We start from the raw sequence: 121,896 nt of genomic DNA on the forward strand, positions 1-121,896 counted from the left end.
CCCCTCGCCGGCGTCATTCTCTATTCTCCCCCATCCCCCCACCCCCTCTTCAACCCAGAAAACAGAAGAAGAGAAGGAAAAAAAAAAAAAACCTTTGTCCCTTCCCCCCCCCCCCCCCCCCCCGCGCCCAGATCCGGTCACATCCCTCACCGCACCAACCCCACCCCCCAAGATCCCAAGATCCCCACACCTGCAACCCAAAATCCACCAGCCCCCAACCTGAAGAAGAAGAAGAAGAAGAAGAAGAAGAAAGAAGAGAGAAGGAAAGGAAAAAACAAAAAAAATAGGAGGAGCAGTTCGTCCGTCCCCTACTCCGCCCAACCCAACCTCCAGAAGAAGAAGAAGAGGAAGGAGAGAGAGAGGGAGAAGAAGAAAAAAAAAAGGAAACCAGTTCGTTCGTCCCCCCCCCCACCAACCCAACCTCCTAAAGAAAAAGAAGATAGAGAGAGAGAGAAAAAAAAAAAAAAACCCAGTTCGTCCCTCCCCCCTAAAGCCAACCTGCAACCCAGAAAGAAGAAGAAGAAGAAGAAAGGAAGAAGAAGAAGAAGAAGGGAAAAAAAAAAAAATGAGAAACCCAGCTCGTCCGTGCAGAAGAAGAAGAACAATAGAGAGAGAAAAGAAAAAGAAAAAAAAAGGATGCAGAAGAAGAGGAGATGAGAGAGAGAAAAGAAAAAGAAAAAAAAAGATATATATATATATATATAAAACTTTTCTTCATTATTTTAATATTTAAAAAATATTAAATGATTTTTTTTTAGTTTTTAATAATTTTTTAATAGAAAGTATGGTCTGAATCAAGTCACGTAAGTATTTAACTAATAATTTAACGGCGAGGCTAACGGAATGTATGACATTGGCACAAATTCGTAAAATGAGGTATGACATTGTCAATTTTCAGAGATGAGATATGAAAATGTCGTGACCCCAATAATTGAGGTAGTTTTTGTACTTTACCCTACAATTAATATATTTATATTTATGACTAAATTTTTTTATTTTTAGTTTGTACCCATTTTTAATTTGCGAACATTTTTTAATTTTTACCAATTTTATTTTCAGTTTTAATTTGTACCCATGTATTAATTTCTTTTTGTGCCCATATTTTTTAAAGTTTTATTTGTATTTGTACTCATGTGTTTAACGTCACGTGATATTGTATAATTAATCAATAATAGATAAATTACATAAGGTATATTTATGTTTTATGGCTAAACTTTGTATCATATATTTATATTTTTAGTTTGTACCCACTTTTAATTTGCAACCTTTTTTTTTTAATTTGTAGTATTTTCTTTTTAGTTTTAATTTGTACCCATGTATTAATTTCTTTTTGCACCCATATTTTTTAAAATTTCAGTTGTACTCATAATTTTTTAATCTTTTATTTGTACCCTAATTTATTTATAATGTACCCATTCTCTTCTTTATTAATGTACCACTTTGTTATATGTGAAATGTACCAATTTTTTTTTGTAAAATGTACCAATTCTTTTAACACTATGGATACATTCTTTTGCCATTTATTATTTCTTATTGTTACATAGTTTTTATCCATTTATTGAATCAAAATGTTTGAAATTTTTTTATTGTAACCATTTCTAATAGTATTATAATGAGAGATTTTAAATTTATAGGATTATAAATCTCATAAAATATCAAACAATTAATATCAAAACTATAAAAATAAAAATATTAATAGTAATATAATGAGGTGTCCAACGTCAAAGGACTTTGATAAAACTTTGAATACCATTAAAGTTTTAGTCAAAGAATGTTAGGGACTAGGGACTGCATCCAAAGTATCCCTAATATTTTTCTCTACTTTTATTAGAAAGTCTCAAGTTTAATGTTTTTCTTGGCCTCCTGCATGGTTCTTGATTCTCCTCTGCCCTTGACAAAGGTGCGGTGCGCTGATTCACGGTGTTGCAAGATCGTTGTTTTGATCCTACTAGACGTGCATGACATGGATCTGGTTAATCATAGTTTGTATGACCTCTTCTTATCTCTACATGCGAGAGTTAACGTTAAGAAGTTCTCTTTCTAAATCATTCTTTCTGAGGCACATTAAGTTCCTGAATAACTCGATCGAGGAACTTTAATTTCCTTAAGATCCATCCAATCCTCCACAGTATGAGCCTAGGAGGTAGATCCTGATTGACAGCCTACTCTTCCACAATAGGATTTGAGCTTGGAAGAGGGGCTCCGTTTTCTTCCTACTGCTGAGCAAGAGGTTGGAGCTTTGCCCTAGGTTGTTATTGCGGCAAGTGCATTCCATATATAACCATGTTTCTAAGAGTTAGAAATAAATGGTTCTTCCAAAAAGTTCCAAGACTCAGAATTGAGAGACTGCTATGAATATGAACAGCTTCTCAATAAAAACACTAATTTGAGTGGAACAAATTTTACACAAGTGTAGAAATACTTTTGTGTACCCCTACAACCAAGATAGTAAGACAAGTGAGACCTTGTCACATTGATGTGGTGTAAGCCAAAGACCCTTTAATGCCTAAGTTAAATTTAAGGGAACTTTAACGAAAAGCACCTGGTACTGTTCACTTTAACGAAAAACCACATTTTTACACTAAAAAGTCAATCCTGGTACTATTCACGTTACCCTTTATTTTGTCCTTATCATTAAAACTCAAAGTTTTCAAGCCCTTTTCATTAGTTTTCCTTAAATTATTTAATTGTAGGAAAATGAACCACAAGCTATGAGTTTCTGCCTAAAGAAACAATTACCAGTTGAATATCAGAGTGCGCAACGAACAAGACTAACAAAATAAGAATATTATTAAACAAACGAGAATGCCGAAACGGCTACAAAACCCTAAAGGCTACATTGTGACTGATTTATTATTCTACGAGCTACAAAGCATCATATATATAGAGAACTAACCTAACCCTAATAAGCAAGAAAACGAAACCCTAATACTAATGGGCTAAGCCCAAATTCAAACAATAAAATAATCCTAAATTCCAACACCCCTCATCAAATTCATGGCGGTACACGTCATGAGTTTGCCAACAAGCAGATGTGGATGTAAGCTCCGTTAGGCGGACAAGATAAGACAAGCTCCGTTAGGTGGACACAACAAGGCAAGCTCCACTTTTTTTCTTTCTCATTTTTTCTTTTTTTCTTTTTTCCTCCTTTTCTTTTCTTCGGATTTCTTTTCTCCTTCCCTTCAACCTTTCTTTCTGGGCAGACAATGTAAAATCAAACTAGAGGTCTGTGGCGCATTGGTGTCGCAACTGTGCGAACAAACAGCAACAATAGAGTGGTTCTAAGGCAACGGGTACAGCAGCGGTGCAAGACAGTGGTGTAGTAGTGGTGTGGTGGATCGGTCGGATCGGTGGGTCGGATTGGGGTTGCAGGCAGCAGTAGCACGAGCTGGGATCTGGGTTGCAAGTTCCTTCGTGCTGGTGGGGGTCAAGTGCGGGTTGATTACGCGGCATGGTGTGATGCGGAGATCAATAGCAGAGCCAGGAATTATTTGGTGGGTGGGCTAAACTAAAATTATTACTAGGAGATCAAATGGTTAAATTTTTTTGTTACTTACATAAAGTTACACAATGACAAACTTGAAAGCAATAATTTAAAGTAAGAAATTTAGAATAAAGCAAGTTTCAACTAGATTTAACAAAGAAAACATTTGAAGTTGCAACTTATAGTAGAAAGAAACATACATCATCAATCTTGTCATAACAACTTAACAAATAATAAAAGAAAAAGTACCTATTCAAGTTGTGCCCTTCGATCCTTAATGGAATTGAAATCCTTGGTTATTTCTTCTGAATTAATCTTTTCGGCAAGCTCTTTTTCAATGTACACAACCATTGAATCTGCTAGAAATTCACTTTCCATCTTGTTGCGACGTCTTGTTTTAATAAGATTCATTGCTGAAAAAGCTCGTTCAGTAGTTGCTGTAGAAATGGGAAGAGTTAATACAAGTCGAATTAACCTATCAATCAAATAGTACCTTTCGGACCTCTTTGTTTCAACAAATCCCCAACATAATTCCGAAGTAGTAGACATTTTTTGAAAGACAGGATGATGCGGTACGTCTGATTCATAGATTTTCAACTCACATCTCAACGTATGTAGCTCTTTTTCTGTGAAATCCATAGAATAAAATTTCTCTGCAAGCTTGCAAATGTGATCAATGTTGAACGCCTTAAAAGCTTCTCTTGGTTCTAAAGCTGAACTAAGAATAAGAAGTTCCATTGCCTCCTCACTAAACCTGCTATTTAGCTCTGCCAACTGAAAATCTATTGCATTATTGAAGATATCAATGTGATAATGATGCTCAAATATAATATGATCTGTTTGCTGACAAGAACGGCCAGTTCCTACTTTGTATTGAGCATTCATATCGAGCATATCAACGTCATGTTTTTTTGCAGAATAAACTCACTTTATCAATAAAGGTAGCCCAACCATCCAATCGCAACTTCTGGAGGACATCTTTTGTAGTAGTGACTAGATTCATAGCATTCAGAATGTCTTGTGACTTATTTTGCAGTTCACGACAAAGGATATCAATGATTCCCATGATCTCCTGCAATAGATGCAAGATGAAAGTAAATTCAAAAGATCTGATTGCATTATAAGCACCAATAGCTTCCCCACACAAAGAGTTTGTAGCAGATCTATCATTCTTTATGTTCTCAAGTATTGTACAAGACGCATCGTACATATGTATCAAGTCACACACTGAATCATAATGAGAACCCCAACGAGTAGCTCCAGGTCGATGTATAGTACCGATTTGATTAGCTCCTCTTCCCGTCTCAAGTTCACCAGCACCCACCAACTCTTCAATGTTCACTGTGCGTGCAACCTGCAGCTGAGTATGACGCTTTGGAGAAGTAGTAATAACATTTACAATTGAACCTAATGTTGAAAAGAATAACCAAATAACAGCTACTTCTTTTGATGCTGCAACTAATGCCAATTGCAGTTGATGAGCAAAACAATGCACGTAATAAGCAGATGAACACTCTTTAATACATAAAGATTGTAGCCCATTCCACTGACCTCGCATAATACTCGCACCATCGTAGCGTTGACCTCGTAACTTGTTTATAGGCAACTCATGGAAAGCAAAGACTTTTTTTATCTCCCTGTGAAGTGTTGTTGCAGTAGTGTCTTCAACCCACACAATATCTAAAAACCATTCTTGTAGAAAACCATCATTATCAACAAATCTTAAAATAATGGCCATTTGCTCTCTATGAGCAATATCATGTGCTTCATCAACAAGAATACAAAAAACACCATCCCCGACTTCTTCACGAATTTTTCTTCGTACTATGTTGGCGAAAATGTTCAAAACCTCCTTTTGGATCATGGGTGAGGAATATTTGGCATTTTTTGGTGCATTTTCTAAAACAACTGCAACCACCTTATCATTAAACTTGGCTGTATGCTTTACCAATTCAATAAAATTCCCACGATTTTTCGAACCCATTGATTCATCATGTCCTCTAAAAGGACATGCTTGAAATGTAAGCCATCAAACACACTCAATTGTAACCTTGAGTCGCAACCGATTCTTCAAAATTTCTTCTTTTGATTGTCGATTAATAACCTTGTCAACATGCTGAGATGGATTCATCAATTCCTCCACACCTGAAACACAAGTATTATGTAATGAAGATGGACCTCCAATATGAGAAAGAAATATACAATTCTTTCCGTTGTTAACTCTTTCTAATTGTTAAACCCATCAATAGTCAGTGTCGGACGACTTGCTAGACCAGTCCCAAAAAGAAAGCATGGGAAATAATATACTCTATCTGATGTCGGAGAATATTCTAACCATGGAAATTGTGAAAACCAAGAATACTGAAATCGACGATATTGTGATCCAAACCGAGACCTAGGATACTCAAGAAATTTCGGTTGGTAAGGCCCAACTTTGATATAAGCACGTCGAACTTCATCTTGTTGATTAATAGGATGCTCATGTATTTGAATCCGTTTCCCCGGGTCTCGTTCCAATTCCAAAGAAGCATCATCAAAAACTTTTTCTTGAGGTTCAATTATATTAGATGTCTGGTGAGAATCATGAGGCTCCTCAGTTGATATTGGTGCGTTATCATTAGATGCAGAAGGTATATCACTCTCTAATTTATCACCATCATCTCTTATTTTGAAAAATGAATCAATAGTTCTTAATCTCTTCATTGAAGGTTAACCTAACAAATTGAACAACAATAATGCAAGTTTATATAATAAATTATATTTCTAAGAAATCTATTAGACTATCAGAAAAAAAAAAATTAAACTTGAAATTGAAATTTTAAAGTACGAATTCTTAAAATTAAAGCAATAAACAAATAAAATCATCAAGACATAAGAATAAAGTGGTTAAAAACTTACCTGATAAGAAAAATCAATTAGTTTTCTCACTTGTAATGTATGCTTGGTTTCTATGATTCTGTTTCTGTGAATTGCAGTGTAGAGACGACACAGATGGGACGAAAGCTTTTCTGAAAGTGACAGAAACCCTAAAAGTCGAAATATAATAATAAATTAGTACAACTCCTAGGAAACCTAAAATAATAAAATAATAAATGTACTTTTTAAAACCGGATGGCTATCCTAGAAAACCTAATCTAATCACTATACTACTCCCTAGGACCCTAGAAACTAATCAAATAAAATGACTTAATGGGACGTGTGTGTCAGTGTGCGTGTACAATTTGAAATTTAATAATAATAAATTTTGATATTGATTAAAGTAAATAATTTATTTAATATTTATTAACTCTTACTTTTTTTTAAAAGTAGTCATTTTGTTCAGAACTTTTACTTATTGGGTGGGCTTTAACAATTAAAAATAATAAAATAATCTAAATTATCAGTATTTTTAACTTTAAACAACTAAAACTCTCCCTATGCTAGAGCCCACCCTAGCCTTGTTAGTGGCTCCGCCGTTGGCGGAGATGCGAGTTATTGCAGCAGCAGTGAATCATGCAGGTGATGGTGGGTTTGAGTCGCAGGATGCAGCACAACAGATGCAGGTTTGGCGGCGGATTCAGATGGGGTAGGTGCAGCGGAGATTAACTCGATCCAAGTTGTGGTTCTCGGATCAGGGCCTCGTCAGCATACAGGCAGCAGATTGAAGGCAGGTTTGACCAAGGTTCTTGATTCAGTGCACTGCAGTATACGAACTTCAGGCTTTCCTCACGATCATCTAATTCAATTTTTTTTCATCTTTTTTTTCTTTGCAAACAATCAATACCAACTAACAAATCTAAAACGAACGACGACAAAGGCAAACAAAATGATACCAACGAGAACAGATTGAACCCTAAGGATCGAACCCGCTCTGATACCAAGTTGAATATCAGAGTGCGCAACGAACAAGACTAACAAAATAAGAATATTATTAAACAAACTAGAATGCCGAAACAACTACAAAACCCCAAAGGCTACATTGTGACTGACTTATTATTCTACGAGCTACAAAGCATCATATATATAGACCTAACCTAACCCTAATAAGCAAGAAAACGAAACCCTAATACTAATGGGCTAAGCCCAAATTCAAACAATAAAATAATCCTAAATTCCAACATTACCTTCACAGGAAAGCGGACATGTCTTGATGTAGAGTTTGGCTTGAGCTTAGGGTGATTCATTAGGGCACGTGTGCACTACCTAAGTGGTTCGTTTGAACCCCAGGTTATCTCGCCCTTTTAGCCAACAACGGTTGACTATGAGAGGCGTGATGAGGGCACTAATCAAGAGTCATGTTTAAACATCACTGTTAACATACATGATCATGGACTATGGCCATGATTATATGAGGTCATTATCCCTTGAAGATCCATCTAGATCTTGCCTTGGGAGACCCTTTTGGGCTGATCTCATCTGCGGTCACTTCTTGGCTTGTCGAATCTTCGTTGGCCCTCACTTGGAATGTTGATCCCACTAACTCTGTTAACAGAGGTGGTGCCTTAGTTTACATGAATCCATCACATGATGTATGGAGAGCAAGCTGGCCTGAGAGAGGTATCTCCTCTGTTTGGTGTGATTTATGTGGAGATATTCCCTCTTGCATTTGATGTTGAACCCACGCGAAGATTAAGTGTTGGTAAAACTCGACAATTCTATTAACTAAAAGTATGCTTTAATACATATAGCGTCCCCTCTAGAGTTGATAAAATTTGATTACCACATTGATATAGCCAAAATAAAACATATATCTAGATCTGTCTCAAACAAAAAAATATGTAGTCCAAAGTTATATTTCCCATACACATTTCAAAAAGAAAAACAATGAAACGTCGCTTTTCATAGTGCCCCTTAGAAGGATATCAACCCTATGACCCTATCTATTCACTTTGGAGAGAGAGAGAGAGAGAGAGAGAGAGAAGAGAGAGAGGAATGGTGACCGTCGACCAAGGCTTGGATAGGTAGCCATGCAAGTGGCAAAAGCACTAGTGTCCCACCTTCGGTGGATATTTTACGTATGAGCTTGTGATGGAGAAGAGCCAAAGCCTCCTCCAGAGAGTTATTTTTAGGACGCCCAACACTTATATAAGAACCATCCACAGCACCATGCACTCAGACAACATCACAAAACTCAGTCGCCACCTTTCCTCCTCATAACGTTCCTTCATTCTCGCATTTTCCTACAATTCCCAAAATACCCCTAAGCCACTATGGTTGATCAGGAGCAGCACAGCCTTGGCCTCTTGTCCAGCCAAAGGGACGAAGAAGAAGACGAAAAAACCTCATCCTACTCTCAGTCTCAGTCTGGTTACGGAGCCCGGTCTGGTGGTGGCTACGGCGACTCCACTACCGGTTACTCTTCCCAAGGACGTACCGGGGCCCACAGCAGCAGCTGCTACCGCGACATCACTGATTACTCTGGTGAAGAACGCCTTACTGGCGGAGGCAGCTATGGAGAAGGCAAAACTGATGATTACTCTGGTGAAGAACGCCTGACTGGCGGAGGCAGCTATGGAGAAGGCAAAACTGATGATTACTCGGAAGAAGGACATGGAGGCCGTGCCGTGTACAGCGAGACCACTGCTTACTCTAGCGAAGGACGTCTTACTGGTGGAGGTGGCTACGGCGGGGCCAGCAACACTGATAGTTACTCGGAAGAAGGACACGGAGGCCGTGCTACCGAGACCACTGCTTTATCTGGTGAAGGACGTCGTACTGGTGACGGTGGCTACAGCGATAACACTGATTACTCTGGTGAAAGACGTCGTACTAGCGGCGGAGGTGGCTATGGTGTGGTAAGCACTGATGATTACTCGGAGGAAGGACACAGAGGGCGTCGCGGGTACAAAAAATCTGATGATGATGACTCGGAAGAAGGACACGGAGGGCGTGGCAGAGGAGGGTACAGCAAGAGGAGTGAAACCAATGAATCGAGTGACTATTGAGGAACTTAATTGGTTTGCTGCTGCTACGTACTGGTGCTTATGCCTTAGCCCTTGGTACGTAACAATATCAATATGTCAACCCCTAATTATTTTCATAACTTTAATTAATTAGTACGTGCTTTTAAAATTGTATGAGTTGGATATATTTTTACAATTAGTACGCACGCTAAAGAGAAACGGATTAAGAATTACCCTTATATTAATTAATTATTCTGGTGGTTAAGACTCTTCAACCCACTGCATTCAAGTTCAAACATTTCTCTCCCCTTAAATAATTAATTATGGAAATGTTACGATTTGACTTTTGAGCATCACCATATTTGTTATAAAAAAAATTAAAAAATTGGAGAGATTAAATTTTCTATAGCTAACAAATTATTTTAATAGATCAATAATCTGAGTGACTACATTATATACTTGAGGTCGTGAGGCCAATCTCACCAAAATGTCTTATTGAATTAATCCATAGTTTTCTGCTGTCTGAAATTCATCAGGAGAATATAAAATATCTTATTTGATAATTTTTCATCTATTAGTTACTTAAAAGTAAAAAGTTTGACCTTTATTTATGCTCTCCTTTCTGGCCGCGGGTTTGATGTCCCAAAAATGGTGTCTCATTGTTTATTTTCTTGACACATGTCATGTCACAAACTCTTAACTTTAACTCTATTAACTTTTAATAAATTAAAAAATATATATAATAAAAGTAAAATTAGTTGACAGTTCGTCTTCTACATCTGTTCGTCTTCTCTCCTAATATGTATTTGAAAACAAAAATTTATTCCATTAAAGAAATACAAAACAATAAACACAATGGAAGTTTGGAACTTCCTCCAATCTTTTCTCAGCAAACAAACATGAAACACTCATCTTCATCCCCGGCAAAACCACTTTTTTTCTCTCCTCCGCCATTAAAGAAAACCAAAACAATCCAAAACCAAACACAGGAAGTCTGGAGCTCCTTCCAATCTTTTTTCCACCAAAAACAATAACCCTAACAACCCAACCAATTGTTGCTGTCCACGACAATTCTCACCACCATTCAAGCTTCATTTCCACTATCTCTTTCTGTCTCTAACCAGCGAAACCGCATAGGATGAATGAATTGAACCCTGCGATCGGTTCGGCTCTCTTTGTTTATTGTTTTCGAGTCAATTCAAATCGGGTTTATATCGATCGACCAGATTTCTTCCTTCTTCAAACCAAAATTTACATAAAATTTGTTGTTTGTCGGGCTGGGTCGATCACAATTGGGTATTTGAACAGATAAGAAAATGGCGGAAGAGAGAAGACGAACAGATGTAGAAGCCGAACTGTCAACTGATTTTACTTTTATTATATATATTTTTTAATTTATTAAAAGTTAACAAAGTTAAAGCTAGAGTTAGTGGAATGACACGTGTAAAAAAAATAAACAAGGAGACATAGAGGAGACACCATTTTCGAGACAGCAGACCTGCGACCCTCGTTTCTTGTTTCTTGTTTTTGCTGAAGCATGAGAAGCATGAGAAATTTTTAATTGTGACGGGAATATAAGTGATACACCACGTGTTTTAATAAAAGTTGTGGGAAATTTTATTTTTTAAGTTATTAACTTTTTAGCACACATATCCCACCATTTGTATAATGACACGTGATATACCATCATGTGTACCGGTTACACTGAAAAACCTCTCAAGAAGCACGAGGCAAAGAAGAACAAAATTAAGTCGAAAGAGAAAAGAAAAAGAGACTAGAAAAGAAACATTTCTTCAAAATTTAAACCAAAATAATGATCAATTAACAACTTCTTAATTCTGCATCATGTTTAATTCAGCTATTTTGTATGGTTACGATCCAAAAAATGTTCATCTCTCAGATTGAATTAATGCATGTTAAGCATTTAATTATTAATCATGTTGATGTTATTTGGTTTTGTTTAGCACGCCATGTATTTCATTGTTAATAAAAATATAGAATAGTTTACTTGGAACTAATTTGAACAAAATTTCTTTCGAGTATTTTTTTTCTTTATCGTATTGATAGAGGGGATGATAAATTCTAGAGAAATGCTAAGGAGACTCCTTCGAAAATGAGACATTTTTATGGACTCTTTGTCATCTCATGTTCTTCGCACAATTCTCGTACCAGTATTATAAAACATTGTGCTAAAAGGATGAGGTGAGGGAGAATCTATAGAGAATCTGACTTTGAGACAGTCTCCTTAGCATTTCTCTAAATTCCACTAACCACACCAGTTACACTGAAGATGTGGAGCCAAAAAATAATCAAGAGGCGACACGTGAATTTTTAGGTGAAGAGGACAAAATTACCCTCGAGACACACCATGTTTCCTACACGCGAGCAGCGGAGAATCATCCATCAACCGAGTCAAGAGTGCCCAAAATAGGTAACAATTTCAAATTTATCTCATCCATCTTTACTCCATATCCTCTACAAGGAAATCATTCCATAACCTTCAAAACCTTCCATATAAATTCAATTAATTAGGCTAATTAATGGATTAATCCATTAATCACCAAATTAATCACCATTACACCTCAATGCTCTATAAATAGGACTCAATTTTCTTTGAAAGACTAAGTCCACACTCTTGCAAAACTCCAAAAACTCTCTAAACATTTTTCTCTCTAAATTCTAACTTTGGCATCGGAGGTTCTTCGGCCAAAGCCCCCCCATTCATCGTGGGCGCGTGAGGCTCTTGGCCTTGACCCGAAGGTGTTAATTGTTTTGTAGGTGCAATATTGTCCAAGATCAAGGAGGAAGAAATTTGCATCCACAAATTGGTGCTTTCATTGAGAGTTGAAATTCACACTCGTAGAAGACTCTCGCCTAAAAAGGTTTTTCTCTATTTTCTAGTCCACTTGTATTTTTCGTACGTTCTTATTATTAGAATTTTTTTTATTTGCAAATATTCTTTGATAAACGAAAAAGAGAAATACAATGGCTAGAAATTTAGAAAACTCCATGAGTGAAAATTCCAATATTCAAGAAATGGGATCACGACGATCCACGAGACTAAATGTGATCCTAAGGGGAGCGGCACCACCATCATGAGGTTCCACCACGGGAACCACCGCGATGGCCACTATGGTGGTCACTCACGGCGAGGTCCATGGCACCACTACCACGACCTAAGATGTGCCACCAAAGCAAGCCCAAGCCATGTCATCTAAGGCCCACGGCACTAAGGCCATGACCCAAGTCATGTCACTCCACGCCCAACGTGTTGTCAAGTAGAGCTCAAGTCTCGCACCCGCGTGCATCACACGCCGAGCAGCCCACTCCCGTTGCCCAGCCTACTCCTGCCTAGCAGCCCACTCTCGTGGCCCAGCCTGTTCCCACTAAGCAGTCTGCTCTTGTGGCCCAGCCTGCTTCCATAGAGCAGCCCACTCTTATGACACAGCTTGCTCTCGTGGCCCAACTTGCTCCTGCGCCCCAGCCTGCTCCCGTGGCCTTCTAAGCAGCCTAAGTCGGCCCAAAACTATCTCAACCATCCGGACCTACCATTGAGCCGGGGGCATTTTCACCACATTTCTTCGCGGATTTGACATATCCCAACTCAAATCTTGCGCCCGAAGTCTACCACTCTTCCACTGCTTAATGAGGCACATTCCTTCCAAGCTCTTCCAATCCAAATGGCGAACAACACTTGTCTCGACAAGTCATAGAGTTGACAAGTGCCCTAGCACAGTAGACGACCTTGGTGAACCAGCTCTTGCAGCACACCAAGATGCAACGTGCCCCAAACAAGGTGTCCCAAAGTAAGACAAGGGCAGATGAAAAACCTCTCTAGCAGCATCTAGGCAAGCAACCACTCGACCATCCACGAACATAGCGTTTGGGCAGAGTACACTCCCAATTGGGCATCTGAGATAACATTTACTCTCGTCTTAGCGCGCGGAAGAGCGTGCACTATCAATTAAGCCCACAGATGAGCATACACTCATGGTTGAGGACGTTTTCCGATAATTAACATGAGCAGCCTTCTAAGCTAAGTATTCATTCACGGCTAGGCCTACAAAAAATATCTTCCACATCACATCGGAGCAAGCAGGACAGCATAAGGAAAGAAGCAGTCACTCAATCCGACTCAAGTTCAACCAGCAGTTTGTGAGTTACACGTTCACCTGCTAGGAACATACCACACCCACTGCAGCCGCGGCATAGACGAGCCAAACATATGGAATAACAGCTTAGACCAATACATCACGATCGGGGGCAGTCGAGAGCTCTACCACCCCAATAAAGGAAAATTTAGGAAGAAGTATAAAGACTTATAACCAAGCGATTGCGCAATTTCTCGTGCCAACCAAACCTCAAAATGGCACAAGATGAATCACCTAATGATGGCACAATATTTCAGGAAGCAGCTCACTACGCTTACACCCTTACATGGGTTCCACAAGCAGTTCGAAGTCTCAAGCAGTTTGCCAAACAAGACCTCGCAGTATGAGGATTATTTCAGTTGTCCAGCAGTCTATATTTCCTCAGCTGCACTCACGACAACGACTTCCATGCTCTCCAGTGCAAGAGGGTAAACCGATTCCCCAACACCCATATAGGTCTGCTCTCCAGTGCGAGAGGATAAACTAATTGCTCTCTAGTGCGAGAGGGTAAACCAATTCCCCGACACCCAAAAGGGTCTTCTCTCCAGTGCGAAAGGATAAACTAATTGCTCTCCAGTGCGAAAGGGTAAACTAATTGCTCTTCAGTGTGAGAGGGTAAACTAATTACTCTTTAGCGCGAGAGGGTAAACTAATTGCTTTCCAGTGCGAGAGGGTAAACTAATTGCTCTCCAGTGTGAGAAGGTAAACTAATTCCTCGTCACTCATCTGGGTAAGCTCTACAGTGTGAGAAGGCTACATAACTTAAAAGATCGAATGCTTGAAGATTAACTAGGCAATAAATAGTCAAGGGCAGCAACCACTTTTGCACTTAACAGTTCACTCATCTGACACTTCATCTTCAGCAGCTCCGATCTTGGCAGCTTTATCATTGACTGCTCCATCTATGGCAGTTGAGAAATCAAACTCAAGCAATTTCCTCATTTTTGGCAAGCAGCCCAAACATGGTAGCCTAAACCATTGCCCATGCCACGCCACTTCCTCGGCCCATGCCGAGCTAATCCTTGGTTTCAATCAAGCCGAGCAGCACAAGCAATGGCCCCTGCCACACCACCTTCTTGGCCCATGACAAGTCGACTCCTGGCATCTGCCAGCCGACGTGCCTCACCACCCCTACGGCTGCCCCTTGGCAGCACCTCCCAAGAATAAGATAAGGAGAATTAAGCTTTCCTTACATCGATGCGGCACGGAAAAGACGAAGAAAGCAACGAATGACGGTCCTTTGCATGAGCAAGTGTAGAAGATTGCTAGGGGAAGGGGAACAAATATCCTCTAAGCTTTCTCTCTCTTGTAGGGTAGAATAAATCGCTCTCCAAAGTTGATTTAACAACCCAATTAAGGTGGGCTTAAATAGGTTTTGAGAGAAATTTATTTCCCTTTCCTAGAATGATCTAATTTCTTATTAAAGAGGGAATCTACATCAAAATAGGAAGCAATCCTAAGTTTCCTAGAGCAAGAAGATCTCTACACCTGTTGCCCTTTCCTACGAGCAGCCAGCAGGTGTGGGGGCATTTGTGGAGACAAAAAATAACCATGAGGCGACATGTGGATTTTTAGGTGAAGAGGACAAAATTACCCTCGAGACACACCGGGTTTCCTACATGCGAGCAGAGGAGAATCATCCATCAACCGAGTCAAGAGTGCCCAAAATAGGTAACAATTTCAAATTTATCTCATCCATCTTTACTCCATATCCTCTACAAGGAAATCATTCCATAACCTTCAAAACCTTCCATATAAATTCAATTAATTAGGCTAATTAATGGATTAATTCTTAATTAATCCATTAATCACCAAATTAATCACCATTACACCTCAATGCTCTATAAATAGGACTCAATTTTCTTTGAAAGACTAAGTCCACACTCTTGCAAAACTCCAAAAACTCTCTAAACAATTTTCTCTCTAAATTCTAACTTTGGCATCGGAGGTTCTTCGGCCAAAGCCCATCCATTCATCGTGGGCGCGTGAGGCTCTTGGCCTTGACCCGAAGGTGTTAATTGTTTTGTAGGTGCAATATTGTCCAAGATCAAGGAGGAAGAAATTTGCATCCACAGAAGACTTTTCTTTTTACTAGTTGTTTAGTCATGTGACCAACATGACTAAGGTATTTCTTCTCGTACACCACTAGAGAATAAGAAAACATGTGAAATCTTTTTCTCAGATTTACAGTTCATTTATCGCATTTTGGATTTCAAAATTTATTTGTAATTTATTGAGTTATAATTTTATGGCATTGAGAAAACGAAGTTGAGGGGTGATTTCGTTATTTTAAATATCACTTTCGGTTTTCAATTGAGTTTTTACTAAATAGATAGAGCTCGAGTCCATGAACGCATAAACTCAAACGATGCCTAAATTGGAGTTGGAATGAACAAGTTATTAACATTTTACAGTATTCCAATCATTTCGACCTAAGTCTAGTCATGTGAGCCTAGTCCAGCTCTACCTACGCACTTTGGGCATTCCAATCGTTTCGACCACTAAGTGCCACGTGTATAAGGGCACAAAAAGGACATGTTTGGATCACTGACGATTGCGAGGTATTTTATATTATGTTGAAGGTTTGTGAGGTATTTTATAGAAAACTTGGGCGATAAAATTGATGGTCGTAGTAAAGTTGGTTTAGCCACATACAACATGTCCATAAGGTTCACATGAAATAACACAGGAAGTTACACATACATATATTAGTTGCAGAAGTTTCACGTGAAATGAGAGGAACTGTTTGTCAGTTTCAAGTGAAATGAGAGTGGAAATTACATATGCATATATCAATTACAGAAATTTCAGCATGAAATGAGAGAAGATTTTCATCAGTTTCACGTGAAATGAGAGAGGAATTTAGACAACCATATATCAATTAAAGAAGTTTCACATGAAAGTTACACATGCATATATCAGTTACAAATTTCAAATATGGTAATTAATCCAAACAGATGATACGACAACATATTCCATTTTATGTCATTTATAAGCCTGTCAATTTCTTGTACGACCTGCTAACCCAACACAAACAACACGAAAATAACAGGTTTCAGGTCAACCTATTAACGAGTTAGGTCGTTATTGAGTCACCCGTTAATAACCCGATAAGATATCATTTTTCATATCTATACATTACATATGACAATTTCTTATGTCATTTGTTAACCCGACACGAAACAACACGATCCATTAACGAATCAAGTTCTAATTGGGTCCTAACATTATGAATAACAAGACTTTCTGGTTGATAGGAGCATATTTATGCGACTGAGTTAGCTTATTCTCATGCATTTATGTTGTTATTTCTTAGTTGATTTAGTATTTCAAGCCATTTTCGTGTGGTTGTAGGTACAAAGGGTTAAAGAGGCAAAAAGTGCATTTTGGTGCCTTTTGGAGCAGTTTTGGGCATGGAATGGATATCACATGCATGGAGCAAAGTGGTTGGACGAAATTAAAGATCTAAAGAGGCTAGGAATGTGCCAAGGAGAGGAAGAAAATAAATTGAGGACCAAGGAAGACAAGGAAACCATTAAGAATGAGGAAAGACTAGTCAAACTTGCCTTATCTTGTCGTTACCTTTCCTAATCCTAAATTACCAAAGATTCAGTCACACGAAGGGTTCCTAAATACTTTGGGACATTTCATTACATGTTCTACAAGTCCTAAACCTGCCCTAAAAGTCCAAGCCATACCATCATTCACAATTTCTCTTCCTTGCCGTGCAAGGGAGCCATCCCTTTCCTATTTTCTACCATAAATCACTCCAATTTCCACCCATGCCGTGCACATTTATCCATGTTCCCTCCTTGCACTCATTTGCTACACATTCCTTGTCCCCTTCACCCATCAGATTTCATGCACTTTTACCTCCACTACATGCACTCATTGATGCACCATCCACCACCTTTGGAATCCCATGCCATGCATCATGACTCTTGCTGCACCTTTGACTCATTTCTGCACCATTCCACCTCCATTTCCTTTTTCTACCATGTGCACAATTATTCATGTTCCCTACGTGCATTCATAGTTGCAACACCACTTCATTTTACCCCCCATGCTTTGCATCATTACTTCACTTTCACCCTTGAATCATTGCATACACCACCATTTTCCCCTCCATTGTCGTGCACTTCCTCTATAAAAGGAAGTGTGTGTGGCAGCCATAGAGTTCAGATTTTGGTTGGAGCATTCACCACAATTTCAACACAACCTTCTTCCAAACACATCCATTCATCTTCACATCCATTCCTCCATACAAACAAGCCTTCAAACACTCACCAACACCTTGTGCCGTAGCAAAGGAAGGGAAGGAAAATGCTTGGACGTGCTTGCTGTTCAACTTGGATCGTTGGAGCGTTTAAGTGTTTTCTTTCTTTTGTTTCCAATGTTTAAATTCATTTTCTTTCGTTTTGTTGTGAATATGAGTGGCTAAACCCCTCTTGGCTAGGGGTGATTTCAAAGCCATGATTATGTGTGCAATTTGAGTTGATAAATTCCAGTTATGAGTTCTTGAATCGTGAATGCAATTGGCTTAACTATTTGATTGATAACTTATTTGTATTTGTTGATTAAGGGTCGACACTTAATTGGCATGCATAAATCCGTTGCTAGAATATAAGAAAGTTTCACATAATCGTTACAAACTTATATTTACAAGTAGTGGAGGTCGCTTATAAACGATCGCGTTAAGTTTAATTCCTAGCATGTGTGACATGATGTCATAGTTGCAAGTGCTTTGTCAATGCTTATGATTTTCATTAAACCTAATGATCTTTGATTGTATCTCTATTATGATGTCATGTAGAGAACTTTTGAAGAATGTTTTGGGTTGTCGAATGATGTCATCCAATCCAATAATACAAGGAAAATCTGAGGGTTAACTAGTGATGTCACGGTTAATTTGGGGCATTGTCGTTTATAATTCAATGAACCAGTAACTGGAAATTGATTCGTTTGCATACATGTCATGTGTGGAGAAAGAGCCTCTAGCTAGCTTATCATCCATCTAATTCAACCAAATTCGTCCAAAATCTGTTTTAAGTTTTAGTTACTTGTTTTTATTTTAAATTCGTCCAAAACTCAATCCCCCTTTATTTTAGTGTGTCTAATTAGTTAGAATCTGTTTTAGTTTGTGTTTTTAAGTGTTTTGATTCAAGTAAAAGTAAATTTTCATCCAAAGTCATTCCTAGTGTCTAGTTTAAGTTTATTTGGTTATTTTAAGCTGTTTTGAGTATTTTAAGTTTGCTTTGAGTCTTGTGAGTCTTGTTAAGTGTTTTTAAGTTTAGTTTTATGTTTTTGAGTCAGTTTAGAGGTTATTAGCAAACCCTCCTAATCCCCGGTCCAGAACGATCCCTACTTATACATATACTACAATTGTCAAAAGAGGGTTTAATTTGTGTATTAAGTTAATTTTCGCATCATTGGTTCATTTAAATGAATCAAGGAACTCAGTTTAGATAATATCTTTAAACCGATAATTAAATTAAACCAAAATAATGAGATTTTTTTTATAAATAAACGATATTCTCTACACTAACCAACTCCAACCCTTGGAGTAAAACCCAAATTTTAGGGGGGGTGTATTCAATTGAGAAATTGAGAAATTTTAATGGATTTATAAATCCATGGAGTTTAAGGAAGTTTAATTGATTTGTAGAGATTCCATGAAAAAATTTGATTCAATTCCCTTGAAATCTCAGGGGGAGATGAGAAATTTTTGAATCCTTAAATTGCACTACGAAATCTCTCAAATTCCCTCAAAATCCTTAACTTTTTAACATCCTTTAAAATAAATTCCTAATTGAACACACCTGGATTTCTAAGGATTTAATAAACTCTCTTAAAATTCTAATTAAATGAACGTTGAATTTCAGATAATCCCTTAAAATCCTAATTGAATACCCTTAAAAGAATTAAAATCCCTCAAATTCTCAATTGAATACACCTTAGATTCTAAACCTACCCCAACTTGCTTCAACCCTTCGGTCAAATATGAGTTTTAACCGAAAACTCATTTTTGGGGCAAATTTAGCCCAGACTAAGATCTAATATGATCAAATATACTAGTAAAAAAAAAATCTAATTGTCCAAATTTAACTTCATCGGCTAAAATAATAAAAAAAATTCTTTCATGTGTTTCATATTCTTTCATAGTGTTTCATGAGTTTCACAATGTCGGTTTAGTGATTTTTCAATATTAATCGGAATCTAAATATTTTTGGGTTTAAATGTTCATAAAATTAAATTATGATAGTCTACATAATTTTTATTTTTTTTAAATTAGTTACTTTAAGAATCCTAAATTCATTTTTTAATAATTTCCAACTAAGAATTTAACCTAGAAGGGTTGGAGCGGAAAACATGTTTCTAGGTTAAAACCTAAATTTTCTGGGTTAAAAATTAGAGTAAATTGTAACAATTGTCCCTTAACTTTAACCCAATTGGAGCAATGGTCCCTCAACTAAAAATTCATTAATATTGGTCATTCAACTCATCAAAACGTGCAATACCATTAGTCTCTCAACTCTAATCTAACTGGAGAAATGGTCCCTCAACTTTAACAATTGGAGAAATAGTCTCTCAACTTTAACCCAATTGCAGCAATGGTCCTTCCAACATAACTCATTTTGACAAAATTCTGACAAAGTTGACGAAAAGAACTATAGCTACACGTTTTGATGAGTTGAGGGACCCCAATTGCAGTAAGGGTCCTTCCAGCATAACGCATTTTGACAAAATTCTGACGAAGTTGACGAAAAGGACCATAGCTATACATTTTGATGAGTTGACAGACCAATGGTAATGTATTTTTAGTTGAGGGACCATTGCTCCAATTTGATTAAAGTTGAGGGACCATTACTACAATTTACTCTAAAAACTATAGGTTTTAACCCAAGGATTGGAGATGGTCTAAGGGGGTAAGGGAGTCGGCTAAACCAATGGGTTAGCAATAATGTGCTTCAAATTTGCATTTGACGAGAATCGAACCTAAGACCTCTCACTTATCAATGAGAAGGAACACCACTAGTAGTACTAAGTGGCAAATAATGCGATATTAACCACGTTAAATGTTTCAATCTCCTGTGCAAAGCTTTCACTACAAAAAAGCCATTTTCATACGAAATTTATTCGTCGAACAAAATAAGGTTTAATAGTCTACTTTTCTGGCCGACGGAAATTCGTCGGACAAATTTTGTTTCTTAGCCGAAAAATGAAAATAAAAATACAATGACAAGGCTTCACAAAACGCATGTGTGATAGTCCCTACTCCAAGGCACCCTAGAAATTTTGAGTGTGTTACTATTTACCATTTACATTGTTGTAATCTATCTATGTTCTTAATGTAAGCAGATAATTTGCATTTGGGTACTACAAACTTTATAGCTTCTTGCAGTAAAGGAATCATTCCTGCTTGCAGCTAACAAATCAATCATCCTTAACTGTAAATCACAAACTACCACGGACCATTGGAATCTACAAAACATTGTCCGTCTAATGTAGCACAAAATCAACATTGTGAACATAACCTTTCTCTCTCATTTTCGACTCTAATTTTCCCAGCAATCCATAAATCTGATCAGAATCATCTATCTCCGGCAACAAAACCACGGATATCACTCCTCGCCTCAATCACGCTCTGCGGGCATCATTTTTAACCCCTTCTCCTTTATCAAAGTTCTAAGATTTGTCATATTTTCCCATTTATTGTTCATGGCGTATATATTTGAGAGCAAAATGTAACACCCTGCATGAAATGAAAGTTTTAGGAGCTTAAAACTAAATTGGAGTTCGAAGGGTAAAGTCATACATGATCCAAGTTTGAGTAAGAACTAGGCTGTTAGAACTGAAGATAGCATGAGGTTGTAGATTTCAGGGGAAACTAGACTGGACAATAAGCACGCCACTCCTTTTAATCAGCAGTACGAGTTGCACATCAGTAGTATTCCCAATATAGGTCACGGCATCAGTCATTAGGTCATCAAAGTTGAGTTGAAAACGGAACAGAATTGGCTGGATTCAAGCAGGCTTCGTCTTTTTTTCTTCACTCGTCTTCTCCAACGCAGCAGAAGAGTGAGGCACTCCCACGGCTCCATCTTTCTGCTGCAGACTGAGTGCCGAGACGAGTGCATGCATTTCTTTCCGCCTTTAAGGATAGTTTATTTATTTACTTTCTAACCAACATATTTTTCTTATTTACTGTTCGACCCCAAAACTTCAAAAGAATGTTTTACTACTCAAAGATTTGTAGGAGTTCTTACTCATAACTCTTCGTGTTCGAATCACAGAGATTTTTACTTATTAGAACCTTTCATGTTATGAATCACTTAAGTAAACTCTTTCAAAATCATATATTCATAATAATATAAAAAAACATCAAACTCTATATAGAAGCAAACTGTTCATACTGTGATACATTTTTAGAATCTCATTAACTAGTTGAACCATGCAAGCATGGTGTGCCCCTCAAAATGTCTGCCAAAACGCAGGCCAACTTATATCCGGTCCACCCTTGCACATATCACACATCAATGTGGACACAGAAAAAACTTCTGGATCGGTGAGGCTTGTGCAATGATTGACTCGCCAAGTTGTTCGCATATATAAGAGTAGCCGGATACTTAGAGTCCTCTATAAAGGTGCAGTGAGAGACATTCAGCACTTCCAAATCCTCAATTCCACTCAATATACAATCAAAGTTTTCAAAAAGCTTGTTCACGAGAAAACTTTGATTTATATATTGCATGGAATTGAGGATTTGGAAGCGCTAAATGTCTCTCAATGCCGAAAGAACAAGCTTTTTGAGGCCGAGAGTTCTTTCGGCAGCATCATGGCTCTCTTGTGCGTCGTTTCTCCCATGACACCCATTTCTACAATATAAAGTGTTTGTGAGTTTCACGTGAATGAGAATGGAAATTACATATGCATATATTAGTTACAGAAGTTTCAACGTTATTATGGCTGATCCATTGTGAGGCTTAGCACCGACCCCCTTAGTATAAATAATATCGTTTTGTTAAAAAAAAAAGTAACTTAATCAAAACAAACTTTAGGACTCATTGATTGTAAATGTACAAATGTCATTAAAACAATAAGTAAAAAGAGCTACAAACATAACATCCACTAATTAATCAAAAGCACTTCAATTTTAAACAACCAAAATTGAAAAAAAAAACATTTTTAGAGTGTTGTGTTATAGGCACTTCTTTCTAAGAAGTGCACAATGTGATTTTAAAGTGCTAATAAAAGTTTTTTTTTTAATATATAACATTACTACATAGAAATTTTAAATGACAATTTTTTTTAGAAATCCGCTCCCTTTCCTTACAACGAACCCTAAAGTAGACATGGTATTCGTATCGTGTTTCTCGTATTCGTGTCGTTTTCGTGTCATACCCGATAGCTTAACAAGTCATGTCATGTAATACCCGTTAAAGTAAACGGGTAATATGACCCGACCCAAAATTAACCCGTTAATATTATTGGGTAATATGACTCGACCCGTTACCCGTTAAGAAAAATATATTTTAAATAAAAAAATGAAAATGAAAAACATAATTTGACCAAAAAAATGTAAAACATAATACTAAATTAATATATACATACTAAATTTCGGAGTTGACCCCTTCGTGAAAGTTATAAAGATTTTCATTACGAGTGATTACATTTTTCACACTTCTACAATAATTATTATTAATTTTATTAATTTTGCACTCAAATAAAAAACATTGTTCATGAGATTTGGAGGGTTTTAAAAATCTAAATGACCATGTAACCATCATCTAAGCGTTGAGGATTCAATTATGAACGTTTATTATGCTTTCACATCTTTCAAACTTATACATTAATGATTATGAATTTTGTTTATTTTGAACCCCCTTAAAAATACTATTCATGAGAGTTTGTATGGTTTTAAAAATTCACACGATCATATACCCATCCTCAAAGCGTAGAGGATGCGACCACGAGCGTTTGCATATTTTTTGAACATGTAAATTAATTATTATAATTTTTTTAATGTGTTTGGTATTTTTAAATTATTTGATATTTTTATTTTTAATGTGTTTTATGATTTTTAATCTCAATCTTTGCCTATAATATACTATAAAAATAAATAAATAAATAAAACTTCAATTTTAAAATTTATATAGAATATTAATTAATAAACAATATATACATATTCATTATATCTATTGTATTTTATAGTAAGTTTTTTTAGTAGTTTAAAAAATTAATATCATCAGAATAACTTTTTTTCTTATCGTGTTGATCCGAAATCCGTTATTCTCGTGTCGTGTTAATGGATCGTGTAAGAAATTACTAGGTCTACCCTAAAGTGGATGCCAGATCATTCAATGAAAGTCTAAAACAAATAGCAAGAGACCATAGGTTCAACGAAAACGTTGTACTGGTGAATAAATAAAAGAATGGTAGAATAGGAAGAGCCGATTTGTTTATAGAGGAGGTGAATTATAATTATACATTTGAAATGATATATTATTTTCAAAGACAGATCGATCATACGTCCCAATATTCTAGGTTTGGGCTTTTACCCAGGCGTCGTGGGTTCGAAATTCCCATTCATTTAAATTATTATAATAGTTTCGAATCATTCTCCTTCTCTTTAATAATAATAATAAATTTAAAAAATAGACAAATCAATCGTACAAGAGAAAGAAGCGTAGTATATATTGTTAGACAAATCAATCGTACTAGAGAAAGAAGCGTAGTATGTATTATTATGTATAATACCCAGGTTCAACTTAGTAAGGGCTAGTTTGTCATTGCTGATTTTTTTTTTTTTTAAGTAGCTTTTTAAAAAAGTTAGGATTAAAATTGTATTTAGTAAATAAAAAAATATTTTTTATCAAAATTATGAGTCCAAAATAGCAGAAGCACCTCTATCCTTATTTAAAAAAGCATCGCTTTTCTCATAGCACAACAATCTCAAATTAGCTATAAGAATAGATAAACCTAGCCAAGAAGAGAAAAAAGATAATGGGCAAATAAGAGAGAAGCAACATGATACGACACAAAGACAACAATAGCAATAAAGTATGTGTCCTCTAAAAGGAGGATTTGAATATTGCATTAACTATTTGAGGTTACAAACTTACAACATCGTGTTTCACATGCATGTGTACTATACATGAAAGCATGGTGTTAGTTCTTATTAGTCATGTGCTCCTAAGGTCCTCAAAATGAGGTAATGAGATGAACAAATGCATATTAGTTATAAGATTGTATTAGTTTAGATTTAAAGACTTAGAATATTTGAGAACTTAATAAAACAAAATCAACTTAAAATTCATGAACTATTAGAAAACTCATTTTTTTGCTTTCACTTTATTTTATTTTTTCTTTAGAAAGATGACCAATTGGTGGCTTTGCCACTGCAGTCCACCCTTCCAGATGCCTGGAAGACTCATAGATGTATTTGAACCATAGAAGAACATGACTCTTCCTAATATATAGGGAATTAGAAATATCATACGACGGTTTTGACAAAAAAAATAAAAATATCATATGACGGTGTTGCGATTACAATGAAAATTTCAAAAAGAGACTTCTTTGATTGTTCTTTTATGTAAGCGCAAAGTCATGACTCCTTGAGCTTTGTTAACTTCAGGAGATTGCATAGCTTTGACCTATGAGGGAGTGACTATCTGGGGCGGGGGTGAATAAACTCTTGCCGACAGATGCCCAGACTGCAACTGCCATTCAAATGAAATGAAACCGCCGCTACAACTACCACTACCGGCCATAATAAATTATCATTCTGGCCGGAAGTCTTGGATAAGTTGTCTGCCGGAACTCTAGGAGGGAGTGAGTATCTGGCGGTGAATAAACTCTTAACTACAGATGCCCAAACTCCAACTGCCATTCAAATGAAATGAAACCCGCACTAGTCACTACCACCACCACCACAGGCCATAATAAATTATAGGGTAAATTACACAAAACTACCTCAACTATTGGTCTCACGACAACCAATTTGTCTTCCCCCCTCCCCACCCCCTCTTCTCCCCCACCTGAGCCCAACCTACAACCCAGAAAAAAGAAAAGAAAAAAAAAACTATCTTCATCTTCCCCGACCCTCCATTCCCTGCAACCCACCCCTTTCTTCCCCCTCCCGTCTTCCCTAAACCCATCGCACCCACCCTCGCACCCACTACCTGCAACCCAGAAGAAAAAAAACCCAGATCCCGTCTACCCCGACGAAGGCCGATTCCGTGGGGTGTGTAGAGGAGGGAAGAGGGTGGGTGCGGGGAGAAGACGAACTGGGAAGAAGATGAAGATGAGGGAGAAGAGAGGAGAGGATAAGGGGAAGGGGAAGGGGAAGGGGTCGGGGAAGTTTTTTTTTTTTTTTTTTTTTTTCTTGGGTTGCAGGTAGGGGGAAGAAGATGAAGATGGGAGAGAAGAGAGAGAGACGGGGAGCGTGGAAGGGACGAATTGAGGTTTTGGCATTTTTTTTATTGACTTTTTTTTATTATTTTAATATTTAAAAAATATTAAATGATTTTTTTTAATTAATTTTTTAATAGAAAGTGGGCTCTGGATCAAGCCACGTCAGCATTTTAACTGATAAATTCATGGCCAAGTTAACGGAATGTATAATATTGAACCAAATTCGTAAGATAAGGTATGACATTATCATTTTAAAAAGATGAGGTATAAAAGTGTCCTAAAACCAATAGTTAGATAGTTTTATGTAATTTATTCTAAATTATACATCTTTCTTTAGTCAAGAAGGAAATGATGGATTTGGCCCCCACCCGACCTCAACTTTTTTAGAAGGAGCTCAAATGGAAAAGGTTTACCGTTATTATAGCGTGTCGGTCTAAATATCAATCTATATTTGGATAGGAATGTCGGACTAAATATCAATCTATATTTGGATAGGAAACGTACAGCTACAATTTAAAATTACATTTCGTGCCATAATTAGTGTTCAACCTGTTTCAATATAATTTGATAACGTGTCACATTTTATGCAAGGTGGACCCATTTATCCATTATTAGTTAATTAGGTCACTTCACTCACCCACTAACTAGCCAATTCAATCCAGAAAAAGAAAACCATATGCTTGCAAATTAGAATAAATTGTAGCTATGGTCCCTTAATCTCAACTTAATTGGAGCAATAATCATTCAACTAAAAATTCATTACTATTGGTCATTCAACTCATCAAAACGTGCAACTATGGTCCTTCAACTAAAAATCCATTATCTTTGGTCTCTCAACTTTAATTCAACTGGAGAAATGGTCTTTTAACTTTAACCCAATTGTAGCAATGGCCTTTCTAACATAACTCGTTTTGACAAAATTTTTGACGTAGTTGACGAAAATGACCATAATTACACACTTTGATGAGTTGAGGGATCCTAATTATATAAATGGTTATTCCAATATAACTTATTTTGACAAAATTTTGAAGAAATTGATGACTATAACTACACATTTTGATAAGTTGAGGGACCAATGGTAATAGATTTTTAATTGAGGGATCATTGCTCCAATTTGATTAAAGTTCAGGGACCATTATTACAATTTACTCTGCAAATTAATTTGTGTAACATGAATAATTTTTTATCCATTAATATTTATTTTATTTTGGAAAATTTTCCAAATTTAATCTCGGTAAAGTGGGATATGAAAATTACTCTGTAAGTCTATCACCAAAATTTTCGAATGTTTGATTGAGAGGGATTTTCAAGTCTCATAGTAAGTTAAAAGTAAATTACAAACTATTAGATAAGAGAAATTAGAAATACACCATACATAAAGTGATAGCATTTCTAATCTCTTCTACCTCCAGTATGTGATCCAAGTTTTTATTTGTTGTCTATATGTGAAATTTGACATCAGTTTAATTAATATTAAATTTGTCAATCCATGTTGGAAATTTGATATTAGTTTAATATTGAATGGAAATTAGTTAATAATAGTCCATAACTTCATTGGGTAATAATATGGCCCCATTTGGTCTTCTATGGAGTTGATCTATAAGGATATTGGAAGGGATTCTCATTATAAAAAAATAATAATAATAGTTGTGAGGCTCACATCATATTAAATTTAACGATTTGCACCATTTATTTTTCAAATTGCACCTTATAGATCATTCTTGCAAAATATTAGCCAAATCAGAAATATTTGAGGCATCTAATTGAGTTCAAATAAATTGACAAACATTATGTTCTAAGAAACTAGTGAAATACAATTAAATAGGTAAATGATTTCGGATTGATTGAATTTCTGCAAGGATGTTATATGAATCGAAACTTACAAAACAGATGGTTCGGATCATTAGAATTCGATGCGGAGTGAGTCTCACAACTAATTCCAATTTTTTTTCAAATATATGAGGGATCCCTTCACTTTGAAGACCTGTAAGGTTATTATAGTACAAAACAGATGGTTCGGATCGTTAGAATTCGATGCGGAGTGAGTCTCACAACTAATTCCATTTTTTTTTCAAATATATGAGGGATCCCTTCACTTTGAAGACCTGTAAGGTTATTATAGTAGAAAGTGTATATAGATGTGGTCCCAACCTGGATTACAAAGGAATCATACGGATTGCTTTCTAGGGTTCTAAGTACTATATCAATTGCCATATGAGAGAGGCTATAACCTTTCTAATTGCAACACACGGTTTCAATTGTTATAGATAATTATGCAAAGGAAAATCCAGAACCAGTGCAAATTCACAACCCCAAAACTATGAACCCGTGGATAACCATTCTAATTGCAGAAGTGCTTCCTTCATAAGTACCAGTGGGGCAGAATTCGTTTTAAGGTCAAAAGGTCGAATGCTTGACTCGATTCAATTTGAGATTTTTCCAATTCTGTTCAATTTTGTCATATAATCATATATTTAACTTTTGGTCATTATACATAGCAATTTAACACTTCTATTCCAACAATCCGTGTCATGAAACTAGCAGTCTTATAAGTAAAACATTGATCAACTAAGTACTAAATATGTAAAAAGAAAAACAAGATTAATACTTGCGCACCTCCACACTGGAGCCATGCACATATTCTATTCTTTGAGAATAATGTATCTTCACTGTATAACTTTTATAATTGTAACCGTTCAGTTTTTTAATCTTTATTAACAGATTATCCCTACAAAACATACGTTATTCGCAAAAAGTGAACTTTGTGCGTTCTCTCAATAAAAAGAATGGAAGTTTTATCCAAACGGACGAAAGATAACATAACTCTTTGACGTTATTACTTGGTTGGGTAGATGAAGAAGTTCTTTCCATCTCAACCAAAACCCTCACCCACCTCAATTTTCAATGAACACGAACAATGATTTTGTCGAACATTTCCATGTTATCGTAATACAATGTTGGGTTTTACTCATGAGTTCCGATTTCGAAACTTTCTCATTTTTTAAATTAATATAATAATTTTGAAATCTCTCTCTTAATACTTTAATAGTATTAACTTAAAAAAAATAAAAATAAAAGTTAACAAGATGCTTGTGAATATACCTTTTTCACAATAATTAAAACTTTTAACATCTTTTTGACTTAGATCGATGATACATTTCTTCACAACATGGATCTTGACCTCGTTATCAGCCAAGTGTACACGTTGTCTGTGTATGTCAATTTTGTGCTTAATCTTAACAATAAACTAGCATTATGACATTCAATCAAATTGATTTTTGTTTAGATTAAAACATATATAATACAAGGTATAACAACAAAAGTAACCATGATATAAACAAATTTATGACACGGTCAATTCTTCTTTTAGGGTTTTACTACAATGGTACGTACTACTCAATGATATGAATTTTATGTAGATCTAATCATTTATTTTTCAGATCATTTAGTGGTATGTACCGTGAAAGAAAAAACTTATTTTTTCTAATGATTTTTCCTCTTTTATGGATCAATCCACAGTATCACGAATGTACACCACCATACATGTGAAAAGTTGAACTTCTGCGTTCTGTCCAAAGGCCTATTAAAAAAATTGTGAAGTTTGAATGAACCACACTCTTTTGAGTATTTCCTTGAATAGCACCTATATATGAGTGAGTCTCAGTTGAGAATTTCCTCAAATAACACCATACTACTTGATCTAATTTCTCATATCTATTACTTTATTATGAGAGAGCAACCTAAGCCGTCCACCAAAGCAACCATGGCTAGCGATGCATGTGGCGGCAAGAGCATGAGTGTCCAACTTTGAGTAAATAGGAAGAATACATTTTTATCATGTCAATTAATAAGTTTATCTCACTAAGTATTGAACCCCATTAATTTTGCCCTACTTAGTACTTTACATTTGAGCCCGTAAATATTGAGCATCACATTTATAAATACCCTCCACCATGCGACCAATTCCCTCACACCATCACAACCCACATTACAACTTCTCCTCTTCATAACCATTCTGTTTTCCGTATAATTCCCAAAAACCTATTATGTCTGAAGAGAAGCACCACCACGGTCTCTTCAACCACCACAAGGATGAAGACAAACCCTCAGACTACCCTCAGTCTGGCTATAGCGATACCCCTGTGGCATATGGCGCCACCACCACTCTTGAACCTGAAATTGATTACAAGAAGAGGAGAAGCACCACAGGCATCTCGAGCACTACGACGAGGCCGGTGTTGTTGCTGCCGGCGCTTATGCCTTGGTATGTATTGAGTTTTAATAGTGTAGTGCTATCTACACACTCATTTATACTTCTCACACACCCTTCAATTTCCAGCGGTCAAATTGAATAAACTAAGAAGATTTGGACAATAATTAGAGGTGTATGAATAACACTGCCCTTTTAACCACCCACCTATATATATTTCTTAAAATTATTCATGATTTGATTATTTGATATATACTTCATTCATTATCACTTTACCATATGTTTGCAACTGAATGATCGCCGTCCTCCTCCCGAACCTTCATTTTCTGTCAACTCTGTCCATTGCGAGACGTTAGCTAATGATAGCGAAATGCTAGATATATTCACTAGTAGAAAAACATGTTTGCGCGACGGAATCTTGCGCGACCAACAAATTTTGTTGCGCAAAGTATGTTTGCGCGACCCTAAACACCAAACGTCGCGCAAAGGACGTTTGCGCGACGGTACTTTGCGCGACGAACGATAACGTTGCGTAAAGATGTTTTGCGCGACGCATAACTTTGTCTGTCGCGCAAACTACCTTTGCGCGACGTTTGGTGCGTCGCGCAAGATCTTGGCGCCAAATAAAGAAAGTTTCCCCCTTTTTTACAACTTTGTGCGACGCACGTGCATGTACGTCGCGCAAAGACGTTTTACGCGACGCAAGTGAAACATCTTTGCGCGACGTACGTTCACTTGCGTCGCGTAAAACATCTTTGCGCGACGTACATGCACGTGCGTCGCGCAAAGTCAACGACTTTTTGTACTTCACTTATTCAGTTTGGGAGGCAGAAACTGCAAACTCAGTTGCAGCAGCTACCTCCATCCCCCATTTCTCTTCAAAACCTTCTCCAATCTGTCCCTTGCTCATAAATTCAACATATAAATATTTCATCTCTTTTCATCATGCAATCTATCCTTTGCTATTTGATGGTCTTTGATTTGGAGTAAGCAAATCTAATTTAGCTGTTGAGAATTGAAGTTTTGTTTTTTTTTCATAAACTTGAATTGAATACTTTTGATGGCTTATATATATGAAGGTTTCAATCATTTGTTTTGAATGTTTATTGTATAACGGTATAGAATCAGTTGAATTTTAATGAGAGAATGCTTGTTATTTGGATTGTGTTTAGTGGTTTATTGAACAATTTATTAGGATATGCATCTATATGCAATCTGCTTCAAAGTTGTTGACTTGCCTTCAGTCACTAGGAAATTTGTAAGTCTTGGGGTCGTCGTAGTTACAACAGAGACAAGATGTCTTCCCTATTAGTTTTTTTGTTTTCAGAAGACAATGGTAGTGGACATATGCAACGATAAGATATGCAGAGAAAAGAATGCTATAACATTAGGGTATATTTTTCATTTTTCTTTTGGTTCTACTGAGATCATTGGTATCCATGTTTCCTTCATTTTATTAGACAGTCCGGTTAAGGATATTCTTTTATGTAGACCAACTTGTTTATAATAACCAGATTTTACCACGGTAATATACATTTTAGTTTTTACAGTAAATTGGGTTTTCATTTTCGACTTTTATTGCCCATGTTAATTAGCACACTCTTACACTGCTCTGGTAATGTTCATCACAGGGACCCATGAATGCTTGTTATTTGTTACAGCTTTACACTACAATGATAAAAGAAAATTGTGGTAATGTTCATCACAGGGACCCATGAATGCTTGTTAATTAGCACACTCTTACATTTTAGTTTTTACAGTAAATTGGGTTTTCCTTTCCTTCATCTTGTTTCTGATAAAAGAAAATTGTAGTAAAGAATCGCATGTGTGTATGAAACTTCACAACAAAGCCTCTTTCCCCTAAAGTCTCGTCTCTTCTACCTTTTTAATCTTTTATGTATGAGTTTCATAGTTCTGCAACTGATGCTTGCTTTGTAAGAATTCATGTGATTTCATCCTTCATGAATTCATATATGTGAGTTCATCAAACTGCCGATTGCAGCTGAACTTGGTAAATGAGCTGTATATGGTTAGACTTCTTAAGGTTTTATATTCGAATGAAGTATAACATACTGGGGAGGAAAATGTGATTAAGCCATGTTTGAATTAATGAAGAACAGTTGGCTTAATAATAACTGAAGATAACTGCATTATTAATGGGATAAGGCAGTTATCATAAATAGAATGGGATTGGTCCCTCTTCTCGGTATAAATATGGATGATTCACAGTTAAGTAAGGTTGCCCCATTTGAAACCTAATACATCCATTGTAGTTGTACAAGAGAAGGGAAGATACATCCTAATACAGATCATGGTTTCAAGTTCGTTTGCATGCTTATTCATGTATATCAGTCCATGCATAGATTTGGTATAACTGGGTTCTGCCGCTCAAGCGGTGGTCTCTGCCGCTCAAGCTGTAGTATGACTGGGTTCTGCCGCTCAAGCGATAGTCTCTGCCGCTCAAGCTGTAGTATGACTGGGTTCTACCGCTCAAGCTGTAGTATGACTGAGTTCTGCCGCTCAAGCGATAGTCTCTGCCGCTCAAGTTGAAGTATGACCGGGTTCTGCCGCTCAAGCGGTGGTCTCTGCCGCTCAAGCTGTAGTATGACTGAGTTCTGCCGCTCAAGCGATAGTCTCTGCCGCTCAAGCGGTTATCTATTGCAGTAAATCTTAGTGTTTATCAAATATGCCATTTGTGTTGATTTACATGTAGTTTAGTAACTTGATTGATTGGATCCTAAATTATATTATTTCTAATATGCCTATCCATGTTTCTGGTTTGTGATATTTTTTAGACCGCACATCATCAATTATGCACCATTCAGCCAAGTTTTGCATGACAAAAGCCCGAGCGTTTGAAGTAACACGGGAGATGGTAGAAGAAAAGAGAGAAAAACTACTTAGGTCAATCTGGAAGATGGAAAGACGATGGCATTCTGGCAAAAGCACTTCCTACCAGCAATATTTTCTCTGACGGATCGAGCCTGTAGTTCAACATGGAAGATAAATTGTAACTTTGTAGGTGGCGCTGCTGTTACTTGTATGCCATCTTTCGTCATACGATTTCATTTGTGGAGTTAGCAGAACTTGTTCCATTAGTTCTTTTCAATCTTCAGCATTATCCATTATTTATTCCAAATCAATAAATTTCAGTCTGTATATTCTCAGTAATCATTTCTCACTTCATATTATTTCGGCATTATGTATCTGCATCACTATATTCGCTGAATGCGGCTATTTTCCTTATAAAAACTTGATTACTAAACGCTGCAACGTAGCTTCAGGTTTTTAATATAATCTGTAACTGGAAAGATATGCAGGTTTTGCACAAACATACTTAAAGTAACCTTTAAACTGTTATACATTTTTTACAATAACACTCAATCGCATAGAAGATCAAAGTAACATTTGCATTATACGAATCAGATAGATTATACGAAGCATATACAAACAAGTTTGACGGTTGGATCGTTGAAACTAGTTTCGTACAATGCGTATCCCATCAAAACATTAGATTCACTAACACTTGAAGTTTATTTACACCTTCATTAAGTATAACATAAGATTTTATGGTATCCACTTGTGTCAATGTTTCAAATTGACGATCGGATTGGTTGATTGTATTCATATAAGGTTAAAGAGCGTAGCTGTAAAAAATCATCAAGATCGGAGTTAAAATAACCGTTAAATCGTGATTTTTCGTTTATATCCGTTGAAATGTTTTGTCCCATTACTTGATCTCTGAATGTTTTTTTTTACGATTTTTGGTGTATACGATCTCGAAGCATATACAAACAAGTTTGACGGTTGGATCGTTGAAACTAGTTTCGTACAATGCGTATCCCATCAAAACATTAGATTCACTAACACTTGAAGTTTATTTACACTTTCATCAAGTAAAACATAAGATTTTATGGTATCCACTTGTGTCAATGTTTCAAATTGACGATCGGATTGGTTGATTGTATTCATATAAGGTTAAAGAGCGTAGCTGTAAAAAATCATCAAGATCGGAGTTAAAATAACCGTTAAATCATGATTTTTCGTTTATATCCGTTGAAATGTTTTGTCCCATTACTTGATCTCTGAATGTTTTTTTTTACGATTTTTGGCGTATACGATCTCGAAGCATATACAAACAAGTTTGACGGTTGGATCGTTGAAACTAGTTTCGTACAATGCGTATCCCATCAAAACATTAGATTCACTAACACTTGAAGTTTATTTACACTTTCATTAAGTATAACATAAGATTTTATGGTATCCACTTGTGTCAATATTTCAAATTGACGATCGGATTGGTTGATTGTATTCATATAAGGTTAAAGAGCGTAGCTGTAAAAAATCATCAAGATTGGAGTTAAAATAACCGTTAAATCGTGATTTTTCGTTTATATCCGTTGAAATGTTTTGTCCCATTACTTGATATATGAATGTTTTTTTTTTACGATTTTTGGTGTATACGATCTCGAAGCATATACAAACAAGTTTGACGGTTGGATCGTTGAAACTAGTTTCGTACAATGCGTATCCCATCAAAACATTAGATTCACTAACACTTGAAGTTTATTTACACTTTCATTAAGTATAACATAAGATTTTATGGTATCTACTTGTGTCAATGTTTCAAATTGACGATCGGATTGGTTGATTGTATTCATATAAGGTTAAAGAGCGTGGCTGTAAAAATTCATCAAAATCGGAGTTAAATTAACCGTTAAATCGTGATTTTTCTTTTATATCCGTTGAAATATTTTGTCCCGTTACTTAATCTCTGAATGTTTGTTTTTTTGCAATTTTTTGTGTATGCGATCTCGAAGCATATACAGACAAGTTTGACGGTTGGATCATTGAAACTAGTTTCGTACAATGCGTATCCCTTCAAGTTCAATGGTATATATAGTTACAAAGTAGATTTTAATTTATTTATTTTGTACTTATAACACTTATGAAATTGAATGATATATATATAGAAAAAATTATTGTGGGTTTTTGTTAGCAAAATATATTTTTGTGGGGTTTATTTAAAAAAAAATAGTTTTGAAAGAAGGAAAATCACATTTTCAGTAATTTTTATAATAATTTTGTTTTTTGAAAAAATACTTTGCGCGACCCCTTTATGTGTACGTCGCGCAAAATCACTTTGCGCGACGTCAAATTGTATAACTACGTCGCGCTAGTTGTGATAAATTTGGCGGTCCAACAGTGAAATATGGGCGCTTTTTTTTCAATTTTCCAACTTTTGACAAAATAATTGAACCATCCCTCCCAAGAACTTGTCCTTCCCAGTATTGGAGTTATTAAAAAAAGCTGAACCTTCAAGCTCTTTTTTTAATTTTCCCCGTAGACCCAGATCTTGAACCCTCCCTCCCAAATCTTGAACCCTCCCTTTTTTTTTCCCCTTACACCCCAAATCCCCCTCTCTTTCTTTCCCTATTTCTTTCCCCGTTGACCCCAAATCCTGTCTTTCCTCTTGGGTTGTCGAACCCAGACCTTGAACCCAAGCCGCCACGGGAATCTCGAAGCCGACGCGAATCAAGTCCCAAAATCAAGGTAAGGGTTTCTTCCCATCCTGTTTTCAATGTTTCTATTTTCCCTTGTATACTGGGGTACATATGGTTTTCGATAATCCATTTGCTGTCGTTTGAAGTGTAAGTTTTATGTTTTTACTTGTTTTATTCACTGGCCTTTTATCGAAATTTACATCAATTTTTGACTTTAATACCTATTATTTGGCATTTTGGAAGTTGGCTGGGAAGCTAATTCATAACCTCTGTGTTCTAAAGTTTATTGGCAGAGATTTGATGCTTCATCCAATCAACTTCACTTTATTTCTCATAACCGAGTATTGTCCGGGAAAGATCTAACAATCTAATGGTCTTGTGGTTCCTTGTATGTTGGAAATATATTGACAGTCCCCTCAGGTCTAGCGTAGAATTTTCCCCCGTCTAGCCATTGTGTTTTCAATGGGATTGGTCAAGTAGACGTGAATCCTTTCTTTCTGTTTCTTTTCAGTGTCCCCCTTAATCTCAATTAATTAATGCAGAAGTTCAGCAGTTATTCTGCCATGTTTGGAGTGAATTCTCTGATTTTCTCTTTTATATTTAAAGTGAGCATTTTCTCTCTTTTCATTGTAGATATGTAAATGATGGGAGACCCTTCTGGCAATATATAGTCAGTTCTTCCACTGGTTGTTCTGATTCTCAGTACTTTGAAGAACTTTATAACTACTATACGACTGACAAGGTTGGGTGATTTTTAAGTACCATTTTCTGTATAGGTATAGCAATATAGAGGTATGAAGTGGGTTATAATATTTTTCTTTGTTTTCTCATAGGCTTGGCATCTCTGTGATCCTGATGCTGAGAAGGTGTTTGAAGCTCTGAGGAAAGCAGGTGTTAAAGTAGGTGTTGTATCAAATTTTGATACCCGATTAAGGCCTCTTTTACACGCTCTACATTGTGAACATTGGTTTGATGCAGTAGCAGTGTCAGCCGAAGTAAGTGAATTGCTTAGAAAATTTCCTTAAGCAGACAATATGACCGAGAGAGGATACAGTAGTTGAAAACAGACAATATGTCCTATGATCTTGAGTAGTACGAGTGTTGCAAAAGTTGGTGAAACAATTTAGGAAAATCCGAGGCTTTAAGTTTGCATGCGGATAGAGGTGGTTTTGTATGCTTATTTGAAGACCAAATATAAATAATATGTATGTTTATTGTGACTCCCACTGCAAGTAATTTAAGATAAAGACCGGTAATATATATAAGCAAAGAGTTCCTTTTTTCCCTTGGTGTATGGTTGAACTTCCTTTTCGTTCGCTGTAGTTTGTTTAATGTTTTGACTCCGTCTTTGTGCTTTCAATTTGAACAATGATACGAAATATCGCTAGGCGTGGTTTACTAAAACATCATATTTTATTTACAGGATAAGTCTTTCATATATCTAGCCGGCCTACTACAGGTAAAATGTGTGCAATCAAAGCATTCCATCTAACCATAGATGTTGAAGAACTATAGTTGTTTACTTTCCCCAGGCACTAAATTCTAAATGTTGTTCTCTCTTTCAGTTTTATTTTATTATTCTTTTTTATTTTCATGTTATTTCTTTTTCAAGTATTGCATTGAAAGGGTTTACCTTTCCTACTTAACACTCTCCAATTATAATGCGGAACAAGAAGATTCATTTCATTCCTACTTATAGATGTCGAAGTTGATTACTCGTCGTCGGAGTGTGATCAATGCGCCTCCCACATTATCAGCATCTACTGCTCCAGCCGTGAGTGCTCCATTAATTGGGGAGCCTACACCCAATGTTGAGGCTACTTCTACGGCGTCCCAAGTGCCCGTCTCATCGACGTCATCAGTGTCCGTTGAGTCGCTCAGTGCACGGCGGCCTCACCGACGCTGCCGTGACCCAGAGCCTTCTGATCAGACTTCCTCGGCATCCAGAGTTGAGGGTGAGGCCTCCCAGCCACCGGGTAGTTTTTTCTAATTCTCACTACGTTGTATTTTTTTTTCATTTTAAAACTATTATTTTTATGATGATGAAAATTTGCTGGATTGTGAAAATGTGTTGCGGGTTGTGAATTACTATTATTTTACTGTTTTAATGTTTTGGGAAATGTTATACTACTAGGGGAGGTTGTGTCGAATTTTTTGTACAAATTTAAGCTTAGGGTTTTCACCATTTAAGTATTTTTGGCCAGCTAAAAAAAACACCAGGGGGCCTAGTCGAATGCTGAAGGAGTTACAGGGCGTACGTCAAAACAACTCCAAGATCAAGATTGTGTATGACCCACAACATTGTGGAGCGGCTACCAAACAGCAGCATAGCGGCGTTGCTAGTAGCTGTGGTGTTGTTATTCGAGATAATTGTCCTTTTCAGCGAGAGTCTTGGGCAAAAATTCCTGAGGAGACGAAGATATTGGTGCGACACAAGTTGTCGGTTAGTATATTAATTTTTAGCCTTTTATCATTTTTTTAATTTCGTTTACAAATATTAAAAACCAAAATATATTATCTTAATATTATTACATTTGTTACTATTATTTTATTCTTTTTCATATTCGTAGTGCGTTTATGATCTTGAGGATGTATCCCCTGAGGTCATGGTCTACTTAGAGGAGACCTTAGCAACCCGGTACAAACAATGGAAGAACAATTTTCACAAGCATTTTAAGCGATGGGATGATCCGGAGATTGCTCGCCTACATGTTCCAGATGAGTTGAAGGACCGACCAGAGGATTGGGAGTGGCTCTGCAAACATTTTACGGACCCAAAATTTGTGGTATGTATATAATATTTTAATAATAATTTATTATTGTAAATGTTATTTTTTAAGCATTTTTTATTAATTTATTTCAAATAGTCGCACTAACATGTATATTGTGTGTTTAACAGAAGAAATCTATTGCTGGCCAGAAAGCTCGGGAGTCAAAGACACTTCTCCACCATTCTGGTTCGCAGCCCTTTTCGTATAGGCTTGAGGCACGACGTGAGGTAAAAGTATATTAACTTTGAAATTTTATACAATTTAATTTTTATTATTGATTAATAAAATTTCCTTAATGTTTTTTTCTTTAGGAGGGTTCTAAGTTCCCAGAGATCGACATGTTCAAGGACGTTTACGTTCGACCTGGTAATGAGACCACTAAGCAGCTTCATGTAAGTATATGTTATTATTCTTATATGTATGAATCGTTCAAATATTATTTATATTTTGGTATTAAACATTATATGTTTTTTCTTTATTATTACAGGTTACTATGGAGGAAAAGAGCACTGCTGTTCTCCATGAAGCAGCATCGCAGCTTCCCCCGGAGACCCCGATCGAGGACGTCATAGTACCTGAGGATGCAGGTTTTCAGATCATGACTGATGTCCTGAATCAGAACTATGGTCATCGTCGTGGCAAGGTTGTTCGGGGTATGGGGAAAGCGCGGATTCGTGAGACAGGTGCTTCTTCTTCTAGATCGAACACAGCAGAGGTCGATGCATTGAAGGCGGAAGTGATGCAGCTGAGGACTGAGGGCGCGCATATGAAAGTTCAGCTGAGGGCCCAGGCCGAGGAGCTGAATACCTGTGTTGGGAGGGTGCAAGAACTTGTACAAGCCATACAGACGTCCGGCCTCCAAATCTCGCTACCAGTACCTCATCATGCTCCACCTTCGACCTCAGAGCCACCTTGCCTTGCCGATACCGAGTAGCTTGATATATTAAACCTAGGTCACTTGTAGTTTTTTTTTTTGTTCGGACATCTTGTATGTACATTTTCAGATATTTTATAATTAAATACTTTTGCTTGGTTAATTAATTATTCTTTATAATTTAATTACAATATTTATCAAAAAAAATTAAAAAAAAATTATTTTTCACTAATTTAAAAAAATTAAAAAAAAGGGTTTGCGCGACGTACGCGTAGGATGTGCGTCGCGCAAAGTATCTTTGCACAACGTAGGACACGCGTTGCGCAAAGGTACTTGCACGACGTACAATGTGCGTCGCGCAATCATACTTTGCACGACGTACAACGTACGTCGCGCGAAGTCGCTTTGCACAACGCAGACAGTGCGTCGCGCAAAGTACTTTGCACGACGTAGGGTGTGCGTCGCGCAAAGTACTTTGCGCGACGCAGGTTATTTTTCGTCGCGCAAACCCTAGCGTCACGGCCTTGGCGCGACTATTAGTGCGCGACGAAGTGTACGTCGCGCAAACCTTTGCGCAACGATATTTACTTTGCGCGACGAATATACGTACGTCGCGCAAAGTGTTTTTTTTACTAGTGATTAGCAGTACGTCGTCGATATCAATGGTACCATGTTAATATTGTGGAACAAAACGATCAATGGACGGAATTGATGAACTAGGTATGTAAGATACGGAACCAAAAAGTCCACAGGTAAATGGTACAGTTGTAAGCAGGAGGAGAAATGAGTTAAGTGATTCTTTCGTAATAGTTCATGTAGGGTTTTGATATATAATCGTTTTTTATTTACCACCAACATATATATATATATATATATATATATATATAAGAACACGTCTAATGTGAACAAGTCTAATGTGTGTTAACTTATGTCATTTTTATATGATGTGGCGCAGCATGAGAAGCACAAGGCAAAGAAAGACCCAGAGCATGCCCACAAGCACAAGATAGAAGAAGAGATTGCTGCAGCAGCTGCAGTTGGTGCCGGTGGATTTGCCTTCCATGAGCATCATGACAAGAAAGAGACGAAGAAAGAAGAGGAAGAGTCTCATGGAAAGAAGCACCACCACCTCTTCTAGATCAATGTGGAACATTGTCATCATCCATGTACATTTCATGCTTAATCTCAACAATATCGCTACAAAAGTTTGGATAATTATGTTTCCTTTTTCAATAAAAAAAAAAAATTTAATGCTAAGGAGACTTGTCCAAAGTGAAGCCTTCACTTCTGGTATAGTCTACTTAACATCTCTATATATATTGTATCGTTTTATTTTGTGTGTCATCTGGTTTTCTTTTAGCATGCCACGCATGTATGTATGTTATTGTCATTGTTCATAATAATATCATTTATTTGATACTTATTTTTGAGTGGCCACATCTTATTTTGAATGATTTCTTATACCACATCAACATAATATTTTATATGTAGAGATTGGGGATCGATATTTTGTCAATACCAACTACAAAAAGTTGACTTAGCAAGTTTGTATCCTATAAGACGAAGTGTATGGGGACATCTTACACTGGTTTTTGAGTCGTGGGACCATCATGGCCGTGCTATGTAATTGTCATTGACATCATCAATAATTAAGTTAGATTTTCTTTAGGAAGCAACTATCATAACGATATTATACTTTAATCCAATTTTGAAGAAAAAAAATATACTTAATTTAGATTTCCTTTAGAAAATACCTATCATAACAATATTTATGTAGCACATTTGATTCATACAATATTATACTTTAATCCAAATTTGAGAAAAAAATTCGAACTCAAGCGTATAACTATGATTTTGCTACCCATGTGTATATGTCTTAATATTTATATGTCATATCAATTTTGTCCCATTAGATAGTGAATGTACATGTACACCACTTTTTACATCTAAGTATCGATTGGCATATTAAGAACACAAAAATCAAACACAAATATCTCAAATGTTAAAAGAAATGCGATGGTAAAAGTAAATTAAAGTCTTCACATAACGGTTAATTAATATTTTTCTCTACTTTTAGTAGAAAGTCTCAAGCTTAACTTTTTTCTTGGCCTCCTGCATGGTTCTCGATTCTCCTCTGCCCTTGACAAAGGTGCGCGGTGTTGCAAGATCGTTGTTTCGATCCTACTAGACATGCATAACATGGATCTGGTTAATCATAGTTCATATGACCTCCTCTTATCTCTGCATGTGAGGGTTAACGTTAAGAAGTTCTCTTTCTAAATCATTCCTTCTGAGGCACATTAAGTTCCTGAATACCTCGATCGAGGAATTTAATTTCCTTAAGATCCATCCAATCCTCCACAGTAGGAGCCTAGGAGGTAGATCCTGATTGACAGCCTACTCTTCCACAATAGGATTAGGGGCTCGGTTTTCTTCCTACTGCTGAGCAAGAGGTTGGAGCTTTGCCCTAGGTTGTTATTGCGGCAAGTCCATAACGACATTTCTAAGAGTTAGAAATAAATGGTTCTTCCCAAAAGTTCCAAGACTCAGAATTGAGAGACTGCTATGAATATGAACAGGTTCTCAATAAAAACACTAATTTGTGTGGAACAAATTTTACACAAGTGTAGAAATACTCTTATGTACCCCTCCAACCAAGATAGTAAGACAAGTGAGACCTTGTCGCATTGATGTGGTGTGAGCCAAAGATCCTTTAATGCCTAAGTTAAATTTAATTGTAGGAAAATGAACCACAAGCTATGAGTTTCTGCCTATAGAAACAATTACCTTCACAGGAAAGCAGACATCTCTTGATGTAGAGTTTGGCTTGAGCTTAGGGTGATTCCTTAGGGCACGTGTGCGCTACCTAAGTGGTTGGTTTGAACCCTAGGTTTATCTCGCCCTTTTAGCCAACAACGATTGACTATGAGAGGCATGATGAGGGGCACCAATCAAGGGTTATGTTTTAAGATCACTGTTAACATCATCAGTGATCATGGACCATGTCTGGCCATGATTATATGACGTCATTATCGATTGAAGATCCATCTAGATCTTGCCTTGGGAGACCCTTTTGGGCTGATCTCATCTACGGTCACTTCTTGGCTTGTCAAATCTTCGTTGGCCCTAACTTGGAATGTTGATCCCACTAACTCTGTTAACGGAGGTGGTGCCTTATTTTACATGAATCCATAACATGATGTATGGAGAGCAAGCTTGCCTGAGAGAGGTATCTCCTCTGTTTGGTGTGATTTATGTGGAGATATTCTCTCTTGCATTTGATGTTGAACCCGCGAAGATTAAGTGTTGGTGAAACTCGACAATTCTATTAACTAAAAGTATGCTTTAATACATATGGCGTCCCATCTAGAGTTGATAAAATTTGATTACCACATAGCCAAAATAAAATATATATCTAGAGTCTCAAAGAAAAAAATATGTAGTCCAAAGGTATGTTTCCCATACACATTTCAAAAAGAAAAACAAAGATGCGTCGTTTTTCATAGTGCCCTTTAGAAGGATACTAGTAAAAGAACCCGCGCGTTGCTGCGGGTTTTAAAAGTATATCAAACATGTAAAAAGTTCTATTACAATAGTAGAAAATGATAGTAGGCAACAGAAGCAAAGAGCTAGGTGCATAACAAAGCATCAGTAATGCATATTTGAATGAGAAAAAAAGAGAGAGATGTTAAAAGAAATCAGATAAAAATTGGTAGAACTACTGTTAGATTGAGTAAAGATAAATGAAATTTTATATGAAAATGTGCTCTTAATTCAGTATAACATACAATGTCAAATATCTCATGATTTCAGAATCCTACTCTTTATATTGTCAGACAATACTATGATTCATAACTCTGAATTAGAGCATGAAATGAGTTGTTCGAGTAATGACACATACTTTTTTTTTTACCTGGTGACAGAAATTCCATCAGATGTCAGCATGTTATCTTTCTTATTCACATTTTGAATTCATCCTTTAACAACATAGCAAGGCAACCTAATCAAAGCATGAAAAAAGCTTAAGAAAAAATGTAAATGCTTTCGAAAAAATTCCACTTAAAATTAACTTTCATGAATGTTAGTAAGGTAGAAGAACCTTACAATGTATGCTAATACAGATTATAATTCATTGCAGACTGAAAGAACTCAAATAACCTAAATAAAAAAAGCCTAACACACTTATTAAATCATTCAAAATATATAGAAAGGGAGAAATTGGAAGCAACCTGTTGATGTTGACCTCTGCGATTAATTTCCCCAACGAAGTCATTTCATGAATATTAGTATGAATATTAGTATGCTAATACAGATTATAATTCATTTCATGAATATTAGTATGACTACTATGTATTCAGTTTCATTGTTGTTTCTTCTCTTTGTTTTCAATTCTTTTGATCATCCCCCAATGAAGTCAAAACGTATTAAATTATTCTGGTCCAATCGAGTATTTTGGAGTTCTATTTATTATTATATCTTTGTAAAGTTTTATTCTCATTTTTCATAATGCATTTTAGTGATTGAAACTGTGTTTATATTTAACTTTCATATTCAAGAGTTAATCTCGCAACCAATCATTCAAATCCTAAAATATACACAAAATCACGAAACTCATTAGACAAAATTGTAATGAAAATGTCAACACAATCGAACAACTAATCAATTGTTGGTTTAGCTGATCATTTGTATTCTTGAAAGAAATTCTAAAAGTGAACAATTTGGACCATTGATTGACTACGCATTGAAAAATAGGATGATCTTTTGTAGAAAACCTGCATATAGGTGAGTATGTTTGAATTTTGTAAGCAATTTGGTAAAAGCATTCTTTCCTTAAATAAAAAAAAAAGAATTGGTTTACTCAACAAAAAAACAATTGGTAAAACTATTGCTCAAAGGATTGGAAGCTCATAATCATTCGGCTTGTCAGCAAAGGAAGACAGGATGTTTTATCGAATGTACAATTGTACAGCTTTATTATCTATCAAATGTGCTAGATCAGAAAGAGAAGCACATGTATCTAGAGAATTGAATATTAGTATCACTACAACGCATTTAGTTTCATGAAAACAAAGCACATTGAATTGAATTACACAAAGAAATGGACAAATAGAAGCAGAGTATACCATCTAAATCTTTGTCCCCCGTCGAAAGTCGAGCCAAGTCTCCTGACCAGTTGCCTGTGCCTCCTCTTCTGATCAAAACTAAAACAAATTCGATGCGATTTTAGTGAACTCCCAAACCCCTATTAACATATAGGAAAACCATAATATTATACCTAACACAACTATCAAATAAAAGGAAGATTACTATAATTTCGGCTCCTTTACACAGAAAGTGTGCCAAATACTGTGCGACTTTGATTTTTATCCATTTTTTCTTTCAATAATCATGATTCTTGTTAACTTACTTATCTCTGCAATTCAGCTTGAAATCCGTCTAAAATCACTTCCACAAACACGAATCTTAAACATGCATTAAGAGAAATCAAATAAATAATAAAATTCAAAATTTGAGGATTAATCTTAAACGATTCTCAAATTACCTTCCATTGGTGGTGATATGGAGACACACCGTGCCACAGATCTAACAGTATAGAGAAAACACCTACAATCAAATTAAAAAAAAAAAAAATTGACCACTAATCATCTCAACATAAAAAACTACCAGAAAAAAGTTAAAACATAATTAATAAAAAAAACTTAAAAACTCACCAACAAATCTTAGAGGTAAGAAATCCAACCTCACAAAATCCAACATCAATCGGCACCGATCCAAACCTTTTAAAGGCAAAAAAAATTGCAGGGATTTGAGTTTGGCTGGGTTCGAATTCATTTGGGGGCAAAATTAGGGTTTGATTTCAGGGGAAGCAGTCGATCCACGGTTTCGTTCAGGACAGATGGGCGGAGAGGCCTGGAAAAGGAGGATTATGCAGGGAATTGAGGGGCGAGATTGATCGCACTTGTTGGAATCGAAGGCGAGATCGCGGCAGGGATGCAGGGCTATGCATGCAAGGGGAAGTCAGGAGAGAAAACGGAAAGAAATATCTTGAACAATCAAAAAGCCAAAGCAGCCAGCAATGAAAGACAGAGAAATCTCGCTAGCACACCACGTTTGCAACAGGGTTTTTGTTTGTCTGCTTTCCATTTCTCCTCTCTCTTGCCATCTTCTCTGTATTTTGGCTGCTTCCCGCTCTCCTTTTTTTACTCTTGGTTCTGTGGTTCTCCGGCCGCCGTTAAGGTTTGTGTGGTCGGACGGTGATGGACTGCGTGGACGATGACTACTACAGCAGCAACAATGATCGATTTCTGGAAAACGGCGGAGAAAAATAGAGGAACTACGTTTTTAGATGATCGGATTGAATTTGAGGCAGAGAGAGGGGAAGAGAAAGAGGGAGGAAGAGAAGCAGAAAAGTGATGGAGCAAAATGGAAGACGCTGGAAGCAAATAGAATACAGAAGGGCAAAACTTAGATTAGAGTAAACATGGGAAGGCAGATTGGGAACGACACTGTTACTTTCACTGTTCAGTGTTTCTCCGTTTGGGTTTTAGTATATATAGATAGATATATCAACCCTATGACCCTATCTATTCACGTTGGAGAGAGAGAGAGAGAGAGAGAGAGAGAGAGAGAGAAAGAGAGAGATGAATGGTGACCGTCGACCAAGGCTTGGATAGGTAGCCATGCAAGTGGCAAAACCACGAGTGTCCCACCTTAGGTGGATATTTTACGTATGAGCTTGTGATGGAGAAGAGCCAAAGCCTCCTGCAGAGAGTTATTTTTAGGATGCCCAACACTTATATAAGAACCCTCCACCACCACCATGCACTCAGACAACATCACAAAACTCAGTCGCCACCTTTCCTCCTCATAACGTTCCTTCATTCTCACATTTTCCTAAAATTCCCAAAATACCCCTAACCATTATGGTTGATCAGGAGCAGCACAGCCGTGGCCTCTTGTCCAGCTTAAGGGACGAAGAAGAAGACGAAAAAACCTCATCCTACTCTCAGTCTCAGTCTGGTTACGGTGCCCGGTCTGGTGGTGGCTACGGCGACTCCACTACTGGTTACTCTTCCCAAGGATGTACCGGGGCCCGCAGCGGCAGCGGCTACCGCGACAGCACTGATTACTCTGGTGAAGAACGCCTTACTGGCGGAGGCAGCTATGGAGAAGGCAAAACTGATGATTACTCGGAAGAAGGGCACGGAGGCCGTGCCGCGTACAGCGAGACCACTACTTACTCTAGCGAAGGACGTTTTACTGGTGGAGGTGGCTACGGCGGGGCCAGCAACACTGGTAGTTACTCGGAAGAAGGACACGGAGGCCGTGCTACCGAGACCACTGCTTTCTCTGGTGAAGGACGTCGTACTGGCGGCGGTGGCTACAGCGATATTAACACTGATTACTCTGGTGAAGGACGTCGTACTAGCGGCGGAGGTAGCTATGGTGAGGTAAGCACTGATGATTACACGGAGGAAGGACATGGAGGGCGTCGCGGGTACAAAAAATCTGATGATGATGACTCGGAAGAAGGACACGGAGGGCGTGGCAGAGGAGGGTACAGCAAGAGGAGTGAAACCAATGAGTCGAGTGACTATTGAGGAACTTAATTAGTTTGCTGCTGCTACGTACTGGCGCTTATGCCTTAGCCCTTGGTACGTAACAATATCAATATGTCAACCCCTAATTATTTTCATGATTTTAATTAATTAGTACGTGCTTTTAAATTGTATGAGTTGGATATATTTTTACAATTAGTACGCACGCTAAAGAGAAACGGATTAAGAATTACCCTTATATTAAATTAATTATTCTGGTGGTTAAGACTCTTCAACCCACTGCATTCAAGTTCTAACATTTCTCTCCCCTTAAATAATTTATAGTGGAAATGTTACGATATGAGCATCACCATATTTGTTCTAAAAAAAAAAATTGGAGAGGTTAAATTTTCTATAGCTGATAAATTATTTTAATAGATCAATAATCTGAATGACTACATTATATACTTTAGGTCGTGGGGCCAAATCTCACCAAAATGTCTTATTGAATTAATCCATAGATTTCTGCTGTCTGAAATTCATCAGGAGAATATAAGATAGTTTTATTTGATAATTTTTCATCTATTAGTTATTTAAAAGTAAAATGTTTTACCTTTATTTATGCTCTCGCTTCTTGTTTCTGCTGCAGCATGAGAAGTACGAGGCAAAGAAAGAACAAAATTAAGTCAAAGGAGAAAAGAGGAAGAGACTCAAGGAAAGAAACATCTCTTCAAAATTTAAACCAAAATAATGATCAATTCACAATTTCTTAATTCTGCATCATGTTTAATTCAGCTATTTTGGATGGTTACGATCCAAAAAATGTTCATCTCTCAGATTGAATTAATGCTTGTCAAGCGTTTAATTGATCATGTTGGGGTTATTTGGTTTTGTTTAGCGCGTCATGTATTTCATTGTTAATAAAAATATAGAATGGTTTACTTGGTGCTAATTTGAACAACATTTCTTTCGAGTATTTTTTTTTTCCTTATCGTATTGATGGAGGGGACAATAAATCCTAGAGAAATGCTAAGGAGACTCTTTCGAAAATGAGACTTTTTATGAACTTTTCGTCACCTCATGTTCTTGGCACAGTTCTCGTACCAACATTATAAAACATTGTACCAAAAGGATGAGGTGAGAGAGAATCTATAGAGAGCCTGGCTTTGAGACAGTTTTCTTAGCATTTCTCTAAAGGGGTGTGCTATCCACACACCCCTTTTTACTTCTCACACCCTCCTTGTTAATTTCTGTCCGTTGATCTTCTTCTATTCATCCGATCCGACGGCCGAAAACCAAAAAGGTATGGGAGAAGTAAAAAATGGTGTGTGGATATCACACCCCTTCTCTAAATTCTACTAACCATAAGACTTTTCTTTTTACTAGTTGTTTAGTCATGTGATCATCATGACTAAGGTATTTCTTCTCGTACACCACTAGAGAATAAGAAAAAATGTGAAATCTTTTTCCCAGATTTATAGTTCATTTATCGCATTTTGGATTTCAAAATTTATTGGGTAAATTACACTTTACCACCTCAGATTTGTGGTCTATTACAACCTCATACAACATCTTCAAAACATTTCACTTTCATACCTCACGTATTATTTTATTTCAATATAACACATCCGTTACATTTTTCATCCATTGGTCTGTTAAGAGCTGACGTGGCTGGCACATTTGTGCTAACGTGGTTGCCACATTTGTGCCAAGTGGCAAAAAAATATTTTTTTATTAATTTAAAATATTATAATACTTTTCCCTATTATAAATAAATAAAAAATAAAAAATAAATAAATAAACCCATCTTCTTCCCATAGCCTTCCCCTTCCCTGCAACCCAAACACCCCATCCCACCCCACCCCCACCTCCCCAACAACCCTCAACAACCCTCCCTCCCTTCTCTCTCCACGGCCGAAGCCCCCGCAACCCCCCCCCCCACGCCATCGCAAACCTGGCCGACACCATTTCTCACTTCTTCTGAAATCAAATCTCTCTTCTGTCGACTCCAATGTCTTCCCTCGCCCAAGCTTCTACTGCCCTTTCCACCTCCTTCATTCCAGTTCTGGTAATTGGATAAAGTTTTCGTCTATCTTTCCCCTATTTTTTTCATTGTTTTGTGCTTGGGTTTGTGGGTGTAGATTTAGATCCTCAGATTGTCGAATTTGTGAATCTAGGTAGATTTGTTGAGTTGGGTTTAGGCGATTGTCTTGTAGTTCAACAATGGATAGGACTTTCAGGTCCAAGATAGTTTGGCAATAAACGTGTGGTTGATGCTATTTTTTCTAGGGTTTTTGGATGGGAGCGGGATAGGTCCAGGTGTGAAGGCAGCAGGAGCGGAGTGTTGTCTTGGCTAATGTTTGGGAAGGAGTTTGAGGAGAGAGGAGGAGGGAAGGGGTTGAGGGACGTGAGGTCGCCGACGTGGTCGAATTCGAGGGATTCAGGGAGCGAGCAGTCTAGGGTTAGGGTTAGGGTTGCGGGGGAGGTGAGGATAGGGTGGGATGGGGTGTTTGGGTTGCAGGGAAGGGGAAGGCTACGGGAAGAAGATGGGGGTTTTTTTTTTAATAGGGAAAAGTATTATAATATTTTAAATGAATAAAAAAATTGCCACGTGGCACAAATTTGGTAGCCACGTCAGTACAAATGTGGTAGCCACGTCAGCTCTTAACAGATCAATGAATGGAAAATGTAACGGATGTATTATATTGAAATAAAATAGTACGTGAGGTATGAATGTGAAATGTTTTGAAGATGTTGTATGAGGTTAGAATAGACCTCAAACCTGAGGTGGTAAAGTGTAATTTACCCAAATTTAAATGTAATTTATTGAGTTAAAATTTGATGGTGTTGAGAAAATGAAGTTGAAGGATGATTTCGTCATTTTAAATATCACTTTCGGTTTTCAATTGAGTTTTCACTAATTAGATAGAGCCCGAGTCCACGAGCGCATAGGCTCAAACGATGCCTAAGTTGGAGTTGGAATGAACAAGTTATGAACATTTTTACAGCATTACAATCATCTCGACCTAAGTCTAGTCATGTGAGCCTAGTATGGCTCGCCTACGCACTTTGGGCATTCCAATCATTTCGACCACTCTGAGTGCCACGTGTGTAAGGGCACAAAAAAGACATGTTTGGATCACTGACTATTGCGTGAGAGTGCTTACTGATCAATTTGGAGAGTTCCTAGTCTTACATAAACGTGGAAATGGATGCGGAATGTGTGAAATAGTTTGTAAGCATTAGTTAACGACGGCAATTCAAAGGAAAATCAGTTTCCAAATAATAATAATAATAATAATAATAATAATAATAATAAATCCTTTGAAAGTAGATAGAAAAAAAATTAATCAGCTCAGGGAAACTTATTTAAAAAGTACAAAAACTTGAAGAGAGTTTGGATAGAAGAAATTTGCAACTACGTAGTTTAGGATCCATTATCGTAGGAATTTGACGGGAAAAAGAATGTCGGTTGTCGACTACTTGACACATTTCCCCTCTTATTTTATCCAAACTTCGAACCGACAATATAAGATAAACTTACTAGACAAAGTTTAGGTAGTAACTTCCAAAATTCCATTCAAATATTTCAATAGCTCCAGTTCACATTAGTCGAAGAACTACTCGGAAAATAACACACCACTTAAAATGTTCTATGCCCAGAAAATACACCAAATTAAAGCAACACTTCACAGCTCCCATGCCTATAAACTCACCAAAATAAACACTACACGTTACGTTAGGCAGTACAAAGTATATAGTAGCCAACTAGTCATTGGTGGTCATTTCTTCGTTCGTTGCACAAATGAAATCAACATTAGAGAATGTAAGGGCTAGTTTGGTATTGCTGTACTTTTAAAAAAAACTGTTTCTGCTGTGTTTTGAGAATAAACAGCTGTAAAATAAAGCAATTACGTGTTTGGTACATTTTTTTATAAAAGTGCTTTTAAAAAAAAAATGTCTGAACGTTTGATAAGCTTTTATATAAAACTACTTTGATTATGTTAAATGACTAAAATTAATATGATTTAATCTAATATAATTTTTAATTTGTAATCTTTTTATTTATAACTTTGTATTACGCTCTCCTAGGGATGAAAACCTAGAAAGCCACTCATTATTTGTAACTCTTTATTATAACCTTTTTTTATAACTCTTTATTATAACCTTTTTATTTAGAATCCTTCTAGAATTTCTAGAGTCATCGATCAAACTCTATTTCCTTGCCGTCTTAACATATCTTCCCCTTGTTTTCTTCATCTAACCTCTCATCTTCCTCACTCGATTTTTCTCTGTCGTTTCTCCGCCTAACCTCTCATCTTTTTCACTGGGTTTGTGGGTTTTGAAGTGTTTTTTAGGGAGGGAGAGAGGAGCAAACCTACAATTTTAAGGGTTGGGGATTCTGGAAGAAGATAAAGATCAGATTAGTCACCTGGGCTCTCTTAATTTTCAGAAATACGAAGAAGCAGGGCATTTTATGAGGATCCAAATGTCCGAAGCTTCGAATTTTGGGGTAGAATCGAATTTACAGAAGAGCGCATGATGCGGTGCAATATGGGCAAGTCCACGATGCAAATACCGAATCCGAATCCTAATCTTGTCTTGCCAAAAAAGATGGTGGTGTTTTTTCGGTGTGGGTTTGTCGGTGTGGGAGTGTACAAACGAGATATGGGAGGAAGGACGTCCTTCCAAACTTCTAGTTGGTAGATGTGTAAATTATTTAATTGTTTAAGGTCATTTTGGGTGCTTCAAAGTTTCATAAACGGCTTATCGACTCTGGGGAAATTAGGTTTGCACAAAAGCTGTGGAAGCACCAAAAGCCGGTTTTCCAAAGCTAGCTGCTACGTTGGCTTTTCAGCTTTATTTTCATCCAAAATTGTGAAGAAAAAAAATTGATTTTAAATGTTTACCAAATACAAACGCATGGAGTTTTTTTTTATACCCATTTTTTTTTAAGTAAAGCAATTCCAAACTGGTACTAGTGTATGAAAGCTAAACTTGAAAATCTACTTCGTTGTCCAAATTATGTTTGCACCAAATCTGAGTGAAATTTGGTAACAGAGTTCTGTGGCCACAGAAGCAAGAAATACATTCAGACCAGGAAAACACAAATCACAGAAATCGACGAAACAAACACTAAGGCAAGAGCCCTGCAGTGATTCCATACAGAAACCCGGAAGCTAAGAACAGAGCCCAAACCTCAAAGAGAAGCCAAAATAATTTGGCTCGTAAAAGAACAATAACTAACATTGAAAAACTATCTTCAATCATTCACTCATCTATGGAACACACTTTTAAAGAACATCAAAATCTGGCAATGAAAAGAATAACAATGAGCTAGACGTGCAAGGTTCTTCCCTTGGCGCTATAATCACCTCACTACGAAACTGCGTTGATCTTGTCGAGTAAACCAGCCCTCTTGATAACAAAGCAATACTGACCAAGACACTAAAATGAAAATATAACCATACCCTAGCCAGAAACCCACATACATAGGCATTCCACATTTTATGCATTAAACTTTCATGACATAATAATACTGGTTGTGTTTATGTAGTTCAGCTCGAACCTAAAACATTTCAGTCATAAAACATACGCGAAACATAGAAATTGATTCAAAGCATGACCGGCTTCCAACATACAATGATCTGTTTATAGCACTCTTCTGAACTACGTTTTCCTAAACTAGAGTCATTAGTAACCTAAAATACACATATGTGCATGCAATATCCGAATGTCTTTCACACTTGATAAACAGACTATCTTCAACACGAGTTCTTTACCAATACTAAGAAAAAGCCAAACTTTTCACATGAATATTATCAAATAAGTTCTTTAACCAACTTCTTTTAAATAATAAACAACCATCTTCAAAATATAGTAAAGCAACCTTCAAATAGACTACATTAGCATCACAATATGATAGAAATTCAAATTTTTTTAGGAAAAAAAAACTAGGTCAAGCTCATTATTTCACCGAATACTTCTCCCTAGCCAAGTAAAATTATACCCACTCAAGGATAACCTGCACTGTGGTTTAGATACGACGCTGCTTTGGGAGTCTACAACCATTGTGGGGCTTTCTGGTTGTATCTTCAATGTATACAATTGGACTGTGACCCGCTCGGGAACTAGAGAAGCCCTCTTTCCAGCTCATGATAGCTTGCCTTTTCTTCTTAAAATAAGTAAACCCTTTCACCTTCATCACAACTGATTTTAAGCCGAAATTTCTTGACATGCGTCCAACGTGTTCTGCAGTTGCTTCAGCCGCATACTTAGCCAATTTTGGTCCTCCTTTCATATCTGGTATGGAACCAGCAGAGGCCCCAAGTTTCTTGTTACCCTTCGAGTCCGTCACAGTAACAAAGGTATTGTTTTTCATCAGCTTTACATGGACAATATCAGCATTTTGCTCTATATTATATCGAGGAAACTGAGAACCCCAAAAGTTGCTCCTTCCATCCTCCTCTACTACTCCCCTCACAAAGTTGATAGACCTGGAATTCCTCTCTCCATTCTCAGAAGCATTGAAACCATTTCGAAAATTTTCTTGGTGGCCTGTAAATCCCACAATATATTTTCAATCATTACCACTAATGAAGAATTGATTTCCCTTCCCATCAAACCTCTTGACTCGCCATTTATCTTAGCAAACTAATTCCACAAGCAACCGTATTCAAAATGCGATTCAAAACCCAAAACGCTTAACTTAACATGTAATCAAATTCATAGGCAACAAAAACAGAAACCCAATGGACGAAATTGAAAAGGAGGCAGGAAGAAGAAGAACTTGCCTGGCGGCATCCTAGAGTCGGAGAAAGACCTTGAAGTGATGAGCTCGGAGTGGCCCGGGCATCGGGTTCTAGCAAGCCGGTGAATCAGAGAGGAAGACAGTCGAGAAAGAGAAGAATACATCGCATGTATGATTTCCTGATGAAATTAAACAAACACTTAATGGGTAATCTGAATAGAAATTGAATAGCATTTCCAATTCCCTCAGCTACTGGAGTGTGTGAAAGAGAAGCAAGCCACCAACTACAAAGAGGAAATCGAACAAACCCTAAATCGTGAAATTTTGAGAGAAGAAAATCGAACCCATAAGAAATCCCAATCATTCAAACGAATTGAAACCCAAATAAATTGAAAACCAACAAACCCTAAGGAGAAGCACAAAATCAACGCATGATAATAATCTCATTAAACCATCATCGATGTTCATATCCGATACATACCCACTCAGAACTAAGAGAGAGAGAGAGATACCCAAGGGCGACCAGAGAGCTGGCTGGAGAGCAGGAACGAAGAGACGGAAGGGGCCAACTGAGTGCGAAGAACAACACTGCTGTAGACTGAGTGCCGAGACGGGAGAGTGCATTTCTTTCCGCCTTTAAGGATAGTTTATTTATTTACTTTCTAACCAACATCTTTTTCTTATTTACTTTTCGACCCCAAAACTTTGAAGAATGCTTTACTACTCAAGGATTTGTAGGAGTTCATACTCAAATTTTTTCGTGTTCGAATCACAAGGATTTTTACTTATTAGAACCATTCATATTATCAATTTCAAATTCCATATATCCATAACTCTATAAAAAAAAATTCATCAAACTATATATATAATACATCCTTAATTCATTCGGATGGAAAATATTCAAACTAATCACAAGCTACTAGCTACAGCATGAAAAAGTAATTTTTCTATAAAAGCAAACTGCTCATACATCTTTAGAATCTCACTAACTAGTTGAACCATGCAAGCATGGTGTGCCCTCAAAAGGTCTATCAAAACGCATGCCAACTTATAATTACTCCATCGGTCCACCCTTGCACAAATCACACATCAATCTAGACACAGAAGAAACTTTTGATCGGTGAGGCTTGTGCAATGATTGACTCACCAAGTTGTTCGCACATATACGAGTAGCCAGATGCTCAGAGTTTTCTATAAAGGTGCAGTGAGAGACATTGAACACTTCCAAATCCTCCATTCCAATCAATATACAAACCAAAGTTTTCTTGTGAGCCGTTGTACACTTTAGACTCGAGAGTTTAAGCTTTTGCATGCTACCAACCAGCTCATGGTTTGACGAAAAGGAAAATCAAAACATGCAACAACCAATGACTCAAGTCCTATCCAATTCCTGTTAGTTGTTTCAAATCCCAGTCTTTGTAACTGGGTTACAGGTGTGAAGAATACATGGGCTCTTGTGCGTTGTTTCTCCCATGACGCCCATTTCTACAATACAGTAAGTGTTTTTAAGATTGGGGTGTGCAAATAAGTGTGAAGAATACATGATTTAATTCATATATTATGTTGAAGGTTTGTGAGGTATTTTATAGAAAACTTGGGCGATAAAATTGATGGTCGTAGTAAAGTTGGTTTAGCCACATACAACATGTCCATAAGGTTCACATGAAATAACATAGGAAGTTACACATACATATATTAGTTGCAGAAGTTTCACATGAAATGAGAGGAACTGTTTGTCAGTTTTACGTGAAATGAGAGTGGAAATTACATATGCATATATCAGTTACAGAAATTTCAACGTGAAATGAGAGAGGAATTTAGACAACCATATATCAATTAAAGAAGTTTCACGTGAAAGTTACACATGCATATATCAGTTACAAATTTCAAATATGGTAATTAATCCAAACAGATGATATGACAACATATTCCATTTTATGTCATTTATAAGCCTGCCAATTTCTTGTACGAACTGCTAACCCAACACAAAGAACACGAAAATAATAGGTTTCAGGTCAACCTATTAACGAGTTAGGTCGTTATTGAGTCACCCGTTAATAACCCAATAAGATATCGTTTGTCATATCTATACATTACGTATGACAATTTCTTATATCATCCGTTAACCCAACACGAAACAACACGATCCGTTAATGAATCAAGTTGTTATCGGGTCCTAACATTATGAATAACAAGACTTTCTGGTTCATTTAAATGAATCAAGGAACTTAGTTTAGATAATATCTTTAACCCGATAATTAAATTAAACCAAAATAATGCGATTTTTTTTTTAACAAACGATATTCTCTACACTAAGACCAACTTCAACCCTTGGAGTAAAACTCAAATTTTAGGGGGGTGTATTCAATTGAGAAATTGAGAAATTTTAATGGATTTATAAATTCATGGAGTTTAAGGAAGTTTAATTGATTTGTAGAGATTCCATGAAAAATCTTGATTAAATTCCCTTGAAATCTCAGGGGGAGATGAGAAATTTGTGAATGCTTAAATTGCACTACGAAATCTTTCAAATTCCCTCAAATTCCTTAACTTTTAAAAATCTTTTAAAATAAATTCCTAATTGAATACATCTAGAATGTTATAAAGTCCTAATTGAATACACCTGAATTTCTAAGGATTTAATAAACTCTTTTAAAATTCTGATTGAATGCACATTGAATTTCAGATAATCACTTAAAATCCTAATTGAATGAATACCCTTAAATTCATTAAAAGAATTAAAATACCTCAAATTCTCAATTAAATACACCTTAGATTCTAAACATACCCCAACTTGCTCCAACCCTTGGGTCAAATATGAGTTTTAACCGAAAACTCATTTTTTGGGCAAATTTAGCTCACAATTCCCCCTGGGTTAGAGGGTTGGCCCACCATCTATTTCTATTTTTTTTTTCGTTTTATATTTATAAATTCATTGATTACAATTGCTAAGATCTAATATGATCAAATATACTAGTAAAAAAAATCTAATGGTCCAAATTTAATTTGAACAGCTACAATAATAAAAAAAATTCTTTCATGTGTTTCATATTCTTTCATAGTGTTTCATGAGTTTCACGATGTTGGTTTGGTGATTTTTCAATATTAATCAGAATCTAAATATTTTTGGGTTTAAATGTTCATAAAATTAAATTATGATAGTCTACATTTTTTTTAAATTAATTACTTTAAGAATCCTAAATTCATTTTTTAATAATTTCCAACTAAGAACTTAACCTAGAAGGGTTGGAGCAGAAAACATGTTTCTAGGTTAAAACCTAAATTTTATGGGTTAAAAATTAGAGTAAATTGTAACAATTGTCCCTTAACTTTAACCCAATTGGAGCAATGGTCCCTCAACTAAAAATCCATTACCATTGGTCCTTCAACTCATCAAAATGTGCAATACCATTAGTCCCTCAACTCTTATCTAACTGGAGAAATTGTCCCTCAACTTTAACAATTGGAGAAATGGTCCCTCAACTTTAACCCAATTGCAGCAATGGTCCTTCCAACATAACTCATTTTGACAAAATTATGACGAAGTTGACGAAAAGAACTATAGCTACACGTTTTGATCAATTGAGGGACCCTAATTGTAGCAAGTGTCCTTCCAGCATAACTCATTTTAACAAAATTATGACGAAGTTGACGAAAAAGACCATAGCTATACATTTTGATGAATTGAGGGACCAATGGTAATGGATTTTTAGTTAAGGGACCATTGCTCCAATTTGATTAAAGTTGAGAGACCATTACTACAATTTACTCTAAAAACTATAGGTTTTAACCCAAGGATTGGAGATGGTCTAAGGGGGTAGGGGAGTGGGCTAAACCAATGAGTTAGCAATAAGGTACTTCAAATTTGCCTTTGGCGAGAATCGAACTTAAAACCTCTCACTTATCAATGAGAAGGAACACCACTAGTAGTACTAAGTGGCAAATAATGCGATATTAACCACGTTAAATGTTCCAATCTCCTGTGCAAAGCTTTCACTACCAAAAAGCCATTTTCAAATGAAATTTATTCGTCGAACAAAATAAGGTTTAGTCGTCTACTTTTCTGGCCGACAGAAATTTGTCAGACAAATTTTGTTTCTTAGCCGAAAAATGAAAATAAAAATACAATGACAAGGTTTCACAAAACGCGTGTGTGATAGTCCCTACTCCAAGGAACCCTAGAAATTTTGAGTGTGTTACTATTTACCATTTACATTGTTGTAATCTATCTATGTTCTTAATGTAAGCAAATAATTTGCATTTGGGTACTACAAACTTTATAGCTTCTTGCAGTAAAGGAATCATTCCTGCTTACAGCTAACAAATCAATCATCCTTAACTGTAAATCACAAACTAACACGAACCATTGGAATCTACAAAACATTGTCCGTCTCATGTAGCACGAAATCAACATTGTGAACATAACCTTCCTCTCTCATTTTCGACTCTAATTTTCCCAGCAATCCATAAATCTGATCAGAATCATCTATCTCCGGCAACAAAACCACGGATATCACTCCTCGCCTCAATCACCCTCTGCGGGCATCATCTTTAGCCCCTTCTCCTTTATCAAAGTTCTAAGATTTGTCATATTTTCCCATGTATTGTTCATGGCGTATATATTTGAGAGCAAAATGTAACACCCTGCATAAAATGAAAGCTTTAGGAGCTTAAAACTAAATTGGAGTTCGAAGGGTAAAGTCATACATGATCCAAATTTGAGTAAGAACTAGGCTGTTAGAACTGAAGACAGCATGAGGTTGTAGATTTCAGGGGAAACTGGACTGGACAATAAGCACGCCACTCCTTTTAATCAGCAATACGAGTTGCACATCAGTAGTACTCCCAATACAGGTCACGGCAGAGTTATCAGTCTTTCCAGGTCATCAAAGTTGAGTTGAAAACGGAACATAATTGGCTGGATTCAAGCAGCCTTCGTCTTTTTTTCTTCACTCGTCTTCTCTAACGCAGCAGAAGAGCGAGGCACTCCCACGGCTCCATCTTTCTGCTGCAGACTGAGTGTCGAGACGAGTGCGTGCATTTCTTTCCGCCTTCAAGGATAGTTTATTTATTTACTTTCTAACCAACATCTTTTTCTTATTCTGTTCGACCCCAAAACTTCGAAGAATGTTTTACTACTCAAAGAGTTGTAGGAGTTCTTACTCAAAACTCTTCATGTTCGAATGACAAAGATTTTTACTTATTAGAACCTTTCATGTTATGAATCACTTAAGTAAACTCTTTCAAAATCCATATATTCATAATAATATAAAAATTCATCAAACTCTATATAGAAGCAAATTGCTCATACTGTCATACATTTTTAGAATCTCATTAACTAGTTGAACCATGCAAGCATGGTGTGCCGCTCAAAATGTCTACCAAAACGCAGGTCAACTTATATTTACTCCACCGGTCCACCCTCGCACATATCACACATCAATCTGGACACAGAAAAAACTTCTAGATCGGTGAGGCTTGTGCAATGATTGACTCGCCAAGTTGTTCGCATATATACGAGTAGCCAGATGCTCAGAGTCCTCTATAAAGGTGCAGTGAGAGACATTCAGCACTTCCAAATCCTCAATTCCACTCAATATACAATCAAAGTTTTCAAAAAGCTTGTTCACGAGAAAACTTTGATTTATATATTGCATGGAATTGAGGATTAGGAAGTGCTAAATGTCTCTCAATGTCGAAAGAACAAGCTTTTTGAGGCCGAGGGTTCTTTCAGCAGCATCACGAGGCTCTCTTGTGCGTCGTTTCTCCCATGACACCCATTTCTACAATATAGTAAGTGTTTTTAAGATTGAGGTGCGCAAAAAGTGTGAAGAATACATGATTTACTTCGTATATTATGTTGAAGGTTTATGAGGTATTTTATAGAAAACTTGGGCGATAAAATTGATGGTCGGAGTAAAGTTCGTTTAGCCACATACAAAATGTTCATAAGTTTCACATGAAATGAGAGAAAGTGTTTGTGAGTTTCACGTGAAATGAGAGTGGAAATTACATATGCATATATCAGTTACAGAAGTTTCAACGTGAAATGAAAGAGAAATTTACAAATCCATATATCAGCTAAAGAAGTTTCACGTGAAAGATACACATGCATAAATCAGTTACAAACTTCAAATATGGTAATTAATCCAAACAGATGATATGACAACATATTCCATTTTATGTCAATTATACAGCTGGAATTTCTTGCACGACTCGTCAATTCAACACGAAAATAACAGGTTTCAAATTAACCTGTTAACGAGTTGGGTTGTTATCGAGTCACCATTTTAAGAACCCGATAAGATATCGTTGGCCATATCGATACATTACGTATGATAATATCTTATATGACTCGTTCACCTGACACCAAACGACACGATCTGTTAACGAATCAGGTGATTATTGGCATGGCCGGCCCTGAGTATTTAGGGGCCCTGTGCAAAACTTAGATGGAGGCCCTTCCTTTTTTTAATGTTATATTTCTTTATTATTTTTGTTCCTCAATTTTATTATCTATAAAATTAAAATATTATAAGTTCTTGCAACAAAAATAAGTTGTTAGATTGGCCAGTTTTTTTCCTTACCTTCAAAGGTCCTGAGTTCGATGCTCGTTAGATGTGTTTTTGTTATCTTCTTTTTAAGTTTATAAATTTGCAAAAGCTAAAAATAGTAAAGCAATATCACAAGGATTTGAACCCAGCCCAGAGGCAATAAGGTAGAAGAGCTAAACCACTAGCACTAGGACCACAAATGGTATTATCTTTTGCATCTAACCTATTTTATATGCATTTGTATGCATGTAATGAAAGTTTGGAGCCCTTCCGAATCGGGGGCTTTGTGCGGTGGCATCTTTTGCACACCCTTAGGGCCAGCTTTGGTTATCGGGTCATTTACATTATCAATAACAAGACTTTCTGGTTCTTTTAAATGAATCAAGGAACTCAGTTTAGATAATAGCTTTAACCCGATAATTAAATTAAACGAACATAATGTGGTATTAACCATGTTAAATGTTCCTTTATCCTGTACAAAGCTTTCTCTACAAAAAAAAAAATAAATAAAATTCAAAATTCAAAACAAAAAAAAAAAAAAACCCCTTTTCAACGAAATTTCTGTGTTGAGCAAAATAAGGTTCCGTCGTCTACTTTTTGGCCAACGGAAAATTTGTTGGGCAAATTTTGTTTCTTAGCCAAAAAATGAAAACAAAAATACAGTGACAAGGTTTCACAACGCATGTGTGACAATCCCTACTCTGAAGCACCCTAGAAATTTTTATACTATTTACCATTTACATTGTTGTGATCTATTTGTGTTCTTAATGTAAGCAGATAATTTGCATTTGGGTACGACAAACTTTATAGCTTCTTGCAGTAACGGAATCATTCCTCATTACAACTAACAAATCAATCATCCTTTAACTGTAAATCACAAACTAGCACGGCACATTGAAATCTACAAAACATCGTCCGTCCGTCTCATGTAGCACGAAATCAACATTGTGAACATAACCTTCCTCGACCTTAATTTTCCCAGCAATCCGTAAATCTGATCAGAATCATCTATCTCCGGCAACAACACTACGGATGTCACTCCCCGCCTCGATCACGCTCTGCGCGAGCATCGTATTTAAACCCTTCTCCTTTATCGAAGTTCTAAGATTTATCATATTTTCCCATTTATTGTTCATGGCGTATATGTATTTTAGAGCAAAATGTAACACTCTGCATGAACTGAAAGTTTTAGGAGCTTGAAATTAAGTTGGAGTTCGAACGGTAAAGTAAAACATGATCCAAAGTTTGAGTAAGAACTAGGCTGTTAGAACTGAACTAGATAGCATGAGGTTGTAAATTTCAGCTGAAACTGGACTGGACAAGAAGCACGCCACTCCTTTTAATCAGCAGTACGAGTTGTACATCAGTAGTATGCCCAATAACAGTCACGGCGGAGTTGTCAGTCTTTCCAGTTCACCAAAATTGAGTTGAAAACGGAACATAATTGGCTGGATTCAAGTAGCCTTCTTTTTTTCTTCACTCGTCTTCTCTTACGCAGCAGAAGAGCGAGGCACTCCCACGGCTCCATTCTTCGGATCATCAGCATCACCAGACATTGTGAGCTTCCCACAACTTTTACTTTTATCTTTCTGGGTTTGTTCTTTTAATTACAAGCGATATTACTAATCTAAGTTAAGAGAGCAAGAGGGTTTGAGCCCAAAACACAATGTTGCTCCTCATTATCAGAATTTTTTCTTTCTACGTTTTTGCCAAGTTTGTATTCCTTTTGGATGTGCATTGGTTTGACTGAGTGTACTGTGTCTGTATTGCAATTGCAGCAAGCAATTTAAAATTTGAAATCAATGATCGACTCTTTTGCACAGGACATCGAAAACAATATCTTATTTAGATTACCCGTTACATATTTGATAAGATGCACCTCTGTGTGAAGAACATGGAAATAAATTATCAAAAACCCCAGCTTCATTCGCGCCCGCCGGAACTATCAATTTTAATAGCAACTGCCTCAACTGCCGCCTCAACCATGCTCTGCCCTGACATCGCCTTCAACCCCTTCTCCTTTATCAAATTTCTGAGATTTGCCATATTTTCCCAATTATTGTCAATGGCGTATATATTCGAGAGCAAAATGTAATGCCCCGCATGTTTGGGATCTAACCGGATAAGATTCTTCGCTGCAACCTCTCCAAGCTTTGCTTTGTTATGGATCCGGCAAGCACCAAGCAAGGCTCCCCAAACATTGGGCGCAGCAGGATTTGGCAAGCGCTCAACAATTTCCAAGGCCTTTTCCAGCTCTCCTGCCCGGCCAAAAAGATCAACAAGTATCCCGTAGTGCTTAGGTCCGGGCTTCAGTTAGTATTCGTGCAACATCATGTTGAATATCTCGATACCAAACCCGAATTGCTACAGGCAGAATAAATCAAGAGAAATGCTACATCATCAGGCTTGACAGCTGAGTGCTTAACCATCCGATCAAATACTTTTAAAGCTTCTCCTCCTTGTCCATTAACTCCAAATCCTGCAATCATCGAGCTCCAGATAAAAACATCCCTGTCCCTCATCCCTTCAAATAATGTTGAAGTGGATGGCACACTTCATCAAAGAGAAGTTGGAGGCTGGCTTAATTTGTATACCAGTTGTTAAATCTGAAGATCAATTGGCGCATGTCTTCTAAAAGCTGTACGTAGCAGAGTTTACCATAGCTCACTTGACAAGTTAGGCATGATGATATCTATGCACCAAATTGAATGAGAGTGTAACGTGAGCATTAGCAGTCCAGCCCAATTGTATTTCCTAGTTAACTTTGTATTAGGGTTTCTTAGATTGTATAATTACCATGTATAGTCTCTTGTAAATTAGAATATTATAAACATATGTGTTGGTTCCTGAAATATAATAGAAATGTAAGTTTGGCCATTAAATAAAAATTTATGAATTTTATAAAATGTAGAGCATTTGCATAAGAGTTCACGTCGAAATCAAACAAGTGAAACGCAAGTTACATGCTTAGTTTTTTATGACGGAAAGCTACAATTGCGTGATACTCCAACGACCAATGATCTAATCTATTCACGTTATAATCGATGATTAGTTTTTGATAGGTGGTTGAATTCAGCTCATCAATTAATCACATGGATCAATGAATTTGTTCGAATCTGTTTCAATTTGCAAATATCTACTCATGATGAACAAGGCATCTCTTTTGAATAATTGACATTCCTACTATCAGGCGTGACGGAGTGTTAATCGAAAAAATATTTGGGGGCGTCTAGAGAGTATTGAAAACCACATACTTAGAAGAAACCAAGCACTCAGTTGAAATAGTTTTTCTCGTGCAAGAATTCAGTACTGAATACTTAGACACTGGAGGTTCACCTAATGTTCAAATAATTGGAATTTGGGGTTTGGGGGTATAGCTGATGGGCTCAACAACTCCGATCGGATTGAGCAGCTCAAACGAACCAGCAATGCCATCACATCATGCTATACCGCTGAAAGGTAGGCACGATTCTTTTTTAGGCAAGACACGGAAACTTGATCTGATTGTGGATCAGACAAGTTTTCTATTTTCTTGGAGATTCCTACAATTTAATGATTGGCGTGCTCCGCAAGTAACACACTCCTAAAAGGAAACAATATCTAATCCTAGATATCATGTTTGATTCTCTTGCTTTACCACGAATTTCGTATCATAAAAGGTCTCTCGCAGCTAGTGTAAATATCCTCATCTAGGGCATAACTCTGGTAATGCAATTCACTTGCATAACGCATATTACACAATCCAGGCATGCTCTTTGGTTATTCTCTAGCCTATACTTGCAGGTAGCCAGAGTCTTAATATTGCTTACTAACTTGACCATCGGAGAACCTCTAGCTAGTACCCCATTGGTACCCGAGGTCTGACTATGGGTGTTGCTTTCTTACAGGTAGCCGGACTTGTGTAGCTCTTTCCGCCTAAGGCGGTGTACGAATTTGGTTCCAACAATTGGTGCTTTCATTGAGAGAAGAATCATATTCATCGACCAAATCACTCTTCCAAATTACTGTCTGCTGAAGGCTCTCCTTGTAACTGTGAATGCTGATGATCTTCTTTGTAAAGATTGAAGGGTAATTTACATTTTAACTCCTGCCGCGAGTTATAATATGAGAAAAAACCATTTACTAATATAGTGGTTTCTGTTGTTTTCCGGTGTTTTCTTTTCCTGCAGGTTTTGTAGTGCAGTAACGCCCTTTGTTTGGACCTGCCTGAACTGCCCAAGTCTTTTAGTTTTTTTGGTTTGGGTTGGAACTTTATTTCTTAGTGCTGTTGTATTTTCACGAGTAGGTATTCGACCGCTGTAAACCGATCAAGCTTTTGAAAATCTTGGATGGAAACTACGTATGGACTAATCTAGTTACAAGTTGAATTGGTTTTTGCAGCTTGAATTCGTGCACCTGTTTCTTCTACTAAATGCTTTTGCAATTGTTAATTTATGTCTATTTATTTCCTTGACGTAAAAAAATTATATTGCTTCCATCCGAAGAAAGTTCAAGTTTAGCTGTCCGGATCTTTGTTTCAGTTGTTACTCCCTTCGCACACTGAATCGAAGTCTACTCTCTGGATGACTAGATCCTTCCCTTGTGCGTGGAAATCGTAGGGTGGTATCCTTGTAGTAAATTCCGAACAGCTAAACTCGAGATCATGAGTATTGAGTAGTCGCATTGTTTTGCTCATAAGTTTTCAACCGTCTGATCTGAAAACATGTATATAGCTACTACGAATCCATTCTGTTGAATTTAATTTCATCAAGCGCGCTACAAAATGCCGGCAATGACCTTTTACACTTGTTAGGATTTTAACTGTATTAGAAATGTGATCTGAACTTTAATAAAACAGTAGTTCTGTATAGGCCGTACGCTGTAAATGCAGAGCAAGCTGAGGGGGATTCATCTTACTCCACAAGGAACCTGTTGCGTCGTTATGGTCGGAAGCGTTGTTTTTGAGTTTGCACATGTAACATAAATAATCCACATATGGTGGCATAATCATAACTACAAGGAAGACGCTCGATCAGGTCAAGCGAAGCCATTTGTATGTCAGCCTCTAAATGTATACACCGTTAACCGGAAAATGAACGCTGTTGCAGATGGTTTGGTTAGCTTTAGCCTCTCCTTAGCGAGACAATTAAGTTTTCGTTCATTGCTAATGCTGCATATGTTTTGAGGCTGACATAAAGCGATAACAAAAACATAGTGGCTAAAGCAATCAAGATACAGCACATAGACGCTAAAACAGAACATAGAACAAATTAACCCAAAACTAATTATTCTTTATTAAAATTAGCAATACGTGCATGCAACATTTTGACAATATGAGTGCCCAAAAAGAAATTCTTTAAGGAACCAACTTCTCCCAACCAGTAGCAACTGGTTTAGTAGCAGGCTTACTGATCGACGGTGGTGATGGTGTCGTGGAAGAAGGAGGGGACTCAATATGGTCGGCTTCGTCACAGTAACCCTTGAGTACATCAGTCTCTTCAGTGGTAAACCCTAGCGTGCCAAGCAAGGCAGGCCAACACTGGTGTTCAATGGTCCGAATGGCTTCGCAACACCCGTGCCCTATGTACGTCTCACCATTCAAGAAAAACATGACAACCTCGCCGGAACATGCCTGCAGCTGAAACAAAGATTCCCAGCAGTTTGCTGATTCTTCGTCCAACTTCAACCTCGCTGCGAGGTTCATGCTTGACCCAATTGAGTAACGACTCAAAGGTCGAGCCGCACTGGCTATGAACGGCATGGCCAGGGCTAGAAGAGCTGTGAGAAGGAAGAGGAAGGAAATAGTGTGAGCTGCCATTTTTCAAGATTTTGATCGATTAATTTGTGGATGATGAGTGAGATATTCGGTGTTTGAAGAATGAAGAAAAAGCGCAAGGGTTTATATAGAGGGACTGGAAACAGACGCTACTTGCTTGGGGAAGTGAAGAGCCTCCTGAGAAATGTCAATGATTATGCATACATTATTACCAGATTAGCGGCCAATTAAGACTAATTAAATTGATTAAAGTTATTTCCCAGGAATCCTTAGATAAATTAGTCGACGGTTTTGTGATTGTTGGTTTGCCAGAGGCGTTTAGCTGGAGTTTAATTTGTCTCTTGGGCTTCTTTCTTGACGGCCTTTTTCTTTTGGTTATATAGATTGGACTTCCCTTGTTCCGTTTATGTTTGATTTTTTTATTTTTTTTGTTTCCTCAAGTTTTTCATGTATATCACTTACAGTCTAGTAATATTTTATTTCATTTATAAATAAACTTTTTAATTTAAAACTTGTGAATAAAATATTCGATACCAATTTATACCCTCACCTATAAATGTGTGTGTATCGTTATATTAAAATTAAAATTAAAATAAAATAAAAAAGTTTTTTCATGTATAAGTGATATTGGGGACGAGAAATCAAACACTAAAACATCGAGTGGATGAATATATGGTCTTAAGCACTTGGGCCACAAACATATGCATTGTTTGCGTACGTTATAGATACTACAAAACTACAATTTACAAACATGCAACGTTTAAATCACATGTGTAATATATAGATTGTTGTAACATGTTGATAGGACAATGGTGGAAATAACCATCATGAATAAAATCTCAGAGGTTTTGGACATGTAAAAACGAATGAAAAACACAAGACCTAAGTTCTAATAAAGCACAAGACCAAATTTCTGAACGAAAAGAGTAACGTTATAAAGATATAATATAACATATGTTATCAACAATTGTGGCTGTAGTTTAGTGGTAAGAATTCCACGTTGTGGCCGTGGAGACCTGGGCTCGAATCCCAGCAGCCACACTATCCCCTCTTTTTAGCTAAATTGTTCCTGACAATAAATTAGAGTAAATTAACTACTACATTTGTGAAGTTATATAAAAATGAAGTGTTATTGGCACTCTAAAAACAAAAAATATATATAAAATAAATATTTTTTTTAATATGTAGATATTGTAACTAGTCATTTTGTAGTTGTATTAGGTGTGAACTATAAAAAAGAAGTAGATTTTTTTTTTTATATAAACGATATTATTTACATTAAATAGGTTGGGAAGTGGGCTAAGCCTCACAATGTACTAGCAATAGTGTGGTTCAAATTCGCCTTTAGTAAGAATCGAATTTAAGACCTCTCACTTACAATTAAAGAAAAATGTCACTAGACCGTAGTACTAAGTGGCAAGACGTAGACTGTATTAGGTGACCACATTCACTAATATCTACTTGTAGATGTTAGTAGTGGCTATAGCTTTGCCAAAATTGCAAGTTTTGCTGTAGATATTTTCTCACTGAAGGACCCAAATTGACAAAAATAAATTTGGACCAATTCATAAACCCATTTGTCAGATAGTTGATTTAGATGTTTAGCTTTATTTGTCACATCTTTATATAAATGTTAGAGATGTAGTCATTAATGTGGTGAAAATTACTTTTTCTTCTTGTGCAATAAAAATATTTTTTTTTTATTAAAAGCGATACTACTGTTTTAATTTACACTAAAAATGGGAAGAGTTTGAACCTAAGATGCAAATTTTAAAAAAGAATATCATATTTATCAAGGCAAATCACCGCTACTAATGCATTCATTTTTCCTTTTAAAAATGGAACCAGTTGATGGATTTGTCACCACAATCCACCTTTTTCGGGGTCAGGAAGACTCACAGAGGTATTTCAGCATCTTTTCGCCACTATCATGTAATCTACTAGTATGAAAAATCAAACTCAATATATGCTGTGTGGAACACAATCCTAAAATTTGTCCTAAACCTATGCGCGCATCCATTTCTGTTTGTTCAATTAAATAAATTTTTATTATAAGAACATGTGATTGATTTTATTGTTCAAATAAATAAAAAGGATAAATAGTGAGGATTGAGTGACATGTCATTTTCTGATTTTGATTTTTATGGTAATGAAGCCTCCCTTATCTTGTTGATACAACAGTTCAGCTTCCAAATCATAAAGATTTTTAGGAAGCAAAAAGTCAAATTAAAGAGTCACGACTCTATATTATGAACCGTTGAGATGTTATATTTATCATAAACCAAATTAGAGTGCACAAAAATTAATCAAAAGCCATGTTAATATGTCATTGTCGGTCCATATTTTATGTTATTTTCTTCTTCTTGTTAGTGTGAACGTTACTAGGATGGCTAATACACTCCGATCCGGAATGTTCACAAGGATTCCGAATCGAGCTGTGATGGCCAACACTTGGAAGGTGACAAAGCCATAAAGTGTAAAGATGTGGAAAAATATGAATAAATTTGAACCTAAGAGTGCCTAAATACTAGAGTGCGCTGGTGAGCGGGAATGAACCCACTTCGCACGTGACGTTAGAACATAAGTAAGTATAGTAGAACAGATCAGGATTATACCCTAAGAAGTAGCCTTCTATCCTGAGATTGCCAAGAATCCTCGTTAATACGAACATTCAGCAATTAAAACCTGGAGGGGTGCAAAACAGAAGATGTGAGTGGGTAAAAACAAAATGTTTGAAACCAAAATTATCTTTGTAATAACCCTTCTTTGTAAAATCGTATAATTTCTGAGAATTCACCATGTATAAGTATGATATTAAATGTAACCTAACATTAAATCCAGAAGTATAGCACAACATAGCAGCTCAACAGCAATATAAATAATCATATGCTTAATAATCCATGCTAGTACATAAGTCGGAGTCACCTATGGTGACATGTACGACTACAACCATATCTTATCAATCAATGCTAGCTCATAAGTCGGAGTCACCTATAGTGACATGTACGACTTATCCATATCTCATCCTATATGCTAGCTCATAAGTCGGAGTCACCTCTTGTGACCTGTACGACTTGTCCATATCTCATCACATCTGCTAGCTCATTAGTCAGAGTCACCTCTTGTGACCTGTACGACTGAATCTATAGCTCAATAAGTATACCTGCACACGAGTCGGAATCACCTAAAGTGGTATGTACGACAGGACTGGGTGTAAATAAATACGCTTAAGTGCTACGATCACGTGAAGACTGTGCAAATAATCACGGGTCACCTACGAGTCAGAACCACCTAAAGTGGTCTGTACGACAAGACTGTGCACCTACCTTGGATCCAAGGTGAGCGTAAGGTGCGGGAGGTGAACATCATGTGAAAGATTGTGCCTTGGCCACGGGCGGGAGCACTAACACCGAAGTGCAGGTTTATGAGCTCTCAATGCATCTCAATATAACATGTACGATTCGTGGGCAACCTGTATGATAGTGTCGAAGTTGCTTAAAACATTATATAGTCATGCCATAACTCCATCATTTCAACTAATACCATAAACTCACATGAACTTACCTGGGTGTCCTGTGTTCACCTTTACACTTCAAGCATTCACAATAATTATGTGCAGGTAATATACATATAAATAAACCATGATGCACTCTAATACTCAACCATGTTATAGCATTTTCAATTATATACATATATATATATATATATAATGGCATAAAATGCATAAGCTGTAACGCCCTACTCCCGAACTATTTATTTTCGGGAATAATTATCGATGACAAGCTTAACTAGACACTAGTTTAATTAACTATCATTAATTACGTTTCCGTACTTCAAATTCTTGATTCTTCACACATTGATTTATGACAAACATTTAACCACTAATTCATAAGGTTAAATCTCACATTTTCCACCAATGTCCCTCACATTACTCAATCCCCTAAACAAGGTTATTGTCTCAATTATTTAGTCTCATTTATTGTATGGCTCATCTAACGTCTCGTTAGACTACCTATGTACCCTAAATAAGGATCAAGCCATTCGTAGTTCACAATAATTACTTCAAAACATTCACAGTAATCGTAAGTAATAATCAATTTATAAACATTTATGGAATTATCAATTATATATATTTATATATATACACACACACAATAGAAAGGAAAAGACTCACTCACCTAGAGTTTACGCTACAACTCCCTAGCACACACATAAAGGTGTCACGAACGATCGGCGCCTAGAACAATTATCAAATCACATTTCAGAATTCTTATCGATAGAATACATAATTTACATAAAACACACCCCTAAGATTTGATCCGGAAGATCTGCATCACGGATTTCCGATCCGTTACTTCTAAAGATTCACATTATGCTTCTAGAACAACATCCTAAAATTTCATTACGATCCAACGGTCGGATCTCCGCCAATTGCCAAAAACTAAGTGGCGGCCAACATTTTATTTTATGAACTTACAAATCCAATTCGGGAAGATCCGTATGTTAGATTCCTGATTCGTAAGTCTCTATGGTCCTTAAATATTGTTGATGCACAAAATCAGCGAAGACTTTGGTACAACAGAAAGTGTCAGGTTTTATGACCTTCGCTTGGTTGCTTCGGTCACTAGTGAGGATAAGTACGTAAATGAATAGAGACAGAGAAGCAAACACAGGATGTACGTGGTTCACCCAGATTGGCTACGTCCACGGAGTAGAGGAGTTCTTATTAGTAGTGAAGGGCTTACACAAGTACAAAGGATCAAGCTCTCAATTTAGTGAGTTCTTGTGAATGATTTAACACAAATGGCATTAGGCAATATTATGGGGGAATGACCCCTATTTATAGAAAAACTTGTAGCTTTGTCACATTGACATGTGTCATGTTATGATTGGTTCTTGATGTTGACACGTGCTGCGCTCTGATTGGCTTCTAATCTTGACACGTGTCGAGTAGTGATTGGCCTCCTGGTCAGAGGGGAACTCTTCTGGGTCCTTGACAATATAGCGTTGGCCGGTGCTCGGTAGTTTCGGGATTGGTCAAGTATGGTACAAACAGTGCTCCCCTAAGTTCCCGAGTGAGGGAAACTCCTCGGTTGGGGACTTGCAAGATCCAATCCCTTGAGTAATCACGAAACTTCTAAGTACCGAAGTGTGGTCTGATCTTCATCTGCCCTTCTCTGGAAGTACCTTTCCTCCATCCGGGAATGGTGTATTTAGCTGATGTTGACGCACAAGGTAATGTATCAATTTCACTTGAAGCTTAGTTGTAGTTTCGGGCTTAGTCAAGTGTGATACAAACCCTATAGTAGGAGTCCCCCAAGTCGCCGAGCTAGGAGATCTGCCGAAAGAGGTGACAGACAAGGTAAGCAGTCAAACTTCCAAGTAAGCAACCCAGGATCAGAGGTTTGACGTCGGCTTCCGGTTGATTGTTCTCATTCTCCTTGTCTCTCATTCAACTGCCAGGATAAGGAGAAGCAAATGGATAAGAGATGATATGAGATACTTTTGCTTTTGAAGAAGTAACTTTCCACAGGCTTATTCTTGAACTGTGCTGGAGGGTTTTCTGGTGCCCTTCAGAGTATAAGGCCGACTCAAAAATTTGAGGGTCAAAACAAGTCCATCAAATCTAGAGTACGTTCGACCTTGATGATATGGGATACTTTTGCTGTTGACGGAATAATGAATGTGGTATGGAAAGGTGTCGTGCTGTAGTGATCTGTTTCAGCTCACCGTTGAACCTTCTGCTTCAATCTTTTGCATGGCAGAAGTGGTGTGCAACCTTTGCATTTAAATGGTCCTTCAGAACATTCCTTCATAGTGACTCATCCACGCTTGGCAGCTTCAGTGTAAAGAGCCAATATCTGATCAACTGTCATGAGGTATTTGCCGGTGGAATTCGTGACCTTGACAGCAGTTGAGGATGAGTACTCGAGAGCAATGCTAAGTAAGCAACCAGGCAAAGGCTCCAGGCAGTCAGTTCCAAATTGGAGGTTTGATTTCAGGTTCCGACTGACTGCTCTCTTTCTCCTTGTCCTGCAGGTGTGGACAAGGACAAAGACAAAGACAGGGAGAAAGCATGATATGGGATACTCTTGCTTTCGACCCTGATGATATGAGATACTCTTGTTCTTGGTGTGGCTTATTTGCTGAGGTATTATCGGGGGGAAATAAAGCTGAGTATTTCGAGAGGTTATGTTGAGGGTGCCTTTTCGAATGCGAGAAAGGGTTGAGCATTTTTGCAGGTTTGCCTGTCCGTTGAGGAGGGAGGTCAATGTATATAGGGATTTCCCAATAACAAGTAGTAATGCTATTCCTTTACCCTTCTTGGTCACAGCAATGTAGTGGGAGCTGCCAGCTTCACGTGTTTTAATTTTGTCAGAGCACTTTGAAAAAGTGGTATGTGGTATCTGGAAAGCTGATATTACGTGTGGAGATTACAGACAAGCTTTATCTAAGGAAATCTGGCTCTCGAAGTTCTGAGAGTTGTGCCTCTTCGGTTTTCGAACAAGCAATCCCGTCGAGGATCTGACTCTCGAGATTCGGAAATCGGTGCTACTCCGGTTTTTGAGAAAGTAATTATGTTGGGAGTCTTTTCTCGAATGTGAGTAAAGGTTGGACGTTCTTGCCAACCTGTCTTGCCGCAAAACACGGAGGTCGACACACATAGGGACTTTCCAGTTGTCAAGCAGTGGTGCTGTTCCTTTACCCTTATGGGTAATAGTAGGGTAGCTGGAACTTCGAAATTCTCGTGCCTAAACTTTGTCAGAGATCTTTGACAAAGTTATATGTGGTACCCGAGGAGTTGATGGTGCATATGGAGAGCGGTGATTGATCAGTAAGATTCACGTGCTTTCTACTTCACCAGAAATCTTCGACAGATTGCCCGTAATTTCCGCAAAGCTGATTGTGCATGTGACAGGTGCTGACGAGGCTGCAAAAGCAGGTGCTTCTTCGATTTCTGAGATCGGCCCTCGTGGTCTCTGAGCAGCCCAGCTTTTGAGAAAGCAAACGCCTCTTCGATTTCTGAGATCGGCCCTCGTGGTCTCTGAGCAGCCCAGCTTTTAAGAAAGCAAACGCCTCTTCGATTTCTGAAGCTCCGTCGAGTGCAGATTTTTATAGAGGCTGGCATTAAGTTCCACAGCACACTTGAATCTCTACCAGTAGAAGCTCATTTCTTGCACTTCTAAGATCTTGATTTGTCTGACCTCTTCCTTCTTTAACACATTTGAAAATGTCTGGACCCTCCGACCGTCGTTTTGACTTGAACCTTGGAGAAGAGACAGCCACGCCTTCTCCAGACAACATATGGCGCCCATCCTTCATATCCCCTACTGGTCCTCTTACCGTTGGGGATTCTGTGATGAAGAATGATATGACCGCTGCAGTGGTGGCCAGGAACCTTCTCACTCCCAAAGATAACAGACTACTTTCCAAACGGTCTGATGAGTTGGCTGTTAAGGACTCTCTGGCTCTTAGTGTTCAGTGTGCAGGTTCTGTGTCTAATATGGCCCAACGCCTATTTGCTAGAACCCGCCAAGTTGAATCATTGGCTGCTGAAGTGATGAGTCTCAAACAGGAGATTAGAGGGCTCAAGCATGAGAATAAGCAGTTGCACCGGCTCGCCCATGACTATGCTACAAACATGAAGAGGAAGCTTGACCAGATGAAGGAATCTGATGGTAAGGTTTTACTTGATCATCAGCGGTTTGTGGGTTTGTTCCAAAGGCATTTATTGCCTTCGTCCTCTGGGGCTGTACCTGGTAATGAAGCTTCAAATGATGAACCTCCAATGCCTCCTCTTTCTGGGGTTTTGTCAAGTACTGAGGCTCCGGATAACCACCCTCCGGTGCTTTCTCTTTCTGGGGCTCTACCGACTGCTGAGACTTCCCCTAAGCAACCTTTATGAAGGCTCCCTTTTGTTTGTTTATTTTGACTCATGTATATGTACATATTTGTGGCTTATCGAAAATATTAATAAATAAGCTTTGCTTCATTTCAACATATTGTGTTAAATACACCAAAGCCTTCTTCATAAAGTTCTTTGAATTTTTGCTTTTGTTGAAACCTGTATTGTTGAAGCTTTGTGAGTGAAGCATGTAGTTTGAGGTAGTGTTCCCTTAATTTCCCGAGTGAGGAAAACTTCTCGGTTGGAGACTTGAAAAATCCAAGTCACTGAGTAGTCACGAACTTTTGAGTACCAAGGCGTAGTAGCATATGGTGGGAGTCCCCCAAGTCTCTAGTCGAGGGAGTTGACGAATGAGGTGTCTTGCTAATAGTCCATGTCGTAAGTACCAAAACTTCATTCTTTTGTTTTCTAAGTGGTAGCCCCGGACTTTTTCTTCATATATTTTGTTTATGAAGGTTGCTAGGCTAAGTGGAATTGCAGAAGGTGTAACGGTTGGTAGCTGTTTTATGGAAAGCCATCTGACTACGATAGTCTTGCACATGATGACTATAGGGAGATACACACACATACTGCTATGATAGAGGGTGTAACCGTTGGTGCATTACAATCATAATGGAAGCATCACAATGATGGAAGCATCACAATGATGAAAGCATCATAATGATGAAAACACCATAATGATGAAACATCATAATGATGTTTCTTTGGTGGAATTGTTTTTCATTTCCCCTAACAACCTGAATTGGTTTTCAATATAAGACCATCATCTGTAGCTCGAATCACAAAGTTGTCTTCATGAAAGTTGTTCTTTAATTCCTTAACTACAACATATCCAAATTTGAGAGCCATCAGATCAGTACAACTCTAGAAATTCAGGTACGACGAGTGATTGTTCATCATTTGTCTGTCAACACGTCAGACCTGTTGTGAGCTTCAAAAACTCCATTTTTTCTTGCTTAGATCAACATACTTTCTTCATCGAAGTTGTTCCTTAACTTGTGAACTACAACATATCCAAAATTGAGATCCCTCAGAGCTGTATAACTCAAGAAATTCAGGTATGATGAATGACTGGTTATTATTTTTCTGTCAACCCGTCAGATTTGTTGTGAGCTTCGAAACTCCATTTTCTATTGTTCAGATCAGCATGCTTTCTTCATTGAAGTTGTTCCTCATCGTCTCTTTCATAACATATCAAAAATTCAGAATGAACTAATGGTTAAATATTTCCAGATCTTCGAAACATCACAGCAGCTTCGAAATCTGCAAGAATCCGACTGTCATGCTTGGAGCTTCAACACTTTAATTTCCGTGGCTCAAACAGAAATGGTTCCTTCTTGAAAGTTGTTCATCTGCTCAAGAACTAGAGGGTGTCCAAAATTCAGCTCCATTGGAGAAAAGCAGCAGCTGCAAAAATTTGATAGAGAAAAGGAGGCGAAGCTTTGTTGGATTTCTAGGCTGGGGAAGATTCCAGTTTTTGTAGCAACTTCAGTACTGGTGAATTGCTTGTATTTTTGTCCATAACTAAATTTTGGACTTTGAATTATTATTTGATCTATCATAATATGTTTGGGAACATATATAAGTGAATAAATAAGAAGGAAAATTTTGGGCCCTTGTGGGTGTAAAACAAAAAATGTTTATGTTTACCCAAGTGTTTTTGTACAAGTTCAAGGGCATCTTGGGTTTTGTGAACAAAATTTGTTTATTTGGAGCAAGGTTTTGTGTTGAAGCTTTGTAGGTGAAGCTTTGGAGGTGAAGCTTTTTTTAGGTGAAGCTTTGTAGGTGAAGCTTTTTTAAGGGAAGCTTTTCGGGTGAAGTTTTTTGGGTGAAGCTTTGTGGGTGAAGCTTTTTAGGTGAAGCTTTGTGGGTGAAGCTTTTTTAAGGGAAGCTTTTCGGGTGAAGTTTTTTGGGTGAAGTTTTTTGGAGGTGAAGTTTTTTTTTGGGTGAAGCTGTTTTTTTTTTTTTTTTTTTTTTTTTTTTGGCGCTTGACACGGTCTTCATTTGCTTGTTTTGTAGTGACTGTGGAAGACGGATTGCTTTCTGATTGAGAAGGGTTCCGGCATCGCTTTGCACCATCTTCATGTGGGTAATATAGGAACTTCCTTATGTTTTGATCATGCATGTAGTGATAGAATTTGTTTCTTCTTATTGTAGATGTCAGAGTCTGGAAGTTCTAGTGATGAGGGCTCTTCTAGCTTTAGCTCTAAGTCTGAGTCTGCATTGTCGGAGTCTTCAGGGTCTTTGTTAGAGTCCGGTACTAGAGAAACATTGGATGATCTTCCCAACCGTCAAACTTTAGCTATTGCTAGTTCTTCCTCCATGGCGTTGGGTGAGGGGGTTGTTTTTTATGCCATACCCATAGTTCGCTCTGAGTTCACAGCAGACCATCTAAAGAATAACTTGTTAGATAATGAGAAGCAGGTTGAGGCGCTAAGGCAGTCATGTAATATCCCTCGTAGTGTAGGGATACGTTTGGTACATGATGAAGAATGGCCTTCTGAGCCTCCCCAGGGTCATGTTATGTTCTACACCCAGATATTACTGACTTTAGGGGTGAGACTACCTTTACATCCGTGGTTGCAAAAGATGTTATCTTTGATCGGATATGCACCTGGGCAACTCAATCCTGGTTTCTGGGATACTTTGATTGGATTTTATATCATTTGGATGGAGTGTGGGTTGTGTGAGCCTTCCTTCCATCAGTGGCGTTACTGTTACAAGATGCGCCCAGCAAAATCATGCACTGGTTATGCCGAGTGTGCATGTCGGAGTGAGAGAGAGCGTATTGTGTATGGTAAGAAAAAGGCATACTACACATGGAAAAACCGTTGGTGCTTTCTGTATAATGATTGGGAGTATGATAAGGGTGTCACGCCTGAGCGACGTGTGCTTACTCACTTCCAGACTGTAGGTTGTAACGTATCAACCGTTCGTACTATTTGCTATTTGTTGTGGTCTTTTCTTGCTTCTAACACTTTGCTTCATGTAGTGACGCGGGGCACCATCCAACTGTTTGGGCAGGAGCTATCTGACATAGAGAAGGTGTTGAGGGTGCCCAAAGAGGATAGACACTTAAGCAAGCTACGACCCTTATTTCGTCGGTACGGTTTCCAACCCTTAGTTTCCGAGAGCCAGGGACGATCGAGTAAGTTGTATCCTTCATGTAAACTTAGCTCAATTCCTTACTTTATTTGGAAAGTTGTATTTCTTATTTTGATTTTCCTTATGCAGTGGAGAAGGTAAGCAAGAAAACAGGGACTAGCACCCATAAAAGGAAAGCACCAGTGTTAGTTCCTTCGGAAGACATCCTACCGCATAAGAAAATTCATAAGTTCCGAGGGGAACCATCCGTTAGACCTAAGTCCCAAGATGGGGTCCTTAAGGGGCCTGCCTTTAGGAAGACTGGAGTCGAGGCCGTTGATAATGCTGCTGCCGTAGTTACAGGAGAAGGGAGCCGACTGTTGCCTCATCCTCTTACTATGGAGCACACTGTCCAGGAAAGTGATCCAGGTTCCCGCCATGAGGGGAAAGGCAAGGAAAGAGCTGGCAGTGTCCCGTGGAAGGACTTGAGGGTTGCCACGCGGCCAAAGGATTTTGGGGATATCAACAATTGCTTGGCAGGGCGTCGATTCGCCTTCGATGAGCTCGGAGAGCCCTTAGCTAAGGATGAATCGGATTGCGACCGGATGTTGAAGCTGTCTTCATATGTGAGTGTTACTTTGTCATTTCCTTACTTTTTCCTCTTTATTATCATTATTTAGGTAGTGATGATCGTCTTGCCATGCAGGTCATGGCCGAGTATCACGACAGACTGCAAGAGGTTGAGCGGTACAAGGCAAAACTGAAGGAGAATAAGCAGCTTGTGGACGAGGCCCGAAGGAATAAGGGACTTTTGACTCAGGCTCTCCAACTGAAGGACGAAACCATGGAGAGCTTGAAAAGGCGAAATGGTGAGAACCTAAGGCTTAAGAAATTGTTTGAGGCAACTAAAAAACAGTTGGAGGTGGCTACCTTGGAAGTATCCAAGGTTAGGGGAGAATTGGATGGTGCCTTAGTTGAGATTTCTGAACTGGAGAAGAGCATTCCAACTGAAAGGGAGGCTGCTGTGCAAGAATACTTAAGTTCTTCGACCTTTCATCTTGCTATTAAACCCTACTGTGCTCAAGAAGCTCGCTTTGAAAAAAGGAAATGGATGGCCGTCCTTGATCGTTATGATGATGGGAGCATTCTTCGAAAATACCACGAAGATATAGATGAGCATCATCGAAAGGGCGAGACATTTGTCCTTGCTGTTGATCCTAGCAGCGAAGATGAGTCTGATAATGAAGGTAGTGCTGATGCACAGACTCAGCATGGTGAAGAGGATCTTGGGGATGCAGAGGATGATGGTAGGACGCGGAGTGATACTGCCAGGGGTTCGGCTTCAGATGAGAATGAATAGCAGTGTCTTTACTATCTGCATGTATTCTGGATGTAGTAGTCTGATGTGTGTATAACATGTGCCCATGTTATAAGCTTGAGAGTTTTGGATTTTAGGTGTTTATGAGTGTTTGCACTATTATTAATGCATGTTTGGCTATGTATGAATAGATCTATTGTTTGGATATAAGCCATTGTTTGGTTGTTCCTTTCTTTGTATAGTCTTGTCGACACATACTTAGATTTTGTTTCGTGTTGGATATATCTGCTTTGAGGTTTCAACACTTGAGTGTTCCCTTGCTAGGAATGTAAAAGAGTGAGGGCTGAGTTGGCTAAATTACCTCTTTATTGAATTCATTGCCAAATGGCCTTCATTACATAGGATGCCGAACGGCTATAGCTCAACACTTGTACATCGTGAGTCTATTTGTAGTAGTACTTCAAGTGATCAGCGTTCCATGGATGGCCAAGGGTCTTGCCATCGGAGCTTCTAAGTGTGTAAGAGCCAGGGCGACTGATGCCAATGACTTCATACGGTCCATCCCAGTTTGGACTAAGTGTGCCTTCACTCGGGACTCTGTCGCAGAGTAATCTTTTCTTTAAGACCCAGTCTCCTATTTTGAAAGAACGAGGCTTGACCCTAGAGTCATAATAGTTGGAGATGCGCTGCTTGTAGGCGACATTCCTCAAGTGAGCTTGGTTTCTGTGTTCCTCGACTAAATCCAAGTTGAGGGTGAGTTGTTTGTCATTTTCACTTTGAATGTAGTTCTGGACTCGGAATGTTGCTTGCTCGAGCTCAACAGGGACAACCACCTCTGTGCCAAAGGCAAGTGAGAATGGAGTTTCTCCTGTTGAAGTCCGATATGAAGTGCGATATGACCAAAGAACTTGGGGTACAAATTCTGGCCAACAGCCTTTAGCTTTGTCCAAGCTGGTTTTCAAAGTGCGCTTGATTATTTTGTTGATGGCCTCAACTTGTCCATTAGACTGGGGATGAGCTGGAGAGGCAAAGCATAAGTTGATGTTGAACTTAGAGCAGAACAACCTGAACTTCTTGTTGTCAAACTGTCGCCCATTGTCAGTGACTATCGCATTGGGAATGCCGAATCTACAAAGGATGTTCTTCCACACGAAGTCTTCTATCTTTGCCTCAGTAATGGTTGCCAAGGGTTCTACTTCGGCCCACTTTGTGAAGTAGTCCACTGCAACGACTGCGTAACAGACGTTGCCCTTCCCTGCCGGCATTGGGCCGATCAAATCAAGTCCCCACTGGGCGAAGGGCCAAGGGCTGATCATAGGAGTAAGAGGCTCTGGAGGGGAATGAGGAATAGTTGCATATCGTTGACATTTGTCACATGAGCGGGATACTTTGATGGCATCCTGGTGGAGTGTTGGCCAGTAATATCCTTGGCGAAAAGTCTTGTGTGCTAGGGACCGAGATCCAGCATGATCTCCACAGACTCCCTCATGTATTTCCCGAATGACGATTTCCGCCTCGGCAGGCGTAAGACACCTTAAGTATGGCAGGCTAAAACCTCGCTTATAGAGTTGATCATTGATGATCAGGTAGCGGGTAGACTTGTATCGAATTTGCTTAGCCTGGACTTTATCATTTGGGAGGGTGCCATGAGCAAGGAAATTATAGATCGGGGTGATCCAACTATCCCCCTGTTGTAAGTTGCATACTTCTGCGGCCATGGTGCTTGGTGTTGCCAACAGTTCGACATGAATTTTTCTTCCAATCTTGTCTTCCACAGCTGAGGCGAGGCGAGCCAGGGCGTCTGCATGACTGTTTGCCGCTCGAGGAACTTGGGTGATCTGGTAGTGGAAGTGCTTGAGCAAAAGTTGTGTTTGCGCAAGATATGCTGCCATGGAGCTGTCCTTAGCATCAAAGTTGTTGGTAACCTGGTTGACCACTAATTGGGAGTCACTGAAAATATCAATTTGTTTAACCCCGAGGTGTTTGGCCAAACGTAATTCTGCTAGAAGGGCTTCATACTCGGCCTCATTGTTTGATGCCTTGAATTTGAAACGAATAGCATACTCCATTGCTACTTTGTCGGGCGTAGTCAAGACTAGTCCCGCTCCACAGCCCTGTTGGTTGGATGAGCCATCAACATACAGACTCCATGCTGAGGTCGTTGATTCTACCTTCTGAGCTTCCGGGGGTAATGAAGCCACTGCTTCAGGTGTAGAAGCAATGTCAACCGGATATGTGAAGTCGGCAATGAAATCTGCTACTGCTTGACCTTTTTCGGCTGGTTTTGGTTGGTAGGAGATGTCAAACTCACCCAATGCTATCGCCCATTTGATCATTCGCCCAGACGTGTCAGGACTCTGGAGTATCTGTCGAAGAGGGTGATTGGTAAGCACGATGATGGCGTGTGCTTGGAAATAAGGGCGAAGTTTCCGAGCAGACATGACCAATGCTAGAGCTAATTTCTCAATGTTGGAGTATCGTGTCTCCGCATCTTGTAGGGCTTTGCTAGCGTAGTAGACAGGTCGCTCAATATTCCCATCCTTTCGAATGAGAACGGAACTTACGGCTGAAGCTGATACCGATAGGTAGATAATGAGAATGTCTCCTACCTCGGGCTTGGAGAGTAGAGGGGCTTTACTCATGTACTCCTTGAGGTTTTTGAATGCCTCGGCACATTCATCAGTCCATGTAATGTACTTCCTACTTCCCTTAAGTGCTTTAAAAAAGGGAGCACATTTGTCTGTGGCCTTAGAAATGAACCTGGTTAAGGCTGCCACCTTGCCAGTAAGGCTCTGGATGTCCTTTGAAGTTACCGGTTCCTTCATGTCGAGGATTGCTTTGATCTTCTCGGGATTAGCTTCAATGCCTCGTTGGCTAATCATGAAACCTAAGAATTTGCCAGAGCCTACGCCGAAGGCACATTTGTTGGGGTTTAACCTCATTCGATACCTCTTCAAAATAGTGAAAGTTTCAGATAGGTTGGTGATGTGTTGGTCAGCATGTTTGCTCTTGACTAACATATCATCAACGTAAACTTCCATGCTCTTCCCAATCTGCTCGGCGAACATTGAGTTGACTAGTCTCTGATAAATCGCTCCTGCATTCTTTAGGCCGAAAGGCATGACTTTATAGCAGTATAGTCCTCTGTCGGTAGTGAAGGCTGTGTGTTCTTGATCCGAAGGGTTCATGAGGATTTGGTTGTATCCTGAGTAAGCATCCATGAAGCTCAGAAGTTCACACCCGGCCGTAGAGTCTATAAGTCTGTCAATAAGAGGAAGAGGAAGAGGGAAGCTATCTTTCGGACACCCTTTGTTTAGGTCGGTGTAGTCAACACACATTCTCCACAAGACCTTTTGAAGCAAAAGACTTTCTTTGGTCGGATTTTTCTTAACAAGGACCACATTTGCTACCCATGTCGGGTAATTGACTTCGCGGACAAAGCCTATGCCTTTGAGTTTTTCAACTTCTGCTTTCATTGCCTCGTATCGTTCAGCATCATAAGATCTTCGCTTCTGTCTCACCGGCTTGATCTTGGGGTCAATACTCAAACGATGACAGATGACATCGGGAGAGATGCCTGGCATGTCCTCGTATGACCAGGCGAAGACTTCAGTGTTCTCTTTCAAAAAAGATATCAATGCTAACCGAAGGGGTGGTGACAATGTGGTGCCAATCTTCACCATGCGATCTGGATAATCTCTTGAGATAGGTACCTTCTCCAACTCTTCAGCAGGTTGGGCTTGCTGGGTGAAAGAGTCATCTCGAGGATCATCGGGTTGATTGTTGCTATCAGGAAGATCCAAGTTCGCTTCATCTAGGCTGGTCTTTGTGACTTGGTCATGTACAGACAGGGTTTCCTTGGGTCCGGGCAAGTGTTGTTGCTTAACTGAAGTGTTGTAACATGATCGTGCACTAAGCTGATCTCCTCTGATGTAGCCGTTGCCATGGGGGGTTGGAAATTTCATCAACAGCATATGCGTGGATACCATAGCCTTGAGATCATTGATGCCTGTGCGCCCAAAGATGACATTGTATGCCGTTGGGCAGTCAACCACTAGGAAGTTAATGGTAATGGTAGCCGTGTAAGGGCCTGTACCAATAGTAAAGGGTAAATGTATGCTCCCTAAGGGTTGCACGATATCACCGGAGAAGCTTATCAGAGGAGAAATCGAGCGATCGAGCAAGTGTTCAGCTACACTGAGCGCCCTGAAAGCTTCGGCAAACATGATATTGACTGAAGCCCCTGTGTCTACGAGGATTCGTCGAACATCAAAGTTGGCTATGTGAGCCTCCACAATCAATGGGTCGTTATGAGGGTAGATGATGCCTTTTTCTTCCTCAGGGTAGAAACATATCGGATCCCAGTTAGGTTTTTGATACTTCCCTCCCCTGATGTCTTCCACGTGAAACACTTGGTGACCAGGCCTCAGACTTCGTTCACTGTTTTTCATGGCCCTATTGGAAGATTCAGATATGGGTGTGCCGCCGCTTATGGAATATATGACATTCACCTGGCGTTGGTTACGGTTATCCCTTTGAGGGTGAAGAAGGAATTGATCAATTTTTCCTTCTCGTGCCAAAGCTTCAATACGATCACGGAGGATGATACATTTCTCGCTATCATGGCCGTTATGCTCATGGTAGCAACAAAACGTGCCCGCGTTATTCGGGGGCATGTAATCTGGGTGCCTCGGCTTTGGTTTTGGTATCAGGTGAGCTATGCTGGGGTAAATGGCCGCGCATGTGGCATTCAAGGGCGTGTATGTCTCATACCTTGGGGTAGGGGGTATCTTGACGCGGGTTTGACCCACTGCATTGACTGCCTGGGGGCGAGCGTTATTGTGGCGATACCCTTGGTTATCGGGATAGTGTCCCTTACTCTTTTTACTGAAAGGAGAGTGGTGAGGATGGAAATCCTTCCTCTTGCCTTGAAATTGATATGTCTGTTGATTCGGTGAAGCATTATGCAAGGCATGGGGAGGTGCCACTGCTGTTTGGGAAGTCGAGGTCTTCTCATTTAGGTGAGTCTGGCTTCCACCTCCCACTTGTTGATAAAGGATGGTTGTAGGGGGTTTCTCCTGATATGTCTTTGCCTCGGCGGAGGCATGGTTATAAGCCTGCGCCATCACCTCAGAGTAAGTCTTCCAAGTATTGGCATTGATCATGTATTTAAAGAAACAATCACGTAGGCCCGCCGTGAAGGCTTTGAGGGCAGTCTTGTCATCTGCCTCGGCACACCGGGAGTATTCATGGCTGAAGCGGCCAGCATACATACGTAATGACTCGTCTGGCTTCTGGCGGATAGTGTACAAGTCATCTGCAGAGTGCAAGCGATCGGTTTGGAAAATGTGTTGGGAAACAAATAGTTTCCTCAATTCCTCAAATGAGTCTACCGTCTCAGGTGTAAGACGACAATACCAATTTAGAGCTCCACCAGAGAGGGTGGAGGGGAAGAGAAGACATCGCTCTTCGTCGGTGTGCATCCGGTATGCCATGGTGGACTCAAAGAGGTTAAGGTGCTCAATCGGGTCCTCTTTTCCAGTATAAAGTTGCAAGCCAAGCTTTTGCTTTGTCTTTGCTTGAAGGGGGGTGTTGAGGATCCTCCTTGTAAGAGGGCCAGGCCTGGGTTGGTTCCAGTCAGGTATTTCAGCCTGACGTTCAGCCTTCAACTTGTTTACTTCCTCAAGAAGTTGTAGGACAAGGGGGTCCTGAGCGGAGTTATGTGTCACTGGAGCTTTCTTTCGTAAATCTCCATCTCCTCTTGGAATTAGGAAGGTTTGATCAAGGGCATGTGATTTTTCCCTGGACTCGCTGTACTGGCTTCCAGGGTATGTCTGTCGGAACACCTCTGAGTCCCCTGTACCCTCATGTCTCTCTGGGACTTGTTGCCCCTTCCCCAAATTGGTGGCCGGCTTGGGCCGTGGCAGGGGACCGAGTCTCTCAGAAATCCTTGGGTCATTAATCTTTGAGCTTATATGGATGGAATTCTCTCGACGTTGCTTTAGGAAATCCCGACAATCGCGAAAGACGGCTTTCGATCCTTCTGCCCCTTCAGTAAAGAGGTGTCTCCCTCCACTTCTCATGGTTCGGGTTGAAGCAACTGGGTTAAGAGAAGCCTCATGTTGATTATCAAGTCGAGGGGTAATCTGTTCCCTATCAGGGATATCTATGTCGAATGCATGTGACCCTCCATGTTGGAGGGCACCCAGTTGATGGTTGACTTCCACGGGGGCAACAAGCTCGCGTGTCTGAGCTTGCCTAGCTTCGTGGAGTGTCTCGAAGAGCTTCTCATATTGCTCCTGGAGGACCTCATTCCTCATTGCTATCTTGTTGTTCTGAGCTTCCAACTCATCGACTTTAGCTTGAAGAAGAACTCGTTTTCCTTCCTTCTTTCGTTGTTTCGCACTATGTGCAATGGGGGGTGTCATTCTGTGTGCTGTGGCTTCCTTCGCTTCCCATGTTGGAGAGGGATGCCTGGTCAAAAGAAAGTGTACGAATGATAGAAACCAGCTTGACACAGCTGAAGAGAGTAGGAATAAGTGTCGTTTCCCACAGACGGCGCCAAATGTTGATGCACAAAATCAGCGAAGACTTTGGTACAACAGAAAGTGTCAGGTTTTATGACCTTCGCTTGGTTGCTTCGGTCACTAGTGAGGATAAGTACGTAAATGAATAGAGACAGAGAAGCAAACACAGGATGTACGTGGTTCACCCAGATTGGCTACGTCCACGGAGTAGAGGAGTTCTTATTAGTAGTGAAGGGCTTACACAAGTACAAAGGATCAAGCTCTCAATTTAGTGAGTTCTTGTGAATGATTTAACACAAATGGCATTAGGCAATATTGTGGGGGAATGACCCCTATTTATAGAAAAACTTGTAGCTTTGTCACATTGACATGTGTCATGTTATGATTGGTTCTTGATGTTGACACGTGCTGCGCTCTGATTGGCTTCTAATCTTGACACGTGTCGAGTAGTGATTGGCCTCCTGGTCAGAGGGGAACTCTTCTGGGTCCTTGACAATATAGCGTTGGCCGGTGCTCGGTAGTTTCGGGATTGGTCAAGTATGGTACAAACAAATATTATGTACTATAATATATTAAAGCTTGGTGACGATCCAACGGTCGGATCGTCGATTCACATTTTACCAAGTAGCGTATCGTAAGGGATTTAGGTTCAAATGATCAACCTACGGTATACAATTACCAAAACTAAACTCAAGGCATCTAATTTAACCTAAGAGTAGCATCGACGGTCCCTTGGCCATGCGCCGCCATGGGTGGCAGTCGGCCGCCCCGATTCGCCGGAAAATCCAACTATTTCCAAAAATTACCAAAATTTACAAGCATGAAGATTTCAATGAGTAGAGTAAGTTTCGTACCTGTGACCAAGGCCAATTTGGCCGAGAAATACCTCAATTTTACATAAATCTGTCGGAAACCCTAAAGAGGGTGTGCTTTGATTCGACCTCCATGCTCACTCTGACGCCTCCACAAGTGTTTGGGCTTTGTTTCTGAGGTTGAGGGGAGTCTATGGGTGGTGGTAATTGGTTGGGTTAGCTTCAGTTTTTACGGATTGTCGTCATACACCCACACGGCCCACCGTCTGTTTTTCCTTCAAAATATCACCACATTCTTCTAATTTTGGGATGAAAATGGAAGGGAGAGGGTTAGGGTAGTATTTCCAGGTAATGATTCAACACAATTCACCGGGAATTGGGGAGAAAATGCACGGATTTGGCCTTGATACTCGGTCGGGTCGCACGGGTTAAGGAAGAGACCCGATTTCTCCCTCCTTTCTCTTCTCTCTGGTTGGTTAGTCTCCTCTTTTCCTCTCCTCTGATTGGGCAGCAGCCCTTCTTTCTTCTCTCTCCCGTTCCCCCTTCTTCTCTCTCTTCCTCTTCCCTCAATTCTTACCAAAGTTACTCTTAAAATAATGTAATGGTACTTAAAAAAAAATAATAAATGGTAATATCAATACCCCAATCCGCTTCTACTTGCGTCTACGCAGCCGTATTGTCGAGTACTACAGAAATATGCTAAAGGAATATTTCATACGTCTCACTATACGTTGGTCAATGTAAGTCAATACCCTCGCCTCTAAGGGCATTTTCGTAAATTCACACCTTAAAAATTTATAAAATTCTAGAACTAGGGACGAGTTGTCACAATGGCAATGCATCTTAAGATAACAACTTACATGTGCCAATTGAATACAAATATGTGTATAAATACTTATATATATATATATATATATATATATATATATATATATATATATATATATATATCTTTATTTTAAAGACATAGTAGAGCGTCAATATAGTAGTGTACTTGTGCATGCAAGTTTTTCTCACAACTAGAGCTTTATGGAGATTATACCATCATTATAGATTATAGATAATCAACCGACACCATGAATTATCACAATTCTAAATTACCTTTCACGAAAAAAGATCAAAGAATTAGAGTCAACCTGATGTTGATATGTACTACAAACACTATTATGGAACTTTATCATTTCATGTGTGTAATATGCATAAAATATTAAAATTGAAGTTTGATATGTCCGCTTTTAGAGTTCATGAAATAAAATAAAAAAATATTCCATATATCATAATTGTGTATCAAGTGAGTATCAAAATTACTAGCATGCATAGTATAACACTTATGTATTCACAAGTGAGTATAAAAAATAAATAAATAAATTATAGCAATGGTTCCTCAACTTTAATCAAATTAGAGCAATGATCTCTTAACTAAAAATTCATTATTATTGGTCCTCAACTTATCAATTGAGTTAAAGTTAAGGGACCATTGCTCCAATTGAGTTAAAGTTGAGGAACCATTTATTTAGTTGGATTAAAATTGAGGGACCAATGGTAATGATTAGTTGAGAGACCATAGTTGCACGTTTTGATGAGTTAAGAGACCAATAGTAATAAATTTTTAGTGGAGGAATCATTACTCTAATTAAATTAAAATTATTGTTACAATTTACTAAAAAAAAATCCGTATATCATAATAATAATGCCATGAAAAATAATTCGACTTAATTAACATTGTGGCTCACAAGTCACGGTCTTTTCAATATACAGTGCGTTGAAAAGTTTCCGTTACATTTTAATTTAAATGGAACTTTATCTTTTTATATTATACTGTAACGGAACTATTGACAACTTTATTCTTTCGTGTGTCGGTAATTAATTATCGAACAGTTTAGCAACAAATATTGTTGGAGGGATGAACTACTGGGCTTTGAGTATTTAGGGCTTTACATGCAAGTTTTAATTTTGGGCTTGGTTGGGCTTAGTTCGCTAATAATTTCATCACTAAAACATGATTAGCATCATATGATTAAGCTTAACAAACTAGTTAATAAGTACTTGATAAATCACCAAACGTATAAAATTCAAAAGGTAGTATCCTTTACATCATCGACCTCATCATATCACATGAGCTTAGAGAATTCAACGTTTCAAGCAACATGTGAATTTATTTTCATCATCAACCTCACCAAAAATGAGTACTTCACGTTCTTATTTTATTGCTAATTTCCCATTGGGTCAAAGATATTGTTTTCTCGGTAAGTAATCACTGATTTAGATGTCAGTTGAATCCAAAACGCGTAGACGTTTGGTCGTATCATAAAAAGCCTACAAGATATAAAAGGAACTAAACCTCTTTCGTACATGAGACGGGTTCCAAAACATCCAGACATTTGATCATATCATTTTTTTTTACGAAAATTATTAAGTTTATCTCCAGATCAAGGATTTTATTTGAGAAATGTAATGAAAACCTCCAAAAGGATAAGCGTCTGTTTGATATTCTACTTGAATCCCACTTTTTAATATCAAAAACAATTTTCAAATTTTAAGCTTTAAAAACTTATTTAGTAGGATTATTTAAAAAAACTGAACTCAAAACTAACTCCAATAAACATAAAAAACGAGTTTTTAGAGTTTTTAAACTTACTAATTTCTTTTCTCTTACCCCCCTCCCCTCTTACTCCAAATATTTCTCCCTCTCTCTTCTTCTTATCTCTCCTCTTTTTTTTTTTTTATCTTTTTCGTCTCTCCTCCAATCCGTTGTCTTCATTCTCGCGGTTCTTTATCTCGCTCATCTTCCTCTCTATCTCGTCTGATCCTCTCTTTTCTTTCTCTTTCCTTTAATCATCTCTTATTTTCTTTCATCCTCTCTCCTCTTTCTCCCTCTATTGCGACCCCCTTTTTTTAAATCTCTTTGTTTAGTTTAAGTCGTAAAATTTAAAATTTTTAAATCACAAATCAATCAAGTTTTTTAGTTTTAAAGAAAATTATTTTTAAGAAATGTTTTGAAAAATTATAAAAAATTTCAAATATGATACCAAACATATTCGAATTTTTTCATGAATTCTCCGCACGTCATATTTAATATAATATTTTATAATATTTGTAGATAGTAGATAATTCATAAAATATCTCCTTTTATAAATCCTGCGTAGCATCTCTCTTTTATTTTTCACATAAATTGAAAGCACCCGCGTTTAATTTTCGCTCGAAAATAGGGGCGAGCTTTTTCCAACATGTTTTTTTCCACCGACAAAATAGCATTTCACATGAAGCAACCGAGCAAGCTCTCAACCCGAAGAGAACAATTTCTTCTTCTTTTTTTTTATTTCAAAATTATTATTTTAGAAACAATATTATTTTTTTGGGTCCACTAACAGCTCTGACAGCTACTGAAAGCTACAGATACGAAATCAATTCCGCGGCCAGTCTACGGGTCTGAATACACGTGGCAAATCTGGCACTGTTCGATCTTCAACTATCTGGATTCCAAATTTCTTCGTTAAAAATTCAAGAATTAAGTGATTCAGATTTTTAAAATTTGATCTAACAGTTAAAAATAAAGAAGTTAGTAAAATATTTTAAAAATTATAATAATTTTTTATTATTAAATTAAATTTCAAAAACCCAAATTACTTAATGCTTAGGCTTTAGAATTAGAGGAGAAATTCGGAAACGATGTCTTTCCAATAAACACACGATTTTTCACTTTTCATATTTTGTTTTTGGGGTTTTTCTCATAGCTTTTGCTTTGCAATCGCCACCAGACATAAAGAAGGAACAGCCAGCTGTGTCCATCAACAATCAGAAAAGTTTCTCCTCTGGGGAAGGGACCCACCAATATGATCGTGATTGCGGGACCCACATTATACGTGTTGTTGTGTGGGCTCGTTATCCACGTGGCTTGAATGTGATTTCAACAAAACTTTTGTTTATCGACTGTAGTAATCAATCATCAAAACCCATGATTGTGAATTACTTTATTATTTTTATATTTTGGTGAAAGATAGTAATCACCTTCAACTTAAAGCCTACAACTTGGATTTTTCTATTGGTCAATTTAGCACTTCTCGTTATCTGAACCTTCTCGTCATCCTTCTTTTTCGCTTGAGCATGAAGAGAAATTTTTCAGTACAATCGATACATCATATATCACTAAATAAATGATGGGGTATGTGTGCTAAAAAGTTAATAACTTAAAAAATAAAAATTTTCACCATTCCTACTAAAATAAGTGTTGTACCACTTATGTTTCCGTTACAATTAAAAATTTCTCAAGCATAAGGACTAGATATATCAGCTCACCAAAACTTACACACATTTAACGAAGAATGGTACAAAATACCGTTGCAACAGTAATCTGGAATTCCAAACAACAGCTGTTGTCGAGAACTTCACAACCAAAAAGCCAACAGAAGAAACGTGTCAAAAGACACACGAGAACGTGGTCATGCGAAGATTGAGGCACCATCATGTACAATCTTCAATCGACCAACAAGAGGCATGGTCACAAAAAAAAATGGCAGCCCGCCAAGATATGACTCGGAGAGTTGAGAAAGAAGGAATCCATCGTAAGGAATTCAACAACAAAGAGAGAATTGACGTGAGGGCAAGAGATTTGCGGCAGATGATAGACCTAACTCCCAAATACTAAACGAGAGTTAAGAATAACTAAGATAAAAACTCAGAAAAACTGAGATGCTAAATCACAAAAAACAAAAAACAATAAATTAAAGACGTAAAGAATGAAAAATGATTAGAAAAAATGGGAAGTTTTAACAAAAAGTCTGTGGTACTGTTCATTTTAATGAAAAAATATATTTTTACACTAAAAAATCAATTATGTTACTATTTATTTTATTTTTATAGTTAAAACTCAAAACTTTCGAATCATTTTCATTAGTTTTTCTTAAAAAATAAGAGGCTGCCACGAATAGCTAATGGTATTTGGCACGTGTTTTGATCGGCCAATGATAGCTACCGACAACAGATGAAAAGTATTAAGAATCCGATACAAAGACTTTAAATCCACTTGCAATTTGCAAAGCTATGTGTTATGTGTTGCAGATTTTAGCAGTCAAAATCTGGGTGCTATTTGCAAGGTTAATTATTACTAATCCAGCTTTAACTAGGGTTAGTAGGATTAATTGTCAAACCCTAAGTCAAATTGTTGTTTCACAGGTAACCAAGTTTAATTGACTAGGTTAAGTTAGAAATAATGTGTTTGACGTCCTATATAAATGCTAGCTGGGGAGTTGCATAATATTCTAACGTATAATTTATAAACCTTTGGGAAAATCATCGTCAATTTTGTAAAATGCTTGATCAAGTGACTGCCGAGTGAGGGCTTTTATAATCTAATCACTTATAACTATTTTTACCACGCGTTGCTAAAAAAACGTTTACGAATATCCTTTTCCCTCTGTATGTTTGTTCGCAGTTATATACTTGTGACGATTGAAACGTTAGGTGGTTAAGTGTTGATTTTGTCAATAAAATAGGAGTGTGCTATTTACACACATTTTTTTACTTTTCGTACATTTCTTGTTCATTTTTGTCATTTGATATTCATTAATTCAGTTTATTCGACAGTCGCAAATTAAGATGTGTTTGAAGTAAAAATGGATGTGTGGATAGCACACTACTAAAACTAAAATGAAACAACATCTTATCATTTGATTGGTGACTTGATATGTATTTTAAAATCATCTGATTTAACATGGATTGTCACATTCCGGCCCGGGGTGGATCACTTCTCAGGCCCGCTCCACCATCGTAGCACGATATTATCCTATTTGGGCCCTAATCATGCCCTCACGATTTTGTTTCTGGGAACTCACGAGCAACTTCCCCAGTAGGTCACCCATCATAGGAGTGCTCTGGCCACATTCTCGCTTAACTTCGGAGTTTCGACAGAACCCGAAGCCAATGAGCTATCAAAAAGCTTCGTGCTAGGTAGGGATGATAATATACATTTAAGGATCACTCCATTGGATGAAGTGGGACGTTACATGGATTGTTTGGGAGATGATCAAGTAATTACCCAAAATAAAATGACTTAGGGGTTGTTTGGGAGTGAGGTGCTTAAAAAAAAGTACCCATGAAAAAAAGCTGTGAAGGTTTTAGGTGTTTGGTAAACTAAAAAAAATGGCTTATTTTGGAAGCTGCTGTGAGAATAAGCTGAAATTAAAGGAAAAAGCTGAAGCTGCTATTTGCAGCTTTGGAAAACTGGCTTTTTTTTCTAAGCACACGAAGCTATAGTGCTCATTTAATGAAAAGACCCACTATCAAACTGCTTTTTTTTCTTTCAAAAGTACTTTTACAAAAAAGTTTACCAAACACTCTGCTGATTTATTTCACAACCGCTTATTCTCACAGCAGTTTTTTTTCAAAGCACAGCAATACCAAACCAGCCTTTAGAAATGCACATGGAAGAATGCCAATTGATGACTCACACAAATAGAATAAACACAAGGGGTGGGGGCGAGGGGGTTTGGCACGAGCATAACTGAAAGATCATAGTCATTGGCCATTAAAACAAGAAGCAAAGTAACTTGGTCCAATTGACATACACTTTATCATTCAAACTTTAAAGAGCATCTCCAATTGGCGAATTCTAACATGAATAGTAATTTTGACGTGAAAAGTACTTTTATAGTTTTTTAAATCTGTTTTCAGTTTCAGATATCTTTAAGGTAAAGAAACAATGAGACAGAGAAACTCATCGCATTGCTGCGACCCATGATGGATTTCTAGTATTTGAGGTCGTTTATGGATCAAAAATATATTTCAACCGTTTTAGCTATTCTGATACTTTGTCATTTTATTGATGTTTGCTATTAGGGTTTCGTGGAATGTACTTTCCCATTCGATGTCATTTTTCTGTTTAAGATACTTTCTCGAAAATGAAACGGCGAGATGGATCAAGCTCATGGCCTGGCCACAACCTAAGATGGATTTCGGGTGTTTGGGGTAGTTTAATAGGTCAAAAACAGATTTGAACTATTTCGGTTAATCTTGTTTTATTTTTCTTCCCATTTTTTTCTTTTTGTTATTAAGTTTCGTGAAACTTTATACTCTATTTTTGGGGTTTTATTTGAATCATATCTTTTCATTCCATTATCAATAAAGTTGGGAGCTTTTCTTAATTCTCTAGTGTTCCGAAACTTAATCCAAGGGCAGCCGTTTGCGATCTCTTTATCTATAACTTTCTTCATGTCAATTATTTTGATCATAAAGAAATTGATTTTTCTCTCTTAATTATTAAATTTGAATTATTTTTTTTCCCTAAAAGTTTGATGTTATCAAAAGCTTACATGTGAAAAACTTTTTTAATTATTAGCACACATAGTTGATAATATATAATGTGAATGATATTTGTTTAGTGACGTTTTGTTTTTAATTTTATTAAGAAGGTCGTAAATTGAATTTACATACAAAAATAGTAACGTATAATAAGAACATGTTGATTGACATTCACATGTACATTCTCCATAGTCTCTTCAAGCTGGTGAATCTGTTTGATTGTGGCAACATGCATGGTGAAATTCTTCATAGCCTCTTTGGGCTTGGAAAGGGTGGATAACATTGACTTACCACCAGTTGTCTTCTTTTATCACAAGAAAAAAAATGTAACGCTTTAGTAGGATCTTATACCATACCTTTTAAGAACATATGACACACCCCGACCCGGGATGTCCACTGACACACTCCGACCCGGGATGTCCACTGACACACCCCGACCCTGGATGTCCACTAGAACTCCGAATCGGACTGTGTTAGCCGACACCTGGAAGGTGACAAAGCCATAAAGTGTATTAATGTAGAAGATGTGAATAAATTTAAATCTAAAACTGCCTAAGTACAAGAGTGCCTGGTGAGCGGAGCGGGTATGAACTCATTCACACGTGATGACAGAGCATAAGTATAGTACAGTAAAATATGATGAGAATTATATCATCGATGGTAATTGTCTACCCTAAGAATTGCCGATAATCCTTGTCGGTATGAAAACTTTGCTACAAGAACTTGGAGGGGTGAAAAATAAGGGTGAGTGAGTCTGAAAATAAAGTTTTAATAAAAACATTTTGAAAGCGTTATAACCCCTCGCCATAAAACCAATATAGTTTCCAGAAAATAATACTACATAGGTACGGAAAATGAATGCACAAGTGTAGTAAAAACAGAAGCATGCCATGCCACAATATCTCAATAATAATAAATGCAAAACAGGTGTAAGATCAGTCGGAGTCACCTGATGTGACCTGTACATCTGGACCTATTGCTCATCAGTCTATGCTAGCACACGAATCAGAGTCATCTAGTGTCACTAAACAAATGGTGGGATATGTGTCACTAAAGAAATGATGGGATATGTGCTAAAAAGCTAATAACCTAAAAAATAAAATTTCTCACAATTCTTATTAAAACAAATGGTATATCATTTGTGTTCTCGTGACAACTAAAAATTTCTCCAGCATAAGGACTATATATATCAGCTCACCAAAACTTACACACATTCAACGAAGAAAGGTATAAAATACCGTTGCAACAATAATCTGAATATCCAAACAACGGCTGTTGTCGAGAACTTCACAACCAAAAAGCGAACAGAAGAAACGTGTCAAAAGACACACGAGAATGTGGTCATGCGAAGATTGAGGCACCGTCATGTACATCTTCAATCGACCAACAAGAGGCATAGTCGCAAAAAAAATCGCAGCCCGCCAAGATATGACTCGGAGAGTTGAGAAAGAAGGAATCTATCGTAAGGAATTCAACAACAAAGAGAGAATTGATGTGAGGGCAAGAGATTTGCGGCAAAGTATAGAGCTAACTCCCAAATACTAAACGATAATTAAGAATAACTAAGATAGAAAAACTGAGATGCAAAATCACAAAAAACAAAAATTCAAAAATTAAAGACGAAAAGAATGAAAAAGATGAAAAAATTGGGAGTTTTAATGAAAAGTTCACGGTACTGTTTATTTTAACGAAAAACTACATTTTTACACTAAAAAAAATCAATTATGGTACTATTTACTTTACCCTTTATTTTGTTTTTATAGTTAAAACTCAAAATTTTCGAATCATTTTCATTAGTTTTTCTTAAAAAATAAGAAGCTCCCACACATAGCCAATGGTATTTTGCACGTGTTTTGATCGGCCAATGATAGCCACCAATGCAAAGAATTCAAATCTACTTGCAATTTGCAAAGCTATGTGTTATGTGTTGCAGATTTTAGCAGTCAAAATCTGGGTGCTATTTGCAAAGTTAATTATTACTAATCCAGCTTTAGCGGTTAGTACTTAGTAGGATTAATTGTCAAACCCTAAGTCAAATTGTTGTTTCACAGGTAACCAAGTTTAATTGACTAGGTTAAGCTAGAAATAATGTGTTTGACGTCATATATAAATGCTAGCCGGGGAGTTGCATAATATTCTAACGTATAATTTATAAACCTTTGGGAAAATCAGTGTCAATTTTGTAAAATGCTTGATCAAGTGACTGCCGAGTGAGGACTTTTATACTCTAATCACTTATAACTATTTTTACCACGCGTTGCTAAAAAATGTTTACGAATATCCTTTTCCCTCTGTATGTTTGTTCGTATTTATATATTTGTGATGATTGAAACGTCATGCGGTTTAGTGTTGATTTTGTCAATAAAAACAGGATTGTGCTATCTGCACATATTTTTTTACTTCTCATACATTCCTTATTAATTTATGTCATTTGATATTCATTAATTCAGTTGGTTTGACGGCCACAAATTAAAATGGTGTGTATAAAGTAAAAATAGGTGTGTGGATAGCACACCACTAAAACTAAAATGAAACAACATCTTATCATTTGATTGGTAACATGGATTGTTTGGGATTTTATAATCATCTGATTTAACATGGATTGTTTGGGAGATGATCAAGGATAATTACAAAATAAAATGACTTAGAAATGCAGCATGGAAGAATGCCAATTGATGACTCACACAAATAGAATACAGGTTTGGCACGAGCATAACTGAAAGATACATAGTCATTGGCCATTAAAACAAGAAGCAAAGTAACTTGGTCCATCCCCCAATAGGACTGTTTCCCTTGAGGTGGAAACCATCCCAAGCCTGAGTTGTTTTGCTCATGCACGAAAAGGTCATCTCTGGCCAATAAGGTTTTTCGTTTTACGAGGGTTGCAAGGAGGGGGAGGGGGAGGGGGAGAGGGAGGGGGAGGGGAACGTCTATTGTACAGATGCTTACTTTTTCTTTGCAAATAAGCTATTTTCATTACTTAAATCTGTGATTTTTCAAATATAAAAGAGTAACATTTCCGTTATGACAAAACTCATCTAGTGATTTACTCATGCACCTACCCTGCAAAAAGAGTGGGACAATTTGGACACTGCATTGTATTTGTATTGCTTTTCATTGGGTTGAGTTGCTCAAAAGAAAGCTAATGCCTACCATGCCATTCCATCAGTCCCCTCCATCAAATAAAATACTATTACAATTTCTTTGCAACAATTATTGAGTTAGAGCGGCTACATAAAAAAGAATGTCATTCCGTCGCGATCGGATTGCAATTATTCATCTTTCATACCTCCAAGCTCATACCTTCTTCCTTCCTCGATAATATAGTAGTATAATACCCGTATAAACCGTAAGGTTGAAAACACCAATTATTACGTAAAACATAAGGAAAAAAGAATATACATATAATAAAATATCAAAAATAGATATATATATATATATATATATAAACTTACGATTCAAATATTTGTATTGAGTTTAAAACCAAGAGTGTAAATAACTCACCAAAAATTTGTAATGGCAGAAATACCCATATCAAAACCCAAAATGAAAATGGACCTCGCCAAATAGTCGTTGTGTCACTAACTTCGAGAATGACTCTGAACCATAGCTAACTAGTAAGTGTTGTCGTAGATGAGCTGTCTTGCTCACTTGATTAGTGAACCCAACAATTAAGTCATCGATATTACAATCTGTTGTAATTCCGATAACTCATCATTGTCTCAATAAGCTAGTGAGCCCGAAGATACCAAAACATCGTTTTGCTCATCATGTGCGAATATGCCTAGATCGTCCGATTCATGCCTCGATCGCGATACCATACAATCCTACAACGCACCAAACCAGCTGCTAGAAGTGTTTCGACGTCCACTTTCCCATAATAATAAGACCCTGCAGTGAAACAGTGGAAATATACGTAGAGACGAACACATATTGCGAAAAGCTTCATTCGTGACTAATCATTAGAGTTGCTCTCCAAATCGAAGGGTATAAGATCTAAAACCCCATAAATTTAAACCTAAAAGTGCCTAAGTACAAGAGTGCGCAGCGAGTGAGTATGAACCCATTTCACACGTGATGACATAGCATAAGTACAGTACAGTAAAATAAGGTGAGAATTATACCATCGATGATAATCGTCTACCCCAAGAATTGTCGATAATCATTGTAGGTACGAAAACTCTGCTACTAGAACCTGGAAGTGAGAAAAACAAGGGTGAGTGGGCCTGAAAATAAAGTTTTAATAAAAACCTTTTAAAATTGTTATAACCTCTTACCATAAAACCTGTATAGTTTCCCAAAAATAATACTACATAGGTACGAAAAATGAATGCATAGATGCAGTAAAAATGGAAGCATGCCATGCCACAATATCTCAATAATAATAAATGTAAGCCATGTGTAAGATCAGTATAAACTAACATGCTAGTCGAAGTCACCTGATGTTACCTGTACGACGGGACATATTGCCCATCAGTCTATGCTAGCACACGAATCAGAGTCACTTAATCGGGTCACTTACGAGTCAGAGTCACCTAATATGACCTGTACAACAGGTTATTACCTAACTTGGATCCAAGGCGAGCGTGCGGTGCAGGAGGTGAACAATCACGTGAAGGCTGTGCCCCTGGCCCAGGCCGGGAGCACTAGCACAAGGGTGCAACAATGATGAGCTCTAAATGTATATGTGCATGCTTATATAATTCAACCATTTCAATTACATAATAACTCACCTGAATTTACCTGCAGACCTTAATGAAACTAGGTTCAAACGATGAAAATTCATCAGTCATACTTCACATACGAAATTAGAGAATCAAATTTAGCCTAGGAAGGTCAGGGGATGCCTTGGCCCACGCGCCACCGTACATGGCTGGTCGGTCGTCCCGACTTGCCCGAAAAATCAACTATTTCTAAAAATTCTCAAACTTCATAAAAATGAAGATCTTAACAAGTAAAGTTTTATACTTGTGGCCGGGAAAAGCTCCAAATCACCAAGAACCTTTTGGAACCCTAGAATTTGGGTGATCTTGATTTATCCTCAAATCAACTCCAACGCTTCAACTAATGATTGTGTATTGTTCCTGAGCTCAAGGGAAGGTTATTGGTGGTAACAATTGAAAGAAATCATTGCAAGAATGGCAGATTCATCATCGTGCACCTCTCGGAGCCTACGTGGGTGTTCTTGTGAAACATAAGGTAAAAAATCCATCAATCATAGGTGGAAATTGAAGAATAAGGGTCGATGAGAAGTTCCAAGTGGTGAATGACTGCAATTTGGAGAAAAAATCGACAGAAAACCGTCGGAATGGCTGCAGAACGGGTCGAGTCGGCGGGGAAGAACCAGGTCATGGGTGATCCAGTGGTCCCTCACTCTCTTCTTTCTCTTCCTTTCTTCTATTTCCCATTGATCACTCACTTCTCTCTTTTCTCTCGATTGGGCAACGCCCATCCTCCTCCCTTTCTTTTATCTTTCATCTCCACCGCCCAACTTTTCTTCCATTTAATCTGGGCCACACACGTGGCTTTCCAGATTTTGCTCAAAAAATTTGGAGCATTCCAGAAAATAATAAATTTACAATTTTGCCCTCGACTTCATTTGTTAATAACTCTTTCGTTATAACTCCAAATTACATATGTTTGCGCCCATGTGTTCGTAGCGACGAGTACTACGAGCATACACCAAGAAAATGAACCTTACATGACATGACAAGACAATCAACAAAAGTCAACGTCTTTGCCTTGAAAGGTATTTCCGTAAATTCACATTTAAAAATTATAAAGACTACAATTTTTGGGGACGGGTCGTTATAACATATAAGATGTTGATAACATCATAAATTAGAGGAAAAGAAACAATCAAACTAGAGAAAAACCTAACGTACTTTGGAACATTAAAGGAATTTTACAACTAAAAATTAATTAAAGCATAACAAATGAATAAATAGGAGTTGATTTTTCTAACTCAGCTTTTGAAAATTCCTTATGTATAACTTCTAGTTGTCAGGGGTATTGCTTTCAATTTACTATTTACTTTTTGTTCTTATGTGGACAAGTATAACTTTGGTATTAGTCATAGTGAAAATAATATATTTTCTGTCTTTTCCCTGCAAAAAAAATAAAATAAATCAATCTCTCTTTCTGCGTGTATATATGTACATATTAGCATATGGCTTGTGACAAACTATCATACATTTATTTGGTCTACATATATATATATATATATGTAATACACAAGCAATGTTGGGTACATGCTATGTACACCTTATAAATATGAGAATTATCGGGTACATGCTATGTACACCCTATCGTCTACCTCGTCCCCTCCAACACGATGCACGATCACGCTCCATCTGTTTCCCTTATCCCTGTGCCTTGCATCCCCCCCCCCTCACACCTCTTCTTTCTCTCCCTCATTTTCCCTTACCTCGTTTTGCTTACCATTACCCATGTGCCTTACCTCATTTCCCTTACCCCCGTGTCCTGCCTCCATTCCCTCGCCTCATCTCTCTCCCCCTCATTTTCCTTTACCTAGCACCTCCTCCTTCTTTTCATTGTCCCCTCTCCCACTGTTATTTGCAAGCAACCCACAACCGCCATTTGATGAAAAAGACTTTCTTCTTTCTTCTATCCATCTTCATCCCTATGGAGTGTGACCCTTCCAGTATCTCTCTCTTGAACTAGGAGAAGGCGATGGTGAGCAACAATTCTTAAATTTCAGTGGTGATGGGCTTGAGCTTGGTCTCAGATTGGGTGCTTCGTCCCCTTCTTTTGATTTTTCACTCACCTTTTGGAGAATTTCGGTTTTGCTGCACCAGAACTAAATTAGTCTCAAATTTATCTCTAATCTTTAACCCTAAACAACTACTTAAATATCCTTCCTCTATGCATCACACGAGAGCTTTCTTTTACCCTCCTAATCTTTCACCCACAAATTCTTCAATTACCTGCTCCATGTTTGCTTTCAATTGAGAAGCCTTTATTGTCCATGGTGTTTGCTACCCATCTCGAGAGCGAGTCGTCACTCACTTATATGAAGGTGTGCAAAACCATTTTACAGCTGGTTTAGGCATGCGGGTCACCTCATTTTACGTTTTTGATGATGTTTTTTCTTCTTGCTTTGTTCGCATCAGAAGTCTTCCTTTGCTGGTCTTCGAGTGGTGGATATAGTTGCTAGTTTTGGTCACATTCAACACTGCCTCATATCGAATATCAGTTCTAGACGATATCTAGTTACTTCGGCCCACACATGGACTGAATTTCAAATCTCCAGCTAAAAGATTCTCTTGACTAAAGACTTGGGGGACTACTGTTTGTACCATATTTAGGGTCTCCGTATTTAGACCTCGTATAAATACTCGAGGGACTCAAATGTAATTATGTAATAAATGAAGGGGTATATATGTAATAAGTGAGGATCCCTTATTCTATAAAATGACTCTTCACTCTCCTTATTGAGAAGGCAAACACAGAAATAGGCTAGAAAGCACATTGTTTCTAGCCTTCTTGTATATTCACCATTTAGAGTGAAACAATATCAACATCAATGTGGACGTAGCCCAAACATTGGGGTGAACCACGATACATCTTGTGTTCTTTACTTTCTTGCAGATTCACGGTCGAATTTACGTTGTTCGAAGACCCCTCCGGTTTTGTGTATCAACAACTTATATTTATTTTGCTGAGCTTTTTAGAGGAAAATTAATGTATTCTTTGTGCATCATTGTTTTTGTTTAGTCAAGAATTAGATTTGTTCATTTCGCACTATTTTGCATCTGTGTTTTTGTTTTATGGCCCTTGCGTTTTGTTGATGTTGACCGCATATCAGCTAGCCTGAACGGTGGATTGATAAGGTACATGATGCTTTTGGCATTGGCGTCTTGTGTCAACAACAAAGTCTAATTGGCTTATCATGTACTTTGCTTAGGTTTCTTTGTCCACTTGACCAACTAGCAACTTTTCTTTAAGAGTGCATTTGTTACCCCTTTTTAGAAGGGACTGGCTTGGACTAACTTAATTAGGATTGTAATCCTAGGTTTGTTATGGTCTTGGACTAGAATAAATTAGACTCACCTCGATTAAGAGGCGCTATGAGCTTGGCCTGAGTTGGGAGGACAACTATAACTCACAGCTGACACGACGTCGTTGTCGGTTAAAATCGGCGTGTTGATTGAGGTCAAGGTGATGCTACCGTCGTTAGACGTTACCACCAAAAAGCGAATCAAGTGGCTGGCAATGAAGGTTAGTGAGAATTTGTAATGCAGTCGTTTACTGTCATGGACGGTAGCAAGCAGGTGGTGCTAATGGATTCTTGAACCCGTGGTTTAAGAAGTTTCAGGAGAGGGCTAGGCGTATTTGAAGGGCTTCACTTTGTAATTTTGTAAGCTTTACTTAGTTTTTTGTTTTTGTTTTCGAAAAGTTGAATTTTACGGTTTGTAATTGTAATGTGTTTTTTTGAAAATTACTATTTTATTTTGGGACTTTTTGTTCAATCTAATTCTAATGTAGAAAAAAGTTAATTATTTGGTTGCAATAAGATCAAAGGAGAAAATTAATTAGGTTTTTAAAACACTTCGTAATTTTTATACTGATTAGTCCAATCTAAGTGAATGCAGCTTAGTCCTTGAAATTAGTCTATTTCGAGATAGTTTGGTGCGACAAACACGCCATAAGTTTATCACTTGTAACATTTTCTTCCATGAATGAAGTTTATGTTTGACCAAATAAATAAATAAATTGGGGAATTGTCAACATTCGCCTTGATGATATTTTTATATTATTTAAATATATAAAGTATCTCACTACAAATTAATGATAAACTGATCTTACTTATCATATAGCTCTGATACTGCATAAGACTATGTTTATACCATACTTGACCAATCCCGAAACTATTGAGTACCGTCAACGTTATACCGTTAAGGACCCAGAAGAGTTTCCCTCCAACCAGAAGGCCAATCACAGCGCGACACGTGTCGACATCAGAAGCTAATCATAGCGCGACACGTGTCAACATCAGAAATCAATCACAACACGACACGTGTCAATGTCAGAATGAAACTAGAAACTCTTTTCTATAAATAGAGATCATTCTCTCATAATATTTCCTATGTCATTTGTACTAAAGCATTCACTAGTACTCACTAAAGGAGAGCTTGAACCTATGTACTTGTGTAAACCCTTCACAATTAATGAGAACTCTTCTACTTTGTGGATGTAGCCAATCTGAGTGAACCACGTACATCTTGTGTTTGTTTCCCTGTCTCTATCCATTTACATACTTATCCACACTAGTGACCGGAGGAATCTAGCGAAGGTCACAAACTTAACACTTTCTGTTGTACCAAAGTCCTGACTGATTTTGTGCATCAACATTTGGCGCCGTCTGTGGGAACAACACTTATTCCCACTCTCTTCAGCTTTACCAAGCTGGTTTCCACCATTCGTACAATCTCTTTTTACTAGGTATCCCTCTCCAACATAGGAATGAAGAAAGCCACAGCACACAGAATGACACCCCTCTTGCACCTAGTGCGAAGCAACGAAAGAATGAAGGAAATAAGGTTGTTCTTCAAGCTAAAGTCAATGAGCTAGAAGCTCAAAACAACAAGATATCAATGAAGAATGAGGTCCTCCAGAAGTAGTATGAGAAGCTCTTTGAGACGCTCTACGAAACTAGGCGAACTCAAACACGCAAGCTCGTTGCCCCTGTAGACATCAACCATCATCTGGGTGCCCCCAACACAGAGGGTCATTTCCCTTCGACATGGGTATCCCTGATGAGGAGCGAGCTCATCATCAAAACATTGATCAACATGAGACTTCTCTCAACCCAGATGCTTCGACCCGAAGCAGAAGAAGTGGAGGAAAACACCTCATTGCAGAAAGGTTGGAAGGATCGAACGCCGTTTATCGTGACTGCCAAGACTTCCTAAAGCAACGTCGAGAGAATCCCCTCCACATAGGCTCGAAGATCAATGACCCAAGGGTTTCTGAAAGACTGGGTCCCCTCCCACGACCCAGGCCAACTACCAATCTAGGGAAGAAACGACAGGTCCCAAATGAACATGAAGGTACATAAAACTCCAAGGTATTCCAACAAACTCGCCCTAGAAGTCAGTACGACGAGTCCAAGAAAAAACCACACGTCTTTGCTCAAACTTTCCTACTTCCAAGAGGTGATGAAGACTTACGAAAGAAAATTCTAGTGGAACTCCACTCAGGACCTCCTTGTCCTACAACTCATTGAGGAAGTAAACAAGTTGAATGCCGAACATCAGGCCGATATACCTGATTGGAACCAACCCAGACCTGGCCCTCTCACAAGAAGGATCCTCAACACCCCCTTCAAGCGAAAACAAAGCAAAAGCTTGGTTTACAACTCTATACTGGAAGAGAGGACCCAATTGAACACCTTAACCTTTTTTAGTCCACCTTGGCATATCGGATGCACACCGACGAAGAACGATGTCTTCTCTTCCCCTCCACCCTTTATGGAAGAGCTCTAAACTGGTATTGCCGTCTTCCACCTGAGACAGTAGACTCATTTAAGGAACTGAGGAAACTGTTTGTCTCTCAACACATCTTCCAGACCGATCGTTTGTATTCTGCAAATGACTTGTACACTGTTCGCCAGAAGCAGGACGAGTCACTACGAGAGTATGCCGATCGCTTCAGCCATGAGTATTTTCGCTGCGTTAAGGTAGATGACAAGACCGCCATCAAGGCCTTCACAACAGGCCTACGTGATTGTTTCTTCAAGTATATGATCAATGCCAACATTTGGAAGACTAACTCTGAGGTGATGGCACACACTTCGACTACTATAAGTTATGGCTTGCATCACAATCTCTTGCTCAACAGTGTGGAAGCAAAATTTGTATATGTTGTCTCTTCTACATTTTCAAATTTCTAATTTTCCCCAAAAAAAAAAAAGGAAAATGGGAAATTCAATAAAAGCTTCATCAATGGATGACAATTATAAATTCTCAAAAGCTTCACACTATCTTGATCAAGATAGTGTGAAGCAAAATCAATTCATGCAACAAAAGCTTCAACTCCAAAGCTTCACCTACAACGCTTCAACTCCAAAGCTTCACCTACAAAAGCTTTAACACAAAAGCTTCACCCACAAAAGCTTGACCTACAAAAACTTGACCCACAAAAGCTTGACCTACAAAATCTTGACCCACAAAAGCTTGACCCACAAAAGCTTGACCCACAAAAGCTTGACCTACAAAAGCTTGACTCATAAAAGTTTCACCTACAAAAGCTTTACCCACAAATGCTTGACCTATAAAAGTTTCACCCACAAAAGCTTGACCCACAAAAACTTCACCTACAAAAGCTTCAGCCATTAAAGCTTTACCCACAAAAGCTTCACCTACAAAGCTTCAACACAAAAGTTTCACATACAAAAGCTTCACAGTATCTTGATCAAGATAGTGTGAAGCAAAATTAATTCATGGTGCCCAACAAAGCTTCAACCTCAAAGCTTCACCTACAAAGCTTCAACACCAAAGCTTCACTTACAAAGCTTTAAAATATATATTTTCAGAAATTCGAAAATTCGAAAATTTGAAAATTTGAAAAAAAAAATTTCGAAAAAAAAAATTGCCTAAGCCTAATCTTCTTTGGGCCTAACAACTTTCATAACAAATATATATGAAGGAGGAGTTTTGGGCTACCACTTAGAAAAGAAATGCCTCATTCATCAACTCCCTCGTCCGAAGACTTGGGGGACTCCTAGCATATGCTACTGCACCTTGATACTCGGAAGTCTCATGACAACTCAGTGACTTGGATTTTTCAAGTCTCCAACCGACAAGTTTTCCTCACTCGGGAAATTAAGGGAACACTACCTCAACCTACATGCTTCATAACAAATCTTCAACATACAAGCTTCAACAAAAGAAAAAATTCAAAGAATTTGGTGAAGAAGGCTTTGGTGTATTTAACATAATACGTTAAAATAAAGCAAAAATTATTTATTGATATCTCCGATAAGTTAAAAATATGTACATATACATGAGTCAAAATAAACAAACAAGAGGGAGCCTTCACAAAGGTTGCTTAAGAGAAGTTTCAGCAGTCGTTAGAGCCACAGAAAGAAAAGGCACCAGAGGGTGATCATTTAGAGTCTCAGTACTGGACAGAACCCCAGAAGGATGAGGCATTAGAAGTTGATCATTTAGAGCTTCATTACGCGGTACAGCTCCAGAAGACGAAGACAATAAATGCATTTGGAACAAACCCACAAACCTCTGATGATCAATTAAAATCTAACCATCAGATTCCTGCATCTGGTCAAACTTCTTCTTCATGTTTGGAGCATAGTCATGTGTGAGCCTGTGCAACTATTTATTCTCATGCTTGAGCCCTCTAATATTCTGTTTGAGACTTATCACTTCAGTTGCCAATGATTCAACTTGGCGGGTTCGAGCAAATAGATGTTGGGCCATATTAGACACAGAACCTGCACACTGACACTGAAAGCCAGGGAATCCTTCATAGCCAACTCATCAGACTGTTTGGAAAGTAGTATGTTATCTTTGGGAGTGAGAAGGTTCCTGGCCACCACCGCAACAGTCATATCATTCTTCATCACAGAGTCTCTAACGGTAAGAGGACCAGTAAGGGATAAGAAGGATGGGCGCCATATGTTGTCTTAAGGAGACATAGCTGCCTCTTCACCAAAGTTCAAGTCAAAACGACTGTTGGATGGGCCAGACATTTTCAGAAATGATAAAGGAGAAATAAGGTCCAATAAATCTCTGAAGTACAAAAATAAGGGGAAAATTCTTACAAGCAATAACTCTCTAAATGTACTTCTTGCACACAATTGGTGGTGCCCTTATAAAAGAAAGGGCAACATGGTCGTTGGTTCAAAAATTGAAGGGGCACCACTCTCCGAATTTCGAAGAGGCACCACTTTCCACACGCAACATCAGCTCCTCAAGTACCACAGATAACTTTGCCAAAGATCTCTGACAAAGTTTAGACACATAAATTTTAAAGGTTCAGCTACCCTACTATTACCCATAAGGGTAAAGGAACATCACCACTCTCCGAATTTCGAAGAGGCACCACTTTCCACACGCAACATCAACTCCTCGGGTACAACAGATAATTTTGCCAAAGATTTCTGACAAAATTTAAACACATAAATTTTGAATGTCCAGTTACCCTATTATTACCCACAAGGGTAAAGCAACAACACCACTGCTTGATAACTGGAAAGTCCATATGTGTGTCAATCTCTATGCTCTGTGGCAAGGCAGACTGGGAAAAATGCCCAACCTTTACTCACATTCGAGAAAACAATCCCGATAAGATTGCTTGCTCAAAAATCGAAGAGACACCGCTCTCCAATTCTTGAGAGCCTCACTCAGGAATTTAGGGGAACACTGTTTGTACCATACTTGACCAATCCCGAAACTACTGAGCACCAGTCAACGTTATACCATTAAGGATCCAAAAGAGTTTCCCTCCAATTAGGAGGCCAATCATAGCGCGACACGCGTAGACATCAGAAGCCAATCATAATGCGACACGTGTCAACATCAGAAGCTAATCACAACACAACACGTGTTAATGTCAAAATGAAACTCTCTTCTATTAATAGAGATCATTCTCTCACAATATTTCCTAATGTCATTTGTACTAAATCATTCACTAGTACTCACTAAATGAGAGCTTGAACCTATGTACTTGTGTAAACCCTTCACAATTAATGAGAACTCTTCTACTCTGTGGACGTAGCCAATCTGGGTGAACCATGTACATCTTGTGTTTGCTTCCTTGTCTCTATCCATTTGCATACGTATCCACACTAGTGACCGGAGGAATCTAGCGAAGGTCACAAACTTAACATTTTCTGTTGTATCAAAGTCCTGACTGATTTTGTGCATCAACAGACTACAACGTACATTTGACCTTTAAATTAAACAGCAAAGCAAAACAAAGTCGATGACCCACAAAATGCATCCATAAGAATTCGAACTCCAATTGAAGTTGTTCGTGGTCACTGAACCGACCCTTGGGTTTTGGCCTTGATTATGTTCGTTGGTCGTCGTGGTGTTTGACAACACATGCAATAGGTGATGCTTAACGCCAAATTGAAAGGCATCAAGACAAAGAGGGAAGGCCTTCATCTACACGTATTGAGGTCTCTATATAAACAGTACTTTTACTTTAAAAAAAAATTATCTAAAATGGTCCCTGAGATTTTCATAACACATAATTTTGGTCAATGAGATTTAAAATCAATAGAAGTGGTCTTTGAGATTGTTCACCATCCATTATTTCGGTCATTCTTTAAAAAAACTCCATTAAGTGGTCCCTGAGCTTTTTAATGAAATGACCAAAATGATGGATGGTTGACAATTTCAGGGACCAAAGTTATGTGTTATGCAAATTTCAAGGACCAAAATTATGTGTTTTGCAAATCTTAGGGACCAAAGTTATGTGTTATACCATCTACTTAACGGAGTTTTTTAACGGAATGACTAAAATAATTGATGGTGGACAATCTCATGGACCACTTCTATTGATTTTAAATCTCAGGGATTGTAACATCCCACATCAACTAACGGAAAATGAGTGATGTGTCTTATATGTACATGCCCATCTCCATATAGCACGAGACATTTTGGGAACTCATTGGCTTTGGATTCCATTGGAACTCCGAAATTAAGCGAGTTCGGGCGAGAGCATTCACAGGATGGGTGACCTACTAGGAAGTTCTCGTGTGAGTGCTCAGAAACAAAACCGCGATGGCGTGACCGGGGCCCAAAGCGGACAATATAATATTGTATTGTTCGCTTTGGGCATGTACATATAAGACACATCACCCCCTTTCCATTGATCGATGTGGGATGTTACATAGATCAAAATCGTGTGTTATGCAAACCTCAAAAACCATTTTGACTAAAAAGTAAAAAAAAAAAAAAAAAAAAAAAGAAGCCAAGTAAGCTAATTGTACCCAAAAAAAGGCAAAGCCATGGCAGACCTCATGGACCAAACCAAAAAATGCACTACCGTCGTCCTTATCATCATCGTGTACTCGTGCTCATGAACGACATTGTGCTATCAAAACCAAAGTTGTCGTTTTCAAGAAAGAAACAATCATTTTGATTTTGTTTTTGTTTTTGTTTTTGTTTTTGTTTTTTTGACAAAAATAAAGTCATATAAGTTTTCACTAATGTAAAAAAAAGTGTAAAGTGTGTGTATATATATATACACCATATATCATATATATATATATATATATATATATACTTTTTTTAATGTCGTATTCAATACGGTCGTCCACAACTAGGTATCATTATTCAGTAAATACAAATCTATATATCGCTCTCGCATGTAATCCCATGATTTGGATGTGCGACGTTTTAACTAACCACAAGTATATATAATTTTATAGCTTAAAATATTTACACTCCTAGCTAAATGCAAAGCATTTGGTCCACTGATTGCACATATTAAATTATAATTAGCAACGAGTACTCCCGAGTGTCGGCAACTCCAATGGTCAACATAGCCATTTAGTGATTATTAATAAAAATAATAATTATAAAGATAAATTAGGTTCTCATTTTTATTTTGATATATGGAAACCGTATTTTATTTATTTTTATCAACATTTTTTTATATCTTTTATATCTTTGTCTACATAATTATTTGAATATTAAATTAATTTTTAAAATTGAAAAACTTATTGAATCAATTATAAATAATTCTTTTAGAATTTTTCACATATTTCTATTTTTAATTTGTATATTGTCAATTCTTATTGTTACATTCCATATCGTCCAGAAGAGTGGATCATGTAAGCCTTATATGTATATTCTCAAATTTACCTAGCACGAGGCCTTTTTAGAGCTCACTGCCTTCAAGTTCCATCGGAACTCGGAAGTTAAGCGAGTTCGCACAAGAGCAATCTCATGATGGGTGATCCATTGGGAAGTTCTCGTGTGAGTTTCCAGAAACAAAATCGTGAGAGCGTGGTCGGGGCCCAAAACGGACAATATCGTGATACGATGGAGTCGAGCTCATGATATGATAGGGGCTCGGGCCGGGATGTGACACTTTTTGTACCCATCTTTTTAAAGAAAATTAAGTTACCTATAATTTTAATCATGACATATACCTACATACTTTTTTTTGTACCCACATTTTAAATTTCTACCGATATTCTTTTAGTTTTTAATTCGCACACGTATGTTTCTAATTTTTATGCCCATATATATTTTTTTTAATTTTGATTTGTACCCATCATTTAAATTTTGATATGTACCCATATTCTTTTTTTTTATGAATGTACCCATATTAATACATGTATTTATTTTTATGTTTAAAATATATCAATAATTATTTTTTTTAAATATGAACAATTACGTGGGTACATTATTTTTTTTACTACAACTATGTGAAGAACAATAATACTCTATTATTGATTTTTAAATAATTATTATATTTCAAAATACTATTTGAATTCGTTTAAATTTCATAATATGTGAGTTATATAATTCATAAATGCGGGAGTTAAATTCCCTAGATGGTGCATGCAACATTTAAATGTTGAACTTTGATCAAAATATTTGAATAAATTAAAATTCTTTTGAACAAACGATATTATATATACTAAAGAGGAGAGGATGTGCTTAGCCTCACATTTGGCTAGCCATAATGTGGTTCAAATTCGTTTTTGATGACAATCAAACTTATAACCTCTTACTTAAAAGTGAAGATGAATACCACTAGATCCGTAATATTAAGTGAATGAGTAAATAAAATTTTAATTAATCCAACTTTTTTTTTGTGGAGCATCAGCTGGATATATATCATCAATATTTGAGTCCATGAGATACATGCATGGTTCAGTTCGAGCCTTTCACTTTCTACTTTCAAGATCTTCAAAGGTTCTGTTTCTGTTAAGGATATCGGATATCAAACAATAAGTTAGCAAATAAATGCGGTAGCTGTAAGAGAAGCATCCAAATAACCCACTTGACCTAATTGTTTTATTCATTTGGAGCAAAGCATGCATATCGCAATATGCAGTTAGCCTCTTGAAGAAACAGTATGCACATGTGACACCCTTCATCATACACATGGATATGCTTTGGAAATATACATATCTCTGTAAATTTAATTCCCTATTGCCAATTTGTCGTGCCATGGATTCTAATTTACACACATGCATTCTTGCCTGCCTGGGCACACTCTTTCTCTTTGTGATCGAGGAAAGAGATTTTCACATTTATTTTTTTATTTTATTTCATGTACATTTTAGTTTATTTTTGACATTTGTATAGAATAAAGCAAAAAAAAAAAAAAAAGGTTTAAACAGAAATATACAGAAGAACAATATATATATATATATATATATACAAAAATCATTTCCCATGATCTAGTGTTTGATGATGTAATATTATTCTTGGTATAAAGTATTGTGATGAGTGACACTACTAGTATGTATAGGCAACTCAACCATTTTTGGACCAAATAATTAGTAGTAGTGTACTATATGAAAATGTTTTTAAAATAATTAAAAACAGTTTCAGATCATCAAAAACATTTCTGATCATGTTTGACAAAAAAAGTTAGATGTTCTTTGATAGTGGGCAACTTACATGTTTATTAAAAAAATGCAATGTACTTCTAATAGAAGAACTTTCAAGAAAGATACTTATATAAACATAAGTGTTTTCTAAAGAATCAATTCCAAACAATCAATTAATATCGCTATAGTATCTAGGGTTGTTTTCAATAACATTTCGTCTTATTTCATTCGACCCATTTTGTTTAACTTAGTTAATATCATGGAATTAGAAGCACATATTATTTAGTTCCTTAATCTTTTTCCTGGAATCCTGCATTGTTAAGTATAAGACATTCGACGGGTTAAAATATGAAGATGCATGATTAAGATGTTGCAAAAGTGTGGAAGGAAAAACAAATGTTATAATATTATTCATGTTTATCATTATTAGTATTAGCTGTTGGAACATCACAATATTGCGCAACTCAATCGGCAAAGTCCCGTTAGTTGCAGAAGATCGATCTAGTTGACCCCAAAAAAAATCATCTAATTTTGAATTTGTATACAGGACTTACTACTATCACTATATGACGTCCTCCTTAGACGTCATTACAGCTACTGTTGTATATGGATTGGATCAACCTTATCCATATTCGGATCCATATATATTCAAATTAACATATTTGAAATCTATTCTGATCATCGGATTTGACTTGTCGATCCAGATCGAATTGGATTATTATCAGATTTAATTTAAGACCTAGAAAAGATCACAATATCATTAATAACCTCATTCTTGTGTTATATCATTTCTTTTTTATTTATTTAAAAGTTTAATGTTGAATAATAAGAAAATAGGATATAAGTGTATTTTTATTTCATAAAAAACTTAAACTACTCTTACACAAAAGTATAAACAATATAAAAAGGGGTGTGCTATCCACACACCCATTTTTACTTCTTACACACCTTTTGTTAATTTATGTCCGTTGATCTTCTTCAATTCATCAAATCCGACGGCCGAAAATTAGAAGGGTGTGTGAGAAGTAAAAAAAGGTGTATGGATATCACACCTCTATAAAAATTAAATAATATGTTATACTAAGTCTGATCGGTCAACCTTGATCCATATCAGGATCCATTTGTATCAGACTATCAAATTCAAATCTTATTCAGATAATCGGATTGGAAGTCGCGATTCATATTCTATTAATTACATCATATTCGGATCATATCTAGGTCAAAATCTGATCCATTAGTTACAAAATATTCTAAATTTCTATATTTATGAATCTAAACAAGTGAATTGGTTCATGTCAATTGATAAATTTTGAACTTTTGTCCAAATACTGAGGTTATTTCCCTCATACCCTCATTCAAGAATAGGGTTACCGTTTTTATTGGTCTTTTTATGGGATATCTTGTTTTTCTTTTATGGGACATTCACTTTTTATATAAGATAAATATATAAAAAAAATTGCTATGGTATGTGAACTTGTTTTTCTTTATTAACCTACTGTTACAAAGGAAAAAGTTCGAGAATGGAATTTACAGAAGAAAAAGGGCCAACCAACTAGGCAAATACATAAAATTCCATCTGTTAGAGATATACTTGCAAAAAATTACTTTGTATAAATTAATGGCACACCAACAATTAAACAAAAAGAGGCGTAAAGAGACAAAAGATGTGGCTACTTATATTTCTTTCTTCCGATTTGGTAATTGGAATTTTCTGTTATGACTGTGACCCAATACCAATAGATATCACGTCAAATATATACTTAATATAAATTATACAATTTGATCAAATTCCTAACTACTACAATTTTGTTTTTTTAAATGATCAGTTAGTGGCTTTGTCATGTCAGTCTATTCTGCTATGGGCTGGGAAGACTTATAGAAGTATTTCAGCCTCCCTAGCCACCATTGTGCAATTCACTAACGTCAGGAAACGAATCCAAGAAGTACCGTGTGAAATACATACCTGAAATTTGTCTCAAACCACTGTGCCATCTCGTAGTGGTTGCCTAACTACTTCAACTTAACATCGGTCCTCTTTGTCTCTTGCCATGTGCGGCTGTCAACTAGTTATTAATAATTACTCATTAAAACTATACTATATACATAATACAAAGGACAATATATTTAGGAAACTATTATTAGTATTTCAAAATTTTTATTGTGCACTCCTTGCAAGCATATATTTCATTTTAGATATAGAAATTTTAGAGTGCGCAATAAGAATTTTATAGTGCCAATAATAATATTTTATCCGTACATGTATAGCTAGTTAAAAGAAATATAGAGATATTTGTTTTTTTTCACAAAATTTTACACACGTTATTGTAAGGCCATTCCCTAATATATATTTATACAACATGCACTTCGAAGAATACTGAACGGATGTCAATGAAAAACACTAAAAATTCAAATTATATAAAAGAACAAAACTCAGCATTTATATTGTAGTAAAAATGAGTCGGGCTCAACTTTTCTTCTACTTCAAAACATTTGTTTAAGTGACTAAAAGTGTGTCCGTGTCCATTCACCTGTCTTTTTTTTTTCATCACGATATACTAATTTATCATCTATATTTTAGTTGTAAAGTAAGTAAAAATATAACAAGTGAGTATGCATAGCAGCACTCATGTTTAATTTTAACAATAAAATAGAATATTGAGTGATTTGTTTGTAAATAGCCCATCATATTAGGTAAATGGATAAGTATACAACTCAATTAATTTACTAACTACCTTATTCATTCTTTAAACAACTAACAACCAATGGGTACATTTATCTCTTTATACTGGTAAATTTTTTACTTAAAAAAGTGTACAGCTGAATTTAATCGTCACATCATGTAATTTACAAAAAATAATTTAAAATTTAGTCTCTCCATCATCACCCTAAATGAATAAACATATAATAATACTCTCATTCGGAATAAATTCTTGAATTTTATCCGTATGTGAACGCCAATCAACTCATCATTTGTTATTTATTTTGTTAGGGTGCATGTAAAAACATTTTTCTGCTTTTTAATTTTTTTATTCTATTTCTTACATGGTTTATTATTTTAGAGAGTGTGACTTTGCTCAAAATTCAAGAGTTAACATATAAAATAAAAACACTGAAACAAAATGATAATGATGTAATCAAATGACGAAAACAATTTTGACTTTCTTGATTTTGCATGAATGATACTTGGAAAATGACTAAACAATTGATGCAAGCCAACTTTGTCACTTGAAACAATAGATGTGTATATATACTGTTATGCATATACATTAACATATGGAATATGCTATCTATACACCCAAATTTTCTTCTCACACATCTTTTATTAATTTCAGTTCGTTGATTTTCTTCAATTCATCTGATCTAACATAAATACTACACATTAACACATAAATGTTCTTACTCGTACTCTCGACCCCCCATGGTGCTACAAGGTTGGCTTTCACTAGGGAGTAGCTCGCCAACTCCGCATTCTATACCAGATGGGCAAATTAATTCATAACGCTCCTTGCAAGCGTTGATATAAAAGCCAATTGAACTTACATTTAGAATGCTTAGTCTGTTAATTTGACGCGTTATGTTTAATTGTCAATTTACTTTCTAACTATGAGCCTAATAGACTGGCTCTCTCGTTTTGTTAATATTAATTTGGTCAAGTCTTTATTTTGCCGAAAATGTCCTCGAGTTCAATTAACATAAACACAAAATAAAATTTAATCTTATTTAGGTATGTTTTTTTTTCCTAAATGACCTTAACCAAGCATAGAGAAAAAACATAAACCAAATATTTTTTAATGTTTTTGATAAATTAAAAATAATTCAAGGAAGGTAGACAGACAGCTATGAAATAGTTGGCCACCACTTTGTAAACCCTTCATAGACAGCAGAGCAGAATCTCATCAAATTTATCGCGATATTTTACCGGACTTTTCCGTATTTCGGGCACCCGCTGCACTCACCCAAGTACTACCGTGTCCTGTGAAACGGAAGAGGAGACGGATCTGCTGCTTCTTCCATCTCCTCCTTCTCTCTCTTTCTCTCTCCTCCTCCGAAGAACAACTTCCGAACTCTCTCTCTCTCTTTCTCTCTCTCTCATTTGACAGCACATCGACCGTGACCGACAGAGAGTGAGCGAGTGAGAAGAGAGAGAAAGTATCGAACCGAATCGGACGACATCCACCGAAGCCACCGACAAATTACGTACGTACACACAAAAAACCCAACAACTCTTTTCTTGTTTTTCTGCGTGTTATTTTACAGAACTACCCCTTCTCCCACTCTCCTCCACATTCCACTGCGCCACCGACACTCCGGTGGGGCACCCCCGCCCTTGGCCCGACCACCACAACTGCTGCCTTGTCCTCCATAATCTAAATCTGGGTCCACTCTAAAACCCATTTATTTATTTACTTTTTGGAGAATTAGTTTTTGCTGGTTAATTAATTAGGAATTTAGGAGGGAGTAGATCCAGTTAAATAATCATCAATGTACTCTCTCTCTCTCTCTCTCTCATTTCTGTCCCTATCTCGTCCCTTCTGTGTTTTGAGTGTTGAATTTTCAACTCCCCACTTTCACTTTCAGATTCTCTCTCTTCTCTCCCTCTTTCTCTCTCTAGAAGTGAAAAAAAGTTTTTATCTTTTTACTCTCTCCTCTCTATAATTTGGCAGCAAACCGTGTCACAGATCGAAAGCCACCGAGTGTTCTTTTCAAGACAGCAAATTTCTTAGAGGACTCGGTCTCTCTCTCTACATTTCTCTCTCTCTCTCTCTCTCAAGAAAAGAATCATTCATTGCTCACAAACAGAACCCCTTTTTCTAATTTAATTTTCTTTATTTATTCTAATTTCTTTAATTTCATCCTTTTTTATATTCACTCATTCTTTATTTCTGCCTCCCTCTCTCTCTCTCTCTTCCTCTCTGTCTGCAAAGCTGTGTATTTTATTCATTGTGTAATGTGGGGTTTTTGTTTCTTGTAATGGGTGCCTGAGAAGATAGAGAACATACATAGAGAGGGATAGAGGAAGGAGGAGGTGGTAAAGCTCTGTTTTTGGGGGGTTTTGAGTGATGAGAAAGGCAGAGGAAGCGGTGCTGTGAAGTGGGTCTCTCTCTCACCTCTCTTTCTCTCTCTATCTATTTGGGTAGAGATTGAAGGCTCTCAGATTGTGTAGGGTGGCTGAGGGATATCAGCTATGGATACCAAAGGAAGACTTATTGCAGGTTCTCACAACAGGAATGAGTTTGTTCTCATCAATGCTGATGAGGTTTCAAGAGTAAGTCCTCTCTCTCTCTCGCAACCTTTCAATTTCTGCTACTGCAAAATGTTAACAGCCTTCCAAATCTGTACATTTTCTACATTTTGCAGATACCCATTTGCTCATACTTTCTCTCCCTTTCTATCTCTCTCTAGCATTTGTTAGATCCTGAAATTAATACATTGGATTTTTCCTTCTATTTCTTCTGTTGGGTTTATGGCATTTTCCACCTCTTGCTAGTTCTCAGATTTACAAGCTGCAATTACAAAAGTTTTGAGGGTTTTAAGGGATTAAATGGATTTTCATTCTATAGAGCTTGCAACTGTGTTTCTGCAACAGTTGATTTTGTAGGAAATCAGCTAGCAGATGGGGGATTTTTGCCCTCTTGGTTTTTGTTGTTTTGTTAATTGTTTAATCTTCCTGATCTGACAGAGATTGATAACGTTTTGGCACTTTACGAATTTGCAGGTAACATCTGTTAAAGAACTGAGTGGGCAGATTTGCCAGATCTGTGGAGATGAGATTGAGATTACAGTGGATGGGGAGCCATTTGTTGCTTGCAATGAATGTGCATTCCCCGTTTGCAGATCTTGCTATGAGTATGAAAGGCGCGAGGGCAATCAAGCTTGCCCGCAATGCAAAACCCGATACAAGCGCATCAAAGGTGAGTCTCTCTCCGTCTTCACAAATTTAGTGCCGAGCATTCACGGTGATTCTCGAAAAAGAGTACTGAAGATTCATCTTTTTCATAGGGAGTCCAAGAGTTGAAGGCGACGAAGAAGAGGATGACATTGATGATTTGGAGAATGAGTTTGATATTGCTAGCAGTGAGAGGAGAGATCCTCACAGCATTGCTGAGGCAGTGCTGGCTGCTCGCCTTAACATTGGAAGGGGTTCGCATGTCAACGGTTCGGGGATTAGCACACCAGCAGAGTTTGACTCTGCCTCCATTGCCTCCGAGATCCCTCTGCTGACCTATGGCCAAGAGGTGAATTGGTTTAACTGCTTGATGTTCTCTTTGTCAGCGATTGCAATAATTGATCCGTGGCTGATAAGTTGAAAATTTTGTTGTTTTTTTTATCTGGTGAAGGATGTTGGAATTGCCTCTGATAAGCATGCTCTTATTGTTCCCCCATTTATGAGTCGCGGAAAACGGGTTCATCCAATGCCATCTTCTGATTCCTCTATGTCCTGTAAGTTCAATAAAGTCAGAACAATTTTGTGGCTACTGAGTCGGCTTTAATCGTTCTTAAGAGTGTGATTGATTGTTGCCTTGATGATGCAGTTCCACCGAGGCCAATGGATCCTAAGAAAGACTTAGCTGTGTATGGTTATGGAACTGTTGCATGGAAGGAGAGAATGGAGGACTGGAAGAAGAAGCAAAATGAGAAACTTCAAGTGGTGAAGCACCAAGGAGGAAATAATGGTGGAGACAATAATGGAGAACCAGATGATCCCGATTTACCAAAGTAGGTGTTCCTTTAGAATATGTTGATATTCCTGTGACTATCCTGTTATCTTATTGTGTGAAATTGTGTTCTTTAGGTGTTAGGTGTTAGGTGTTAGAGATTGGTTACGTGTTATATTAGTTTACTGTTTGTGTATTTTTCTTCTTTACATCAATTATGGAGAGAAGAATATGTTGATACTTGATATGAATCAAAACGGATAATGGTTAGGTGTTGGAAATAAGTTTTCGATGTAAACAACTTACTGCCATGCATGTGAGTGGAGAATCCAAATGGTGCAATATTTATTGTCTTTTTTGACATAAGGTTAAAACTTAGCTACGTCACTACTTAAAGTGTTATAATTGTGTTTCAACCAAAGAGAGCTGATGATTTTACTTTCCTTCTTTACAGGATGGATGAAGGCAGGCAGCCGCTTTCGAGGAAGTTGCCTATTTCTTCTAGCAAGATAAATCCTTATAGGATGGTTATCTTACTCCGTCTTACAGTTCTTGGCCTCTTTTTTCACTATAGAATTCTCCACCCGGTCAACAATGCCTATGGACTGTGGTTAACTTCTATAATATGTGAGATTTGGTTTGCCATGTCATGGATATTGGATCAGTTTCCTAAGTGGTATCCAATTGAGAGAGAAACGTACCTTGATCGATTATCATTGAGGTAGCCACCTCTCTCTCTCTCTCTCTGTCCCCCTCTCTCGTTTCTCATTGGATGCAGCTTTTTGAAATATCTGTTCTAATCTAGTGTGAAAAAATTTGTTCAGGTATGAGAAAGAAGGGAAGCCGTCTGAGTTGGCTGATCTAGATGTGTTTGTTAGTACTGTTGATCCTATGAAGGAACCTCCACTTATCACAGCAAACACGGTCCTGTCCATCCTTGCCGTAGATTATCCGGTTGACAAAGTTGCATGTTATGTATCAGATGATGGTGCTGCAATGCTCACTTTTGAAGCCCTCTCAGAGACATCTGAGTTTGCACGAAAGTGGGTTCCATTCTGCAAGAAGTTCAGCATTGAACCCCGTGCCCCAGAGTGGTATTTTGCTCAAAAAGTTGACTATCTGAGAGACAAAGTTGATCCGACATTTGTCAGGGAACGTCGAGCCATTAAGGTTAACAACCTCCTTCATCTGTCTGTGGTACTGTTTGATAAGTTTCTTGCCTGGCATGTAGTTTCTTGGATAAGTAATCCAAAATGAAAAAGGATAGGTGTCACCAACTGTTTGTATGAAAGACAACCATTTTTCTGAGCTTTCGATACCCAAAAAAGAAAAAGATTTTTCATAATTTTTCTTTGCATCATTATAGTGAGACTTTTGGTTAAGTGCTGGATGATGACGTCTCTGATCGGGTGTTGTCATTTTTTTGGTACAGAGGGAGTATGAAGAGTTCAAAGTTCGGATAAATTTGTTGGTCGCAACAGCACAGAAAGTTCCTGAGGAGGGTTGGACAATGCAGGACGGGACTCCATGGCCTGGAAATAATGTCAGGGATCATCCAGGGATGATTCAGGTGAGGGGCTGTTCATTAATAGATTCATGTTGAAGAGCAAATCCAAATGTTTTGCAGGCCCTTCTACACATTATAATTGAGTATTCCTAAGATTAATCAAAATTTTTTTTTTTGCAGGTTTTCCTTGGTCAAAATGGTGTTCGTGATGTAGAAGGAAATGAATTACCACGTCTTGTTTATGTGTCTCGTGAGAAGAGACCGGGTTTTGATCACCACAAGAAAGCTGGAGCTATGAATTCTTTGGTAGCTCTCTCTCTCTCTCTCTCTCGGAACTCTCTCAGAACTCTCTCTCTCTGAGCTTTCTTATGTTTTCATTTGTCTAATTGTTATTTACTTGTTGGCAAAATCTAGGTGCGGGTATCAGCAATCATCTCAAATGCTCCTTACATACTGAATGTTGATTGTGATCACTACATCAACAACAGCAAAGCTCTTCGTGAAGCAATGTGCTTCATGATGGACCCCCAATCAGGAAAGAAGATCTGTTATGTACAATTTCCTCAAAGATTTGATGGGATTGATCTTCATGATAGATACTCAAATCGCAACGTTGTATTCTTTGATGTAAGGGCCTTTTTCTTTGTTTATTTTATTCTAAAAGTAGGTATGTGAGAGTCAGTTTCAAAAACATGATTCTTTCTGGTGGAAGCTAATTTCTTTTCATAATTTGAATGCAGATCAATATGAAAGGTTTAGATGGGATCCAAGGGCCCATTTATGTCGGAACCGGGTGTGTCTTCCGAAGGCAGGCACTCTACGGATATGATGCTCCTACCAAGAAAAAACCACCAGGGAAGACTTGCAATTGTTGGCCAAAATGGTGCTGCATGTGTTGTGGATCTAGAAAGAAGAACAAGAAATCCAAGTCAAATGATAAAAAGAAGAAGGCCAAGGATACCTCAAAGCAGATACATGCACTAGAAAATATTCAGGAGGGAATTGAAGGTAAAAAGTTGTTTGCATGACTAACCGTTGTTTGTTTTCTTGTTACAGATTAATCTTTAATTTCCTTTGCTCAATATACTTGCGAATGTGGATTATTACTTTGATTTTTGTATGCTGTTGGTTGTCTTTAACTCAGATATTTACATTGCTACTATAACTTTTTGCAGGAATAGATAATGAAAAGTCATCCCTGATTCCCCAAATAAAATTTGAGAAAAAGTTTGGACAGTCGCCAGTTTTCATTGCTTCAACACTTATGGAAGACGGTGGAGTTCCAAAGGGAACAAGTTCTGCATCACTCTTGAAGGAAGCCATCCATGTCATTAGCTGTGGCTATGAAGATAAATCAGAATGGGGAAAAGAGGTATGCTGTACCATCTCAGAAACTAGACTAATGATTGACTCTCAGGTGCTTAAGATTTGATGTTTGGCATTTTTCCGTTTTCTAAATCTTAATTATTTTCCAGGTTGGGTGGATCTATGGTTCTGTTACAGAGGATATCCTAACGGGCTTCAAGATGCATTGCCATGGCTGGCGATCTGTGTATTGCATGCCCAAGAGACCTGCATTCAAGGGTTCTGCTCCTATTAATCTTTCAGATCGGCTTCACCAGGTGCTTCGGTGGGCTTTGGGATCTGTTGAAATTTTGTTGAGCAGGCATTGCCCTATTTGGTATGGATACGGATGTGGTTTGAAATGGTTGGAGCGCTTTTCTTATATAAACTCGGTTGTTTATCCTTTGACATCCATCCCCTTGCTTGCCTACTGTTCCTTGCCGGCTGTCTGTCTGCTTACTGGGAAATTTATTGTCCCTGAGGTAATTTTCTCTTTCTATATGTACATATGTATCAAAACTTTTAGATTTCAGCTAATATTGGCTTTCTCTGATTAACAGATTAGCAACTATGCCAGTATCCTTTTTATGGCTCTCTTCTTGTCCATTGCTGCAACGAGCATACTCGAGATGCAGTGGGGACATGTTGGCATCCACGACTGGTGGAGGAACGAACAGTTCTGGGTGATTGGTGGTGCGTCATCACACTTCTTCGCACTCATCCAGGGTCTGCTGAAGGTTTTGGGTGGTGTTAACACAAACTTCACTGTCACATCCAAAGCAGCAGATGACGGAGAGTTTTCCGACCTATACCTCTTCAAGTGGACGTCACTTTTGATCCCGCCCATGAGCTTATTGATCATAAACATAATTGGAGTCGTAGTTGGAGTTTCGGATGCCATCAACAATGGTTACGAAACATGGGGTCCTCTCTTTGGTAGGCTGTTCTTTGCCATTTGGGTCATCGTCCATCTTTACCCGTTCCTAAAAGGTTTGGTGGGAAGACAAGAGAGACTTCCCACCATCATTGTGGTGTGGTCAATTCTTCTGGCATCCATATTCTCCCTGCTATGGGTCCGAATCAACCCATTTGTGAACAAAGGTGGCATTGTACTAGAAGTTTGCGGGCTGGATTGTAACTGAGGTACGCACGCTATACAGTGAGTTGTGTAGAAAAGCTGTTTGGACAGAAAGCAAGAAATGATCCAAGTTCCAAGTGCGCGACCGAAGGAAGGTAAAGTTGTTTCAAACAGTTTCTGTTCTCAAGGATAAATCTTCACGGTTAGAGCAATCGTGGGCGGTTGGTTGCGTGTAGATACAAAGGGACTGGATCTGACACATGAATTTGTTTTGCAAAGTGTTCGTTAATTCTTTGATACATGGATTTTGGAAGGGGGATTGTATTGAGGTCTATCTGTAATCCCATGAGAAGATAAAAGAGTTTTTCAGTGTTGATTTATAAATTTCTATTCCCTTTTTCAATAAGGGGTTCATATATAAACGTCGTCGTCTTGTGCAGTAATTATTCAGAACCCCTGCTGCAATCGTAGGTCGTATGTATTTTTTTTTGAGATGTCCAGAATGTGTTTTGCCAAAACAAGGCAATCGTTCTTGTATGTGTGCTTATTTAGAACAACTCTCAAACTCTCAATAAATGTTTGGTTTCATTTCCTTCTGTCGGAATTCACTTGTGCTTTCAATCTTTGATTGCAAGTGTATGATTCTGAATTTGCACTTCAAGTTTGTGCGCAGCCTACCAGCAGCAGCTATTCTCTAGCTACAACAAAAAGGACAAGATCCGGCAGTTACAGCCCGGGGATCTAGTCCTAAGAAAAGCCTTCATCACTGCTTGCAGAGAAGCTTCCAAAAAGATGGATCCCATCTGGAAAGGTTTGTACAAGATTAGCAGAGTAGTTGGCAAGAGTAATAACACCCTCGCCACCATGAAACGACAAAAAGATCAAAAAGCAATGGAATGCTTACAGTTTGAGGA

General features: G+C 37.6%; 7 protein-coding genes, 1 non-coding gene and 2 pseudogenes across 13 annotated transcripts; 7 read left to right on the forward strand and 3 right to left on the reverse strand.

Moving 5' to 3' along the window:
- The first annotated feature begins 8,580 nt into the window (after positions 1 to 8,580).
- Positions 8,581 to 9,543, forward strand: LOC126587063 (uncharacterized). Its single transcript, XM_050252040.1, has one exon. It carries the CDS (start codon positions 8,674 to 8,676, stop codon positions 9,406 to 9,408), a length of 735 nt encoding a protein of 244 aa, XP_050107997.1. The 5' UTR covers positions 8,581 to 8,673; the 3' UTR covers positions 9,409 to 9,543.
- A 20,018-nt stretch (positions 9,544 to 29,561) lies between these two features.
- Positions 29,562 to 40,713, forward strand: LOC126587067 (abscisic stress-ripening protein 1-like; annotated as a pseudogene).
- On the forward strand, positions 36,279 to 39,453 carry LOC126587062 (uncharacterized; annotated as a pseudogene).
- Positions 40,714 to 43,019: 2,306 nt separating the features above from the next.
- On the reverse strand, positions 43,020 to 45,824 carry LOC126587069 (uncharacterized). Of its 5 annotated transcripts, none has more exons than XR_007610970.1 (4): positions 45,002 to 45,824; positions 44,833 to 44,873; positions 43,534 to 44,532; positions 43,020 to 43,290 (listed from the first exon to the last, which is right to left on the reverse strand). XR_007610970.1 is itself a non-coding variant. In XM_050252047.1 (4 exons), exons 1-4 carry the CDS (start codon positions 45,120 to 45,122, stop codon positions 43,263 to 43,265), a joined length of 330 nt encoding a protein of 109 aa, XP_050108004.1. In that variant the 5' UTR covers positions 45,123 to 45,808; the 3' UTR covers positions 43,020 to 43,262. The 5 variants fall into 5 exon arrangements, 1 of the variants encoding a protein (XP_050108004.1); XR_007610967.1 differs by having other exon boundaries at positions 43,534 to 44,491; positions 44,833 to 44,894; positions 45,002 to 45,823; XR_007610968.1 differs by having other exon boundaries at positions 44,833 to 44,894; positions 45,002 to 45,823.
- Positions 45,825 to 46,124: 300 nt separating this feature from the next.
- On the forward strand, positions 46,125 to 47,791 carry LOC126587064 (cold and drought-regulated protein CORA-like). The gene is made up of 2 exons (XM_050252041.1): positions 46,125 to 46,945; positions 47,478 to 47,791. The coding sequence occupies exon 1, from the start codon at positions 46,214 to 46,216 to the stop codon at positions 46,889 to 46,891; it is 678 nt and encodes a 225-aa protein (XP_050107998.1). The 5' UTR covers positions 46,125 to 46,213; the 3' UTR covers positions 46,892 to 46,945; positions 47,478 to 47,791.
- Positions 47,792 to 52,633: 4,842 nt separating this feature from the next.
- Positions 52,634 to 54,236, reverse strand: LOC126587525 (probable ribosomal protein S11, mitochondrial). Of its 2 annotated transcripts, none has more exons than XM_050252601.1 (3): positions 54,092 to 54,236; positions 53,623 to 53,758; positions 52,634 to 53,386 (listed from the first exon to the last, which is right to left on the reverse strand). In XM_050252601.1, exons 2-3 carry the CDS (start codon positions 53,741 to 53,743, stop codon positions 52,866 to 52,868), a joined length of 642 nt encoding a protein of 213 aa, XP_050108558.1. In that variant the 5' UTR covers positions 53,744 to 53,758; positions 54,092 to 54,236; the 3' UTR covers positions 52,634 to 52,865. The 2 variants fall into 2 exon arrangements, with proteins under 2 accessions (XP_050108558.1, XP_050108557.1); XM_050252600.1 differs by having other exon boundaries at positions 54,061 to 54,219.
- Positions 54,237 to 65,382: 11,146 nt separating this feature from the next.
- On the reverse strand, positions 65,383 to 65,974 carry LOC126587990 (egg cell-secreted protein 1.1-like). The gene has a single exon (XM_050253104.1). It carries the CDS (start codon positions 65,928 to 65,930, stop codon positions 65,469 to 65,471), a length of 462 nt encoding a protein of 153 aa, XP_050109061.1. The 5' UTR covers positions 65,931 to 65,974; the 3' UTR covers positions 65,383 to 65,468.
- An 883-nt stretch (positions 65,975 to 66,857) lies between these two features.
- Positions 66,858 to 66,929, forward strand: TRNAH-GUG (transfer RNA histidin (anticodon GUG)). The gene has a single exon. It is a non-coding gene; the product is annotated as a tRNA-His (tRNA).
- A 9,348-nt stretch (positions 66,930 to 76,277) lies between these two features.
- LOC126587142 (uncharacterized) lies at positions 76,278 to 78,593 on the forward strand. Its single transcript, XM_050252123.1, has 4 exons — positions 76,278 to 76,708; positions 76,787 to 76,942; positions 77,029 to 77,504; positions 77,585 to 78,593. Exons 1-4 carry the CDS (start codon positions 76,318 to 76,320, stop codon positions 78,236 to 78,238), a joined length of 1,677 nt encoding a protein of 558 aa, XP_050108080.1. The 5' UTR covers positions 76,278 to 76,317; the 3' UTR covers positions 78,239 to 78,593.
- Positions 78,594 to 115,075: 36,482 nt separating this feature from the next.
- Positions 115,076 to 121,586, forward strand: LOC126587402 (cellulose synthase A catalytic subunit 2 [UDP-forming]-like). The gene is made up of 14 exons (XM_050252444.1): positions 115,076 to 115,663; positions 116,114 to 116,309; positions 116,398 to 116,633; positions 116,736 to 116,838; positions 116,931 to 117,114; positions 117,508 to 117,774; positions 117,878 to 118,223; positions 118,486 to 118,623; positions 118,741 to 118,866; positions 118,975 to 119,187; positions 119,301 to 119,568; positions 119,736 to 119,932; positions 120,036 to 120,386; positions 120,465 to 121,586. The coding sequence occupies exons 1-14, from the start codon at positions 115,583 to 115,585 to the stop codon at positions 121,044 to 121,046; spliced, it is 3,288 nt and encodes a 1,095-aa protein (XP_050108401.1). The 5' UTR covers positions 115,076 to 115,582; the 3' UTR covers positions 121,047 to 121,586.
- Positions 121,587 to 121,896: the final 310 nt, after the last annotated feature.

The sequence above is a fragment of the Malus sylvestris genome, chromosome 10 (assembly GCF_916048215.2).
Source record: "Malus sylvestris chromosome 10, drMalSylv7.2, whole genome shotgun sequence".
Taxonomy (NCBI): domain Eukaryota; kingdom Viridiplantae; phylum Streptophyta; class Magnoliopsida; order Rosales; family Rosaceae; genus Malus; species Malus sylvestris.

What these genes read in the sequence shown, in the direction of transcription:
- LOC126587990 (XM_050253104.1), bottom strand. Translation starts at nt 65,930, where the DNA reads ATGGCAGCTCACACTATTTCCTTCCTCTTCCTTCTCACAGCTCTTCTA.
- LOC126587064 (XM_050252041.1), top strand. Translation starts at nt 46,214, where the DNA reads ATGGTTGATCAGGAGCAGCACAGCCGTGGCCTCTTGTCCAGCTTAAGG.
- LOC126587069 (XM_050252047.1), bottom strand. Translation starts at nt 45,122, where the DNA reads ATGAATTCGAACCCAGCCAAACTCAAATCCCTGCAATTTTTTTTGCCT. An exon ending in CTTACCTCTAAGATTTGTTG is followed by an intron (nt 44,895 to 45,001) that starts GTGAGTTTTTAA and finishes ATTTGATTGTAG; the next exon opens with GTGTTTTCTCTATACTGTTA. An exon ending in GGGGGACAAAGATTTAGATG is followed by an intron (nt 43,291 to 44,413) that starts GTATACTCTGCT and finishes TGCTTTGATTAG; the next exon opens with GTTGCCTTGCTATGTTGTTA.
- LOC126587142 (XM_050252123.1), top strand. Translation starts at nt 76,318, where the DNA reads ATGTTCTACACCCAGATATTACTGACTTTAGGGGTGAGACTACCTTTA. An exon ending in TACTCACTTCCAGACTGTAG is followed by an intron (nt 76,709 to 76,786) that starts GTTGTAACGTAT and finishes TGCTTCATGTAG; the next exon opens with TGACGCGGGGCACCATCCAA. An exon ending in CGAGAGCCAGGGACGATCGA is followed by an intron (nt 76,943 to 77,028) that starts GTAAGTTGTATC and finishes TTCCTTATGCAG; the next exon opens with TGGAGAAGGTAAGCAAGAAA.
- LOC126587063 (XM_050252040.1), top strand. Translation starts at nt 8,674, where the DNA reads ATGGTTGATCAGGAGCAGCACAGCCTTGGCCTCTTGTCCAGCCAAAGG.
- LOC126587525 (XM_050252601.1), bottom strand. Translation starts at nt 53,743, where the DNA reads ATGTATTCTTCTCTTTCTCGACTGTCTTCCTCTCTGATTCACCGGCTT. An exon ending in CGACTCTAGGATGCCGCCAG is followed by an intron (nt 53,387 to 53,622) that starts GCAAGTTCTTCT and finishes TGGGATTTACAG; the next exon opens with GCCACCAAGAAAATTTTCGA.
- LOC126587402 (XM_050252444.1), top strand. Translation starts at nt 115,583, where the DNA reads ATGGATACCAAAGGAAGACTTATTGCAGGTTCTCACAACAGGAATGAG. An exon ending in TATTCAGGAGGGAATTGAAG is followed by an intron (nt 119,569 to 119,735) that starts GTAAAAAGTTGT and finishes AACTTTTTGCAG; the next exon opens with GAATAGATAATGAAAAGTCA. An exon ending in GGAAATTTATTGTCCCTGAG is followed by an intron (nt 120,387 to 120,464) that starts GTAATTTTCTCT and finishes TCTGATTAACAG; the next exon opens with ATTAGCAACTATGCCAGTAT.